We start from the raw sequence: 124,584 nt of genomic DNA, 5'->3' as shown, positions 1-124,584 counted from the left end.
CACACTGTTTTAAACAGGCAGGAGCCCAATAATAGGAATTCGTTTGTGTGGATATCGGTTGATACATGATGCTTAGTAAATGCCTGGTCAGTAGTACCCTTGTTCTGACCTCTAGTTAGAAAAAGTTACTTTCGAACATACCGTCAGATTAAGTCACGTCGTGATTAAGAAGTTTTGAAAGAGCTTTAAGATAACCAGCTTAACAAACACTTCTCTGGAATACAAAACAATTGCTCATCACTAACGCCGTTCGCGTTCCATACACCCGCCACCACAGTCCACCCTCAATCACACCCAAAGCACGTACTGGCGACAACTCCAGACACGCTCTCTCCCATCCCCTCACTTCGCCCATATATTTCACTCAACATTCTTTCCGACTCACTGGGAATACCCACATCCTACCCGCTCTCCTCCTCCCCCCCCCCCCCCCTTGCCCTGGGAGAATGCTCTTCTGGCCTCACAGCCCGGCGACCAGCTACGACTGATCGAGCGGGCCATGCTGGAGGGAGCGGACTGAGGGATCCTCTCCTGGATGAAGAGTCCCTCCTTGGAGTGTATCGCTTTTAAATAAAGTTTTTCCTCCTCCTCCTCTTCCTCCTCCTCTGCGCTGGAATAAGGACAGGATCTCCGAGAATTTTTGTGTGGTGTCTTCAGCTTTGTTCAGGAAAACTTACGTTCTCCATGCCCTTTCGTATACGCGTATATCTTAACGAGCAAAAAATTCCCTTGCCCATGTGTGTTTTCTAGAAGGATAATTTTAGGAGAGAAGTCAATTTCAACTAGTTTTTTTTTTCAGCAATAGGTTCGGGATACAGAAAGGGGGTAAAATCGGGGTTTTACCTGAAAACGAAGGGCTCCATGCACAAATGAAAATAGCGCTCTTTTCGATCGTTTTCCTTCTCGGCATCAAAACGTTGCCTAAAGGTTGCCGTTCAGATGTTTCGTGACCTTTTAAGTTTTCTTTCTCTGTACGGCAGCTAATTCGCGGACAGAATCAGTCTTCAAGATGGATGTAAATATGTGAGAATAATCTGTGAATGAGATTTGCCAACAAAAAATTTGGAGAGGGCACCTAAGCTCCGCCTTAAGGATATGACGTGATAGCGTTAATGGGTTAACGCCCATGAATGCGGAATTGGCCATTCTCTACTTAACATTCATAGATTTCTGGTTTCCTCAATACATTCATGGTGCAGTGGCGCAACGGTTAAGCGATGCGTCACTGCCCTGCGATGGCAGGTGCGGTTACCGGTGGGGACTTGTGCGACCCAGGTCGCACTTCCCGAACAAACTCTCACAAACCAGTCAGTAATTTATCTCACCTGCCACGGAGGGCAGTTTGCTCACAATCCGGCAGGCACGTTGTGATGACGCCACAAGATGACGTGACTTATGTGGTCCACCTAGGAAATGCGTCCTTTACAAGGACGACTGAGGCAGCGTATAAACTTTATGCACTCTAAGATCTCGCAGGCGGCAGGAGGCTCCTTCTACGTGGCAAACATGTACCCCGCAAGCCGCCACATTGTAACGGGGTTCGCAACAAAAGTAAACACTGAATGCTGCTCGAGGCTCAAAATACGCTGCCCAAAGGCATTGTGGGGAGGTGGCAGCGCACCCCGCTTCTCTAATAGGTGCGCCGAAGGACGCTGACAAAAGTTTCTTCCGCAACGCCTGACAACAGGATTGTCTCGCTTATATGGCCGTGACACTGACGCGACCGCCGTGTTGTTGCTCGCCATGGTTGCCTACATAGGCGCGTCACGCGGCTGACGTCACATTAATAGGGCCCATACTTTCAAAATAAACAAACAAAACAGGCTGCTCGCGAAGCCCATTTCATCGCGTAAGTTGTACTGCAGCTCAACTAGCAATAATAAAAAGAACCCTACGACGCTGTTCACGAATTCAGCAGTATGCACAACCAAAATTGTCCCTGAATGTGGCTTCTCAGAACGCATCGCGCTCGATCCAACCTACCAACGCTGCAAATGAAGCGCGTCTGTCATTCTACTGTAGTGCCTAGAAATATACTGTATATTTCTAGGCGCTATAGTTCTACTTAACCAGCCAATAAATCCCGCTGCATTCCGGTGTGCACGGAAGTCAATCATCGCAAATCCACATACTGCGGCCAGCTCACAGCCGCTTGCTGCCACAGCCCACAAGCCCGGGTGAGGCAGAGAACTCTATGTAACACGTGCGCCGCCCAGTGACGTGCGCTGGGCAGTGTCTCGTGTGCGCCCCACAATCCCGCAGGATTGGGATGATGCGCTGGATGCCAGCATTCGTTGCGCGAGAGGGCACGGCACCTGGACAATCGGCAACATGTCTAAGCCTCCGATCCTGCTGTTACAGGTCCTGCCGTGGATTGTTGCCGCAAGCATTTCCACCTGTGGAACGGATGAAACACAATTTTTCTACGCGACCCATCACGACAGCGATATCAGCGATAACCTGTTCAAGGGGCGTCTTCCGTCGATGACAGTGACGTCACCAGTGGCTAGCCTACAAAAGGAACTGCGCGATGCCGGAGCATTCAGAGGGCACGGCACCTGGACAATCGGCAACATATCTAAGCCTCCGATCCTGCTGTTACAGGTCCTGCCGTGGATTGTTGCCGCAAGCATTTCCACCTGTGGAACGGATGAAACACAATTTTTCTACGCGACCCATCACGACAGCGATATCAGCGATAACCTGTTCAAGGGGCGTCTTCCGTCGATGACAGTGACGTCACCAGTGGCTAGCCTACAAAAGGAACTGCGCGATGCCGGAGCATTCAGAGGGCACGGCACCTGGACAATCGGCAACATGTCTAAGCCTCCGATCCTGCTGTTACAGGTCCTGCCGTGGATTGTTGCCGCAAGCATTTCCACCTGTGGAACGGATGAAACACCATTTTTCTACGCGACCCATCACGACAGCGATATCAGCGATAACCTGTTCAAGGGGCGTCTTCCGTCGATGACAGTGACGTCACCAGTGGCTAGCCTACAAAAGGAACTGCGCGATGCCGGAGCATTCAGAGGGCACGGCACCTGGACAATCGGCAACATGTCTAAGCCTCCGATCCTGCTGTTACAGGTCCTGCCGTGGATTGTTGCCGCAAGCATTTCCACCTGTGGAACGGATGAAACACCATTTTTCTACGCGACCCATCACGACAGCGATATCAGCGATAACCTGTTCAAGGGGCGTCTTCCGTCGATGACAGTGACGTCACCAGTGGCTAGCCTACAAAAGGAACTGCGCGATGCCGGAGCATTCAGAGGGCACGGCACCTGGACAATCGGCAACATGTCTAAGCCTCCGATCCTGCTGTTACAGGTCCTGCCGTGGATTGTTGCCGCAAGCATTTCCACCTGTGGAACGGATGAAACACAATTTTTCTACGCGACCCATCACGACAGCGATATCAGCGATAACCTGTTCAAGGGGCGTCTTCCGTCGATGACAGTGACGTCACCAGTGGCTAGCCTACAAAAGGAACTGCGCGATGCCGGAGCATTCAGAGGGCACGGCACCTGGACAATCGGCAACATATCTAAGCCTCCGATCCTGCTGTTACAGGTCCTGCCGTGGATTGTTGCCGCAAGCATTTCCACCTGTGGAACGGATGAAACACCATTTTTCTACGCGACCCATCACGACAGCGATATCAGCGATAACCTGTTCAAGGGGCGTCTTCCGTCGATGACAGTGACGTCACCAGTGGCTAGCCTACAAAAGGAACTGCGCGATGCCGGAGCATTCAGAGGGCACGGCACCTGGACAATCGGCAACATGTCTAAGCCTCCGATCCTGCTGTTACAGGTCCTGCCGTGGATTGTTGCCGCAAGCATTTCCACCTGTGGAACGGATGAAACACAATTTTTCTACGCGACCCATCACGACAGCGATATCAGCGATAACCTGTTCAAGGGGCGTCTTCCGTCGATGACAGTGACGTCACCAGTGGCTAGCCTACAAAAGGAACTGCGCGATGCCGGAGCATTCAGAGGGCACGGCACCTGGACAATCGGCAACATATCTAAGCCTCCGATCCTGCTGTTACAGGTCCTGCCGTGGATTGTTGCCGCAAGCATTTCCACCTGTGGAACGGATGAAACACCATTTTTCTACGCGACCCATCACGACAGCGATATCAGCGATAACCTGTTCAAGGGGCGTCTTCCGTCGATGACAGTGACGTCACCAGTGGCTAGCCTACAAAAGGAACTGCGCGATGCCGGAGCATTCAGAGGGCACGGCACCTGGACAATCGGCAACATATCTAAGCCTCCGATCCTGCTGTTACAGGTCCTGCCGTGGATTGTTGCCGCAAGCATTTCCACCTGTGGAACGGATGAAACACAATTTTTCTACGCGACCCATCACGACAGCGATATCAGCGATAACCTGTTCAAGGGGCGTCTTCCGTCGATGACAGTGACGTCACCAGTGGCTAGCCTACAAAAGGAACTGCGCGATGCCGGAGCATTCAGAGGGCACGGCACCTGGACAACCGGCAACATATCTAAGCCTCCGATCCTGCTGTTACAGGTCCTGCCGTGGATTGTTGCCGCAAGCATTTCCACCTGTGGAACGGATGAAACACCATTTTTCTACGCGACCCATCACGACAGCGATATCAGCGATAACCTGTTCAAGGGGCGTCTTCCGTCGATGACAGTGACGTCACCAGTGGCTAGCCTACAAAAGGAACTGCGCGATGCCGGAGCATTCAGAGGGCACGGCACCTGGACAATCGGCAACATATCTAAGCCTCCGATCCTGCTGTTACAGGTCCTGCCGTGGATTGTTGCCGCAAGCATTTCCACCTGTGGAACGGATGAAACACCATTTTTCTACGCGACCCATCACGACAGCGATATCAGCGATAACCTGTTCAAGGGGCGTCTTCCGTCGATGACAGTGACGTCACCAGTGGCTAGCCTACAAAAGGAACTGCGCGATGCCGGAGCATTCAGAGGGCACGGCACCTGGACAATCGGCAACATATCTAAGCCTCCGATCCTGCTGTTACAGGTCCTGCCGTGGATTGTTGCCGCAAGCATTTCCACCTGTGGAACGGATGAAACACCATTTTTCTACGCGACCCATCACGACAGCGATATCAGCGATAACCTGTTCAAGGGGCGTCTTCCGTCGATGACAGTGACGTCACCAGTGGCTAGCCTACAAAAGGAACTGCGCGATGCCGGAGCATTCAGAGGGCACGGCACCTGGACAATCGGCAACATATCTAAGCCTCCGATCCTGCTGTTACAGGTCCTGCCGTGGATTGTTGCCGCAAGCATTTCCACCTGTGGAACGGATGAAACACCATTTTTCTACGCGACCCATCACGACAGCGATATCAGCGATAACCTGTTCAAGGGGCGTCTTCCGTCGATGACAGTGACGTCACCAGTGGCTAGCCTACAAAAGGAACTGCGCGATGCCGGAGCATTCAGAGGGCACGGCACCTGGACAATCGGCAACATATCTAAGCCTCCGATCCTGCTGTTACAGGTCCTGCCGTGGATTGTTGCCGCAAGCATTTCCACCTGTTGAACGGATGAAACACCATTTTTCTACGCGACCCATCACGACAGCGATATCAGCGATAACCTGTTCAAGGGGCGTCTTCCGTCGATGACAGTGACGTCACCAGTGGCTAGCCTACAAAAGGAACTGCGCGATGCCGGAGCATTCAGAGGGCACGGCACCTGGACAATCGGCAACATATCTAAGCCTCCGATCCTGCTGTTACAGGTCCTGCCGTGGATTGTTGCCGCAAGCATTTCCACCTGTGGAACGGATGAAACACCATTTTTCTACGCGACCCATCACGACAGCGATATCAGCGATAACCTGTTCAAGGGGCGTCTTCCGTCGATGACAGTGACGTCACCAGTGGCTAGCCTACAAAAGGAACTGCGCGACGCCGGAGCATTCAGAGGGCACGGCACCTGGACAATCGGCAACATGTCTAAGCCTCCGATCCTGCTGTTACAGGTTCGTTATTTGACTAATATTGGAACTGTTAGGAGTGACAACCGCTTTCTGTTAGTTCTGCCGTGCCCTGAAAGATTGTTCACTGCTTTGACTGTTTTGAGTGACACTTGGTCTATGTTATTGTCTTTGTTGGTTTCTGGTGATATTGAGGAAAACCCGGGGCCAAAGACTGCTGAAATGTTGCAGTTAATTCTAGAAAACCAGGCCACGTCGGATGCTAAAATAGATAAACTGAGAACAGGAATGACCGAACTTAATGCAAAATGCGATAGGATGACTAGATTTCTTCATATTATCGAAGAAATGAACAAAAGAATGCAAACTTTAGAGACCCTTGTTCGTCAGCAGGCAGATAAGTTGACTGAATACGAGAACAGGAGCAGAAGTAATAATCTTTTGGTTTTTGGTGTCAAAGAAGCAAAAGACGAATCAGATTCCGATCTGAGGGAAGCTGTGGTTCAGAAGATATTTAATGAAAAATTGAGCGTTCAGGCGAAAACTATAGACAGAATTCATCGTATAGGCAAGAAAAAAACTGGTAGCCATAGACCTGTCATTATGCACTTTTTCGACTCTAGAGAAAGAGAGTTGGTATTTAAGAATTGCGGGAAGTTGAAAGGCGGCCCGATAAGTGTAAGCCCAGACTATGCGAAGGAAACAGTAGCAGTACGAAAAAAACTGTGGCAAAGTAGTAAAGCAGAAAGAGATAACGGAACAAAGGTCAAACTGATACATGATAAACTTAAGATTAACAACGCCATTTACGCATGGGATCATGAACGACAAGAGCGTTGTCTGTACCGAACCCACCAAGATTAGATAGGACGACCCAAAGTTAACGATGAGTCTGCTGGTCATAGTTCGCTATCCCCGACCAAATCAACTGCAGATTCTGATGATCATAGCGATTGCTCCCAAATATAGCTCAGAATTATTCTGTTAAACGCCCGCAGTGTAGCAAACAAAACAACTGATTTAGAACATTTGCTAATTTTCGAGAACCCTGACTTATTGTTAATAACCGAGACCTGGTTACATGAGGGAATTAGTAACGATAGCATTTTCCCACCAGGCTACCATGTTTTTAGATGGGATAGAAATTCTAGTGGAGGGGGGTGGCTATTGTTGTGAAAAGCACAGTATCTGCAGTCGCTCTTAACTGCAGCCTTTCTGAAATGGTGTGGTGCAAGGTTTCTTGTGGGAACCTTGTACATTTAGTAGGTGTTATGTACAGGCCGCCTTCTACATCTCCTGAATTTTTGGATGAATTGCTTTTGTTCCTTAACTCTCATGTAAATAAGAACACCAGACTGATAATGGCTGGCGACTTTAATTCGCCACATATTAATTGGGAAACTTTGTCAACAGGTAATGTAGAAATAAGCAGTGCGAATAAAGTAATGGAAATTATGTTTACTCATACCCTTAAGCAAATAGTAAAGGATTTTACAAGGGTTACATCGGGGTCCCAGTCATTGTTGGACTTGGTTTTCTTATCCCCTAAAGTGGCAGACCACACTATATCTGTCAAGCCGGGATTATCTGACCACAACATGATCTGTTTGAATGTGCGGTTGAACACACAAGCTCGCAAAAAATCGCATGTTTTAATACGGGTCAAAGATTACAGCCGGGCAGACGATACGTCTATCTTAGACGTCTTAGAAGAAAACTTGAATCAGTTTGCAACTGCATCACACCATGAAAGTGTCGAGGAATTGTGGCAACGTTTTAAGGGCACACTAAAATATTGCATTGATAGGTTTGTTCCCACTCGCTCAAAGAAATCGAAGCAGATCAATCCTTGGATCACTAGAGAGATCATTCAGTTAAAGCGCAAGGTAAAAAGGCTACGAAAGCAAAAAAATAGAGCGACAGAACTTTCAAACATCAAAAAGAAGCTCAAAACAGTGTTATTAGATTTGAAAAAACCTTACTTCAATACAACACTGACTAATTTTCTCACAAGCTCACCACAAAAGTTCTGGCGATATTTTTCACCGAAAAAGAACGCAATCACACAGGTAATGGATGGGGACGATGAGGTGATTGATAAAAACGATATTGCAAATCTGTTTAATGATTTCTTCCAGTCGGTCTTTAGTAGGGATGACAATGATATTGAGAGTGATCATACAACAATTTACCCGTTGCCATACTCAATGCACGAGATTCGCATCAATAGGGAGGGCATCTGTGAGCAGCTGCTGTCTCTGGACCCGAAGAAATCGAGCGGTCCCGATGAAATACCGACGGAATTCCTTAAACGGTATGCTGAGCGGTTATCATATTATTTGCAAATTTTATTTGAAAAGTCATTGCGGGATCACTCTTTACCTCGTGACTGGCGCAGCGCAATAGTAGTTCCGGTATTTAAAGGCGGTAATCGACTTCTTGTAAAAACCTACAGGCCAGTTTCACTCACTTCCGTATGTTGCAAGGTTTTTGAACACATAATAGCTAAACACATCCTTCATTTTTTGGAAATAAATGACCTATTGTGTTCATTTCAGCATGGTTTTCGGACCGGCCTTTCGACAGTAACGCAGTTAATTGAAACAGTGAACGACTTTTGCAAGGCTATAGATGAACGTCAGCAGGTAGATGTGGTCTGTGTAGACTTCTCGAAGGCTTTCGATAAAGTTCCGCATCATAAGCTTCTTTTTAAACTACGCAGATTAGGAATCGCTGAAAATATAGTACTGTGGATTCAGGCCTATCTAAGTAACCGCTGTCAAGTCGTCAAAATAGAAAGTGCAGTATCGGATAGGCGTGAAGTTCTGTCGGGGGTGGCACAGGGCTCCGTTTTAGGTCCGCTTTTGTTTTTATTGTATATAAATGATATTTCTGCTATCGTCGAATCGCCTGTCAGAATGAAACTTTTTGCCGATGATTGTTTAATATACTCTCCTGTGGTTTCCCCGGCAGATCAGATGAACATAAATAGGTGTCTTCAGTCGTTAAACTCGTGGTGCCTGAAATGGGGTATGGAAATAAACTACCAAAAATCTAATTACATGCAAGTAAGTAACAAGGAAGCAGAATGTTATGATGTTACGATACAATATCGGTGAAAATTCCTTAGATCAAGTAAAGTGTCTCAAGTACTTGGGAGTGACATTAACAAATAATCTTGACTGGCGCACCCATATTGAAAATGTCTATTTAAAAGCCTACCAGAAGGTCTGTTTCGTGAGGAGGAAGTTGCCGAATGCGACTAGAGAAATTAAATTGATTGCGTACAAGACGTTCGTGCGGCCAATCATAGAGTACGCAAGTGCAGTGTGGAGTCCTCATCAAAAGGGTTTAAAATGGCAACTGGAAAGATTGCAAAGGATGTCAGCACGTTTTATATGCTCTAAATAGCGCCGCACTGATTCAGTCACAGCAATGCTAAAAGAGTGTCAGTTAGAATCACTAGAAGTAAGAAGAACAAAGCAGAAATTGAAACTTTTTTCTGATAATGAATGATAGTCAAAGTTAATAAACATCACTATGTTACACCTCCCCTGAAGCGTTGCCCTCGGAAAAATCACAGTAAGGTATTACAACCTATTATTACACGTACTGATGTCTATCGCTACTCCTTTTTTCCCGATGCTGTAGAAATTTGGAATCAACTAATAATAATAATAATAATTGGTTTTGGGGGGAAAGGAAATGGCGCAGTATCTGTCTCATATATCGTTGGACACCTGAACAGCGCTGTAAGGGAAGTGATAAAGGAGGGAGTGAAAGAAGAAAGGAAGAATAGGTGCCGTAGTGGAGGGCTCCGGAATAATTTCGACCACCTGGGCATATTGAACATGCACTGACATCCCACAGCACACGGGCGCCTTAGCGTTTTTCCTCCATAAAAACGCAGCCGCCGCGGTCGGGTTCGAACCCGGGAACTCCGGATCAGTAGTCGAGCGCCCTAACCACTGAGCCACCGCGGCGGGGCAACTACCAAGTGACGTTTTGGACCAAACAGATGTAGAAAAATTTGTGATAGGTGTGAACGCGTTCCTGGAAGATTGCTGTGCAAATCTGTAATTCTGTGCATTTGAGTGTTTCTTTTTTTAGCGAAGAGAATTGCACTTGTGTCTGTATATGTTTCCCTCCCTGTAATGACCCTCATGCAGAGGGTTAACAGTATGAATAAATAAAAATAACTGCGATCTCGAAACTCTAAAATGGCTGTTAATATACATAATGGCCAGGTACGAATATATATTTGATTACTACCAGGCGCCTGACTGTAATAGTCAAAAGTTAACTTCAGATGTAGTTTATCACGTCAGTATAATTCAGCGGTTATCTGACGTCCACCACCGCTAGTGTTACTGCGCATCTAAAACCATATTAATACCTGAAAAAGCCAATTTTTAGAAAACACAGGCGAGCCGCCGCGGTGGCTCAGTGGTTAGGGCACTCGACTACTGATCCGGAGCTCCCGGGTTCGAACCCGACCGCGGCGGCTGCGTTTTTATGGAGGAAAAACGCTAAGGCGCTCGTGTGCTGTGCGATTTCAGGGCACGTTAAAGATCCCCAGGTGGTCGAAATTATTCCGGAGCCCTCCATTACGACACCTCTATCTTCCTTTCTTCTTTCACCCCCTCCTTTACCCTTCCCTTAAGGCGCGGTTCAGGTGTGCAACGATATATGAGACATATACTGTGCCATTTCCTTTCCCCAAAAACCAATTAATATTATTATTATTAGAAAACACGGGCGGGGCTCGCTGAAACAGCCTTTAAGGGAAGAATTTAAGCATGTTTAAAAAATAGGCTATTTGGAGTAAAAATACGGCTTTTGCGGCATAGTATTAACTGTGTTAGCGGACACCGGACAACCGGTGAACTGTCTTAAGTAGTAAGCTGGTTAACTAATTTCTGATAATTAACTCTTTAACTGTAACAGCTAGGAAACTGGTTTAAATTAGAGATTTATAGCCGGTCGTTAGTAATAGCCATATCAGTTTCTAGAATTTCGTAAACGCAATTATTCTGGTCGCTGTGGTGCGACAAAATTTGGTTACATCGTGCCAAAATACATCCGCATTCCAAAAATCATGCAGGCAAAGCAACATTTCCAGTCCACGTAAATAGTCAAGAAAGCCAAATTTTGTCGAGCCACAGCGCCAAGGGTAACTGCGTTTACGAAATTCTAAAAACTCATATGGCTATTACTAACGACTGGCTACAAATCTCCAGTGGAAACTAGTTGCCCAGCTGTGATAGTTAAAGTTAATTATCAAAAATTAATTAGTTATCCAGTTTACTACTTTAGACGATTTACCGGTTTTCTGGTACGTCCGCCAGCATGCTGAAAAAGCCGTATTTTTACTTCAAAAAATCTATTTTTAAGAATTACTCTGAATCTTTCATGGAACTCCTGGTATGCACAGTGGCTTGTTCCTGTATACACTGTGAGACATTACGGTGTTCGATGCAGGCTTCTAGCCATTCATTGATCGCTTCCACATTAGACTTGCATAGCTGGGTAATGAGGAGAGAATTCAGAGAACAGCTCTGGAGCCCAGAAAACTCCCATTAGAGAAGCAAGTTCACGGCGCACATCTTGAAGGTCTGCCCTTCGTGTAAAAGCACCGGCGTTCTTGCGGATAATATATGTGCCATAAAACAAATGAATGCAGCTTCGCTAACGGCTGGTATTGCTGCTCACTCCCGCTGTAATGGAGCTGCAACGGTAAAAGGGTTGAAAATTGGTACGTTAAGTATTACGAAGCACATTGGAAGTACGTTTCGGACCAAATGAAAATGTAGGCGCATTCAGGGGAAATGCTTTTCTGGCCCGAGCCATCGGTTGTGAAACTCTTTCTTTTGGCAGTGTTTATTGCCTGAGGGCATAGAAGGAGATAGTCGTAAGCTGCTCTCTCTTTCGAAGCACATGTACGAATATGCACCGCCGGCGTCAACACAAATTGCGAACAGGAAACTGGAGACGAAACGCAAAAGGAGCCCGTGTAATAATAATAATTGGTTTTTGTGGAAAGGAAATGGCGCAGTATCTGTCTCATATATCGTTGGACACCCGAACCGCGCCGTAAGGGAAGGGATAAAGGAGGGAGTGAAAGAAGAAAGGAAGAAGAGGTGGCGTAGTTGAGGGCTCCGGAATAATTTCGACCTCCTGGGGATCTTTAACGTGCACTGACATCGCACAGCAGACGGACGCCTTTAGCGTTTTGCCTCCACAAAAATGCAGCCGCCGTGGTCGGGTTCGAATTCGGGAACTCGGGATCAGTAGCCGAGCGCCCTAACCACTGTGCCACCGCGGCGGGTAGGAGCCCGTGTGCTGCGCGACGTTTGTGCACGTCAAAGATCCCCAAGTGGTCGAAATTATTCCGGAGACCTCAACTACGGTACCTCTTTCTTCCTTTCTTCAACTCCCTCCTTTATCTCTTCCCTTACGGCGCGGTTCTGTGTCCACCAAGATATGTGAAACAGTTACTGCGTCATTTCCTTTCCTCAAAAAGCAATTTTCATTTTCTGTTTACTTTATAACAACAACACAAAAATATCACCAGCTAAAGAAGACACGCACGTGTACTGACTACGAACACTTCTACGCGGCTGTCTTCGAACCATGTCGTAGTAATGGTTTATTAAAATAATAACAAACAGGAAGGAAAAGATTATTGCAACTTCCAGCATCTGTCTCGCTACAGGAGGCACCTGAGTTGGGGCGGCGGGAATAGAGGGATAGCAGACAGACTGGGGGAATGCAATGAAAAAGGTGGGGGGGACAGCCAGAAAGGATGGGGGGGGGGGGGGGTACTATATGCAAGTGTTCTATTTACGTGCAGGCCGGGCGCGTGGGATAAGAAACGATAATTGGTTGTTGGGAAAAGGAAAAGGCGCATTATCTGTCGAACACCTCGGCTGGCACCTGACTGCTGCTGTTGTGCTGCTGTTGCTGACAGGAAGAAAGGAAAGTGCACGGGCCTGCCTACTGGTTCTAGTCGAGCCACGCTCGCTTGCCGCGTGCTGAAAGTAGAACAAAGATAGAAAGAAAAGGCGCGCGCTAATAAGTTCCGGGCCGATCCCGGTGGCAGTGCAATACCGGGCCGACCCGCGCCAGAGTGCTTCAAGCTAAGCACTGCGCCATTTTTCAAAAATAAGTTTAATATCTTGGGTCCAAGAACCCGCAGCAGATATTAAATGAGGTATCATTCGTTCACAACCACCTTCGTCCCTTTCCTTACGGCGAGATTGAGGTGTCCACCGGGAAGTAAGATAGTTACTGCGCCAAATCCTTTCTTCAAAAACCATTACTTTTTATTTACTACCGGGCCCTTCTTCTCCCTTTCCCCACACCACTTCCTCCTTCGCCCATTCCCCACTGTGCGGTTTATAATTTGAACCGAGTTACTATGCCTTTCCTGCACCAAACTCGGACTACTAAGAACTGTAATATTTGCCCAAGGTATAGGTTTAGAATAATACTGGAGAATCGAAATATTCTTGGTAGCAGACGATGCGAAACAAAACATGCATGATCGTTACATGGTACCGTGCTGTCTGGCCGCGGAACCTGCAAAAAAGCTTTAGTTTGCTTTAATGATTAACACGGGACGCAACCATAGTTGCGCTTTACCGCTGCCTAAATGAGTGAACCAAAGCTCTGCTGACTGCGACTGCACTGGAGTTTTCCGGGTGTACACGTGGAGGAGGAGCGCGCGAGACGCAGAGGGCGTGGCCATCGCTCATCGAGGGGTATAAAAGGGCGTCCAGAACCTGCATCCTTCGGCTTTCTTGTGCGCTCTTCTTCTGCACGTATTACAAACCAGGTCATGGTATGCTTTCAACGCCTTATTTCTGCTTGAAGTCGGTCTAATGTCAGTCGTAATAATAGCGCAATGGAATAAGCTCTGCGCAAAATACTAATGATGGACACGGAGAAGAAGTTGTAATGTATAATATAAAGAAAGGAGTTGTGTGGGCCCATCCCCACAGGAACAACAGATAGAGGGATACTGGATAGGGTACAAGATGTACCAGAAGTGCAGATCTGGGTAAGAGCCCGTTTTAGCACTTGTCATTTTGTGTGGCTAGCATTATGACTCCGAACTGGTCATCGATTTTCGGTGACGAACTGAATTAAATCGCAATAATGAGCATTGAACTCTCAATTTGAGCAATCATTTATTTGAATGTTTTTCCATTAGTTCGCATCAGACGCCTAGTAACTATCAATATCTATCATCAGGGTTGGCTCTGAGCGTTTCAGCGTGTTACAGCATGGCTTCAAACAATGAATGACGCCAAGTATGGTAATAATTACCTTCAAAATGCCAGCGCATTAAAATTCTACTCTCCTCTTCACTGTTATCTCCTCGCTGTCTTACGATGCACTCCAGTTTCTCTACCTCTCTCGCTCCGGGGTACCCGGATCTGAACCCGAACGTGGAGGCAACATTTCGATGGAGGGGAAACTCAAACGGTGCCCGTGAGCTGTGCTATGTCAATACACGTTTAAATGCCACAGGCGTACGGAATTTATCCGGAGCCCACCAATACGGCACCTCGTTCTTCCTTTAACAAAGAAAAAAAAACTTGGCTGTGGTTTAGCTTTTTTAACCCTCGTTGAATTGCGGAAGCTTCGTTTCCTCGGCACGTCGTCTACGCAGCGTCTCATTTCGACGCTCTCGAGAACTCAAAGCGGTCTCTTCCGCAGTTGAAGAGTCACTCCGGGACGTGGCACGACTTCTAGCTGCATCTTATTCGTAACGACGCTTCTCGAGTCGCGCGGCGCGTTCTTCTGGCGTCTCTTAAGCGCGTTGTCTCTTCCTCGCTTCATTCTGTCGTGGTTGCGTCTCTTTTAATCTCTCCATAACGACTACAATACACTGGTGCTGGTGCTGTTGTGGCTGCTAGGAAGAAATGGAAAGTACACGGGCCTGCCTACTGCTCAAGCCGAACCACGCTCGCTGCCGAGTGCTGAAAGCAGGAGATTTAAAGGATAGGAGAGGAAAGATAGAAAAGGCGCGCGCTAATATGGCCCGGGCCGATCCCGGAGGCAGTGCAATACCGGGCCGACCCGTGCCAGAGTGCTTCAAGCACACCGCCATAATCCAAAAATAAGATTAATATCTTGCGTCCTAAGACCCGCAGCAGATATTAAATCAGGTATCAAGTATAAGGTACACAATACGCTGAGGCGAAGCGCATATATATTTATACCCACCGCGAGGCGACACCTCCTCTCCCTCTACCCCAGCGGAGCACATGCGGTGGAGCGAGCGGTGACGGCAGCGGCGGCGGCGGCGGCGGCGGCGTTGCTAGTAACGGCGGCTCAAGGTCGGCCACGGCATACGGCACGACGAGCCGAAATGGCTCGCTGGCTGGCGTAGTAAAGCTTTCGCTTTAATATTAGCCTCGTGCCTCGCAAAATATGCAGGTAGACAAGAAGCCTCTGCGACAGTCACGAAAGAAAAGGAAATCAAAGGCTCATAACTGGCTCCTTGATAATAATAATAATAATAATAATAATAATAATAATAATAATAATAATAATAATAATAATAATAATAATAATATAACTGTTTTTTGGGAAAGGAAATGGCACAGTATCTGTCCATATATTGTTGGACACCTGAACCGCGCCGTAAAGGAAGGGATAAGGGAGGGAGTGAAAGAAGAAAGGAAGAAAGTGGTGCCGTAGTGGAAGGCTCCGGAATAATTTCGACCACCTGGGGATCTTTAACGTGCACTGACATCGCACAGCACACGGGCGCCTTAGCGTTTTTCTTCCATAAAAACGCAGCCGCCGCGCCGCGTAGCTCAAAGCGCGAATGGCTCCTTGGGTCAGTAGACTATCTCAGTCGCGCTTTGAGCGACGCTGCGGCTAAGGATGTGCGCTGCTATGGTTGAAATTGACAACGTTGTCGCAGAATCGCAGCACGGGAGCAATATAATACCCGCCGCAGTTGCTGAGTTGTTAGGGCGCTCGGCTACTGATGTGGAGTTCCCGGGTTCGAACCCGACCGTGGCGGCAGCGTTGCAATGGAAGCGAAACGCAAAGGCGCCCGTGTGCTGTGGGATGTCAGTGAATAATAATAATTGGTTTTGGGGGGAAACGAAATGGCGCAGTATCTGTCTCATATATCGTTGGACACCTGAACCGCGCCGTAAGGGAAGGAATAAAGGAGGGACTGAAAGATGAAAGGAATGGGTGCCGTAGTGGAGGGCTCCGGAATAATTTCGACCACCTGGGGATCTTTAACGTGCACTGACATCGCACAGCACACGGGCGAGTTAGCGTTTTTCCTCCATAAAAACGCAGCCGCCGCTGTCGGGTTCGAACCCGGGAACTCCGGATCAGTAGTCGAGCGCCCTAACCACTGAGCCACCGCGGCGGGGCCGTTTAAGGCAGAATTTTTGAAGTTGAGTTCTCGCACGCACCGCAAGTTGCGTCGTCTCTTAACGCCTCTACACCGCAGAGCACGACACTGCTGACACTGTGTCCAGACGAAATGTAGAGTTCTTGTCCTTAAGTGAGGTTTTCACATCAGGCAAGCATGGGAAACTTGAGTACATAATTGGGCAGGCATTCGTGGGAAAAGATTTTCTTAACACCGCTGAGGCGGCACATGCCCAAGTGAGCTAGTTGTTCTGTGTGGTTCTGTCGCAGTCAGTAATTCTTGTCAGCTCCATGACACACGGAAGCACCAGCATAAGAGGTTGTTGTGAGACGTCGATCTGCAGATTACCAGAACAGTTCGGTGTTCATTAATCCGCGACGCTGCAGCATCACGTGGTACCTGACCCTTGTGGCCGTCAGAGGCTCACGCCCGGTTGTTCCCGATGTGATGTGTTGGTTGCATTAACATACAGACACCGATATGGCTCGGTAGCCAGCGTGGTGGATCACCAGCTCAGGGAAATCAACTGCGCTTCGATAAAAACCAACAACATACTCGAGGCTGAGGAAGCAGCAATTGCACTCGCCATAACCCAGCAGAGTGACGAGCCCCATGCACACATCATTACAGACTCGCAAGAGGCGTGCAGAAGATACAGCAGTGGACGCATATCCACTGCAGCCATTCACATACTCAAGGCGAGGACAATCACTTTTACGAGATGCTTCATCACGTGGACACCAGGCCATGAGGCTGTCAAAGGGGACCAATGTGCGGACGCCAATGCCCGAGCATACGCCAACCGGGAGGCGCGCACCGAAGGGGAACTGGACGCAGTCACTAGACGGTATGGAGCCATCTTAGAACACCAACGAGCCCTCCGGAGGACCTACCCGCCTCCCCACAAAGACCTTAGTAAACAGCAGTCGGTTGCCTGGAGACAACTACAGACTAATACATACCCCAATCTGAGTTTACTCAGCAAAATCTATCCATCCACTTATGAAAACAAATGCCCGCTATGCGGTGAACACGCAACGTTTACCACGTTACATGGGCCTGTCAGAAAATGCAGGCAGCGCCGATAAACAACACACCTACACCGGAGCAGTGGGAGGCTGCGCTGTCCAGCTCGAAGCCTGAAGAGCAGCTCAAGCTGATCGACAGGGCTCGCAAGACTGCAAAGGCCGCTGGGGCCCTGGACTGAGGGCTCCACCTACGCTGCGAGAAATAACCCTTATACAATAAAGTTTTTCATTCATTCATTCATCTAATCAGTGCAACTTCTGCACTAATGCTCCAGCGACGACTGTGCATGAGCCACTCTGCTGGCGAAGCACCTTCATGCGAGCGACGCAGCTATGCGCGAGCTGGCCGCGTTCACCGCCAGCGTGTCTCGTGCGTTACTCGCCGCAGGGGTGCGCACTTCGCACCTTCACGTGCACTCCGAGGCGCGCGCTCTCCGCGACCCCAAGGATCAGTTATCTCACCAATCCTATTCAACGTGGCGATGATCGGGCTAGCAAGGCAACTGGAAAGAATACCGGGAATTCAACACGCGATGTACGCGGACGACATCACGGTATGGGTTACCCAAGGCTCGCTCGGGGAGAAACAGGACAGGCTACAGGAAGCGGCCTCCTGTGTGGAGAACTACACCAGGGAAAGATGTCTCAAATGCTCGACCGAGAAGTCAGAGCTTCTGAGGGTCGGAAGGCACCGCACCAAGGCAGACCTAGAAGTCCATCTAGAGGGGCAGAAAATCCCAGAAAAGGACGTGATAAGGGTGCTGGGTATGTAGCTGCAAAGGAGTGGGAAGTGCAGCCACACCATTAGCCTAATAAGTGAAGCAGCAGAGCAGGTAGGACGAATGATCAGCCGGATCTCACACAGGAGATATGGCATGAAAGAAGAGGACACACTCAGACTCACTGACAGCCTGATAGTCAGCCGTGTCACATACTCCTTGCCCTACCAAGTGACAACGAAGACAGACAGGGAGCAGATAGATGTAATCCTGAGGAAGGCATACAAGATCGCTCTCCATCTACCCAGGAATACATCAAACGAAAAATTGCTCCAACTAGGAATCAGCAACACCTTTTACGAACTGGGAGAAGCCCTGCTTAGAGCGCAATCTATGAGACTCCGAGGCACGCCAACAGGCCGGGCGCTACTGAAAAAGATAAGGGTGGATACACAAGGTCACATGGACAGGTACCAAGAAGTCCCAGACGGAATCAGGGGAATACTTAGGGTAGCCCCCCTGTCTAGGAATATGGATCCGAACCTGCACGAGGGCAGACGGAAAGCGAGAGACGAGTATGTGGAACGGAGACTGGCCCAACTGTGGTGGGTGGTGGTGAAAACATTTATTACGGATGAATAGGAGGTATGTTTGGATCAGCCCGTAAGGGACCGATCCGTACAAGCGCTAGGTGGAGGTCCCTAGTATGGGACCCCAGTGGCGGTTGCCGCCGCCCGGGCGCGCCCGACTAAGGCTTGTTGGGCCTGTAAGTCGTGGCAGCCGAGCAGGGTCGCCTCCCAGTCCTCCCGGGTTGGGTTGGGGATGGGGGGAATAGCGGGGTTGGAAGGGCAGGCCCAAACCATGTGATAGGTGTCAGAGGACACTGCACTACAGTGTGGGCAGCTGCCACTAAAGGAGGGGTCAAAATGTTTTAGCGCTGCCGGGCACAGCAATGTATTGGTGAGAAGGCGGAGAAGGAGCCGCTCATCCGCCTTCTTCAGGCCTTTACATGGACTAGGGTAAAGGCGATGACAATTTTGATAATATGTTGTAATATCTTTGAATGTATAGACCGGATTAAAATCGGGTTCCTGATCGGATGGGGAGGAGAAAACAGCCCGGTGAGAGAGCGCGCGGGCGGCTGCGTCTGCTGCCTCGTTTCCTGCCAACCCCTGATGAGCAGGGGCCCATATGAGGTAACGGTGTGCGGGGTCCGTATCCCGTATGCAATTTTGGTATATTCGATAGGCTAGGAAGGGAGTGCAGCCTTGTTCGACGTTCCGACAGGCCCCTCGCGAGTCGGTGATTATGTATTTTGAATTGGAATGTGAGGCCGCGAGAGCAATCGCGACCTCTTCTGCTTGTGTTACACTGCGGGCTCTGAAAGTTAGGCCGTTAACTGTGTTGCTGTTGTGAACTACCGCGGCCGTGTACCATCCCCCGTGGTGAGGGCCGGAGGCGTCCACGTAGTAGACACCTGTTTTGTTGCCATAATATCGGGCTAGCGCTTCCGCTCGTGCCAGGCGCCGACCATTATGGTCTTCGTGTGACATGTTTGCTGGAAGAGGCCGCACGTGGAGGGCACGTCTCCACAGTTCCGGGATGCGAAACCTGTCTTCCATTGGAGGGGTGTGTTGGATATGGAGTCGAGCAAGAAGGCGGCGACCCGACTCCGTTAGCGACAGGCGCGTGTACTGGTTTGTAAGGTGCGCCTCCCGGAGCTCCCGGAAAGTGTTCACCACCCCAAGAGCCATAAGCCGGCTGTTTGAAGTAGTGATGGGGAGGTCAAGGGCACGTTTAACAATTTTGCGAAGGATGACCTCAAGGGCGTCCTCCTCTTGTTTCCGTAGGTGGAGATAAGGAGTCGAATAGAGAATTCGACTAGTTACGAAGGCGTTTGCCAGCCGCAAGGCATCCTTACTTCGTAACCCTCCGCGTTTGTTGGAAACCCGGCGGACCATGCGGCCCACCTGGTCCCCCACCTTACGGAGTTTGGCCAATGTAGTGTCTGGCCGCCTGTGTTTGTGGATGTAGAATCCGAGTACCCGTATCTCATCACTTTCGCGTATGGGACCGCTCTCAAGAGAGAGAGATATTTTAGTTGTGCACATCTGTGAGGGGCGGAGGTGCACAAATTCCGATTTTTGAGGGGAACATTGAAGACCGCAGCGGCGGGCGTAGCGGTCTACTATCGTCGCCGCTGTTTGCAGGCTGGTTTCAATGTCTCCTGTGCTGCCCTGTGTGGCCCACAGAGTGATGTCATCGGCGTACAGGGCGTGCTGCACGCCGGCGACACCACTCAGCTGGGCCGGCAGGTGCATCATGGCCAGATTAAAGAGCAGCGGGGAAAGTACCGCGCCTTGAGGGGTTCCCCGCGTGCCGAGTAGGTAAGGACCATGGTCTCTATCTTGAATTCGAATGTAGGATTGACGATCCATTAAAAATTGGCTTATGTATTTGAATGTGTTGAGGCCACAGTCGGTGTGACTTAGGTTACTGTGCGATGTCAGCGCACGTTAAAGATCCCCAGGTGGTCGAAATTATTCCGGAGCCCTCCACTACGGCACCTATTTCTTCCTTTCTTCTTTTACTCCCTCCTCTATCCCTTCCGTTACTGCGCGGTTCAGGTGTCCAACGATATATGAGACATATACTGCGTCATTTCCTTTCCCCCAAAAAAACCAATTATTAAACCAAACCAACTGGAAAGCAGAGTCTATACGGATGCGTCACTGTACCTAACCGGGAGGAAACGCACGGCCGCAGCGGTGGTGGTCAATCACAAGGGAGACCTGGTTACATGCGCAGCAGCCGGGGTTGCGGACGCAACAGAGGCTGAGGAGATCGCCATAGACTTGGCGGTAGCTAATTGGTCCAGGGAAAACAAATCCCTAAATATACTTGCTGACTCGAAGGAGGCATGCAGAAACTACATTAGAGGGAGAATAGGTAGCGTGGCCCTAAACATACTCAGAAAGGTAAAATGCTTGGATAGAAAACACATACACAACCTGATATGAATACCCTGGCACGCAGGCATTAAGGGGAATGAGAAGGCGGACGGTCGCGAGTTGAGTTTCCGAGCGGGGCAACCGGACGACTTCTACACCCAGGCCTGCGACGGGGGGTACGCGGAGCACCTGGGCCTATACAGGGGCATGAGATATAGCTACCCACCGCCACACAGGGCGCTAACAAAGAGGCTACTGGGTGGCGCAGACTGCAGACGGGTATTTTTCCAAATTTACACATACTAAACAAGATGTTTCCGACACAATACAGAGCCACATGCCCGTGGTGCGGGGCGGTACCAACGCTGTACCACATCACATGGGAGTGTGAGCGAAACATAAAATTCTACCAACACAAACACACAAGTGCGGAGCAATGGGAGAGCCGGCTCGTCAGCAGCGAGCTCACAGTTGAAAGGACGCTGGTGCAGCACGCTTGTGAGGCAGCGCGGCTCAGCGGAGCCCTGGAATAGGGGCCCGACCTTGCGAGGACAGGACCCGGGACCGCCTGAGACGAGGACGACGCGGGTCCTGCAGCCGCGAATTCCTTAAAAGATCCAATAAAGTTTGCTTACCTTACCTATCGGATATAAATAAAGCACTTGTGATACGAATATCTGAATATCTGATATGGGTCCCATTTGGACCCAAGATATTAAGCTTATTTTTGGAAATGTGGCGGAGCGTTTGAAGCTTGCTTCACCTCCGCCACAAGTTGGCCCGGTATGGCACTGCCACCGGGATCGGCCCGGGACATAATAGCGCGCGTCTTTGCTTTCAATCTTTCCTTCCTATCTTTCAACTCTCCTGCTTTCAGCACGGGGCAGTGATTGTGGCTCAGCTTGAGCCAGTGGGCAGGCCTGTGCACTTTCCTTTTCATTCTTCCTGACAACAACAGCAAGCAAACATGCACGCCTGCCATGCCAACTAGCTGGTCATTCCACTTCGTGGTCCATGCCAGACAGCACGCTGAATACCCTTGTTTTTCTTTTGCCTGCCCCGCACCAAAGCGGGTCTGCTCGAACTTCCAAAGCGAAAACGATCTCGGTTATTGCTTACCATCCGTCGAATGTCATGCGATATCTTCGTTAGCTCCAGCCCTAAATGTGCACGACAGTGAATGAGGCCGAACTGAAGTTAGTATCTGGCCGTAAGTGTCGTGACATCCCAGGTGCCGTGCTCTGCGGTGAAGAGGCGTTAAGAGACAACGCAACTTGCAGCGCGAGAGCTCAACTTCAAAAATTCTTTTCTCGCTTTAAACAAAAATTACGTTGATAAAAATTTCAGAAATGAAAGAAAATAAACTGTTCTGCGTAAGCCGCTATTGTTTCCATTTCTACTTGGACCACCTCAGGGTGAAATTAACGGCTGTTTATATGGCTCAGAACGCACTTTTGTAATTTTAGTATATTTTTTACTCTGATGTACGCTCTTTCATTACCTGTAGCATTTGTTATAGCTGGTATTTCCCAACTTCCGAGAGCAATTGTTGATATTTAAAACAAATAACGACAAAAATTGTACATTTTCATACTTTTTTCGATTTTTTAAAGATATATATGCCGTATAAAGCGGCATGTTCCGAATTATATCGAAAGCCAATATCTGTGCAAATATCAATGAAAAAAATGTAAAGTGTTTTCTAAAAATTTGAATTTTTTATTAATTATGGAGCAGGGCCTGGTTTCTCGCCTTTTATAAATATTCAAGCGTCCCTCACCTCACAAATAAATTTTTTTCGCCAAACATATTTTAAGGCTTTGATTACGTACATTAGGGTAAGTTTCCATTAAATTTTTTAACAAGTTGGAGTTGGTCGAGCGCAACGTCTGGGATTTTTGTCGTGGAATGACCCATAAGCTTAGCTAGCAGAACGATATGCCTTTATCCTGCACCGCCATGTTTGTTGAGGCACGTGAGGGAAAAAATTTCTGGTCTGTTTCAGCGGGAACGAACGCGATAACGCTCAATCGCGTTAAGTCTGTTTCACATGCAAGCGAAAACGCTAGCGAATCCTGCCGTCTTGGGAAGAAAACGTTTTGGGTCGCTGCAGCGGCCCGAACAGCTCGAACGGTGAGGTTCCAAGTCGAAAATATTTCGCTGCGACGCGCCGCTCAACACCTCAATTCGCTCAGGCGGTTGCATGTCAACCAGCAATTAGACTGTACGTGCGTAAATACAGTCTGTTGATGAAAATGTGTCCACTGCATGCTGGGTTATGGAACCGGAAATCATGCCCTTTTCTAGCTGAAAACCATTCAATCCCAGCTGAAGAATGCCATTTTCAGCTCAATTACGGAACTGAAATCGTGTCCAGCTGGAAAATTTCGTTTTCCAGCTAGCTCCAGCAGGAAAATTTCCATGTACAGCTAGAATTGGAAATGGGAGTGCCATTTCCAACCACTCCAGCTAGAAATTCAACTGTAAAATGCCTTTCCTCTGGAAACAGTGCTCAGTTTCATGTGGGCGCAAAGAATACGCGCTCGCGGTAAGTATGTACGAACCTCGCCGCGTCGCGAAGGACGTGTGTAGGTGCGGACATCAAAACGATGCACACTTGTCTATTATAATTGCAATTACGCTTCCCTATCACACATAAAGAAAGTTTATTTGGTTGGTTTTATGGTGCTTAACGTCCCGAAACAACTCAGGCTATGGGACGCCGTAGTGCGCCGGATAATTTCGACCATCTGGGGTTACGTGCACTGATATCGCACAGTACACGGCCGGGTCTCTAGCATTTCGACTCCATCGGAATGCGACCGCCATGGCCAGGACTAAACTCGCGTCTTTCGGGCCAGCAGCCACAATCACCATAAATTTACCACTGAGCCACAGCGGCGGCAGAAACTTTATTTGTCCGTGAGAAAGCGCATTTCTACCAGCCCGCCCACGTGCCACAGTTGCCAGTTTCAATTAGGCAACGCGTGAAATATGTTATTAGAAGGCAATAGTGTGCTACGTTTGCTTGTGTCTGCACCTACACATAACTAGGTGAGAGGTAATATTGAGACCTGTTTACGGAAACGCAAACAGTTCCCAAAGTTCCGACAGGCTGTTCTACTCCCTGTCGAAACAATTAAGAGCGAATATAGCAGTTCTTTGACAATCAGGATGAAGTAAACAGCTTCTACAGAGGAATAAACAGCTTCTGGAGGGAACATTTCTCTCACATTTAGTTCTTTAATCGAAAAACCGCTGCGAATCATGGTTTTCCAATGAAAAATTTCTCACTGGGTTTGGGTGTGGCGACCTCACCTCCTTTTTAGTAGTTATCGCTGAAACTCGCTCCAGATTACGCCAGCACCCTTCCAACTCTTTCTACAGTCGAATAAAACTTGTCTGCAGTGATCGCCACAGAGATCTGCTTTCTGGTAAACAGCGGTCCGCCTTAAAAGCTGTTCTTGTTACCGCAACAAGAAGTTGATCAAGATGAAATGATAAGCTAAGAATTTCGACGCCTCTTGCTTGTTTGATATAGTAGAACTTCAAAAAGCTGATTTTGTTTACCATTGCGATTGGCCAGTGGAGTAATACAGGACGCCGCCCCAGGCGAAAATTTGTTAATGGGGTTCTGCTGGTTTCTAATGGTATCATCTGGTCCGAGAAGGAAGCCTTCTGCAGGGTTTGCCGCTGGTTGTAGTGGTCCCTGTAGGGCACCAACTGGTTTTTTGCTTTGATCTGCTGGTCCCAGAAGGAATACCTTCTGGTTTCGTGCTGGGGTCTACTAGTACTGGTCGCAGAAGAGAGAATTCTGGTTTTGTGCTGTCTACTGGTTTGCGCTGCTGGTTGAAATGGTCCCTGTAAGGAGCCTCTTCTGGTCCCTGCTGGGAGCTTCTGGTTCTGAAGTGGGATCTACTGGCTCCTACAGAGAGAATTTTATGGTTCGACTGACAATTTTTTCTGTTTATGTTGTAATGGTATTCCTCAATTAACAAAATTTTTCGCCTAAATCTCTCCGAGTTTTTCTCCTAAAAATTCCAAAATACTGATATTTAATGAGAAAACTATGTCTATGTACTGTATGTACTAACGCCTGTGGGATGCCCTTTATGAGGAAGTATATAAGCACGAGCTCATAGTAGCAGTTTGCATTAACTTGAGTATGTGTTAAATTCTCATATAAGTTATGTGTATTGCACTGCTTTATTGTTGGGCTTGTAGTTGCAGGCAGTAGTATTGAGAAGGTAATTTTCAGATATATATGATGCAAGAATTGCAAAACTGCAGCATACTTTATAATACTCTTAAATTGGAGAAGCTGCAGAGAAGTATGTGTGCGAGCAATTATTCTTAATTATTATGGTGTGCATGCATATATGTACCAGATGTTCTTGCTTCAAGCTAGTGCTTATACTGCTTATGTTTTTAAATCAATTTTTCGCACTTATTTTAGTGGTAGCATTCTAGGGCTTAATGTGTTCAGAAACATTGTGCTTGATATTTTTTATTTTATTTGCATGTTAAATGTTCGTCATAGTTTTTTTCTTGGTGGCAGTTTGGAAGTACATAGCTTAGTGTTCCGCAAGCACGTTTCTTTGATATGGGATTATAGTGCAGGTGTAATAAATTAAACAATGCGAGTGTATTGTTTAAAAATCCTTGGTAATTATTTCCAGATTCTGAAAAGGAAATCGAAGCTACTCTAGAAAGCGGCCGGCTGAGTGTGCAGAAAAGCTTTGATTCTAGCACCAGCGAGGACGAGCCTCATGATGTACAGTGCTCAGTGTAGTGGTGTGATAATATCACACTCCTTGATAAAACATATCAGATGTGTAGAAAGCGGTTGACTTTGTTTACAGATGGAGAAGGAAAGGAAAAAAAGAGGACAATGCCAAAAAATGACCTTTTTGAAATTATCAAAAAGCAGAAAACAAAAATAAATCAGGCAGCAAGAAGTGAGGAGGCCGAAAAAATGCAAGGAAAACTTGAAAGAGCAGAGAAGGAATTTTTAAAAAAAGAAGGAAATGATAGCAAGCCTGAAAAGAACCATAGAAAAACAAGAAGAAAGAATACTTAAGTTATAAACACTGAATGAAGGCCTTCAAGAAACGATTATAAAGATGAAGGATGTTGAAGGTATGTCACTGATTACTTATATTTGCAGGAGCAAATTTATTGCATCACTTCGAGTGGAAGCACTTCTCAAGCACCCTTCTCAAGTAGGATTGTTGTGTTCAAGAAGGCAGATGCTTCTTTCAGCAAAAAATTTGGCATAGGCAGAGAACCTGCTATAAAAAGACGCAGCCATATCATCTGTGAGATGTTGCATATGAAACCGAAGCTTTACTATTTTTGTTGAAATTATGCATGCGAAATGCAAAGCGATCACAATAAGGTATTAGCGAAGTGAAAGCAGTGTGAGTAAACATGTTGATTTACCTGTCCTGTTCAGGGCAGCAATGCATACTAGTAAAGGTCTCACAGTACAAAGATCTTCGTTGTCACATTTTGCTCATTTTCTAAATTTTTTTCATCCGTTTCTGAGCCAATTTGGCACCTCTTCTGAACAAAGTAACGCCTTTCTTGTTAATTAAAGCAGCATAGACATCTAATTTTGGTGGCATGTTTTCTTATCTACAGTGATGCGGAAGACACTGCTCTGCATCAATCGCGACGTTGTACTCATCTGCAGCCACTAAATAATTTAGAATCGAATTTTTCTGTCGGGCAGTTTTGGTTTCAGTGTCAACAGCTTAACGATGGCTGTGACTCAGTGTGGTTATATGACATGTGATGCATGGAAAAACTGGAATGTAATCACTGCCTTATCATCTTATTTTACTACAGTGCTGAAGCCAGCCTTCCTCAAGAACCGGAATGACAACGAATGCAGAAGCAGCGATTATATTGCAGTTTTTTCATGTCTCACTGGACCTATAACCACACGTACTTTGACGTCACAGTCACCGCTCGGCTGTTGAAACCGAAACAGCATAAGAAAGAAATTCGGTTATAAATTATGTAGCGGTCGTAGGAGAATTCCACATGGTAATTGATCTATAATAATGTCTTATGCATTATTACAAAAAAAAACGCATCCAATAGTTAGGTGTCCATACTCCTTTAATAAGCTGCTGCGTCTGTTGCACATATTTTTCACCTCTCTACAGCTCCTGTCTACCTGAAAGAATTTGTAACATCACCAAGGCCACAGCAGCAGCACTCGGCTGCAAGCACTTCTGGTGCTGTTCTAGCATGCGTAAAGAGCCCTGCTTCCTCGCCGCCGAGTAACTTGGACCACTCAGTTGCCCAGGAAGAAGATCCCTTATCAGATAAGGTATGATGACTTGCATACAAAAGCTAATACTTCACTTGACAGCCAATTATTATTCTTAGCTTCCTGACAAGACATACTGTCTAGATTTACAGTTTGCTGCCATTGTGAACATGCATTTTACATTTTAGCACCATTTTGCAACGTGCAAGAACATTTAAATTGTTCTGCTTTTCTTATTGTGTTTTCTCTTGCACTGCCAATATCATAGCTTGTCACTAAGGGCAAGTAGGTTCCTATATATTTCATTTTACTGGTTCGCTTTGCAGTTTGACATTAAGTTAGGGTAAAAAAAATGGCATTTCTGAGGTTGTGCCTATGTGATGTCCCATTGTTAAGATTAGTAATCTCTGTAATTACTGTTTCATTGTGAATAGAAAAAATTAAGAGGACGCTTAAGCTTAATTCGCATTAAGAGTAGACGTGTTAGCGCCTTCTCCTCATTAAGCTAAGCTTTTAAGTGTTTTGGGGCAATAGGCAACCTGCAATAGCCAGGCGGCGCCGCTGTCGCGCTGCTTTCAGCGCCGCCACCATGTTTTTTTTATTTTTTATACTGGGTAGGGCGGAAGCTCTTCGCGGCGTGCGCGCCCAGTACGAATTTGAAAATGTCTGTTGTCCGTGCGTCAGACAATTAATAAACGGTTGTTTTGTACGTTTCAAACTTGGTGCTACGACTCTCTGATTCTGGCAATATCGTGAAAAGATGATAGACCGCCCTTCGAAAGAAGGATATTCCCTTCTCCAGACAAAGCCTTTAATAAGGAGCAGGAGACCACTTGGAGGCGACTCCAGACGCGATCCTTCATGACGTTGTCAAAATTCTACCCCGGTGAATACGACCCTGCATGTACATTATGTGGTGATTTAGCCACTTATGATCACCTATTGTGGAATTGTAAAGAGGAGCCGCCCCCGAAATCTCTAATACATGTTCCTACTCTCGAGCAGTGGGAGGCCGTGTTGGTCAGCTCAGACTTGGGAGTTCAAACCCGGGTCATTGAATGGGCTACCCAGGTCGCTGTCAGCCGTGGACTGATAGCCACCTAGCACGGATCGTCTGCCTTCTGCCTTTTCTGACGAATTAAATGTTGCGGATTCAAGCCTATGTGTATCGATGTGTATTTTCGGCGACCGGAGCTCGAAAAAGGACGTCGCCTTTACGAGAGCAACCATGTGCACTCAGTGAAGGAAGTGTCAGTCTCAGCAGGGCAAACACATGTACGACGTTCAACTTGAGGTGCGTTAAACGTGGGCTTACTTGCACCCTCATGCATGCTTCCTCCCAGTGAGGTTTCTTTAAGAAACACTTGTTGCTTTTGCTTGGAGCTTAGAGGCTGTGGCACTGGAGAAAAGTTGAAGCGGCGGTTCGTTTGCATAGTTGCAGTGGCGGTTCGCGTGCGATCTGCGAGTTTGAGTCATCATTGCGACTAAACTAGCGATTTTCATTCGCAGCTGGTGCCTGGAGGACGAAAAATTCTGCAAGGGAAGTGCAGCTGCCGCTACGGCATCCTAGGCGATTGTCAGCACTGCGCAGCTGTCGCTTTGTACATAAACCTCCACGAAGACGCCTCTTGTACAAGTGGCCCGCAGGCTTGGGCAAAGCCATCAAAGCCTGCTACTAACGATAAAACGTCGATCGGAGAACTCTTCGGAGGTATGGTATCACTCGGGCGCTGTTTCATCAATATCGCGCTGCGGTTTTTCTATTTCCTCTAGCGCATGTGTAAGCAACCGTTTCGCCGCTTCCTGATCTGGAAATTAGGTTTTTATAAACATAAAGGAACAAAGTTTAGATGCACGGGACCCGCGAATATGTGATTTTTTTCCCGTAGCGTGAAATTGAAAGCACAGTAAACAGTGGTAGATGTACTGAAAGAATTGCCTCTCTCGAGCCCAGACTAAACGTCCAAGCAACGACACACTGAGCCTCTTAATAACTCCCGCGCTATCAAGGTGTTTCCAGCTGAATTCAGGTTGTTTATAATGTTAGGGCAGTTTCGTGCATGACCTTGCTTTTTCTGCAGTACTTTAAGTTTTTGGCTGTTTTTTTTCCTGCCGGTACTGTGGCACAATTGCTAAACTAATTGCCCACTCCAACCTTTCTGTTCACTTCTTGCAAAGTACCTTGACGCGTGGCACTGCATGTAACTGACTCAGTATTGCAAGTGCCCATTTTTAATGCACCACTATTGTTCTTGTTTCTCTATTTCCAGACAAGACTAGCCCCTTTGTTGGAAACAGGCCACCTACAGAGTTCTGTATGCAGAAATGAACCCCACTTCTTTCATTATGAACGGGCGCCAGCGGCTGCACAAGGCCGCCGCTCATGGAGCTACTGGTATTTTTCGCGAACCATTTGGAGCGATTCTACGTCACGGCAACGGTGGCGCGAGAATGGAACGAGCTGTATACATCATCGTATAAAAAATATCAGTGCGGCTAGATGGTTAGTGTTGGCCATATCAAACTCTTCCCCATAAGCTTTTATTAATGTGTTCCATAAACTAGCATCATTATTTGTTGTACACCAGCAGTAAGGTGAGATCGCAGTCCACAAAGGGCAAGGTGCCACTGGGAATCTACAAATTTTTGCTTTTTTTTCCCCATCTTGCTTCTGTGTATGAATGATGCAGTCATCTTTTACTTCTTGGTTTTCTTTGGATTGATCTTGGAAATGGCCTTTGGATAAAGCAGAGCACATGGAAAACCATTGAAGGCCGCACAAAAGATTCGCTTTTCGTTAAAGACCTCCTTGTGGCAGTCTGGGACCCTGCAGTCCTATTGTCCTAGTCTCTTGAAGGTATCAAGCTTATTTGCATTGATTATTTATATACTAGGCAGTTTTGTCATGCATAAATGTTAAATATTGCAATATGTTCCCAGGGAAACATTGCCCCTGTCATCCCGGCTGTCAAAGAAAGGAACCCCTTACTCCATGGAAGGTGGCCATACTAAAAGGTACAGACATCAACACCAACAGCGATTTAACAGATAACAGCAGTCACTAACACTTTGAAGTGGGAACACAGGATTGCAGCATTAAGTTGTTAAACAGGGTGTATATCTTCCTACTACTGTTTGGTCTGGTTTTCACTGAAAAAGGTCTCAGTGCACATTTCCAGTGCAGATTATACCAGTGCTATGCATGCAGAAAGTGTCAAGCAGTGGCGGTTTTAAGTAAGCTTTGCAACGTTCAGTACCGCTCTTCGCTGAGACCAACCACCACAGTGGCTCAGCGGTTTAAGCACTTGGCTGTACTGATCAGCTGTACACACGTGCAGAGGTTCTCAATCTTTTGAATTTGAGGGAACCCTAACAACTTGCGAAAGAATGCTGAGGCACCTCATGCACCTGCAGTCGTTCCTGCCTAACATGGGTGTATAAAAGGGCTTGTGAGTGTACAGATGCTCTAAAAATACTAGGGTTCAATTAATAGTAACTGTCTATACAATAGGCACGTGTAAAACAAAATGCACTACCATTATATGGAAAAAAAAAAGTGTCAGATGACGCACGCATGCATGAATGAAGGTACGAAGGGAACACCAAAAAGCAGTTTGCAAAACTTCTGGGTTCTTTAGAACCCTCTTTGAGAGCATCTGCCGAAGTTTAGTTTCAACTACCTTTCGACATAGGTGAAATGTTATGCTAGGGAGGGGATATCAGTGCATGTGAGAGAACCTCAGGCTGCCCACAATAATCTGGAGCCCCTTATGGTTTTTTTCATAGCCAGTGTGCTGCTGTAGGTCCCGAATAATCTGCTGATATTATTTTAGCGTGTCAGTGTAGTTGGGTTCTCATATTTTCATTCATAGTGACCAGACCTATAGGCATATCTTGTTATGAAATGAAAATATCAAAATACTGATTGCCATTATAAGTTGTTACAAATATTTGTGGATGTTGATGTGTGCATTAAGACTTAAAACCTATTTTCATTGTTTTCGGTTCATAGGTTGCTACAAAGAGCGCCTGCATTCTCAGGGCTTTCCTGAAGCTTATCTCAAAAACGCTATCAAGTCGTTCAACCGCTTCATAAGCGAGAAAATTTCTGATGTTGAGAAGACTGCCGAGCGGTATGTATGACGAGTTTTTGCAGAGTTGCAGTTGTACGCATTTTGCACATACCCTTTGGTATTTTTTTATTGTCTATTCGTTGTTTGTTCTGCAACAGTCGCTACGAATAGCGATTGCCCTTTCTGTGCTAAAACTATTGATGCCTGTGCTAATTGAATCGGTGTGTGCATTGGTGTGAAAGCAGCTCTTTTTATATGGCATCGTCTCATTTCTTTTACAATAAATTTTTTTATAGCATACATACATGCAAGGATGGCACAATATTTGCCGTAGTTTTATATGCCATAAATGATTGAGAATGCTTTGTTAAATCTCAGAGCAAATTTATTAATGGAATATATGTAAAAACTTATACTAGTAAATATTTCTCTTTTTTAGGTCTCAGAATAAGGCCAAGGAGTGAGCTCCAGCATCTTATTCTATTCTTGTCAATAAACTTTATAGCACTGTTGCTCTCTTTGCATTCCTTTAAATAGTGCATATTCACTTCTTCACACCGCTGCACGTTCTTGCAGATTCACACAAGAACCAATTGGAGAACCTGGCTGCATTTTGAATAGGCCATAATGATAGCTCCAATGGGACCTAAATGGTTTCAGAACTGGTCGCAGTAAAACAAACAGACCTGTTGATTTTCGAACACCATTGGAACCAACTGGCATTCCATTCCAATTGGAACCAGTTGGTCTGCTCGCCGATTGGAACCAGTTGATTTTTGGACTCCGTTGAACCAACTGGTTCCAAATGGTTTCTAGTCCAATTGGTTCCAACTGGTTCCAGTTGGTTTATAGTCCAATTGGTTCCAATGGTGCCCAAAAACCAACTGGTTCCGATTGGTATTCCCAATGATTTTTTTTTACTGGGGTGTGTTCTCACTATTGGCAGGTCTGCGTGCATGGCTCTGCAGAGTGACACATTTTAGTGTAGGTTGCTTCTATTTTCCTCAATTTTCGGAGTGTGCTTATTATCATTAAGCAACTCTTCAAAACATTTTGTAACTTGTCAGAAAAATTAGAAATCAAAGGACATATTACACAGATGTTTTATCAAAATAAGTGTTTCTGGTCCCAGTACCTAATGGTCCCAGCAGCTACAGGGAATGGGCCAATAAACCATTTGAACTGGGACCATAAAGGATACCATTTGTAAATTTTCACCTGGGGCAAAAGCCCATTGAACCAACTACTGATTTTTTTTTTATTTTTAAGGGACCATAGCAGGCACTATAGTCGAATACAACTTAAGTCTGCAGTGAAGCTCCGCCCACATTTAGGACCGACGCGCGGAATTCTTCCACGACAAAAAAGTAGTCCATCGTTAAAAACTTCTCTCGTCACCTAAACAAGAAGCTGATCACGAGAAAAAACAAATTCTAGTATCTTGATACCTGGCTCGTTTAATGAAGTCAAAAATTAAACAGCTGATTTCGTTTACTGTTGTGACTGGCTAGCGGAGTAATACAGTACGCCATGGATTGTGGCCCAGTGTTAACTGCTGTTTTTTTTTAAAGTTGTATCCTACTATTAGGGTCCCTAGAAATACCTGCATTTCTAGGGACCATACTACTATAGCAATGACAGCGCAGCAACCTGTACATTTTGTTAGACACAAATTTGGCTTTGAGTTAGCAATGCACACACTCGCCCTCCTTTCCGTCTCAAATTTGTTGACGATGTACACCTAAATTCTAAATATATTAGAATGATATAAGCAATACAAGAGCAAAATATGCGTCTTGAAATGCACTTTCCAGCGCTGATAAAGGAGCGGGAGTGAGGGGACAGACTGAACGCATGCTAGGTACAGTCTTTACCAAAAGTAACCAGGGGATGCGGTTTGCTCCTCAGCCGTGCAGTGGAGTCCTCGAAAGAAGTGAGTAAAGGTTTTCCTTACCTTAGATTTTAAGGGGCACAATAAGTGCTCCACTAATGCGGATAAGAAACAAGCCCACTGCCTGGTTACTGTTGGCTAAGATGCTACATCTCATCGTTCCTGGTTCTTTCGACCACGCCGTAGTGTTCACAGCGAAACGCTGTAAACAGTGAGCCATCACGGCAGGTTGGTTATGTAACATGTTCCTACCCATACACAGCCTCGCGCTGGCGAGGTTTTACGTGGAGCTCAAGTCCAGAACGCTGCGAATGCACAGAGCCCCAAGGAGGGGGGAGGGATTTGAACACAGCCTTGGAGTACATGGCGGTGGTGATGCGATCTATGCCCCAATGAGTACTGGAGTCTGCTACACGTGTTATGTCAGTAGCAATACAAGGAGTACCATGTGGTATTGGCATCACTTCTTCGTCACGAGGCAAAGAAGTGACGGGCCTGAAGCTCGGTGCACTGAGTTCTGGGGCGCACACTTCTTCAGACAAGATCAGGTGAGGAAAAAAATTCTTTATTCTAGATTAACACACATTCAAGTGGCACATAAGAACATGTACACAATAAATTACACCGTTTTGACACTCAAGCCCACCACTGCCAGGCACAGTGGTGCACTTGAAGTAGGAATGAAGAGACAGGATTTCTTAAGCCTTGCACTTTTCCGCCATGCGGGATGATGCATCGGTTCTGAAGACTTGAGAATCACTTGTGCTCGCTGCATATGACTAGGCATGAACAGCATGACAGTACACAACACCTTGTTTGCGGTGCACTTTATAGACAAAGAACATTGAAAACACCTATTTTAAGAACACACACATCTTCCTGGACCGCTCTTGCTGAACATCCCACATCACAATATGGTGAAAGGCTGTTGGCAACTTTCGAGCAGTGTTATTCAAGGCAACATCAAGTAGAGATATGCTTATGGAGTTTCCAGCTTGCTGTAACAGCTGCAACCAAATGACATTACACTTCAAACAAATAAAATTAGAGTTTATTTGTAGTAACCCCACTGCAATTTATTCAGCAAACAAACTATTAACTTTAACTAAAGACTAGGAAAGGGCAGGTCGGAAATAATGGTCCATAGCCCATCTACCTAAATAAGATACTGCTCATACCATATGCAATTACATCACAAGTCACACAATCGCTGATGACTTGCAACCATAGCTGAAATATAAAACTTGATTGAAATAGACACTATAACACAAAGCACATTATGCATATTAGAATGCTGACTCACTTTCTATGCAGTAGTAAAGCACAAAGGTAAATTCTCAGCACACGTTTTTCCATGCAAGCTTGCAGACTTCAAGCCTGGCCAGACCACATAGCAACATGACATCTGTGTTCACACCTGTCACATGTTTGGTGAAGCAAAGACAGCTCGCCATTCTACGTGATCATAACAGCTGTACACTGCAGATTCCTTGCTGAATACCTAAAGAAAAGTTGCTTTGTGGCCACACTGCATGTTGGCATGCAATGTGCCTGCCAAGAACTTTTGCTCAGTGGTACATGCCAAGGACACCGCTGCCCGCATTCCAAAATATGGTGCCACCCTGCACATTCACAACGGTGTTCTGGCTTAATACCGCTGGAGAGAAGACAAGAATGCACATTTATATATGTAAAAGGTAATATATACAAGATACAAGAACTGCTTTCAACCTATGTGCTAGTCGCTTTAGTTCTTTCTACACCAGTAGCTGTTTTCACATGTACAAAGTGTCAGATAAAGAAATGAGTTGTTCCTCCGCAGGCCGACAATGTTTATTCAACTTTCACATCTAAAAATGTGCAGCCTATTATAGCACTACATAAACAGTCCTGTTCTTATATACAAAAGAAAGAATGGCAGCGTCTACCACCCATAGATAACAAGACAACAGCCACTTTTCAGTTGACACATCCAGCAACACAGCAAAAGGAAACATTTATATTACAGAAACTGCCACCAACTACATCTGCTTCAGGGCCTGCAGAACAATGAATTGTTCCCTTTATTTTTGTCTAAAATATCGCACACATTACGCAGCAGGAAAAGGTAACAAATAGGTGAAAACTGGGTTTGCCATGAAGCACCATATAAACAAGGTAGATTACCATGGACAGGTGAACAATGCTCGGTGAATGTCCTTTATAGCCTTTTGTAGCTTTCAAGACCATCAGAAGCAAGAACATTTTTCTCGTTTTTTTTCCAGACATGAGTGTCCACCGTAAAGTGTTCCATCATCCCCAAGAAAAATTAAGAGCTGCTCAGGCAGTGTTTTTAACAAGAACCTTTCCCACATAGGCTTTACTAGAATGCCCAGGTGGGACCAGCAAGACGATGTCAGACACAAAAAGGCAAATCAGTCTGTGGCAGTAACAGTGATGGTCTTCCCCTTGGGGTCGTCGAAGCGATCGTTGGTGCGGATATCATAGATGAAAAACACCCCCACGCCTAATATGACCAAGTAGAGCAGAACCACCAAGAGGCCCATCCAGATCACCGTGGTGAAAAAGCCCGCGCAGTCGTAGCTTTCCGAGAACTGAGTGGTGCTGTTCTGGACAAGCTCGACCTGAAAGAGTGAGAAACGTGATTGCTGCATGAAAATCAGAGCGAAGGTTGACACAATGACACAGAAAAGCTGGTGCATACATAAAGCTGAAAGCAGGTAACTCTCTTTGTAACAAGACTTGCAACGGAAACTGTTTTAGCCATTACTTTTGAAATTTGAAAGTTGGCTGTTATGTTCAAAATATGCCTTAGTTACATAATGAATATTACCAATATGGTATGATTTAGGAGAAAACTATCAAGCAGTAACCAAACACTATATTCTGTAGCACAGGAAGAAATGCCATGTTACAGCTCCATAGCTTGCTCTCGATTTCCAAAAAAAGTCATGGAGTATGGCGCGCTTCGTATGATAGAGGCAGTAGCAAAGGTGAATTGAAAATAGCCATCACTTATGAAAGGGCTAACTTTGTTACCAGTCTGCCGTCACACTATAAGCCATTACACTATAACCTCACACTGAAATAACGGTGCATGATTTCCTCAACACTTTAAGCAGCAAGGTGAGCAAAAACCAAGCCAGTTGAGGGCCAGCTCGCACTGATGACCGCAGGCCACACACGCGGAGTGCTGTTCCAAACCTTCGGCCAAACCGGTCCTACGGTCAGTCGAGTGCTGGATCCCAATGCCGTATTTACTCGCATATTGGTCAATATGTCGTATACTACGAGACCTCCAAACTTACAAAACGGAAAGAGAAAAAAGTGTGAAAGACGAATTGGTCGGCCAACAGATGCTCCATGCTCCCATTAATGTGCAATTAAAGTGACTGGCACAGCACATTATGAACTGTAGTAGCGTTGGTGCCATGAGAAACAGTGCCTGGTAGGTGATGAGTCTCTGCTTTCCCAAGGATTTCATGCACTTTTGGGTGACATCGAGATCGGGTGATGGCTCCATTTGTAATATGGCAGCTGGCTTAACTGTCGAGAATGGCGCATGCAACTGGGAAGCATGACTGGCCACACGGCTGAGCGACTGAGATGAGTTGCGCTTTTTTGTGCGGTTAACGAGTGATGCTGTTATGGGGCTCCACTTTAAGGGGGTACGCAGAAAACAAAATTGGCTAATTTGTCACAACTTTTTATTAGAAACATTTTCGTTTTCGTAACCACTGGGTCGTCAACTGTCAAGCAGCGAAAAATTATTGCGAAATACAGTAGAATCTTGATAAACGGAAGTCGGTTAAACGGAACCAACGCTTAAATGGAACCAACGCCTCGCAGGCTTGAAACCACAACTTGACGTGAACACGCAGCCCCATCGCGGTACGCATCACTGCACCCCCCCCCCCCCCCCCTCCGATTTCCGCCTTTGGACGTTTCCGGTTTTCTCGCACACTGCAACCACATCGCTAGTGTCACTAGGCCTAGTGTGCTTCGCATCGAAGCCGCAGCGAAAGTGCTTTGAACCTAGTCACAGTTTATCAGAAAAGGTCTAACCACCACACAATCTTACATTAAAATAAATGCGCCGTATTTACACGATTTTAAGTCTACCTATTTTTTTAATTTTGAAAATCCAAAGTGGGGTGGTTGACTTACAATCGAAACGAAAACATCACACTATAAGTAAAGGCGAGGCAAACGAGATATCAGGCATGCTACAGCGTGGTTGCATTTTTGCTGCGTGGTTCCACCGCATCGCTCTTGGTGCTAGCCTTGAGCAGCTGCTATATCAACGCGCAAAACTGACATCCCCTCCCCGCACACGCGGGCGGCGGCCGATGGCGGCTATCGATAAGCAGCAAACTGGCACCTCACACGTGGCTGCTGACTGCGGTTGCTGATAAGCGGCGGCGGCCTGATAACTCAATCACGTTCTACGGGAAGCTCAATCGTCCAGCAAGTTTTCTTTTTACTTTCAAATGTGTGCTCGGTGCTCAAGGAGCATTGATAGTTGATGGAAGGGCCACGGTTCTAATCAACACGCCACCCCCACTCAGAACGGCAGCGGTTCCGGGGAGTGTCAGTAGCCGACGGAAAAGCCGGCGCCATTCAGGTGTAGTTTCTCTCTGGCTCTGAGGCATTTGAGTACTGCCGGCGGCATTTCACAAGTTTTTAATGTAGTGCTTCGTCAGTCATCATTTGTACTCCAGGTCCGGCAAGCGACCCTCGTTCACGGCTACAGTCAAGATGGCTGCCATTTTTTACGCTGGAGAAACGAACAGCCGCGTGCCGGGCCACAAGTTCGACGTTTGCAACGGGTGATACAGGTGTGGAAGCTGCAGCGAGGAAAATTTTCAGCAGTTCCTCGTGATGTGGCTGTTTGCGAAGTGCGGATTTCGCTGGATGACGATGTTAGAATGACGTGGTGTAGGACCGCAGCAGCGATCACGACGGCAGCGCTAGTGAGGACGATGGCACAAGTGTGGACGAGTAGTCCAGCAACTACTACATTTTCGTTTTGAAATGTGCCCACGGGCACAGCCGTGCGTGGCAGACGATAGCGGCTGGCGATAAACGGCAGCCGCTGGATAATGCTATTGCATTCAACTATTTAAGGCCAAGCGTAAACAACCTCAGAAGTTTTTTTTATTTTTCGGAAATGCGATTTGAGGGGTCGACTTACCGTGTATATACGGTATATTTGTATGCATGGTATAATGTATGCATGGGTTGCACACGTGGGGCACGGTTCAGGACCATCGGCTAAGGCATCATTACTGTCAGTAGAGTGCGAGATCTTCGGAGGACTTTAACTTTGAATCGTGTGATGTTTGCCAGTAGACTGACCTAGACAACTGTTTTACTCCACTGGTAAATTTGCGCCAGTCGCACGCATGTACTATCGTCCATACTTTTAATGAGTTATGTAGTTGAAGGGTTGGCCGGGGCTGCGCATCATCCTAAAAATTCATGTCCCTGCATGAAAAGGGGCCATGTAAACGGGGCCTCGCTGTAGCCAGAAAAATTTTACGAAAGAATGCTGGATCCGTGTAAGAGCAGCACACCATCAAAACCTCCAAAAAAAATGTGCGGCCATCATACGAGAGTACATGCAGTGTATTCAGAGTTCTGGTTTCAGCATAGATGTAGACTGTCTATGGTCGAGAGTTATGCCTTGTGTTTTACACCCTGTGAATCGATGTGATTCCCTTGTATAATACAGACCCTTTCAATCGTAAATAAAGGAACCAGCCATTTCTGTCCAAAAGAGGAAGGTGGGCAAGAGGTGGAGAGGTGGACAGCAGGTTATACAGGAATGCTGCACAAGTCAAGGCATTCACAAATCTGCTGCACCAAAAACACATTCCCACTCAAAGCAGAGGCCCCCTCTCTTAGTTCTATAGCTAACTATGGCTTAGCATTCCAAGTATTCAAGTATTGGCTCACCTGGAAGCTGTCAAGCTGGAGCTGGAGCTTGGGCAGTTGGCTGGCATTGTACTGTCGGAACTCAGACAGAGAACAGGCAAAGGAGAAACCCCGGGGCCACCAGAGGTCCTTGACCCGCATCTGCAGCCCCTGGTAGTTCTTCAGCGTGGCGTTCATTTCCACGAGGCTAAAGCCACCACGCTGGTCCCACTGGAAAACCATCCTGCGGGGAGGACACCAGAAAGTGGCTTGCCACTTACACCAACTGCTCACTGGCTGAGGGCAGCACTATAACAATAGTCAACCTGTAGTCACCAACAAAGATGTGCAGGTTAGCACAGGAGATAAACTACAATCTCCCCTGAAAAATAACAAAGAGAAGCTTGCAATAGAAAAAAGTTTGAGGCAATAACCACCGGCTGGGGATAGAAAAATAAACTACACCCACCAAAACTACAGCACTGACTCTTGCTGAAATTCTTGTCGAGGGCTAGGCTTGCAGTGCAGCGAGACCAAGACATGAGGGTTAGGCTTGCTACATCTTGTTCAGAATGTCACCAACATTTTACAGCCCACAGTTCATATTGTAACGAAGACAGGACCGGCACAGATCACAGTCTCAGCGAAGTCCAGCGCACAGCAGGGAACTCACAAGATGGCTGTCCGAACCACACACACACTTTGTCTTTGTCCACCGGCACACGCACACTTCGTCTTCATCGTCGGCGCGCTCCCATGAGCACGCGCCATTACCTCCTCCATCAAGGCGGCGGCCCGACGCCGGAAATGAACACGGACAGCAAAGGTAATGTTCGGTATAGACGGCGGACGGCAGAGAATACAGAGAGCTGTTAAGCTGGTAAAGAGGCGGGTTGCAGCCTGTCATGGTAGGGCTTCATGCGCACCACGTGGACAGTCTCGGTCGGATGGCGTCGACGTGGTGAGGAGGTCGTGTCCCGCGGAAAAACTTCGTATGTGACATCACTTATACGACAAACCACCTCGTACGGACCGAAGTAGCGTCGGAGGAGCTTTTCGGAGAGTCCGCGGCGGCGCACAGGTGTCCATACCCATACAGAGTCGCCGGGCTCGTACCGAACGCATCGGTGTCGGAGGTTGTAGCGACCAGCGTCGAGTTGTTGTTGATGTCGAATCCGGCACCTTGCGAGTTGGCGGGCTTCTTCAGCCCGCTGAACGAATGTGTCAACGTCAGCGTAGGGGCCGATGTCTCCGTCGTTGTGAGCAGCAAGTAGCATAGCATCCAGCATGGTAGTGACACACCGTCCGTAGACCAGCTGGAAAGGTGTAAGACGGGTAGTCTCCTGTTCTGCCGTATTGTAGGCGAAGGTTGCATAAGGAAGAACTTCGTCCCACGTACGATGCTCAACGTCGACATACATAGCAAGCATATCTGCAAGCGTCCGGTTGAGGCGTTCAGTCAAGCCGTTTGTTTGGGGATGATAGGCTGTTGTCTTCCGGTGACTGGTGTGGGTGAGTTCGAAGAAAGATTGCATTAATGCCGCCGTAAAGGCGGTTCCACGGTCCGTGATGACGACTGATGGCGCACCGTGACGCAAGACGATTCATGTCAAAAACTGAGCCACTTCTGCAGCACTAGCGTGGGGGAGCGCCTATGTCTCGGCGTACCGCGTTAAGTAGTCCGTCACCACAACAATCCATTTGTTCCCAGAGGAAGACAATGGGAATGGGCCCAGCAAGTCCATGCCCACTTGTTGGAAAGGTGTTGTAGGCGGTGGGATGGGCTGGAGAAGCCCTGCGGGTTTAACTGGTGGTGTCTTTCGTCGCTGGCAGTCACGGCAGGTCCTCACATATTGCTGGACTGATGAGAGCAACTTTGGCCAGTAATACTTCGCACGAATGCGGGCAAACGTCCGCGTAACACCCAAATGGCCAGCCGATGGCTCGTCGTGGCAGGCGTGCAAGATTTCTGGACGGAGTTCGGATGGCAAAACCAGAAGAAAGGTTTCCGTGTTATGGGCGAAGTTCCTCTTGTAAAGGACGCCATCTCGGAGACTGTAGGAACCCAAACCTCGAACGAAAAGCCGCGGAACAGCGACCTCCAGATGCTCGATGAGCGGACACAACTCTGAGTCAGCCCGTTGACGCCGGGCCATATCGGACGACGTGACGAGAGCAAAAAACGGGAAGTCGTCCTCCGTTTCGGCCGGAGCAACGTCGGCAGGTGCACGTGACAAGCAATCGGCGTCATTGTGCTTACGGCCGGACTTGTACACTACCGTGATGTCGTATTCCTGGAGGCGAAGGCTCCATCTCGCAAGCCGTCCCGAAGGGTCTTTGAGATTGGCTAGCCAGCATAACGAATGATGGTCACTGACAGCTCGAAACGGGCGACCATAGAGATATGGTCGGAACTTGCTAATCGCCCACACTACCGCAAGGCATTCCTTCTCCGTGGTAGAGTAGTTTGCCTCTGCTTTCGAGAGGGAGCGGCTGGCGTACGCTATGACTTTCTCGTTGCCATCCTGCCACTGAACGAGAATAGCGCCGAGACCAACATTGCTGGCGTCAGTATGAATTTCAGTGGCAGCTCGTTCAACAAAATGGGCGAGTATTGGGACAGTTTGTAGGCGGCTGCGTAGCTCGTTGAAGGCAGATTCCTGATCATCATGCCACACAAAAGATACATTGTCTCTAGTAAGCATTGTAAGAGGCTCGGCAATTGTGGAAAAGTTTTCAACGAAACGTCTGTAACAGGCACAGAGGCCCAGAAACCTACGAACGGACTTTTTGTCGGTTGGGCGCGGGAACTGTGCCACAGCGGCAGTCTTCTCCGGGTCAGGACGGACTCCGTCAGCGCTTATCACGTGACCAAGAAAACAGCTCTTCGAAACCAAAGTGACACTTTTGTGGCTTTATCGTCAACTGTGCCGAACGGAGCGCCTGTAACACCATTCGCAGCCGGTTGAGGTGTTCCTCGAAGCTAGGAGCAAAAATGACAACATCATCAAGGTACACTAGGCATGTCTGCCATTTCAGCCCAGAAAGAACGGTGTCCATCATGCGCTGGAAGGTTGCTGGCACAGAACAGAGTCCAAAGGGTAGCACTTTGAATTCATAAAGGCCATCAGGTGTCACGAACGCTGTCTTCTCTCTGTCCCTTTCGTCCACTTCGATCTGCCAGTAGCCATTCTTAAGGTCGAGTGAAGAAAAATATTTAGCGTCACGCAGTAGATCCAAGGCGTCGTCGATACGCGGAAGGGGGTAAACGTCACGTTTCGTGACACGATTCAACTTCCGATAATCGACGCAGAATCGCAAGGTGTTATCTTTTTTCTTCACCAATACCACAGGCGAAGCCCAGGGGCTCGTGGACGGCTGGACTGCGTCGTCTGCAAGCATTTCTTGCACTTGGGGTCATATAGCCTCCCGTTCCACCGGCGACACTCTGTACGGGTGTTGGGATATGGGGCTAGTCTCCTCGTTGACGATGATGTGGTGTTTGGCTACCGGGGTGCGCCCTACCTTTGATGTCGTGGCGAAGCACTCTGCGAAATCGTGAAGGAGCTCTAACAAGCGCTGCTTCTGACCCACCGACAAGCCGGGATTAATGTCCACGGTAGACAGAACGGTTGCTGCATCGCGTCCGTCCGGCAACGGTAGCTCCAGAGCACATATTTCTGCGGGCTCAACGAAGTCGGTAACGTATGCGACGGTTGTTCCTTTCGCAATAGGCTGGAACTCTGTTCCGAAGTTGGTGATCAAGAGTGTCGCAGAGCGATCCCGTAAGCGAACAAGCCCTCTTGCAGCGCAGATTCCTTTCTCGAGTAGAAGGCTGACGTTTCTCTCTGCCATAACGTCTCGATCACCGGGCGAGTCACTTTGCACGGGGACCATCATGCTGCCCCGCGGAGGCACCGTCACGTCATCAGCAGCAATACGCAGGGCGGGTATCCTGGAGTCGTCTGGGTCGGCTATTTCAATTGCTTGCGTCGGCGAAAACGTCACGCGCGGCTCCCGACGGTCGGTGTTGACGTAGGTCGCCAGCAACTGGCTACGGAACCGTTCCCAAGAACGAAACGTTCGCGCCGAGTCGTCAAGAGCAAAGTAAACATTGTGCAGCTTCCGCTCCGCATCCCAGCCGTTGTACCTGGCAACGCGCTCGAACTGGTCAAGCCAGTCCTCCGCGTCCTCAAACACTTCGCCATGGAAGGTCGGCGGCGTTCGCGGCTGGAGGACCAGGAAATGAGCAGCTGAGTTCCTGTTGTCAGCCATAGCTGCCGCGTCTACGTTGCTAGCCATAGGTGCCGCGTCAGTCCTGCGCGTCGCAGCTGGAGCCCTGGTCCTAGGGGATAACGGACCGTACTCTGGTGACTGACCTTGGATTCGGCGGCTCGTACTGCGATGAATCGGAGTCAAATCCGTGTTCATAGAGAGCCTTCGGGGCACATAGATGTTGGAAAGTACCCAGCACCTTCACCAAAAATGTAACGAAGACAGGACCGGCACAGATCACAGTCTCAGCGAAGTCCAGCGCACAGCAGGGAACTCACAAGATGGCTGTCCGAAACACACACACACTTCGTCTTTGTCCACCGGCACACGCACACTTCGTCTTCATCGTCGGCGCGCTCCCATGAGCACGCGCCATTATTCACATGCGTTGCAAGGACACGTGATACTGTAGCAAATGGCATCCCCTCCGGGTTTTAGCCAAAGCTTTTTGTCCATTTCGCGCGCTGTCCTGCAGTGCTTCGTCTGAAATGAGCCTTACTGGACGGCTCTTATGTCATTCTGCCAACCTATGGAGCGATGTAAAAGGTCCACACTTTTGCCTAGGGGCCTCTCCAGGCTTTATCGAATAAGTAAAATCCACCAAGCTGTGAAAACACTAACCTCCTGCTCCAGAACACCATTCCTGAGCAGAGTTTTTTTTTCCCCCATTTTTATATTCCAGAAAATAACATAGCCGTTCCAGCGTGTACCAAGAGTGAACCTAAGCAATATAAATCTTTGTGAAGCCTAAAGGAACATATGAGAAAAAAGGAGATCCAAACTCACAGCAGGGTGAAGCCTTTGACAGGTCCAGTGTCTGGGAACTTGAGAGTGATGCTGAAACGAAGCAACCAAGAAGATGCAGTCAGCACACTTTCCACTACAAAGGGTCACTTTTTGCTCTAGGCCATCAGCACTCCACAATAATTTTCCCAAGTACCTATCACTCCAATGCCCAAACTCCAACTGTGCTCAAAGTTTTTAGCACCATGTTGAGAGGGAGGACAGCAGCACTTTTCTTGCTTGCTTACTCACGAGAAACTAACTAGCCTGTGAAAACAGTTTTTAGGCACCTCACTCTGTTGATGCTGGAAAGCTGTAAAAACCAGGAGTAAAATATAAAATTCGCTCTGGTTCAGATGCCTGTCATACATTAAGCCCAAGAGCAGTGATTTAAAATGGAGGCATGCATGGGAAGTGGTGGTGGCCGCAGCCCATTTCCCCTAGAAAAAAACATTGCTTGAGGGTTGTGGTTCTCCAATCAGATACTGAAAATTGTCATCAGAGGCAATTTCTCCAGCAAGCAAAGATGCACACTGCACTCACTTGGCATGCATGTTGTCGGAGCTGCACGTGGGGGTGGGTGCTGGGCTGAGGGTGTCGTTGTAGGTGACCGTTGACCGGGGTGCGGCGTCCTTGGGGTCCTCGGTGAAGGACAGGGTCACCGAGCGGGCATACATGAGCAGACAGCTGCCGCGCACCATGATTACCCCCGATGTCTCGTTGGACGGTGCTGCCGGCGCCGCGCCTTCGGACACGGCCAGCAGGTGTCTCCGGGAGCGTGACAGGTGGGCGGCTTCTACCACAGGCTGCGAGGAGAAAAAAAGATGCCAAGCACAAGAGGGGAGACAATAAGTAACTCTCATTGGGAGCAGAAAATGCCCAGTCAAAGAAGAAACCAGTTTGCGATGAGCACGGAGGAGTGGGCCACTGACAGCACAAAGGAACAGAAATTCATCATTAAGCAACAGAAAGAACTACTGCATACACATACTGGGACAAAGAAAGCGATTTTTTAAATGAAAATTTTTGGGGGGTGAATTCATTACACAGGATAGCGCATTAAAAAAAGATCAACTTTCACAAAAGTAATAATTGCATTTAAATGCATGCATGAATTCACGCATGCATTTCAATGAATCTCCAAACTCACAAGTTGCTAGGAAATAAAGACAAAAATATAAACAGGCTTTTGAGACATCTCGGTGAACACTGTCTCTTCGGCTTCTCGCTGTCAAGGCACACTGCCATTTCTGCTTCAGCATGCAACTGATCAGAAATTTATGGCTCAGTTCTCGGACTAAAAAGTTACTATTTATAGTTCATTAGCACTAGCAATATCCTCACAACTGGGCACTCTGACCACTTATAATTTTTACACTACATATGTTCCAATTCCCTGCGCATAGTGTAAAATGCCTTCTTGTCTGCACATTGTGCTTTTCACTCATCTGCTGCTACCTTTTGCACATAGTTCTTGTGTTTATTCAAACTGCCCTCCGATACCTAACCACTCTCTGATTTCACTAAACTGACTGCGCTGATTTTGGTTTGGTTTAGTTTGCGCAATGAGTTTTAATGTCCCAAATTGACTCCGTCTATATGAGGGATACCGTAGTGGAATTCTCCGGATAATTTCGACCACCTGGGGTTCTTTAATGTGCACCGAGATCACACAGCACATGGGCCTTTAGCATTTTGCCTGCATCGAAATGAGGCCACCGCGGCCAGTATTGAATCCACGTCTTTCGGGACAACGGCCGAGCCCCATAACCACTGAGCCACCGTGGCGATTTGCGCCGATTTTTAAAAAATTTTTATACACAAATGTTTGTATACACTCGAGTCTTTGAGCCTTTGGTGTAACTGTAATACATGCCTGTGCACTATTTTCTTTTCCAGCATTACCACTGCCAAGCCATCAACAGAGGCCAATCATATGCAAAGTTTGGTGGCCACGCGAATGCTGGCATAGCATTAAAAGAGGGAAGGTGAAGTTACGTGTGATTTAAATCCCAAATTGACACATGGGCTATGAGGAACACCGCAGTGGAGGGTTCCCGATTAATTTAGACCATGTGGGGTTCTTCACGTGCACTGACATTGCACAGCCCACAGGAATTCTTGCATTTCCTCTCCATCGAAACGCGGCCACGGCGTCTGGAATTTGATCTCAAGAACTTGGGATCAGCAGACAAATGAATGGCACAGCCACGGAGCCACAGCAGCAGGTACAGGGTATAGCTGCTGGCTGACTTGATGCCTTACTCTGACGAGAACTCTCCCTCGGAACATGAAAGGCCACACTCACTGGTGCCAGATCCCGCCCAGTGTAGAGTCCGAACAGCTTCTTTCCGTCAGAAGAAAGGGCCCGCATGGTGGCCTCCATAATCGTGTCTGCAACATACACAGGGACGAACACACTTCTGGCAAAGATAAAAAAACACCAGCAGCTGAAGAAACCAGCACTCCAATGTAGCCTTACTGCTGTGTGGTCCATCAATGAATACGCAGTATAAGATTACCCTCCATCTCAACTCGTGCTATCAAGATGAATGAAACACAACGTGAACACTGCAAAAGAAAAAGCGAAAGTGGGATGATTTCATCAATGCACGTGAGATGGTGTGATCTGTTCTCACGTCTACGTGATGAGCTAATGTTTTGAGAACTGTGGTGTTGTTACTCAGCTTTCAACATACAAAACATTCCCACTGCTCCACTCCTATTTGCACTGCCCCTCTCTTGCTCACTTATCTGTGAAACAATCAGAAAAAAAAAAAGAATGCAGCAGGCTGTAGAAGCTGAACTGCACTGATGCAGTGCCTCGCGACGACAGCCTGTTTTTCCATGTCTCTAGGCAGTAGTGCTACTAGTTTGGACATGCACACCATGCTAGACCCCACATCTTCCAGCATGCTACCTATGTGAAAAGGAGAGAGAAGCCTCTGAGAAAAAAGAAAAAGAAAATGGAAGCTCCGACCAGACAGGCCCTTTCACTCTTTCCCTAACGAGGGAATGATGGCCACATTATGTGGGTCTTCATTATTTTTTTTTTGGTCCTAGAAAAAACGAGGTTTAATATTTAATGCAATATATTAATACAAAGCCAATTAAACACACATTTTATTATAAGCTTTGTTAATCCATTTCATGTCTTCTAATTATAATATAACTAAATTATATTTGAGCAATCAAGGGTCTAAATAAAATGAAACATTGTATTATACAAAATGCCTGGCTATCCAATAGCAAATACTTCCAAAAAATATCGCAGTTCTAACCCATACAGGTTTCCGGACAGAAAACAATCACTTTAAACCCTATAATGATACCCAAATGATGTGGAAATCCTACAAATGAGACAAATAACATCAGTAACGTCAATACTTTTTTCAAAATGCCACTGAGTTGATTAAAACGCGCCCAAATAAGAAACTAATCGAGGCGCTACAAAAGATGTTTGGTGCTGGTTTCTGAGATCTTATTTGCTCTCTGAATTAAAGCCTTATGATGAGGCTGCATCCTCACAGTCACTGCTACTTACACTGTCGACAAAATATACCATGAACGCACTTAAATCGTGAGATTTGCTGCATTTCATGTCTTCATGCCATGCTGGTGGACGGACCTTTCTCAACTTCTAGCTCCGCTGTTTTCACATGGAGTTTAAAAATCATTGTCATACGAAAAAAAAAGACAGAAAATTAAACTAGTTTTCTAGCTTCAAGGAGGATAATGCACCACATTCAAGAATGGGGTAGAAGCATTTGAAAATTCGCGCTTGCATCCACTGTTAGCGAAATAACGATGCTCAATGGGTGTGGCAGGAAAAAGAGTTAGAGACAAGTGGCCAACTCACCAGCCTGCTGGAGAGCAGAAAACCGGCTTTCGACACCAATGGTGCGAGGCAGGTCTACTAGCAGCACCTGGCTGCCATCGTGCAGCCCGTCGAGAGCCGACTGCACCGCACCGACATCGGGAATGTTGAGACGGGTCACCCGAAGGCCGCCATGCGATGTCAGCGCATCCACTGGGTTTTCGACAGAGGGAAGCACCAACACGTGCTCCTTACCAAAGGCATCCTGCGAAAAGAGAGGCAAATTAAGACATGCCGGATGCCAAGGGCCATGACAAAAAGCACTCATTTCAGGTGTACGCGCGCTTTCATTGGCAAGTGAAAGAACCCGGCATTTGCCAATATATTATCGCATGCTCAGTCACATGTCCCACCAACACAATGTGTCAGGCACGTTCTAATTCATGCACCAGGTCCAAATTTGCAGCCTCAAAATTGGCACCAAGAAGCTCATTTAAGGATATGAAATGGGTTGCGGTTAAATGCACCATTAGAATGTCATCCTTGACAATGAGGCTCACCACAAATCTTTTGCCGTAGTCATTGCAAAAATTGTCTGGGTGGAAAAAAATAAAAGACTAGACAGCTTTTATCAACTTCCATCTATATAACTTCATGATATGGTTAAAAACCATGCCTGCCCACAACCTTTGCTGCACCATGTCTGGTTCTGTTGTCTGTACTAGTCAGTGCGCACTGAAGGTGCTCGCAGAGCAGAAGACTTAAAAGAGTAAACAAGAATGAAGAATGATGAAACAAAGATATACAGCAGCCAATCTTTTTGTCAGTGGATTCTCATTATTATTCTCGTTATTAAAAAACCAGGCCCACCTTATCGAAAACTGACACCATGGCAAAGTGAGGACATGCCTCACCAACTGCAAATGTAACACTGAGCTCCATCACAAAAGCTACACAAATGAGTGCAAAATGTTTGTAGTAGACAATGACATGGCAGGTGGTGCATACTGGAGTGACATTCTGGGACTACCAAAGCCTTAAAATTGTTTCTTCCAGCATTTTTGTGGGTAAGAATTCTAGTAGTACTACTGGTGTACGGTATCTTGCTACCTCCACAAAAACCAAAAGCACTTATTACTGTTTTAAAAGCATGTGTACAAGTAATGAGACTTTACAACATGTTGACAGTACAGCAGTGACCAACAGAAATGCTAACTAGCCCATGTTGGTTTGTTGCACAGCTTGTTTCCACATATCACGTACACACAAGTCAAACTGTCAGTCAGTTCTGTTGGTAGAGTGACTGTTCCACTAAGCATGCTAGCTTGAAAAATATATTCTCGCTTTTAAACAATGATGAACTAGCTTACCTTCAGATACTTGTAGCTTCTGTCATCACTAGAAGCCCTTGACAGATCTTCTGCACTAAGCTGAAAGAAAGATAAAATAAGGGAAATTATAGCGTGTATCAGTCATACCTACTGGTAGTGAGGAAAAAAAAGTGCCTGCCACGCACACTTGGATCGAATGAACTGAGACAAAGGTTTCAAATGTGTGTGATCTTGCAGACAGTTTCCAACTCAACAACACTGTGACCGACACCCATCGTGAACATTTGAGGACATCACATTCAAAACTGCGCCTGTAATGCTGTTAGCACTCAGCAATAGTATGAGCTTTGTGCAACACAGTAAGCCGCCACCAATCCATGCCACACCCAGTCAGGTGTGGGAAAGTAATGAAAGTGCCTGAATGCTACATTCCTCAGTACTCAGTCTCTTAATAATAAAATATAACAATAAAATATACAAGGATTCCCTATAGTACTTTGTGGACTAATCATATACATGAAAAGGAACCAGGAACTGCAGCACAGCTGAAGAACATTTCTTTCATATGCTCAGAGCAGTCATGCTCGCTGCTAAAGAGGTAAGCTGCTCCAAAAAATCAATGTGCCTGTTGTGCAGGTTCATGTCAGTCATGCAGTATATAGGGAAGAATCTTGTATTGGAATATCTTCCAGTTCAAATGAAAACGAAAGTTCTATTTTATTTGCACAAAAATTCTGGTTCACAAAATGAGAACTAAGGAGGAGTTGCAAAAGTGTTTTCAGGATGCTTGACAAAGTACTATTTTCCTAAAAAAAAAAAAACATCCCCTGAAATTTGCTAAAAAAAAAAATTCGATATGAGATACATGAACTAACAGATGCTTGCAAAATAACCACTGCAGATTTAATAAATTGCAGCAAGCACAAACGTAGGCAAAAAAGTGCACATCAGCAAAACTGAACGACAGAACAAAAGATGAGGAAAACAATGTTACAAGAGTGTAAAATAAACACACAAGAAACATGCAATTTAGGGTAACAAAATAAATATATACAGCTCGAATGTGTAAAGCGCACAATGTGCATATACTTTTTGCTATTTGTTCTAGACACTTTCAAACAGCAAGGAAATGAGTAGTAATTAAGAACATGTGGCAAATAAATGTTTGCTATTGGGGGCTACAGTATGAGGCTTTAAAACACGATGCAGCAAACATCTGAAAGTGTGAAGGTGCAGGCATTTCTAAGCACATTTGAAAACTATGTTTACTCTATAGAAAGAATTTTATGCCATATGCAGTCAATTTTATCATAAAAGTTGCTCTGTTCAGAGAATTTTCAACAGCCCATACTGCTCTTAGAAAATGAATATTTTATGCTTTTAAAATTTTGGTGGCCTGTCCCTACACAAGCTGTACCACATGGGAGTAAACAAATGTGCAGCAAAGTTGCACTTAAAATTTTCTCAGTAAGAGCATGTGTGCATTGGTTATTAAACTAGATAATCTTCTAATCAATATATGCATCGAGTGTACTTGTCCATAGCAAATGTTGCTTGAATGCAATACATAAAAATTTTACTAAACGTTCGTGCGACACGCAGGCTTGTTCAAATGTCATCATGAAATGACTGGGAACAGTTCTGATTCTGGCTTTGAAGATTAAGCTTTGCCCTTTAATATTTCGTTAAAAAACTCCAATTCAAAGAAGCCAAGCTGCACACACTGTCTACCAACCCTTCATTCTCTCATGCAATATTTCCAGGCTATTGCCTGAAGACTGCATTAACTTAGATAATATTTGTAGAATGTTTATTAATCGTTTACAAAGACAAAAACGACATCACACTTGACATTAAACTTTGGATACTCCAATAATCTTTCTCATTTGAGATTTTGCATCATTAATTTGTATACTGCAACCTGTTGCTAAACCAGCAGTCAAACAAGGCTAGTGGCATACCTCTCATACAATGAGCATTTTAACTCTGAGGAGAATAGTGAATTTAACCGAATCAAGTGCCTTTTTTAGTCTAGAAGAATTCCCAATGTGACTAATTTGTTAAACATACTCGAGTCTTTGTTATCTCACATAAAATGTGGGAGACGTCTTTTAATGCACGCTGCTTTGCTACACCATTTCAGGCAAGATACTCATGCAAGTAGCAGTCAATAGATAACCTGCATTGATGTCACAGCTGCTGCTATAGTGGCAGATAGAAGCACAGTGAGAACCTGCACATTTCTATAATATGCACATTACCACCTGCTCCTTCCTGCTTGTGCTTCGGATGCTATGCATGGTTCACCATAATGGCGTCCCTGATGTCACATGCAAGCCCGCTACAACATGCCTAACTTTCACAAATAAAGAACAGAAATAAGCTCACGGCTGCTCAAGTAATTATCTCGATGAATAACAGTTACACCAGTTATTTCCATGCCTACTGCAAGGCATCCATCAGTTAGCATTAGGTCGGGTATGCGCTGGCAGCTCAGAAATAACACTAAATAAACTGGCCCTGTTTGAAAGCTGTCAGTTCCACCAACACTAGGGCTGCATGGTATGTTAAATTTTGCTAACTCCTATGCAATACAAGGTGCACTTGCAGTCCAGTGTGCACGCACATGTTAAGTTTGAGAAGATTCTGCATGAGCCAAAGTCTTGAGACTAGGGGCCCAGAGGATTCCCATGCGTGTTTTCTTACTACTTGGGCAGATCAAAATTTATCTGATTTGATATAAACTAAACGGTTCCACTTTTTGTCAATTTGACTGAAGCGAACAGGGCCAGAGAAAACATGCCTCGTCGAAAATCCACAGTCCATAGCACCAGGACTATAAGAGACAACCCACCTTATCTTGAACGAAAGCAACGACCACCGCATTTTCTTGGGCAACCAGCTTGGCCACTGAATTCCCGAAGGTTGACGGCTCAACCTTGTCGAATGAGCTGACCTGAGGGATCTTCTTCAAGCCACTGCAATCGAAAGTTGCACGTTTTCAGCAGTTGCACTCAGGCTAATAACGGAGGAAGTAAGAGGCAGCTAAGGCTGCAAGAGTAAGTACACAAATTTTTGCGAAGCTGCCGCGAACTGTCGCCGACGGCAAAAGCTGTATTGATGCCAACAGTATTACATACGTTCCTAGCTCCCCCAAAAAAGAACTTACACTACAGAACATACCTCCAGCATAGCCCCTCACCGAATAACGAGCTTACTGCACAGGCATTTAAAACCTAGCAAGTAAATGTTGCTAGTTACAGCGGGATACATGTTCTTTCATTTTGGAGCAGTTTTAAAGCAGCGAGCATCTTTTGGAGGCACAAAACGAAGACTTCGTTTTCCGCCTGCAGTGAGCTTTATACTCCTCAAACTGTGCTGCGTGAAGAGAGCTACAAGAGAAACCAACGTTTCGGTACGCTAGCTAGGAAAGGAAGCACAGTGCCCATCGATTCATGTGACTAGCAGATTGCGGCACACCCCCGCCACGGAGCACGATGGATGCTCTACACGGTAGCTGACCAGAAGCGAAACAATACAAGCTTGCCTTTCAGAACCCCAGATGTAAGCTGGAACTTCGACATTCGCAGTAAGCGCAGGCGAATAAATATTAAACGCTGTTAAAACCAAGACCGCAAACTGCCGGCCGAAGCGGACTACCGCCATGATTGCTTGATCATATGACTGCAGAAGCAGCACCGGTGCTCCTGGACGTATCTTACCTCTTGACGTAGTGGCGCTGTGCACAATATATATTCTGCTCCACTGTCGTCATAGGTTTGCGCCATTGCTACAGACGAAGTGAAGAAGACCACATGGTACGAGATTCTGCGGCCGTGCGGAGGGACATGTTGACCATGTGCGCGTAGTCTATTTTGGAGGTGCAAAGACTTCGGGCTGTCTTGTTTTAAAGCCCTTCTTTTAAGGTCCCTTGGACCTGGTGGGCTACCTGCGGCGCTCAGCGTAAACAATGTCTCTGCAGAGGATATGCAGGTTAGGTCAGAGCTTAAAAACGAAGGCACCTGCCCTGTTCATATGTCGGGTAAGTAGCGAATGCCGTGATGGTTTTACACAATTACCTTATCCGCTGGCCCAAGCACGTGAACTAAAATGAAGAAACGAAAAAAATGATAAGAAAAAGGGGGGGGGGGGCGGAGTGGGGAGAGGTTTTAAGACGTGTGAAGACTTTAGTCTTGCGTGCAAAAGGAGTTTCAGTTCGCTGCTTTGTATCGATAAATCACACGAGTCGTTCTCCTTCGAGATTTCAAGTGCAAAACAAAATGCACTCCTTCATAACTGTTGTTTACTTCCGTGTGATGCTGCGTGTTAATGACACGGATACTTGAAACGGAGCACTCTTCTAAGTGCGAGCTACTCAAACATGTTCTCTGGACATCATGCAATGCTCGAATTGGAGACATGATTCCTTGTCCGCGTTTACTTTTTTGAAACTATACCAAATTCAATGTCTTGCGATCATCCCTGTGCAGGATGCAGAAACGCCAACCACTTTTGACAGGTTTTTTCTTGCAGCAAATTTGATGTGTATGTTCGCATGAGGCTGAACTACCGAACCTCGGCTGTGTCTCGAGTGGTTTCGAGCTTGGTTGCTCTTGTCAAGGTTGGCTGATTTTCCTGTTTTCAAAGAAAAGTGAATCTGCTCGACCTTTTTGAGGTTCTAGAAGAATGTCATCATCGTAATCATAAGTTATTCACCCTTAAAAGATTACGATGGTGTTTACATAGGTGGGGACGATCGCTTTACATTTTAAATTCTCAAGTTTTTGTCTCTCTTCTCTCGAAACGAATTTTGTGAAAAACGTTTGTGAAAAACGTTGATAAACAAGTTTATCACCCTAGTTAGTCAAATGTGAGGTGTTCCTTGTACATTGCAGCATTCTGCTCTATGTAGTGACTGAGGCACATGTCTGACTTACCCCAAATGTATGTAGTACCTCAATCATCCTACTGTTCTGTTTAGCTGGTGTTCTGTTTAGCTGGCCTGGCTTCATTGCTGGCTGCATGACAAGGTAATGCTACAGGTCTTTGCCCATATTCCTTCATGACACTGGCCTCGAAACACTTTTAATGCATTAGATAGTTCTTTGAAGGCCTATAATAAGGAAGTTCAAAAACAAAGAGCTAACTTCGTGTTCATGTGTAGAAGTCCTTGTGTAGCTGTGCCTACTTAAGTATTGAATTCATTGCTTGCAGGTTTTTGTTGCTTCATGATCATTTAATTTTCAGCCTTGCACCAATTTTTCTCATTTTTCATTTGCCTCTGCCCAGTTGGACAGTACAAATGTGTCAGCGGAGAAGTTTCTGCCTACACCTCCTGCAGACCACGAGGCCCACAAAGACCGGTGGGCATCAGAGTCCTCCGACAAGTACACCCGGGTGGAAGAGGTTCCAGGGCGATGGCATTATGTCGAGTACTTACTGCCTAAGAAGACTGTGCCTGAACCACCCAAACACGAAGGCCGTGCACCGTCTGGCTGGCAGCCACCAGCCCGTGAGTGCCACTCAGAGAATTCACTTGCCAAGTCTCGTCTTTTTGCAGGACTGCATGCATTGGCATGGTCACATGGAAGGGGAACCTGTTGAGGTGCTAATTCTTGTGAAGTATGGAGTTTACCATGATATAAAATGTCGAAGACGGGATAGCCCCTATTTGTTTTGATTTCTGCACATTTGCAGATGGTCGAAATTTCCGGAGCCTTTCACTATTGCGTCCCTCATAGCCTGAGTGCTTTGGGACGTTAAACCGCCATAAACCATAAACATTTGCAGATAGCTAACACAAAGCATTGATTGTGACCACAGCTTTGAACATTTACTAACTTGATCTGAAAAATTGCGTATGCAACTAACAAACGAGCAGGGCACTTTGTGACATTGACATCAACGGGATGAAATGGCGTCACTTGAATATGCATGCCATGACATATACAAGCTTCTGTGACATATAGCGACGAGTGCCCATTTTGGAAGTTAGTTTGTTTAGGGTGTCTGTATTTAGTCAGCTCGTCTATGGTATATCACAGGTTTGTGAGCTTACTGTGCACTCAGCTGCATTTGCTTCGGTACTCTGTGACATCATAGCGAGCTGGGTCTTTTACGAATGAAACCAAAATGGGGCATTACAACATATGACGTTATCGAGCCATTATGCACCACGCCCTGGAGCACTGGACCTTCTATATTGTGAGTCAATGGCTGCTCATGGAACTGGAAAGTCATGTCACAGATGTTGTACCAATGGCTGCATTGACAAAAAGGAAGGTTAACAAGATGCTGCAGGTAATATAGTCATGAAGTGCTGCACTTGTCACCACAGTTGGGTAGATCTCACCTAGGAGCTACCATCATTTTGTTGCTTTAACTAAGCTGTGGGTGTGGTGGTAAGGCATTGAAAGCAACTTAAAGTAAGCAGTTGTCCCATCGAAACTCCTCCGTCTTGTTATTTTGTTGTGAACACATATAACAAAATTTACTCTCAATTGAATCGTTTCTTTTTCAACAGTCAGAATTTAAATTATATGAGCATATTTAATTAACTTGCCTCATTGTAAAAAAAGCTTGTGGCTGAAAGCATTCTGTGGATTAGTGCCATTCAGTCGCTGTCAGCTGGGTGACAAGCCAAGGGTCTTTCGGGTTCTGAAATTTCATTGAACTCGATGTGTGCTGCTTTGACACAACTATATCTGTGACTGTCCAGAGGCCCAGTAATGTCGCTTCAAACACATGCGATGCCACTGTCGTCACCAATGGCTTTGCGTACATGGTAACAATTAAGGTGCAAGCTTTATCTAGCAACTTGAAAAATTAAATTTATTTTTTAAATTTGCTTTAATTATTCTTCAAGTGAGTGCGGTTCTGAGCAGTCAGTTGTGTGATAATTTAGAGCTACTGGCAACATTGAGCTTCTGCTGGCTGCTGTGCTTTTGTTACAGGCTTTTCGCCTATCTCTTCCAGATCTATTTGCTATAAGCTTAAGTTGCTTTCTGAAGTTCTAACTGAAAACTTTCTGCATGTTCCAATAAACCTTCCCGGTATGACATGGTGTATTCATTTTTCAGCTGAGCCTCCTCCGCTGCCATACTTTGTCCCACGGACACGCAACCACATGCTGCCCGTGTACCTCAGGAAGGAGATCCGTGGGCCCCGTTTCATCACCCAAGTGAAGCACATCGAAGGTGACCTCTGGGTGAGTGAGCCTCTGCCTTTGGACCTGCTGAGGAGGTGCTGTACCTCTCTGAGAGTTTGTGCATAGTTGTGACTGGATAGAAGTGTTGCATTAGGAGTCTGTCCATGCCTTGCCAGAGCATAGTAGAATGTGCAGACACTTTCACTAGCAGTTTGAAAAGAAACACTTGCCTAGCATTATCGACTCTTGATAATGCGAACATGAAGGTAACCTAAAGTTTGTCCGAATTTTGCAGAGTCTGCACTAAGGGGAGCCTTTCTAATAGCTTGATGTCGACAGGAGCTGTGAGTTGGCGTGATTAAAGTGGCAGTTTGGATTATATGAGTTCAAATTAATAAGAATCAATCATATACCTGTATGCCAGCCTTGTTCACTACAAAAGTTAAACACACATCAGAGCCTCGTGGTGCACACTACATAGAGGAGACTAGGTTTGTTTGCTGGAGTGATTTTATTGCATGGCAAAATAAGGACAGAATGCACAGATTGTGCTTGACTGTCTTCAGGCTGCACTCATTGCAGTGGGAACTGTAGCGGCACCCATTAAGGCATAAAGTTCTTGTTAGTGATGAATTCTGCACTACAAAGTTTCTGCTATAAAATGGAGATGTTTTGAAGATAAAATGATCATGGCAGTGGCGAGTGTGGTTGCCACGAGAGCACCACTTTCAGATTCATTCTCACTTTGAACACCCCTGCTTCTGCTGATGAAATAGATGATAGTCTGAGTTTTCTAGTTGTTCCTACATTGCATTTATGCTATGGCACCTCGCCATATGTCCTAGCACGTGAAATCGAAATCTTTTCTTCTTCAATAGCTAATGTCCGTGAGAAACTCTGTTGTGCAGACAAGGTGAGATAGAGTGAAAGCCTGATGCACCATTCATTTTTCTGTTATATTATGATGTGCAGCGGGCATTTTCCAGCTCAGTGAACAAGACCTATACAAATTGCTGTAATGAGGCATGGATGCACGGATGAGATACATGGACTGCAGTTGTTTTCAGCACTTTTGTCTGTCTCATCAGTTTTATGTCTATCCGTTTTTTATTCTGCACTTTGTGGTGGAGTTTTGCTATTCAAACAGTCCCAATTGTTTCCTTTATTTAGAGATTAAAGCTTATTCATTTTCACAGTCCAGCCTGAATATAATGAACCTGAAATGAAGAAATTCATGAGGTAATGCATGTGCTTTATAATTTTCGAATCTCTTCCTTATTGAAGCCACATATTTTTTTTTTTCGCAATTTAACGAAGCACTTTTATACCACACTTTTGATTCAACTTTGTCCTCGCACATTGCATACTTGTACCAGGAGCCTCTTTGGCTAGATGCAAATGTAAACTTTAGCCGAGACAGACCACATTTTATTTTATGCACAAATCGTGGGCTTCGGTTAGCAGAACAGGCGCAGAACATACCACTGTGACATCTCTCGTGTACATATCAAACCCACAGCAGGTGCACTCCACCACCAGCCATTTGTGTAGTGCGGCGAAGCCTGCTGCCTGTCTTCAATGCAGCATTGCTGGGGGTTTGATATATCCATTTTATTTTTTTTTTGCTCAATTACTTTTGCCCGGAAAAGTCCACAATGTTTGTTCGGACTATTTTTTTCTCGATATGTCACCAAGCAGTCACTTTTGAATGGAATCATCATAGCCGGGCTCCCCTTGGCAGGTGCCTGGTGGTTTGCAAGTCCATATCATTCTTCACAGGTTGAGAAATTGTTCGCATCATCCCAAACCATAATTTATTGTATATAACGTTCTGTGGCCAGGAAATATTTAAAATTCGTATCATCGCAAAGTTCTGATCAGCCGTAATCGTATCATGAGATTCTACTGTAGTATTTACAAGGTGACATCCTCCACTAGTGTTCAGGAATCTTAACTTTGTTTGGACTGCTGAAACATAGAAGTCTCGATTTAACGAAATTCGCGATATAACTAATTTTTTGGCTGCAAGTACGACTGTTTGTCAGTATTGTTAGGCTTTCTCAGCTTTGCCATAAGTAAACATTGGAGCTAAGTACTGATGCAATCAAGCCTGCTTACAATGGATGTGAACGTCATGCACGATTTGCCCATTACATCTGGATGTTCGCAGTAAGTGGACTGGTCATAATACAGATGACAGCTGCAAGGCTGACTTTAGTGGTGCACCGTCTGCGTAGTGGCCCTGAGGTGCAATCGGGCTGGTCAGGTTTTGATGCCAATTGCAATGTTTTCTTGCATTGCAATCAATTAGGTGATTGGCATCGCGCTTAGGCCTAGTGAGGACACGCTGCAGTGCACTTTTCATCATAGGTGCATATATCAGCCAGATGCCAAAATTTTGCCCTCAAATATGGTCATTTCTGTGTCCATAGCACTCAGATTTTGTAAGGACGGCGAAATTGCTCAGCGCTAACTGGTGACAACCTTTTGCAGAAGATCACACTGATGCTCCATGTGGCTGCAGCAGCAGCAGCGGCGGCGGTGGCCGGTTTTTGCGCGCTGAAAACGTTCCACACTGTCCAAGTTTTAGTCTCATGTGGAGCAAATTTTTTTTTGGCAAATAAAATGCTGAGGAACTTTGTGAGCTTAGCATGGATGCAGTGGCAGAGAAAAGTCCTTTTTGGGAAACTCTCATGCAACACTGATGTCCTCAAGGCACGACCGCCTGTCTGCTCTTAGCCGGGAGCCATACAAGCATGCAGGCTCAAGCTCTTCCAGCTTGTAGCATTTAATCTGGCTTTGAGGAATTGGCGATCAATGCACATGGCACAGGCAATAACTGACGCAACTGACCAATGCGCTCCAGTGCAGGATGAGATCGTATCTCTTCCCGTAGTTCTGTTCGGGTGAGCAAGATCTCTCTTTTTACGACCCACTGTAAAAAGATTCGCGGGGTCCTGTGTTTGCAGAGTATGATATCTATTGTTGACAATCCATGGGAGTGCCGCTCCTCCTCTTCCACGAGGTCGTTCCTCAAAGTGGTGATGTGAAGCCGAGGTGATGTTGCACATCCACCAGCGGGACTTTTTTTTTTTTTTTTCGTGCAACCTGCGCCCTTTTCATGGTCTGCACGCAAAAAACCAAAAGTACTCTCAGTGTTCATATAGGACCGTGCTAAAGACCGCGCAGCGTGTCCCAACAAGCGAGTTCATGGCGCCCATGTGTTTTCGCTGTAACCAAAGTTTGTAACTTCGGACGCTCATTTGATCTGAGGTTTTGCATCATAACCGTAATGTAAATTATTTTGGCGGTCACATCATCCTTATTTGTACTAAGCGAGAGTTAATAATCATTGTAAGTGGAGCTGTTATAAGTGGGCTCAGCTGTACTTGCTCAGTAATGGAGAAAATATGAAGGGGAATAGTTTCTGTCACATCTGAACTAAAGCAGCAACATACAGGGACACATGGACTGTGCTGCACACACCTTAGCGCATCTGACATCCAAGTTATCAGAGCTCTCTAATAAGGATTCGTCATGTATGCATCCATGCAAGGAAGGCAGCAAGGACGATTTCTCTTGCTGGACTGTTCCATGGCTGCATGGGTTGAGAGTGTCCCAAGATATTTGCCTCATATTTGATGTAATAATGCATTTAGCATCAGTAACTGCTTGGTTCAATAAAAAAGTGCTGGAAAAGCTACTGTCACATGTAGATTCAGCCACACAGACAAAAAAAAAAGACGAATGGCAGCATTATAGTACAGTAGAACCCGACTATAGTAATCTTGGTAGTAGTAAAAACTCTGATATAGTAATGTGAAGCTGTGGTCCAATTTCGCCTTTCATAGGTGACTATTTTTTTTTTTTCGGTTGTAGTAAAGATTTTTTTAGAAGAAACGGCTATAGTAAAGTGCGTCTGGCCTTGGCGATGTGTTTCCCACGAATTGACGACATCGCAGCACGCGCGAAGTCTAGGATCGTGAGGCAAATAGATAACGAATACGATGAAACGACGCTCTTTGAGATTGCTTGACCACCAAGCTCTAGAGTCGCGAGGAGAAGCCAACTTTTTGAACATCTGGATGTCGTAAGGCAAAGCGCGCGGCGCACGTGGAAAAACTAAAGCTGGCTGTATGACCATAGAAAGAAGTCGGTGCGAGTCGCTGAGAAAGAAAAGCCAGTAAAAGTGTATGGAGGAATAGAAAAGGGAAGAAAAGGGTGTGCGTTTGTAGCATGGCAACGCGAAAAATAGGGAAAAAACAGCAAGAAGCAGAGGTGTGGCAGCACTGTGTAGTCGGTTTTGCCACGCTTGGCTGTGTCGCGGGCGTTTCTTAACTACTGACTCTTAAATGGTGCTGAGGCCACTGAAGACGATGCCCTGGTCATGCAAAGCTTTGGTTTTCACATGGAACCAAACTCGCTTTATTTTTGTAGTCACGTTGTGTTCGTGTAAATGCGGCATTTCCACAAGACGTAAACGAAGTCAAAAACCAGATAACATGTGATAACTGAAAATACATAATTATCACATAAAGGGGTGATATGAGCAGGGCGTAAGGTATTTCTGAGTGTTTCTGTTATAAACGAACACTTCGTGCTTAGTAAACAGGCAGATCACCAACAATTGATATAGTAAAGACCTTGATATAGTCAAGATTTTCGCTGGTCCGAGCTACCTTACTGTATAGGGGTTCTACTGAACTTGTCCCATCTTATTCCTTGTTGATGGCAGTGCTGGCCAGTACATTTGGCTGTGCTTGCTTCTTTAATTTTTAAGTTATTCAAGCAATAGCTGACATGAAGTTGCTTCCAGGGTTTTTAATGTAGCCTTTTAGTCATTCTGCATGAAGGTGGTAAGTGTTCTGAACTGTTGCTTTGACTATATTTTTTCCTTAGCTGTTGCCAAGTTGCTGAAGTGTTGGAAGGTTGAAAGTGCTTCTTGGTGGTTGTTTGCATCTGCTCACTTAACTGATTTCAGTGAGCATTGCGGCTATTAATTCAAGTATGCATTCATATTCTGCCTCTGAGCGTTTATGCTGTAAGCATTCCTTTTCATTTGAATGAACAAAATAGATGACTATCTCTCTTTGGAAGCGAACATGCCAGGAGCACATAAGACAAGTTGCTCAGTTTGCCTCAATCAGTAAGTGATTGACGGAACTGGGTCCATGTACCTATTCTTGGTGAATGTTTTTTGAAGCTGTGTATTGCTGAGGGAACGTGCTAAGCGGGTTTTGGTTGGTTCCTTGATGCAGGCATTCCACAATGACCTGAAGGAGTACCTGGAGAGCTTGGCCGGCAAAGAGGTGCTCTCGCAGGTGCATGAACTGGGCTCCTATGTGGGTTACAAGGGTGCCTACGTGGAAGAGGTAAAGGAGTGGCTCTATAGCAAGGGCTTCTAGCGGGTGACTAGACGGACGTTTACCTGTGTAGCGCATACTACCTGCCTGTAGAAAAAGTGTCTGTTAGCGTCTGTTGTCTGGTCCAGAAAGTACAATAAAGTGAAGTATTTCCACTACCGTAGCAGATCATTGTGTGCCATCTCTTCCCAGTCTTATTTGTTCTTGACCTTGCATGTACGTAGTTGTCCGTGTGATGTGCATTTAGTTGATTACAGCAGTGCGTAAGTTAGTGTGGGCTCTCAAAAAAGAGATAAAAATAGTACTACCCAGCAGTACAGCAGTGACACCAAAAATCGCACTCCTAACCGCTAGCTTGCTGTAGGGATTTCTTTTTGTGTTCTGGTTCTTGCCACGTTTGTTGCTGAAGCGGCAGCTTTGTAACACACCTGTTCTTACACAATTCCTAGTTGGTATCAATGGGCATGAACATCGAGATGCGTGTGAGTTGGTGCACCAAGAGGCCATTATCGAAGTGAACAGGCGTGGTATGGAAGTCTGTGCTGTCCAAATCTTAGACTGCATAATCATTATTGTGACCTCCGTGCCAAGGCTTAGATCATCATCGTGTGGTAGTTGTCGGAGAGGTCCCTGAATTCTTTTCAGAATCTCTACACTGCTTCAACCTTTGGGTATCTTTGCATCTTGATAGTCTGTGCTCAAATGTCAGGTGTTCAGCAACAGTTCTTAGATATCACTCGTCGAAGGTTGGTTGGGCTACAGCGGCAGCTTGTGCTAGAAGACGTCTCTTTTCCCAGGGCAAGCATGGAGGATTTAGTTATGATTGGTAGAGTGTATTTCTGGGCATCTTGAAGTCGTGTGTAGCCATACATATGACTGAAATTGCTGCAATTTTCGGCAATCAGTTCAAGTTTAACTCCAAGTTTAACTCTACATGCACCAGTTCATTTATAAATCGCTTTTGAAGGCTGAAATTTCTCGCTGATGAGGGTGAGAGTACTCTTTCACTTGCCTCTGCCCCATTGATACCGAAAAGTGCTGCCAAACGACCTCAGCACTTCATTTTAGTGTTGTTGTAACTGGTATTTTTCACTTTCCTGAAAGTAAAATGCAAAGACGAGGATCAGGTTGTATTATTTAAAGTGGTTGCACTTGGGGCGGTCATTTGCTGGCAATATCATCGTGCAGGCTTGCTCCCATGGCCTGCATGCCATGTATGGATGGCTTTATATCAGTGCAATAGATCCTTGTTGTGTGCAGCAAATCTGTTTTCCTGTATTGTGGGCTCGACAACCATTGTGCGACAGGATTTGCAAACTGAGACGTCAAGGTCTTGCATCATCTGCACAATGAATGTGCTGTCAGATGAGTTATTTGACAATAATTATGTGGACTGGTCAGTGCAAAGTATGGAGTAGGTGACCCTTTACCTGATTAGGCCTTCAAGATTGTCATTCCAGTGCTTATGCACCCGTCTTGGCTATTTAGTCAGTCACAAAGAACTACTTCCACTTCTCATTAGATGTGTCGATGTCCGCCCCTGAGTGGTTCCTCCCACAGAATTGTCACTGTACCCAAACACATCATTCCTTCTAAACTTTTACCCAGTTAGTTTATCCAATTGTAAAACGGTGCTTGCTTTTTCTGGCGTATGGCATCTCGGGCAAATAATAGCTGGAATGCATTGTCCGGCTCATGCACTGTCCTTTGGAGTGGGCAGGAGTTCAGCAAGTGGCGTGCCAGTAAAAAAGATTGCTCGAAAAACGTCAGCGGTCAAGAAATAGAGCATTCCAGCACTAGCTTGCTCGAAGTACTAAGCTTTGATGCCCTGGGATCACGCAGTGTCTTCTGAGCAGTGTTTAGGCATAGAGGCCCAGAACACCTTTGAGGAGGGCCACAGATTTAAGGGAGGATAATGTTTACTTGCACATTGCGCTCTTTAGTCGAACTCTACTTGGCAGTGGCTGTTATTTGCGAATTAAAAAGTGACGAGGTAATTTGTGGCTGTTCTCAGTGAACTTCAGGCACCAGTAAGAATAACTGAGCCAAACCTGCTAGTGCATGTACACAGAGAGAAGTGCAAACTTTGTTCGTCGACAATTGTGCATAATTTGCTGCTTCCACTTGCAACAGAGATGAACTGAATGGAATGTGGTATCGGTTTCGAGATAACATGCTTTGTCCGTGAGCATCTGTTGCAGTTCCCTTCCACTTTTTGTGTAAATATGCGGAAGCTGGTATACAGGCGTGTGCCAAGTGATAGGCGGCCCTTTGATGGTGTCAGCTTCCTCTAGTCATTGCAAGTGAGCTGGAATTGGGAGGTATTTCTCTTTTGCTTGGCATCTGTTTTGTCGACTTTCTGACCCGCTCGCTCGTTTAGTGCAGAGAAGGCTTGCAAAGGCAGTTACTTTGCTCGGTGGTTGTAGTGGGACCTAGCCGAGTAAGTAGGAGTCAGCAAAATGCATACCTCTTCTTTTTTCATTTTTGTTTCATTGTTGGACCTTTTTGTTGAATACTGTTCAACCTTTGTTGGACCTTATGTTTTTGTTGCTATCTTATGCCTTATTTATTTCTTTGTTTCACCTCTGCTTGTTTAATTGTTGGTTCTGGAAACTTGTGGGTAGCTTGTGTTGTTCTGACTGGCTTTTCTGACACCGGCCACTGGTGCTCGTTTGTTCTTTCAGCCCGTTGGTGGCAGCACAAGGGTAGGGTTGAAGGTCGATGAACTAGAGGGCAATGGCAATGGCGATGATGGCCATGAGGAGAGGGAATACCAATGTCCATATAGTATGTATACCAGCAGCCCTTTTTATACCTCCTCTTCTTTCCTCCTGTATCTCTCCATGATCCCCTCTCACGTGCATCCCCTCTCTGTTTTCTCTACGAGTTTTGCATTGTTCTTGGCTCTGAGGTGTGGTGCAATCTGTTCACTGGCTTTCCCGCTGTATATACAAGGCCCTTCGCATTTTGGGTAAACCCAATTTCTTTCTTATTTTCGCAGCCAAAGAAAGTTTGTAAATGTTACATCCGACCTCTACTTCAAAAACCACCTGAAAAAAAAAATGCTTTAAAAAATGTAAATGCCAGTGCAGACACCTGGTGGCACCACTTGGATACTGGTAGATATTTTAATCCTTTGCAGAGCTTTTTCTGAACTCAGAATTACTGTTCTGGTTACATGTCTGGCAACACCTACAAGGCTGTTTCATTCATGCAACCTCAAAATTCCTGGCCCCTCCCCCACCGCCCTTTTTTTTTTCTTTTGCTGGGCATATAGTGCCATCTCCTTGGGAGCCCTTTCTACAGACACTTTTCTGTCTTGCCTGAGTTCATGAACAGTGGAGATTTTTTATGAGTCGGGCAGCTTTGTTCTTTAGAAGACACTGAGAATTTATATTGTTACTATACTCCGTTACACACATAGCAGCCAATGCTGCCGAAGTTAGGATACCTGTTCATGCAGGCTAAGTGTGTGTCCAAAAAGTAGTTAGCCATACAACCAAAGTGAACACAGTCATATTTGATTGCGGCAAATGTTATGTGCTGTGACTGGCACCTTCTGGACTTTTGCCTCTTGCCACATTTTTGTCCTGCGGCTCACCGAGACTTCGTGAATTTAGAATTACATGTGGCAGTATGATACACGGCTGGTAAGACGAATAACTCTTACTTAGTCTGCACTTAAAAAGTAGTTCACACTCAGTGAGAATTATAGCCAGAGGGTCTGAAAACTGAGCACCTCACAACTTCATTCATGATTTTCAATGCTACCACTTCATTTTGTACCGCTTTGTTTTCGTCCCCCCAACACTTACTGAGGTTTCGAGAAGAGCAGATGATACGTGGCTGAGTAATATGGTTTCACGGACGCACTGCTTCTGCAGCCTATGCAGCATTGCCTGCTGTGTATGAAACGGAGTATAGCGGTGGCAGAAGAGAAGTGGTAGCTAAAGTTCGCAGAATATTTACTGACCACAGCTGAAACATTGGTAAACATACATGACCACTAAGAGCGCACCTATTTTAATGGTTATCATCTATGGCATGGCTTTTTTTTTCTAGGATTAGTTTAAAATTTAGTTTATATGTTAGTAGCATGCCCCCCAGAACACAGCTACTGACCTGACATTTTACAGGATTCTTATGTCGGGCCAACAGAGCCGTGCTGAATGTTGTTGTACATTTTAAATGGCAGCTATGGGCCGTGACATTGAGAAATTGTTTTCAAATGCTTGCTGAGGCAGGCAGGCTTAGGTGGACATGGAAGCGCTACAGGTGGTAATGGATGTGATAAACAAGTGTAATGAATGGAACTGTATTTTATGAAAACGTTAACCCAGCAATATTTTTGTGCTGCAACTTATATTTATAGTTTGCACAAATAACAAACAAAAATATATTTCCTGTTCTTGAGTAAAATGACATGTTAGGGTTGATTGGAATAATATAAAAAGTCGTTATTCATGGGATGGCACAAAAACTGAATATGTACCAAGTTTTCAACTAAAAATTTTGTGGCTATTTATTTTTTACTCCCCACTTCCTTTTGAATTTGTAAAATATCTGAAAAAAAAAGGACCCTGCATATGCAACCGCTATTCAAAAGAAGCAGCTTTAAAAAAAGAAAACGCTGATGCTTACAGGCTTACAGACCTTGTAATAAAGTTTCTGCTGTCACTATTTTGCAGTGATCATAAGTTAGTTACTGGACCGCTGAATTGATGCATGTAGGAAGCGTTCATTGGGTTTTCTATTGAATCACAATGAACGAGTTGAAAGAATGAGGGGCTTGAGCGACTTTCTGCATCGACCAACCGTAATTGTATTGGAAAGGTTCGTGTCGTAATCCGTGTTGTGAACGGTGACCTTGCCTGATGAAGTGTTAACTGGAGGGACTGTGCTATGAAATCTCAGGAAGATTAAAATACATTGTTGCCTTATGATATTAGTGCCTCACGTGTTAAGTAATGACCAGAAATGGTGCTATGTCGACACAGACAGAAGCTGCTTTCCTATACATATGATGACAGAAAGATTTGTGAAAAAAAAATCTGTCATAGGAGATGAGCTGAGGACTTATGGCTGTTGCACTCAAGCAAGGTGCATGGTTTTTTCCATCTCATTTTGTTTCATCCTCTTTGAAACCTGATCAGTTCCGCCTGTGAAGGATCAATACAGTGGTTGCATTTCAATGACTAACTAAGGCGGAAAGCAATGGTAGCAGCTTACAAGACCTGCCACTAGCTGCTCTTAGGAGCATAACTGTATATGGGTTATGCTATCTGCATGCAATCTTGGGAGGGTAGTTTCTTCTTTAACACCCCCATGCACTCTTGTTTGTCCTTACTGATCCGTTTACTGTGCTGTGGCAGAGTCAGTAATTTTTCTTGGTTCAGAAGACCAAGTTTATCATTTTTCTGACCTTATCTGTATTCTGGATGTCACACCTAAAACCTCGCTGCACTATTCTTATGTTATAGGACTAGCTTTTGGCAACAATAAAAAGATGATCTGAGACAAGCTGTAATGAGCACTGATTTAGTATTGTCACTACAGCAGTATTGCCGATGACCTTGTAATGAGTGATGAAGCCCTTCCTTTGCAATGCCAGGGCAAGTCATAACTTTGGTGCAACCGTTGCGGAGTCTGTGTTCTAACTGCGATATGTGCCCATGGCTGGAGCAAACTGTAGCAGTCACCATGGGACTCTACAGCTTCCAATCCATACCTCCTGTGTCAGTGGATCTGGTAGTTAAACTTCAATGCTGCAATTTCATACCCACCTAAATTCCCTCATCTGTGGTAAGGCTTGTCTTGCTTGATTGGGGCCTATAGAAACTGACGACCCTCACTTACCTCATGAAATGGTTGCTGAAAACACTTCTTGTTAGGTTGTCAGTGTTCTTTAGTGTGTGCCTTTGGAGTGTGCATCCTTGGAGTGAAACAGGCGACGCTGTGAGGAAGAACCCACACGGGTAAAAAGGTAAGAGGTGGCGTGACTGTTGCCTGCATCAGAAACACTGCCTGGCAACTGTAACAGGGAGAACATTCCCGGGACTGTTTGTATGTGTGCAGCGTTCCTTATGAAGGCTTTGACGGTGTAGAAAAATAGTGACAGTGGAGTGCGTCACTGCGGTGTCTTATCCATTAAAAAATTCAATAACCGGCCTTTCCATTTATTTTATTGTATTGTACATATTTCTACCAGAGTTTTTCTGCTATTATTCAACTGTTCCGACGTGCAATTGCTCTTCAATGTCAAGATCAGAAAATTTTGTTACAGTTCTCTAACTGCACTTGCTTTGTTGGACAGATGCGTAAGCATCTTTACTGGCAGCGTTATAAGCACTTAAATCAATTGTCTAGCTTTTTTCTATTCGTGTAGAGTTTGGAATAATTCAGTGGCAAGCTGGAAGTTTCTTTTCCACGGGTTTTCCAGGAGAAGAGCTACAATTTACGGACGTAATTTCAATTGCAGATGGGTGAATTGACAAAACTTTGTGTGTCATTGCCAGTTGTGCAGGCTCTGTATATACAAAAGCAAGATGATGAGACCAATGGCATATTGAAAATCTTTGTGTTAGTGTATTGTACACATCACAATATACACTAAAATGACAGTGTTCATTTTCTCACCTTACAGAGGCCCTTTTTATGACTTCAGTTTCAAAATTAACAGTTTGAAGTGCTCTCGCTACTTGGGAAGCATGTGTGTTTATATGTACAGGTTGTCCCAGCTAACTTGGACCAAGATTTTGAAAAAGCCTAACCGTTCTTCAGAACAGAAACTGCGTGGATGTTGTTAAGGTTTATCTATAGCACCACTTTTTTTTGCTCGTCCTTCTTGAATAATTAGTCGAGATAAATTAATTAGTTGTTTATATATAGCTTGAAACATTCATGCGTCAATAGGAAATGTGTGCAGCTCCACAAATATCGTCCAACCCAGGCACTTCCAGTGAGATAGATTTAGCGGGCCGTTTTAATTTGGGAAAAACGAAAGCCCGCGGAGTTTAAAAAATGCCATGTTACAGCGCACTCCGTGTGCCCGAATGCACCGCAGTTACAGCGCTCTCATCCGTGCTTTGTAAAGAACATCGCTCACTTCGCGCCTTTCGTGCTGCACACGACAGAGCTTCGCGTTGTGCTTGGTTCCAAGATAAGCGCCAGTGGGTTGGGGCGGCAGTTGAAAGGCATCCGGCTCCCGTTTCTGCGTCGATAATTGTGCTCTCACGCTAGCATAATGCACAGTGCGTTGCCAGCCGATAGATAGAAGTGCTTTCTCGTAAGCGAAATGAAGGCGCGGCGCTGGCAATGTTTTTTTACAAATCATGGATGAGAGCGCTGTAATCACGGAGCATTCGAGCCCACGGAGCGTGCTGTCACGTGGCATTGTTTAAACTCCGCGGGCTTTCGTTTTCCGCGAATAAAAACGGCCACGCTAAGGCTATCTCGTTGGAAGTGCCTGGGTTGGAGAATATTTGTGGAGCTCCACAACTGTCCTATTGATGCCTGAACGTTTCAAGTTATATTTAAACAGTTAATTAATTTAACTTGACTAATTGTTCAAATACGACGAGCTAGAAAATGGTACTGAAACTTTAGATAAACCCTAACAGCATCCATGCGATTTCAGTTCCGAAGAAGGCTTAGGTTTTTTTAATATCTTAGTCCAAGTTAGCTGGGACACCCTGTATACATAATACATATAGCCATGATAGGGCTACTCATTTTCACATATACTCTCCCGCAAAACATCATAGATGCCAGTTGTCCCCCGGTCGTGTAACACCCAGCTATGAGAACTGTGGCGGGAAAAGTGTCTTTCTCATTGCAATAAAAATAAAATCCGCATGGTGCGGTGTTCTCCTGATCCTTAAGGGAAAACAGCGCAAAAGACGGGAACAAGTGAAGAAAACAACAGGACCAGGGCGTGTTGTATTAACATGCGCCTAACTGAGCATGCTAATACATTGGAGACTAATAAACCTACGAATCATAGTTGGTCATGTCAGAGACTGCAAATCTTGCATCCCATCTTTTCATCACTGTGATGTTTTGTACAATCACCCAACGCAGTTAACTAGGGAGAATATGAGATTATAGAGGCGTTCTATGTGAAGAAAAAAACTAGATTGTGCGTTAGCAGCTCGTCGGTTTGCCTGCATGACAGTGAAGTTCGGTTCCTCGATCCCACATAGCTACACGTTTGTTTGCCTTGTTATCTTGCTTGATTGCGCTGTTTATATTCCTGGTTTCCTGTGAATAAACCTTCATTTGTGAGCTAGCGCTGGTCCTGTTGTTTTCTTCACTTGTCCCAGTTTTTTGCGCTATTTTCCCTTAAATATGTATCACCAACGTGCCCGTCTTGCCATTGTGTTCTCTTGATCCCTGGTTTTTGTTTCGCACATCTGAGGTGAGTCATACATCACTGGGAAAACTGGTTTCATGAGGAGGGATTGTGGGTAAGGCGACATAGTGAAACTATAGACTCGCACATTTTGCTGTGAATAAGTTTTATTGATGAGCAGCATGCTGAAGATTTCTTATGTAGCTAGTTTTCAGGAATATGTGACCATACTTAAATTTGCCACCCTAGTAAAAATTATAATAGGAGACTACAGTAAAACCTCGTTGATACGTTCCTGGTTCATACGATTTTCTGGTTCGAACGCTCAAAATCTCGGATAGATCGTTTTTCCTGGTTAATACGTTCCCGGAAAACACGGTTTCCCGGCAACCACGTTTAAAATTTCGACAAATTGTGGTCGTATAATACGTTTTTGAGAAACCGCACATGTGCAAACATACAAGTGGGCCGAACGAGACAGCACGCGAAATGTTTTTTGCGGCAGTCACCTGTCGTGGTGGCTTCTCTGCAGTGCCTCGATGCAACAAGGCGAAGCATCATTATAAAAAATAAAATAAAAAAGGCGCGTTAACATTCGCGATGGCCGTTTTTGCGGGAACGCGATATGAAGAGGAGAGACGCTGAGGTTTCTTCGCGGTGCATAAGGGAAAGGAGGCGAAGCTTCTACGAACTACAGCGGTGCGCTTATGTACGAACGGGCCAGGTTGCTGCGACAGTCAGCCGCCGCGGTGGCTTTCTCACTGTACTCAGTTGCAAAGGGGCGAAGCATCCAAAAAATGAAGAGATTTTTGTTACTTTCGTCACTGCCTTCGACGGACCGGATGCGTTACGAATTTCTTTCCGCGCTAAGGAAAGCGCTAACGCGGACTAAATTCAGTGAGCTCTGTAATAGGATCTGTTCAGCTCTTGTGTTCAGAAATGCCAATCGGCATTTTTATAAAGTGAATTTGTCGATAAATGTCTTTTTACCTCATTCAGCATTTGCATTTCTCAAAATCAGGCGGTTTGGATCACACGTTTTCCCGAATAATACGTTTTCCCCGCAATAAAAAAAAACGTATCAACGAGGTTTTACGTGCTGTAATTGCCTATTTGCTTATCCACAACTAATAGCCAGTTAGGTATATATAAAATAGAAAATCTGATAGGCTGTTCTTGTTTCATGTTGTTTCCTCTTAGGTTGATACAAACTAGTATCAGACTAGTAGGGGACCCATGCAGCAAATACAAGAATTTACGAGAGCAATACCAATTTGTATTTGAATTTTCGCCACAACAGTAGTGCTTCATTTCACAGTCATTCGATTTCATTCGATTATGGCTCATTCACAAGATGTTCAAACAAGAAACGTCGGCAAGGGCGCGCGATCATTTGCTAATATTGTAGTGATTTTATTAAAAATAAAACGAAGCAAAACGATTGGTACCGGCTGTGGCAGTACCTCTGGGGCCTACGGAAACAAAAGCAACAGGGGAGAAGATAGGGAGGCGAAGCACAGGAAAGATAGTGAGAAATGCACAGCTTACGGCCAGGCACACTTGGGAAAAGTCAAAACTCGCGCTTTAGGATATGACGTCAACAAGTAGCCGGCCGGCATTTGTGTCCGCTGCGCAATCCCCTTGAAACCTAAAAGCCTAACGAACCAACCGTAATATTTAGATAGAGAGAGAGAGATTAAGAGACTGGAGCGAATACATGAGCAGCAAGGTATTTGCAACAATTAGTTGCAGTAAAATGTTTTTTTTTTGTCAATATGTAAGTCAAATCCTTAGCCCAGCCAATTTTAGCGCGCCGGATTTCCACCGCGCCTCCTCACCCTACGTCTACCGTCCCGTCCCGTTGTTTTAGCCGCTGTCGTTGCACCAATCTACCTTGGTTGCACAGCACAGCCTGCGCTTCGTTGCGGCTTTTGCTAGGCGAACGTTTGCGGAGATTTGCCGCTTTCGCTGTTCGTGCGGGGATCCTCGCGGAGCAGCGTAGCTGCACATTGTCGCCGTCCTTAGCGAGTGCCTGCGTAGTAACCGTCATTTTCCAGGGCCGGATCGGCGCGTAGCTGCCGCACCTCGGTGAGTCGCACGACGATCGGGCCCGGCGGCCGGTTCACTACCCTTGCGAGCACCGATCGCGAAATCTGCCTTGTCATTTGCGAGCTGAGCGCTGGCCGTGGTATTCAGTCATCTCGTGGCCACGGCCCGTTGCGTAACGGTTGTCGGGGATTGATATTTGTCGATCATTAAGTAACACATGCGCGCAAAAGTGCGAGTTTTCGCTGGCGATCGGTGTGTGCTCATGTTTACTTACAAATCAAACGTCGATTGCGCTTCAAGGTTCCCTCAGTTTCGAGGAAGTCAGAACGACGTCGTACAAGGTTACATATATTTATCTGTGACTAGTCGAGCGGAGAAAACGGAGCCCATCTCGTCTACCAAAAATCTTGATGAATCGAGAAAGGATCTTCTTATCGATGAAATTAAAGCTCACTGCCGGTCATATTTTTTTCTAGGAGAAGGGCTCTCCTTTAATTGTGACTCCCCCCTCAATGTGTTAGCCATTGCTTTGTGTGTCTCTGTAGTGCGCAAATACAATAAAAACAAAATGTTCTCTTTATCCTGTCTCTTATCACAGCTCTATGCAAGCGAGGAATGATGTTTAGAAAAGCTTAGCAGCTGTGAACAGCGGAAGCATCCTTGAAGCACGAGACGGCGCTTGTTGACAATGAACTGCTTTGGAGATAAAAACGTTTGTAACGAATGTGCCGAGTGTGTTATGGAATAGCCTTTCAGGGTTTTTTTCCCATTGGTTTCAAACGTCCTATCTTTAACGAAAACTGAAAGAAGCAAATGGAAATACTCAATTGTTTGGTTGTTTACTCCCAGTTATCATGAAGGAGCTCCACTTGTGATAACAAGATAGGGTAAATGTGCATGCAGCCTTTGATTCTTCAAAACTGAATCCTTGATGAGATCAGTGCAAGTCATCTGCAAGAGACTGTTTTTTGTGTGTGATTGCCAGATTCAACTTTGTCGTTTTGCTTCACGAGTCCTTGCATATTTGCAGCAAGTATTCCCCAAGGCCACCACTCAACACTTCTTTTTTGTTACTGCAGGAGACATGTCAGACGAAGTGTACTCGAATGAGACCCCTTTCCTGAACCTCGACTGCCGTGTCGCATTTGAGGGGCTCAGTGAGAAAGAGAAGAAGTATGCCCACTACCTGTCCCAGGCATCCTGGTTCGGGGGCCTCATCGTGCTATTCCAGGCATGGTTATCCTTTGACCTTAATCGTGTTTCTGTTCAACAAATCGCTTTTAACAGTCTTGGCCATGGGTGCCAGTGTGAATGTCATGTGTTGTGTTGCAGGGGTCGTTAAAGTGATTTAAGCACTAATACTAGCTTAGTTTAACTGCTTTAGTTACCCTTGACCGTCCCCATAGTCTTTGCTCTAGTTACCCTCTGTTGGTTTATGCAGCAGACTTTTCGCACCGCCGCGGTGGCTCAGTGGTCATGGCGCTCGGCTGCTGACCCGAAGGACGCGGGTTCAATCTTAGCCGCGGCTGCTGAATTTCGATGAAGGTTAAATTCTAGAGGCCCATGTACTGTATGATGTCAATGCACGTTAAAGAACCAGCCCTTCACTATGGTGTAGCTTATAGCCTGAGCCACTTTGGGACGTTAAACCCCCATAAACCAAACCTAATTTTTTCTCTCTCCAGCTTGCACTGTGTAGAGTGAAAACACCAATGGCAACAAAGAAAAGGAATGGTGCATGCTGTTCCTGTGTTGCAAACCCTGTGTTGTGTTGTTGGACAAACACTGTTGTTATTGACTCTGCTGGCTGGAGTGTGATGATAGAAAATAATAGCATTGGAAACTCTGAGCATTACTTTAGTAGCGCATCACAGAGGATGATGTTTCTGACTGTATGCCTTAGTGAGGAAAAAATAACTTTATACCGAAATTCACATTTTCTGGGCTTTGCTTCGTGTGTGCAAACATCCAACGATAGGGGCACTGGAATTCGAGTTGGAGCGCTGTCTTGCTTGCTGCGCAACACGAAGTATGTCTTGCTTGGGTGGCTATGTACTTGATGCCATTTTGTAGTTTCTGATGCTCTCTTCCTCATTATTTAGGTTGTGTCTGAGAGGAACAAGACTTGATGAAAGCGGTCAGGCTTGAACTGACCACCTTTTGAGGGAAACTTTTTAAAAATTGCATCAGTTCTTGATAGCAAACATATTTTCTGCTGCTTTTCTGGAGCCTGCACAAACTGTTGTGGAAGTATTGCTAGCTCGTAGGCAAGGGCTGATCGTTCAGTGATGCAAATAAATGATGTCACTTTGAGAAGCGCCTGCTGCTAATTAGTTGTGCCTGTTTTTTGCAGACATCCCGGGAGAGCCCACTTATCTTCCTCCTACTCGAGCGGCTGTTCCGCACCCAGGACTTGGAGTCACTGAAGGCCCTGGCTTTGGAACAGGCTGGCTTTGATGAGGAGGACTTCAAGGTTGGCAAACTTGCCTGCATTTGCAATGTGTACCAAAAGAGAATTAACTCTGTTCCTTGCACAGCTTGGCTTATGCCATCGGGAGAGACAAGTGCTAATTGAGCAAGCAGAAAAAAAAAAAACAAGAACTTGCAGTAAGCTCAATTAAAGACGTGGCATAAAACTGTTGTGAAAGAAGCGACTAAGCAGCGCCACTACATAGCAAAGCAGACTTTGGCTTTCTTTATGTATAACAGAAACTAGTGGCTTACAGTGCAGTAAATAACATGGTCAATTTAAATTAATGACTTATGCTCGGGTTGTTTAAGTAAAAAACCAGAACCCTTAAGTTTCTACAGTAATGAATGAGTGAATGAATTTATTTCAGGAAAGGAGGGCCCGAAGCCTTTGCTTGGGAAAATGGGATAAAGGAATGCGATTGCTGAGGACCTCACCCTCGTGTTTCGTGGGTCATTCCAGGTCTTGCGTAGTCTAGGCTGTGCGGTGGTTCGACTATTTCATTAGTGTCTGGATGAGCCGTGCATTTCTAATTTCTTCTTTCTTTCAGTCTCTGCTAGTCTACACTGCTGCCTTCTACTCCAACATGGGCAACTACAAGGGTTTTGGAGACAACAAGTTCATCCCTGCCGTCGCAAAGGTAGAGTCACTGGCCACAGATGTCATTCCTCTGCTTGTCATGTAGGACTGACAGCTGTCAGAACAAGCTCAGTTCCTCTACTATGAACCACCATACTGCTTTATCTGCATGTTGTAGTTGTCATTACCGTATTCTCTCAAGTCTGTGCCCCCCGCTTCTCAGCCATTGTACTGTGTATTTTTTAAGCAGAATACATTTGTTTTATACATATCCACTTCTTATCTACCCCCTTTTTCTTTTGATGTTTGATGGGCGAGAACAAGCATCTCAACTGCTTACAGAGTGCAGGCCTCTCTGCACTCTACCATTTAATGCTTGCAAATGATGCACACTTTTTGTATTCTTGCGTATTTAGATGCACTCATGGCCATGAAAAAACAGGGCTGTGTTCAGTGTCTGCCAACCGGATCAGAGTTGGACTTGAATTGTTTATTTATTCATTTGAGAATGCTGCATGTCAAAATTTTTGGCCCTTGTAGAAAGGACAATGCAGAGCTTACAAATGCAAAGAGGCACAAAGGAAAGAAGCAGCTGACAAGGTCGCAAGTAATACGCCAAAACACAGAACATCGTATCAATCAAAATTATTCTCTTTGAGGGCATAAACAAAACTAAGTTGGTAAATGATCCTCGGAAGTGAGCTTCAGTTAGAAACGATTTGCGGAAGGAAACGCTGCTTGAATGTCTCGGCACATGACCTTTGAATGTAACAGTTCAAGACCTTCAGCTTGAGTGGATCCCGGATATATTGAACCCGGATATATATCGAATTATTGCCTATATCGAACGGTTGTAAAATCCCCTTGGGAATCCCATGCAAAGGTATTGCAAATTTGTTTGCGTTTATCGAACTTCCGTGCACCCCCCCCCCGCAAGTGCGCTTCTCCCAATATGACCCACCCTGGAAGCGGGCTTCTCCCATCGCTGCGCAGCCCTGCAAATGGGCTTCTCCCGAATCTTCCCGAAATCACATCTTGAGCCCGGCGCTGGTCTTGGACACTTTCGTGCAGAGCTGCACAAGTAAGAGTCACATGATGAGAACTTTGTGGGGTGTGAACGGAAATGGGAACGGCCATAAGGGCATGTAAGTGGAGGGAAGAGGGAAACCGTGCTGGCCGCAGGCCTGCAGGCACCTGATTTCTCCATGCTGGTTGGCTGGCCCCGCTGGCGCAGCCAAAACAAGTGACGTCAGCTAGCTGTCACCACCGTTTAGCCATTTTGGCTGTCATTGCTGTCGGTGCTGCTTGGGCATGTGACTGGTATGGTACGGTGCGGTGGTCATTCTTTTTGCTTTATTTGCGTGTTCGGGAACCGTGAACATGAAAAAAACGCAAGAATTTGGACTTGGCAACAAAGGCGGACATCATTCGACGGGTGGAGGCCGGCGAGAAAAAGTCGTTGGTCGCCGATGCGTTCAGAATTCCTTGCAACACGCTGAGTACAATCCTGAAGAACAAAGCCTGCGTGATACTGAAGGCAGTGTTATCCGTTCACCCTGGGGCGTGTCGTATACGTGCTCCGACCTACGACAAGGTTGAGAAAGCTTTGTGCGCCTGGTTTTTAGAGACACGTGCCAGAAACATCCCTGTCGGCGGCCCGATGCTCATGGAGAAAACGAAATGGTTTGCTGTAGCCTTCGGAGAAAAGAGCTTCACTCGTGGCACTGATTGGCAGCAGCGTTTTAAGACTTGCTACAGACAGCATCGTCGAAAAGACCTTCTCGGGTGAAAGCAGCATTGACACGGAGAAGTGGCTGTCCGAAGAGTGGCCAGAGATTTGCGATAGCTTTTCGCCGTCGCAAATATTCAACGCAGATGAAATAGCTTTGTTTTGGCAAATGCTGCCAAATAAGACTCGGCACCTGAAAGGCAATACATGCCATGGTGGAAAGAACAGCAAAGTGCGTGTCTCGATTTTGCTCGCTGCAAATATGGTTGGGTCATGCAGACTGCGGCCACTGGTTATCGGCAAATGCAGGTCACCATGCTGTTTAAAAAACACAAAAGGCCTCCTGGTTTGATACGCATTTAATAAGAAGGCTTGGATGACACGCGATCTTTTCACAGAGTGGCTCTGAACTTGGGCTGCCGAACAGGAGAAGTCAGGCCGCAAGGTTTGTCTTCTTCTCGACATCTGTTTTGCTCATCATGTCATCTGCCAGTTGAAAGAGATCACTATCAAATTTCTGTCGCCAAACACAATGGCGAAGCTTCAACCTCTCGATCAGGGCATAGTACAATTGTTTAAGGTTGGCTACAGACGGCAACTGGTGCAAAGGCCTGTAATCAACCTTCGGTTGAGAATCGAACTCGAGGTGGACCTCCTCGGAACCATACAGATGCTGGCTGATGCTTGGAATGACGTGAAGCAAAGCACAGTCGTGGACTGCTTCCCCAAAGCAGGGTTGGTGGTGTCTTCAGATGACGGGTGTCTAGACACAGAAGACGACGGCGCTGGATGCCTGGACAGAGAGTTTCATTAGCTCTCAGCGTTCGCAGGTGCCATCCCGAATGGTGTAACAGCTCAAGATTTTGTCAGTGCTGACGACGACGTGCAAGCCGTTGCAGATCTTGCTGATGCTGAGATTGTGGCTGACATCATAGATGCCGAGGAAGTGGACCCGAGCAGTGGCGAAGATTCAGGTGAAGAGACCCAGCCGCCATACACTGCGGCTGAACTTGCATTCGCATTCAATGTCATTCGTCGCTATTGTGGTGCAATGGAAGGCACTGGACTTTCTCATTTGGATACCATCGACAAGCTTGAGAACAGCTTAATGAACTTCATGATGCAGAGGAAAAGGCAAGCTAAGCTCACGAACTTTTCCTTCCGAAATTAAGTGCGGTGGTCGTGGAGCTGTTCTTTTGTTTTTTGTGAACTTTTGAGGAGCAAATTGGTAAGTTCCCACTTGTCACAATTCCGGGGAAATTGTCCAAGGTGCGCGCAGTTTTGAAATAAGCATCTAATAGGCGTATCTTATATTTCGAATTATCGATATATGTATCACTTTTTCGCGATCCCCTTAGAGTGTGATATATCCGGGATCGACTGTATTTGGTAATATTATGCATCAAAAATACAGGGGGCATTTTTCTTTTTATTAGTGCTGTGGGCGACTCTGATCTTTTGTACATTTGTTGCAAATAAACCTGGCCGCTTCCCTTTGTGCCATCTTGAGCTGATAAATGTCTTTTGGTAGAATGAAGAAACGGAAATATGGAGCGTGAAGTAAGTTGTTTGCTAAAATTGAGAAAAGATTTGTGAGGCGTTAGCAATGGCACTTTTTTTTTAGGCAAAGATGGGAACTGGTGTTTCCTCATCAGGGTGGGAAAAATGTAAAGATAATTTACTTTCTTCTTTAATTGGTCCCTTGTTAGTTTCTGCCTTTCTTATATGTTCTGTAGCTGCATTGTCTTGTTGTCTTCTTGAAAATGGCATGTTTAATTTTAAACAGTAAAGTGTCAGCCTGCTTTCATTGCAGCATTGTTTATAAAATGAAATTAGTGAGGCTTGTATTACTTGTTGCACTCAAAGAGTTCGTTACCTCATAGACCCTGCATTCATCGTTGCGGCTGAAACTAGCACAGGCTTGTGAAGGGTGAAGTTCAAGCCTGAATCAGCAGATTCGAGTAATTTAGATTTATAGTGGCACTTTTGCTTAAAACATTTCGCATGCGGAATGCACTGATGCAAGTGAATCAAAGGGAGCCATTTGCGTCACAAAAGATGTACACTGATATCTTCCTTATCAAGATAGTATTCATTAAATAAGTTTCATGTGCAAGTGCGAAGTCATGCACTCCCTTTGCATTTAGTACTCTGGATTTTTTTTTGTGCTGCATTTTTTGCAGCATGCTTTGCACACTGAAATAATCAACTTTCAACATAGTACATGGTAGAGCAAGAGTTGAGACATGATTTCCAATTCATGTAGCCATGAGCCAACTTAGAAAAACTGCACAGCAATATGGAACACGGCAGTGGAGGGCAAGGAACAGGCTCCTCTCATTTTCCTCTCACAATTGAAGCTTAATGGAACACGGCATTATTGTTATCCAGTTTTCTTAGACAAATCTTTACCGTCTTGCCGTACTTACCTAGAGCAGTGAATCACAACTGCAGAGTCGTTTAGTAACACAAGCTCCTCCATCATTTCTTTATAGAATACAAGAATGTGTACCCAGGTGTTTCAACAGCACTTCCTACTACTGCTTAATTACTACTGTGGCGTACATGGTGATTTCTGAAGGGAAAGGAAATTTTAGGATCCTGGAAATGGTTTCACTTTCTGCGAAGGGGTGCACAAATCCTCACTTCAGGATAGCTTGTCCTACTTATATTTGCTGACTCTCAATAGCTAACAGATGTTGCTGTCATGGCATGCAGAAGGTGGTGCATTGTATCTACTGACACCATTTGTCCTCTGCCTGCAGGACAAGTTGGAGAAGCTACTCAGGCTAAGCAAGGCATGGCAGGCGGACCCCGCTGCTCTGGAGCACATCTGGTCCGAGGTGTCCGACCCGCTGTACTCACTCCGAGACAGCGAGAAGCACCTTGGGTTTCCACCCAAGGTGAGGTGCTGGCATGCGGGAGTGTTAACTTCAGCCTGTGGTTGCATTGTTATTTGGCGTCTGCTGGTTTGTCTTTTGCTCCGATTCAGCCTTGTTCAATGATCCTGACATCCCAACAGGTAGTGGTTCATTAATTAAAACTTGCCCTAATTCGTATGCATTGAATGTGTTGAGTGTAGCCTGGTGATTAATATGAGTGGTACACGAGGGCTTTAGACGCCTTCACATCAAATCTTGCTCAAGGGAGCATGCTGCCGGGCGGCTAGTTTGTGGTGCTGTGTAAGGTTTTTAATTGGCATTCAGTAAAAAAGTTGATGGAGCTCCGCAAATACATTTGAGACTTTCAAATACCTTTGGAACGTGAGTGTGTGTACTCACACACACAGCAACAGGATGCCATCATATGGGAAACAAAAATTGACAAGTGAATTGGTGCTTTAACTTAGCGAATTAAACACACAGACCACATGATAGTCATCTTTATATACTTCACAACATACAACTGCACAACATGACAGCTCTGGAGGTAATCTTTGATCTCATTGGCTTCAGTCTTTTGCTGTCTTGGTTTCGGAGTCCAGCTGCGTAATAGCAGATGTGCTCAAAGTTAAAACTGAAAGCCTTTAATAAGAATGCCATTTTTATCGTCATGTATAACCATAAAACAGAAGAGGAGACAAACATGGAACACAAAGGAATGGACAAAGAAGCGCTGACACCGTGGTTATAAACTTGTGTTTGGAGGCAATAGAATGAAGAAAGATGTGTGCCTAGCTCACAGGAAGGCTTTTAATAATTGCTTGTGTCTAGTAAAAAAAATGAAAAAGGAAGGACAGGTCATGTTTATGACAGCATTTTGTTATTATTAACATTATTTCTTGCAGAGTTCAGTTATGCAACGAACAAACTAGCAAAGCATAGCTGGCAAAGGTTAAACTAAGCTAGCGAACTAAGCTTGATGGCCACAGTACCACTGCAATGGCATGTAAATTTTTGAACTCTCAACTGCCTTTTGAAGTGGTCAAGGAGCACTACAAAAACCCATTGCATCCAGATGCCATTTCATTCGAATGTTGTTTGCTAAAATGTGGTGCCAAAAAGTCTGTGCAGCATGGGTACAGTTTTTTTTATGAAACTGCAAATTCACAATGAAGCATTCAGTTTACGTGACATGAGAGCAACTGCAGGATGCGAACAGTAGCGAGATCCTAATTCAGAATTTTTATCCTCGTGGGCTTTTCATTTCTAGGCACGTTTTCTGCGAAACAGTAGTTAGACATATGCGGCTTTGTGTCTAAGCCGTGGCTAACATTTTTTTTCCGTCGCTGCAGGCAACCACCACCTACTTCTCTAAGAACTGCACGGAGAAGGATGCAGAGCTGGTGTCCACCTTCATGAAACAGAAGGTCAGTTCATTGTTCCCTTTTTTTGAACATGAACACATCATAGATAGTGAACAAGGGAGCCGTAGTGCTCCCGAAACAACTTTTTATCTTTTGATTTTGGCCAGTGACCAGCAATCTGCATCACCATGATTCCTGACCAGACTGTATGCCGTCAAACCCTCGACTACATGAACACATCGTGGTCTTTCTGTGTGGAGAGACCAGGGTGGAATGAACACCAATGCTTTCTTTGGAAGCATCTGCTCTATTTGGCGGCAAGGTTCACCGAACTGATGGGCTTCACGCTGGGTTTCCTCATATGCAAAGGCGTTGCAATGCATTGCACAAAGTTTTGTGCTTGGAGAATGTAACCGTAGGTCTCGGCAGAGTTTCTACCTCCTGGGGTGGGCTAGTGGCTTTGGAGCTCCACAACAAAGTTTGGGGGTCTTGTGTTAGATTCCCAGCCACTGTGGTCTCATTCTGATAAAGTGAAGTGCGAAAATGGTAGTGCAGTGTAATTTCAGCGCGTGTTAACAAGAGGTGACCGGAAATTATCTTGTCGGCCTCCATTACAATATCCTTCGCAGCCACTTTCTCGGTTTTGGCATCTACAAATTATTATAAATAGCAGACGTTGTGTTTGCTTTTTGCTATCAAAGGTATACTAATCGTTTTTACTTCTCGCAAAGCAGTGCATGCCTTGGAGTTCACCATCATGCTGAGTGAAAGTTTTGTTGTTTGATCACTGGAGTGTGGCCTTGAAACCTGACAATTTCGCCTTTCTACATGGTGCTCAGCTGCTGACCTGAAAGACACGGGTTGGATTCTGGTCACAGTGGTTGCATACAGATGGAGACGAAATGCTAAAGATCGGTGTACTGTGTGATGTCAGTGCACATTAAAGAAACCCAGGTGGTCATCCCTAATAGCCTGAGTCGCTTTTTAGGCGTTAAATCCCATAAACCGTTCACCTTTTCTCCTGTGCAGTCTGTCTAGCCTGGCCTCATTAATTTGGAGCCCTTGGTTATTCTCTCTCACACAGCAGCCCATCTACTCAAGGTGAAATGTAGCAGCTACTTCATGTGCTACGTTTGTTTATATGTTGATTTCAAGAAAGTAATGAATGTGTTTTGTGTTTCGTGAAGAAATGCCGCTTGTGCTTATTGCAAGAAAAAAAATGTTCCAGTAGCCGACCGATTTTCTGGACTCCAATAATTTGGACTTGCGTGATATCTCACACTTCGCTGAGGAACCGTCGCGCACCTCATAGGAGTGTGTACATTTTCAGGACCTATATTTCGGGACTTTTTGGGGTCTATAAGTGCAATTTTTCGGATTAAACCAGCGCCAACAATACTGTAGAGATAATTTTTCAACCTAAAGTTTGTTATTTCGGCCCTAGTATAGATACGCGGACATTGCTGTAACAACCAACTTGTTCTCTGCTGCCGTGAAAGGCTCCATTTTGAATTTAAACGGAATCGGCGGGCGGCGGCGCTGACACAGTGATCGGACGGACTGGCTTGGATAGGCTTGGCTATTTGTTCTCCAGAGTTGCCATAGGAGATAATGGGATGCTTTTTCGTTCCTGTCGAGATGGCCTACAAAGAGCGTGCGGGTCGCATTGAAAATGGTGTGGTGCAGCAGGACAGCTGCAGCATCCGCCGCAGCTTGGAGGCCACCACCCAAGATGCGGGGGCCAGCAAACGCGGTAGAAAGAGGGTGGGAGGAGGGGACGAGTGTATTAAGAGGGCGCTGTCTTCTTCCCATGGGTTACCTCTCGGTCTTCGCGAGCGTCGTTGCCCCATGCAAACTGACCGTTCTTGCTTCGCGCGGCGGGTGCATTCGTTCACGGCACGACTTGCGGCCGTGTCACACTGTGTATCGTGACATGAGAGGGCATGGAGACGACGAATATATGATTGTGGCTGACATACAGTCTAATATTATCTCTTGTGGTCTGAACATGGGGAGCGGCAATTTTCGCGATTTGAAAGCTGGTCTTTCGAAGTTCACAGATTTCTTGGACAGTTCGATTATTCATACCATTTTCTGGGGTCCCGCTGAGTCTGAAAAATTGGTCGGCGGCTGCATTTAATTTTATCCTTCATGAAGCAAAAAATCGCACTTCATTCATACATTGGCACATATTTGCAGGGCATCGAAGGCTACATCACGAGGCTGTTCCAAGAAGCAGGCAACAGAAGCTGGTGACCAGGACTGCTACGAGATTCGATACGCTTCTGTCCTGTCCTCAGGTAGGCTGATGCAACGGAGAGCGAGTTTTTAAGCCCTTTTCTCTGTTCTTTTGTTATTCACATTTTGTGGACACAAATGAACTGTTTTTTGTTATCATTTTGGTAACCTTTTTGCTGTCACGCTCAACAAAAAAGGGTGTAAAAATGGCCTTTCTAATTGTGGGCGGATGTAGAAGTGAAATGCCTTGCCATAGATTGTTTAACACTGTCGGGTTTTATGTGAAGGAGCTTCTGCTGTATTGGTGCCCCTGGGGCTGCCTTGTTGGAGCTTTTGCTGCTGCATTCCTTTATTAGTTAGCAGCGTAACTTGTAGAGCTCTGAACTTGGATCCAGTGCACCTTCTGTCCTGCCTTCTGTCAAGCACCTAAAACTGTTTTTAGGAGGGGTTTGTGAACAGAAATTGATTTAGAATTCGTATCTGGTCACAACAGGGTGAAATATGTCAGCAATGCTTGGAGTGGGCATCTTTGGCTGGTGATGGGAGGCAGATTATTATTTGCACAATCCATTTCCCCACCTCCTTTCATTAAAAAAAACTAAGGGTCGGTGTGATGGGAACGGTGTGGTGTTCCCATGGAAAATTTTTCGCCCAAAGAGCAAAGACGAAATGGGCAGGTATGTACAGTAGAACCCGCATATGTCGAACTGGCAAAAAAACGCCAATAAGTTTGATGTAATGTGTAATTTAATGTAAAAGTAGCAGTGAATTTAACTACGTACAGACACATTGAGGTGTAAAAAAAAATTATTGCAGTGACAGCCACTTACTGTGCGCAGATTACCGAGCGAAATAGTTGTGAATTTGTATGTTTCTTCATCTTCATTGCCTTGAGAGAACACATATTTCAATATTATCGATAGACTCCAAACAGCTGAGATCGCAGCTGTGTATTGATGCACAATAGCGACAAAACCATGCTTAGCTCACGGAACACGTCAAAGCACATGAGCACAGGTTCTCTTAAGTCCTCGCCACAATTCGCTTTGGTGGCGTCCTGATTATCGGCAACGCGGGCAATGATGTCTTTGTCCGCAAGCTCTCCTGCAGTCTTAACACCGTTGTTCGTGGAGACAAAGGTGCCTTTGGCTGCCCCACCCAAACAGCACCAGGAAATTTAGACAGCGGGTTCCACAAATCATCAAGACCAGCGATGGCTTCGTCTAGCTCACGTGACGAAGAATTTGCTCTGTCTTCTTCAGGAAAAAAGAGACCAGAAGGTCGGAAGCAGTTCTGTATAGCTTTTTTTTTTTTTTTTTGGCATCATTCCACGACCCGCTCGGCTTAAACAGGGCATGTAACAGGTCTATCTTTAGGTCTTTTCCAGTCCTTTTGCTCTGCAGGAGCCATTCAGTCAGACATTTCTTACAACCAACCTTCGCTGCACACATTATCCCTTGTCCAAGGGTTGAAGCAGCAACGTAGCTTTCGGCGGCAGGAAACAAAGTGCAATTTTGCTGAAACTAGCACTGCAGTGGCGGGCACAGCCGTTGTCTGTTAAGGCAGACTTTGCAATCTTGGCCTACCAGGTCGTCATTCCAAACTTCAACCACTTGGTAAAAATATGCAGGTCATCCATGCTCTTTGATTGGACCTTTAGGTCACTGGAACCAACAGCTTATTTTGCAAACACCACAGAGACTTGCTTTTTTTCGTCTGGCCTCTTCTCTGCTTTTGCCCAAACGTCAGCCTTGTTCTTCGAAATGGTGCTCAGTGTGCTTCTCAGAATCTTGCATGCTGCTGCAACTTCAGATTTCTTCTCAGCTCGTTCAACTCGCTTGACAATTCCAGTTTCATGGAAAAAGGGAGGTTCTGCCATTTCGCGGCTTCTGTCGTGCACACACAGACGCAGTGAATACCATGCGAAATTGCTGATGGTAGCATGGTGCACCATATATGCGAACTGCTTGACAACGAATGCACAACTGCACAACACGTAAAAAACGCTTATTCTAGTGGGCTCGGTACGCGCCCACGCCTACATCATGGAAAATCTGCGTCATTGGTCTGCGCATGCTGCATAGCACCAATAGCACCCGCAGGTCCATGCGAGAAAGCTAACCTCCGGAGACGTGGAGAGGGAAAGCAAACTTCCTTAGTTGACTGCAGTTGCTCGAATTTCAACCTATTGGATGTGACGGCTAATCTTTGTATGCTATAGCTGTACATTTTCCTATACATTCAAATTGTAGCTTTACTGCACTCAGAAATTAATTGACATGAAGGATCTAACCGAGTTCAATACAATTGGGTTTGACTGTAGCCAGCCAGCTACTTTTTCTTAACTTTCCCATGGGTAGCAACCACTAGAATACTTTGATTTGACTTCCACATGCCTGGTGTTTGGAATCGTAAGCAATTCAAACTCCAAATACTTAAGTCACTCTAGTCAGGGCTTCCAACCTCGTGTTTCCTTTGTCAGAAATCTTGGGAGGCTGTGATGCCGATATCAGCCTGCCTGCATTTTGTGAGATTCCTTGTATTTTTTGCCCCCCCCCCCCCCCCCCCCCCCCCCCCCCCCCCCCCCTTTTATTTTGCACCAGATCTGTGCTTAGCAGCACATAGGGTGAGCCTTTGTGGTTGCCACCGGTTGCTGTTGAGCCGAGTGCACCCTAGTGTAAAAGATGCTCTTTTGCTCTTTTGTTACTGGAATGGCCAATTTCGTGCCAGAAAATGTTACATGTAGTTCTGATTTGTGGCACATTAGAAAGCGACCGTTAAAAACTTATTGCTGGCTAGGGATAAATAATAGTTGGTATGTCATCCTTGAAGCATTGAGCGCTAAGTGGAAAACAGGCAGACAGAGGAAGCTAAAACATGCACAGGACAAGTGGTAAGGCCTGTGCCTATATTCCGACAGCTGTAGCCATAGCCCTAATTCATTATTGATGTTCAGCGGTACGCTCAACTTGGTGATGTTTGAAGGGAGTGGCAAAGAATTCCTGACAGGGCTTCCCTCACAGTGTTAAAGTTTTTGCGGCTGCTTCCATTGTGCACAGGAGTTTCTCTTTTGAAAGCTCGTTCTTCAGGCAAGAAGCCAACATAATCCTCAGGATGCTGCGTTATTCCATGACAGTTTGCTTAGAAGTCATAATTGCTACAACTGCCGCTGTGATTGAGTGGCTTTAGCGCTCGGCTGGTGATCCCATTGTCATGTGTTTGATCCAAGCTGTGGCAGCCACATTTTGATGGAGGTGAGATACAAAAATGCCCATATGCTGTGCGATGTCAGTGCATGATAAAGAACCCCACATTTTCTGAATTAATCTGGAGCCCTTCACTATGGCATCCTTTGTAGCCCATATATGGCTTTGGGATGTTAAGCACCACATCCATACCATACCAGAGTGCAGCCTTGGTAGCTATCAAGTTAAACTTGTTGCTGCTGGTATTGGTCTTTTGCTCACAGAGGACAAGGAGCGGGCGGAATTCCTAGGCAGCGACGTGCTAGACAAGAGCCGGGTGACCTTCACCCGGGGCGACTACTCCCCCCTGCTCAAGCTCGTCGTGGACAACCTCCGGCTAGCTCAGGTGTGTGGCCCCAGTTAGCTTCCCAACAGCACCTTAGGCCTTGAAGCCGAGTCCTAGATATGAGAGGAAGCCTATGCATCTTGAGTTCTAATTCGAGATAACCTGCAACACGGAAAGTCAAGTAGACCGCCTGCTGGTCTTGTTGCAGGAAAATGCAGCCAACGACAACCAGCGGCAAATGTTGGGCAAGTACATCGATAGCTTCACGGTGGGCAGCCTGGACGCCCACAAGGATGGCTCTCGCTTCTGGATCCGCGACAAGGGCCCCGGTGTCGAGTCGTGAGTGCTTTTGTGTGGATGTCTGTCTGTCTGCCCATTCTTGTGACAGTTTAACCTCGGTTTAACTGCTAAGCTTAATAATACAGAGGAATTGCTTTGTTGTATTGCTTTGTATCGGTGGGTGACCTCAAGTACAGGTATTTTATACAAAGGTGGTTGTACTTGCAATCATCATCATCATCATCATTTATTATACTCTTAAAAGCCCAAAGGGCCTTGCACTGCAGTAGGGGTTTGCTGCGAAGTGATTTCAAAGGAAATTGTAATTTTCTTTAAAAATTTTGAAGCGAATATTTCGAATGCTTGTCTCTCACAAAAAATGTTGGAATGGCACAATAAACACATTCAAAATCATGCATTGTTCTAACACACAAGGCCATTACATGAAAAGAACATAGAATGCAAAGAAGCTTTGTAAAACTCGTCGATGCTGTGTCGGCTATCTACAAAAATTGCTATCTGAAATTGAGGGAGTTTGACTACATGTGGTGCCAATGTATTGTGGGGAGCCGCCTACTACTCTTAATTGCGATCGTCTCATGTTGCAGAGCTGTTGCTTTTCAGCGGTGACACCGTGGTCACTTGATAGACGCACACACCGCATGCCCACTGCCACCCTGTGACGTCAGGCGTCGGAAAGGAGCACCTGTCTTCATGTGTCTCGTACTAGCTTCCCTTCGTGCTTGCATCGTTGTGCTTGATTAGCTAATTTCATGAGAAGGAGAGTGGCTGCGGCAGCTACAGTTGGCTCAGACCTGTCTCATAGAAGCCTCTTCCAATAGAACCTGCCAGACACTTGGCAGGTGCGGATCTGGGCACGTTGCTTGCGCTTGCTCACGTCTGCTTTCACGTGCATGCACACACTGGCTCTAGCATACATGCGCAGTGCGCACAGTGCGCACGTCCAGCAGGTGTCCATGAAATGGGGGCATTGGCTGTGTGCACGCCTCATTGCCATGCTGGAGACGAGCACTGAACCAAAACTGCATAACGCAAGCGTTCCAGAAATGTTGCTCACTTGAGGCAAATACTTTCGAGGTTTTGAATACCAAGCATTTGGATCAAATCTAATAATCAAATACTTTACTCTTCGACCAAGTATTCAAAATACTAGTCAGATATTTACGTGTCCTTACACTGGAGAGTGTATGAGGACACAAGAGACAGGCACAAAGCATCACAGAGAGTGGTTTTAGCGTAAGATGGCCGTAGCTGACACGGGACTGGGTTACAGTTGGCAAACATTTTTTGCACTCTCCAGGGACTGTGAAAACGTCAAAAAAACGGTTAGTTGTGAAATGTTTCCCCATGCTTACGATGTCAAGTAATGTGGATTTACAGTGAATGTTTGCAAGGCCATATCAGCTGCGTTTATTTTTGATTTTGTTTTCCATCCTGCATTGCTTTTTTTGAGTATTTGAGAGAAAACTGCATGTAACATACAGTGCAAACTTTTCTGAATTCCGTGTGTTAGTTAAATTATTGGCATTGCCCTCAGTGCCAGCAGGTATTTAAGAGGAGAGCTTTGCTACGGATTAAAAAAAAAGAACAATAGGTTTTTATGGCATGACGTAAATCATCTTGCTATACTTAACTGAAATAAAAAATAACTTTGGTGTAAAATTAGCTGAAGGTGAGTGCTCTGATTTCATCGTGCTCATCATGTGGACTTGGTTAAGGCAGGGTTGAAAGACATCAATTGCTTGTTAGTGAGCAGCATGGCTCGCTGATGTTTACTTAAGCAGTGTGCATGTGAAGCACTTTAATGTAGTTTTTAAGCATGTGTAAATTTCTTCTTTCTGCTTCTTTTTCTTTGCAGATACATAGGTTTTATAGAGACTTACAGGGATCCAGCTGGCATTCGTGGGGAGTTTGAAGGTACGGTACTGCATTTTAGTATTTCGTTTTGAAGCAAATGTAAATGCTAACGTAAAGCATCTTTCGAATGTGCATGTCCAGAGAGCGATTTCTTGTGTCTGACTCACTGTTGACTTAGCATTGGGGTTGACACTGGAGCCAGCAGTATGGGTGTAGTCTAGTGCTGCGAGCCCTTCCATATGTAAAGTATCAGAGAAGTGAAAACCCCAAAAAGCTGCCAGTACCGGGCATGTGTTTGTAAAAAGTGTAGTGTTTGAACTTCGAAATTAGTGCGCTAATAAAAGCCTGCCCTTTTTCTTCATTGCCACTGTTATCACTTCACCTTGCATTCATTCCTACACGCATCATTTGTGACATTGTCGCATAGGAAGACCCTTAATCCCTGCCATTCACACTGTTGTTTTGATTTGAACATGGTGTGGATTTTTTTACTTTCATCAGAAGCAGAGTACCTCGAAATAAAGAGTGGTTTAAGTTTAGGTGAGACTCTGTTGTGAGAACTTTGCTCAAACGTCGTTCCATACTGCACAAAAGTGCATTTAACAACCGGTATGAACGCTGTGCCCGCACAGGTTTTGTGGCCATGGTGAACCGGCCACAAAGTGAGAAGTTTGGCGCACTGGTGGAACGGGCAGAGGCCCTGCTGCAGCTGCTGCCCTGGCCACGGAGCTTTGAGAAGGACCGCTTCCTGCGACCTGACTTCACTTCGCTTGACGTGCTGGCCTTTGCTGGAAGTGGCATCCCTGCAGGCATCAACATTCCCAACTGTGAGTAGCCTTTCCAACCTGTTGCTCGTCGAAATAGCACATGCCTTGATGCAAACGGAGGGACCCGCCATGGTGGCTCAGTGGCTTTGGCTGCTGATCCCAAGGTCGCGGGATCGAATCCTGGCCGCGGTGGCTGCATTTCGATGAAGGCAAAGTGCAAAAATACTCCTATGCATTGTCGGTGCTTGTTAAAGAACTCCACATGGCCAAAATAATCAGAAGCCCTCGCTACAGCATTCCTCATAGCCTGTGTGCCGCTTTGAGACGCTAAACCTTGCATACCACACCATACCACTCCGTGATACAAATGGTGATGTGAATGCCCCTTTACAGCAAAAGGGAATCTTGCTGCTGCTTTCAAGAACCAACTGCCTGCCTTTGCCTACTGTTGCACTTGGCAACATGAAGAAAGACATAGAAAAAAGCATTGCAAAAAACGTGGGACAGCAGAAAAAAAAAAAATTATACTTAATTGCTGCAAGTATTCTTGTTGAAATCTGACAGCATAAGTGAGCAGCTTGTGGGGCTGTCTGTCCGGAAGGGCTGTTTGGAAATGCCGGAAACAACTCTTACTGTGTGGCAGCATTCTGTCATTAAGAATGTGGCACAGCATGTTCTTAACAGTGCACTGTGATATGTCGCTGTTGGGTTGTCTCCTGTGTCCTCTTGTTCCTTTTGGGCTGCCTCTAGTCAACAGCTCCTAAATAAGCCCTACTATTCTCATTGCATGGTGAGTGTAGCCTGTTCCAGTTTGCTGCGCATGTGACATTTCGAGTGACCTTGGGGTATGCGCTCTGCAGATGACGGCATCCGACAGGACGAAGGCTTCAAGAATGTCTCGCTTGGCAATGTCATCAACGCAGATGACAAATCATCAAAGGCCAACTTCATGACTGCGGAAGACAATGTAAGCTCTACTTGGCGTGTTTCTTCTAAATGGGGGGTTAGGTACGTGTGCCGTAATTCAACACTGCAGCAGGATTCACAGCTTTGTTATTTGTGCTAAAGGCATGGCAGATTTTTTTTTTTTACATTCTGCACAAGCCGTGTTTGAACAGTCTCACAGAAAGAGTACATCTGAAGTGAAGCTACAAAGCCTGGGTTGTTTGTCACCTTGTCTTGTCGCGACGTTGTTGGTTCAGTTGGTCAGCCAGTTTCCCTCAAAACTACAGTTAGCTACTTGTTGTCCTATTGCAGTTGTCCCCTGTTAGTGTAATATGGTTTAGAACAGCATTCCTGAGTTGAGTTTGCAACTCTGTCACTGGGATGAGCTGTGGTAAAAGACGTTACGTGCCACATGAGGGATCCTTTGCCCTCATCAGTATGGCCAAAGTCCCTTATTTTTCATGTCTTGAGGTCTGGTTGCTCTAATAAAACAAAGTATTCAAAGGGGGAGAGGTTAAAGGTGCAGTTTTTTTTTTACCTGACAAGTGCGTATTCGGAGCTTACCGTGCTGTCTGCTGTGGTCCGATTTCCTTTTTATGCGTATGTTTGGTTGTTTCCTGCTGTGAACGTGGGCCTACTGACATAAGCACAACGGTGTTAACGTCCTGTTAACGTCCTGTTGACAGACTTCCAGAGCTTGCTTTCAAATAACAAGCAGAAACAGGAGACACACGACAGACTCTAAACTTAACAGATGTTTTCTTAAACAGGCTTAATTTATGTGCACATGAAAACACTTTTTGATGCAGAGGGATCAGGCACAAGGAAAAAGAAAATTTGTTTTGAAAACAGCTCACCAAATGTTTCACTCTTACACAGCCACTTTTTTTGCTCTGGTGCTGCAGTCATAAGTTGCTATGCACTACATGGTAGTCAATTAAAAAAATTAAAGCAAATAAAGATGTTTCATATGCCAAAGCTTAGTGGGTGGCTGGTGGACTGACCATGGTAGAGGGCTTGGGAATACGGTAGACCCACGATAATTCAATCCCTGATAATTTGTACTTTCATTTAATTCAAACAAATTTGGAAAGTTAGGTTGGCTGGCTATATTTTCAATGTATTTTAAAGTGACTTAATTCGTACCATGACTTCTCTAATATTCGGTTAATTCAAATTTATTTTATCTTCCTCCAACGCTCCCCGCGTGCGTAAGGGCAGCAGTCGATGTCCAGTATGTCAGGTTTGTGGCGCCACATGAGCTAAAAATGCGGCCCCTCCTACCAATCAACTCAGACGCGATCTGGATGGCAGCCATGTCGATCGGAGTTGCCCTGTCGCCACATGTAGTTTCGTTTTGATCGCGGCTATCAGCTGCGCTTTAACAAGCCAAGCCCAATTCTCGGAATCTCAGTGCACTAGCATTTTTGCATCTAGCCTCAATTGAAATGCTGGCACCACAGCCAGATTTGAAACTACAACCTCGTGCTTGGAAGCAGAATGCCACACCCTCTGAGCAGGAGAAGTGCATCCTAAGAAAAGTGTTTACGAAATCAAATCTAATGAAGTGCAAAGTATTGGGTGGATTCCAGCGTTTGCCATGTGTTGTCCTTGTTTTCTTCACACTCTGTTTTGCATTTTTTTGATGTGACGTCATGTCTGATTGGTCTCGGCATTGAACAGTGCCATCTCATGCTTCTGTCTTGGGGCACGACCATTGCAGGAGATGTTCAACAAGTTGAAGAACGCTAGCTTTGAGGTTCAGGTGGGGCTGCACGAACTGCTGGGCCATGGCAGTGGCAAGCTGCTCATGCAGAACAAGGACGGCAGCTTCAATTTCGACCAGGAGAAAGTGCGGCTGCCCCACGTTGGACCAGGACCGGACCCTGAGGCTAAGGCAGGCTCTCTTTTGTTCTTCAGTTCATCAAACAGACCAAAAAAACTCACCAACGGTTACCGCACCCATGTAATGCGACATTCTGAGGCAGTTGTTTGCGCTACTGAATGTGTAGTCTGCCAGCCCACAGTGTGGGCTGGCAGCCTGAAACCCTGTGGGTTTTAGATTTGACTCTGTTAGCCTTGAACTGTTCGGTTAGTTTTTGAGCATGATATGGATTTTTCCAGGAATGCGAAGGTTCTGGATGTGAGTGTAAAGTTTACTTTCATTTCATTACGATTTCCTTGTGAAAGCATTTTTGAGTACCGCTTTGAAGCATCCAGTGCCTGAAAGTGTAAACTTCATGCTGCTGCATAACCTGCATTCCTTGCTGCGAGTTCAATCAGGGTTCGCCCTACCTGGAAAAGCTTCGAGTTGGAAGAACTTTTTATTTTATTTTTATGTGAAGAGTCGAAAGGCAGCTGTTCTTAAAATCAAAATCGTCTTCTCGTTCATCTGAACAACCAAATGAATAGCATGAAGGGATTGCATCCACAATCTTGCACCTGTGCTTAGGCTTTTGTTTACTGTATAGGAGGCTACATGCAGATTTAAAAATACATTTCTGTGACTATAAAACAGGCGGCAACTGCGCAAAGGGGCACTTGTCTCTCTAGCATGAAAATTGTTTATTTACTGAATGACGTAGTAGAGCCTGACACAAAGGAGCTTCGTCCTGTGCAGTCTCTGAGTCTTTTCTAGGAAATTCTGGCTGGTTGCCCAAAATATGCAGCGTAGGCGCAAGGAGTGAAGGCTCTGCCACAGGTGGCCTGGAGCCATTTGTATGAAATACCATGCTGTTACCATCCTGTAGCTAGAGAGACCATTGCCTCTGTGCACTTGTTGCAGATTTTGCAACGCAAATTTTTAGAGTATTTAGTAGGATTTTGTTAACATGTGTGGAGGTGTTTATAAGGCGGGCTGTTGTGGCATTTGGTTTTCTGTGGATGCCACTGGTAGATGCCCCACGGGAGTTTATTTCTTGACACCAGATGCAGCTGGTGTGTGTGTGTGTGTATGTGTATGCGTCTTGATTAGTGCCTTCCTCTTGCATTACAATTTGTGATCTTGTGCTTCACTAATGGAGCATTCCACTCTCCTTCATGTTCCCATTCTGTGGCTCCAATATATCATCACAGTCTCGTGCTAGACTGGAGTTGTAGTACTGCAATTAAACCTCGATTTAAAGAAGTCCGTCAAATCAGCAGTTTATTTCGTAATATTGAAATTTCGCAACATTGAAATTCGCCTCCTAGCAATTTAAGAATCCATCAAAAACGTGCTGCGGATAACTCACAGGAAAAGCCTTTATTTGCGATTAAAATGCTTCTTCTGCCCTTTCTTCGCCAGCAGCAACGGCGTTATGCGCGTCTTATGCCGTGAGCCGCTCCAGCGCGTCCATCGCGCCGACCACCTTGTGAGTGCCCCAAGCACACCGCGTGTACGACATCGCTTTCCGCCATTGTCACCGCTGCGACCTCGTGGCCGTCGACAGCAGCCTCGGGACGGGCCATGCCGTTGGCTCCCTCCCTCGCATTTCCCTTCCTCTTCTGTCTTTCTTCATGTCGGCGTGAACGAGGAGAGTGCCCTCCAATCACCAACCAATGAAATGAAATCAGGCCAACCCTGCTCCTCGTTTTCTGCCATAAGCGCGAGTGTGTGTCTCTTTGCACATAGGCGCATCATCTGAGCTAGAAGCGAGGTTGTCAGGTGTGAAGCGCGCGATGGGCTTCACAGCTGACGGGTGTGCCAACGGCACTGACCTTCTGGTCCTTTTACCAAGCTTTGGGCATTCATAAATGTGTTAAATGCGGCGTGCTGACTTCGAGCACAAGCATCGCGTCACACTCGGCGCCGATTTGCCGATTTTGGACGAGATAGAGAGAGCTGCGGGCTGGCCTGGCAGGCTGCCAAGGCTGCGCAGACGCTCATTCCAGCCTCGCCCTACTGACCCAGATGGCGTGGCTGGCAGTGTGCTCACCACTATGATCTTCATCGTGTTTAGGTTTGCCATGCATTCTGTATATGAGAGCAGCACAGCGCCCATATTATGGATGTGCTCCAATACGTGCTTCAGCACGCGCTACGCTCAACCACTCGTGCCCGCGATAAATTTTTCCGCAGGTTTGTTTCCAACCAGCAGTGAAATTTCGTTGCATTGAAAGTGCACCAAAATCTACTTTGTTATATTGAGGCTAAAAATACATGGTGTTGTATGGACGTGAAAGCTGGAATACTTCGTTATATTGAGGATTTCGTTATATTGAAGTTCGTTACATCAAAGTTTAACTGCCCTTGTTTTTCCACAGAAGGCTGACATATTGAGGTTAGAGGCCTTTTTTGTCACTGGCTTGAATTTCTGCTTGTACTTTTGTGTGACTTGCCAGGTGACCAGCTGGTACAAGGACGGCGAGACATACGACTCCGTCTTTGGGTCCATGGGCTCGTCCTACGAGGAGTGCCGAGCAGAGTGCGTTGGCCTCTACCTCTGCACCATTGAGGACGTGCTGAGGTGAGGAGGAGCCATGCATGTGTTTTTCTGCTTGCAAATTTGCTTTTGGTGATTTCTGTAGTGAGGTGCTTGTGGTAAACTGCTTGTAGAATATGGAGAAGACTGCTGTAGACATGTGTTGATCTACAGCTGTACCTCGTACCTGTGTGTCCAGCTGTACCTGTATGTAGGCTGCGCTCTTTTGCTGCTGAATGTGGGTTGATGATTGTGATATTGGGCCATGGGGTGTGCATTTCAGTAGAGGCAACATGTAGAAACATGAATGCTGGAGTTTTTGTTCTGCATTAATTAGCCACTACTGTGTGGTCAGAATTAGTTTAACGCTTTGCATTGTTGCATCATCATGGCCCAGAGTAGGCCTCAATGCCTCCCCATGATGGCATATCAGTTAGATAACGAATATTTCATCGCTAGGTGAGACAGGAGGGTGGGGAATATTGTTTCAACAAAATGGTCATCACAAGACAAAGCTTAGGATTGCAGTTAAGCGTGCTGCACAGATTGAAAATGACCTGACATTTTAGTTTAAATGCAGGAACCTAAGCCTGCTACTTTGCGAATATTACCTTGGATGCATACTGCGTAAGGGAGTTAAGACACCTGCAACATCAAAACTTGCTACTTTGAAAATATTAGTTTGGATGCATGCTGCGTAAAGGATTTAAGACACCTGCAACATCAAAACCTGCTACTTTGAGAATATTACTTTGGATGCGTACTGCGTGAAAGAGTTAAGGCACCTGTAGCATCCAAATTCTGTTGCAGAATGATAAAAATGTTTATCTTGAGCTAGAATGTACTTCATTTTCATCTAACTCTGCTTTATGCTTGCAGTTTTGTCTGGGCTAAGTGAGGCATGTGCAGTGTCGCCACATATGCAAACTTCTGCACACCGCAATGGTGGCCAAGTGATACAATGGGTACCCGTGATACAATGGGTACAAGCTTTCTCCTGGTCTGGTGCTCGGCTTATTAAGGGTGAAATGCTTGGGAAATGGGCATAACGGCAAGGCCTAGTGGTCTGGGCGTTCGCTTCAGCTGCGGGAGGTGGTTGGTTCGAAACCCACCGCCGGACACCCACCGGTAAAAATGGGTACAAGCCGCCCCCGGCCCGGCGCCCGGCTTCTTCAGGAGTGTGTGCTTGGAGGAGGCTTCACAAACCCCGCTGCGCCCTTTCGGGGGCGAACCCATTTTCGAATGCTCTTCCTGCAAAGGTGGTTCGTGTTTCACTCCCAAGTGAAGAGTTCGACTCAAAGCTCGTACGCTCTAACCAGCGTCAAGTTCAACACTGCTGTAAGTGATCCTTCATCAGAAGCGAAAACTTCAGAGTATCACTGTGGTCTTGGGCAAGTCCGGTTTTTCCGGCTGTTCGACTTTGTGAGAAAAAAAAAAAGGCATAACGGCAAATGCCAGTCCTGTGGCTGAGAGGAAGCCGATGCCCAAAAGTACACAAAAAAATAAACTAACAACCAAGAGCCCAATAGTTGTAACAGTTGTGCACACAGCATCTCTATAATATGGTTTGTTTTTAACCACACAGGTCTGCGTTTATGTTCTTAAACTTATCTTTCAGAGATACTATGTGCCGTCTGGTGCACATATTTTCTGCTGTTATTGGCAACAGTGGGTGCTGCTCTACTGTTTCATGCTGGTTTGGAGATAATGCGTCATTGCTGGCATAGTAATGAAAAGCTGCATTTGGACTTTGCACTGGGTTGTGCAAACGTGTGTGTGCATGCAGGAGTCGCACATCTTTCTTGCACATTAATAATGAAAGATCAAGCAAAAAGGACAAAGTTTTGACATGTGTTTTTGTCGTGCTGCTTAGTAGTTTGTCCATGCAAACTGTTTCCTGCTGAAGCTAATGGTGCCATGTTCACTTACCCCTGTCTGCTTTTTGTTTTCTTCTCTTCTGTTTGTGCAGGCTGTTTGGCTTTGAAGGTGAAGCAGGCCAGGATGTGGCGTACGTCAACTGGCTCACCATGGTTGTGAAGGGTGTCGAAGGCCTGCAGACCTACAACCCGCACACCAAGGCCTGGCTACAGGTACGGGAATGGCTGTCAGCTTCCATGCTGTGACACCTCTTCTTGATCATAACATTCTGGGCTCTGCCTCCTTCTTGCCTCTGCATTAATTTGCAAATAAGCCGAATGTGCTGTTATCAGTACAGACAAGCCCACTTCTAATGAACCTGGCCAGGCTGTGTCAATATGTTTGTTATAACTCTCATGTGGAAATGACAGTGCATCACATAAGAAGTGTTGGTTGCGACTCGTAGCTCAGAGCACCCTGATTACGATAAAATCATCTTGCGGGGTTTGCGCATGCAGATCAGAAAAGGTATTGTATGCATGGCCTCCTTTACTGCCTTCTTGGCTGCTATCTTTAGGAGCAAGTCAACAGCTCTCGCTCCTTCTATAGAGACTGCGATCGGTGCCATTCTCTCCAACCTGGACGCACCATGTCATGGCATGTGCAGTTCATTGCAGCGTGGCTGCACGAGCATGAATCACACCTTCAGGACTATAAAATTAAAATTTGGTCAAGTGTGGTAAAATAGTAGGTTGATTTGTACTGAGTTCAGCATGTACAAAAGGGGAGCAGGCCACTGCGGTGGCTCCAATGGTTATTATGCTCGGCTGCTGACCCGAAAGGCGAGAGTTCAATCCTGGCCACGGTGGTCGAATTTTTATGGAGGTGAAATTCTAGAGGTCAGTGTACTGTGCGATGTCAGTGCACGTTAAAGAACCCCCAGCTGGTCGAAATTTCTGAAGCCCTTCACTATGACGTCCCTCATAGCCTGAGTCGTTTTGGGATGTTAAAGCCTTATAAACCAAACCAAACAAAAGGGGAGTAAAGCTATCATTGATAGGTCATGAATTCTAGGCATTGTTGCTTTTTTGCAGCTTTTCCTGTTCTCATGTATCTTTGTCCAGTTCAGGGTTCTCAGTCTTCTTGGTCCTGGGGAAACCGCAATGACTTCCATCCCTTCCTGCATGTCATGCATGCAAAAAATTGAGCAGATGCACAGCCCCACGAAGGATGTCTCAATTCAATAAATATTAGCTGTGTAGTGAAACAGCATGTGATGTGTTCATTTATATGCTTGGGAAACACAAAAAGGACAGCAAAAATTGAAGGGCTTCACATACCCACTTTGAGAACACCTGGTCCATTTGTTCATGCTATGATGTTCCACTACTCAGTGCATATGATATCTGTGTGTTGAGAGGTGACAACACACTCCCAGTTGGTTAAGAATTCGGCTTCCTCCACCTTTTCTTACAGGCTCATTCGCGAGCCCGATATGTGATTATGCGTGTGCTTCTGGACGCTGGTGACCTGGTTGAGATCCGTGAGACTACGGGTGAGGACGGCAAGCCTGACCTTCTGATCACAGTGGACCGAACGAAGATCGCCTCCTTCGGTCGCCCGGCCATCGAGCAGTTCCTCCTCAAGCTGCAGGTGAGAATGTGCTTTAGCTTTTTCAAGACCTAGTATAGTGCTGATGCATTGATTGAGGCAATATCTGCATCAAGGACCTTCTCCTTAGTTTGTGGCACCCATTGAAGGTGCAGTATGTTGTAGTATTTACACGATCGTAAGTCGACCTATTTTTCAAAATTTGAAAATCGAAGTTGGTGGTCGACTTAAAATCGAAACCAAAGCATCGCGCCAAAATAAAGGCGAAACAAACAAGATATCAGGCATGCTACGTGGTTGCATTTTTGCTGTGTGGCTCTGTCGCATCGCTCTGGTGCTGGCCTTGAGCAGCTGCTATGTCAACGCACAGAACTGGCATCCTCACACCGCGCGCGGTGGCCGATGGTGGCTGTCGATAAGCAGCAAACCAGCACCGGTCCACTCCCCACACGTGGCCGCAGATTACGGTTGCCGATAAGCAGCGGCGGCCCAATAATGCATTCGCATTCTAATCTTAATAGGCGTGGTCCAAGCTTTTTTTTGTTTACTTTCTACCGCGCACTCTCCGCTCAAGGGAGCGTCGATATTTGATGGAAGGGCCGCTGTTCCAATAGTGGTGGCACCCCCACTTGGAACTGCAGTGGCGACGGGGAGTGTCGGTAGGCAACAGAAGAGCCGACGCTTTCATGCGTTGTTTCTCTTTGGCTCTGACGCATTTGACTACTGTTGGCCACGTTTCACTAGTTTTTAATGTAGTGCGTCATTTATCGTTTATGCTCCGGGTCCGGTAAGCGACCAGCGTTCGTTCGTGGTTACATTCAAGATGGCTGTCATTCTTTACGCTGAGGAAACGAACAATTGCACGCCAGGCCGCAAGTTCGACATTTGCAACGGGGGTACAGGTGTGGCAGCTGCAGCGAGGCAAAATTTTCATCTGTTTCCCGCGATGTCATGATGTGGCTGTTTGCGAAGGGCGGGATTTCACTGCACGACGATGTCAGAACGACGAGCTGTGGGACCGCAGCAGCGTTCACGACGGCAGCGCTAGTGAGGGTAATGGTGCAAGTGTGGCCGAGTAGAGTGACTAGTTCATTTTCGTTTTGTAATGTGCCCACTTGTGCACCCGCGCTCAGGAGCCGATAGCGGCTGGCGATAAGTGGAGGCCGCAGGATAGTGCTATTGTGTTCTTTTATTAAAGGCCAAGCGTAAACTACCTCCCAGTTTTTTTTTTTTTTTTTTCTGAAATGTGATATGGGGGGTCAACTTACATTTGAGTCAACTTACAATCATGTAAATACGGTAGCTGAAAACTTCCAAGCGAACTGACAGGGCTTCAAGGCTTGAGATTGTTATCCGAGTTGGTCTGGGAAGAGAGCAAGAAGGTTTGGAGATGTCAAGAACTGCAATGAATTGAAGCACAGATTGTTTTGACAGTTTCTGCCATATTTGTACAATGACATGGGCGCTTCCCACATGGTCAGTGCTGTACATGTACGGCAGGCGGGCACTTATGGTGAGGTGGCCCCATCTCTTGTGACCTACAAAAAATCATTTTGTTTGGGCTTCTGTGTTGTGGATAAAAAAATCTGCGCGGTTTACGACAAGATGCTCGCCTAGTTTCTGTTTCTCTGCGCGCCATCTACTCTTGTGTATGCTCATGATAGCTGATTTCTATTTAGACCGGCTCTTCGCTTAGCTTATTGTCGGCACTCATTTGTGCTGTTGCTCTTTGCTTTAATTGCTCGCTTTACTTTGAGCTGTTGTCGTTTTGATATTGCCGCACACACCGTCTGCTCTTTTGGTGACGGAAGCAATTGCTTCTTGGTCAAGGCACCGTATTTGCTCTGTTCTAATGCGCCCTCAATTGTAGCGTGCACCTGTTTTTCACTGTCACGGTTTTACATGAAGAAATGAATGTTCTCACTTGGGACCAGCAACCTTTATTGCAATCCATCAAAACTGTAACAAAGGGGTTCTGCTGTGCATATGCACAATATTTATCTCCTCATCTGTATTTTTGTTGCCCAGTTTCTTCAAGGGTGTATGCGAGTCTATAGATCGCAAAACAAATTGCGAAAAAGTCAATTTTTGGTAAAAGTTTTTCGTACTAAATATACTTTGAGCTAAATCTCCACAAGATATCTACACTTAAAACTACCCCTGAGTATTAAAAAAAATTACTACTTTGAGGGTTTTGCAGCTGAAAAACGACGCGCGAGCTTCAAAATTATGTTTTGCTTCATGCAATCGCAATTCCGAAGCTTCTCTTTGGACATCACCATTTTGCTACTGTATGAAAGCTCTTTTCGCGTCCTTTTGTTTGACACCTCTCAAAATGGCATTATATCAGAGCAGCCAAAGCTGCAGGTGTTTTCCCCCGACTCTATTTCCTGCAGTTCAACAAGTACACAAAAGACTTCAAGCCTCTTTATCTCTGTTCGTGATTTTTACAAATACTGCCTCTGCCTTACATTATTTTTTGTCTAGTTGTCAACGCGGCACGCGCGAGGCCGGTATTTGGAGGTAAATGCATACCAAAGACAATAAAATGGCACATCTCTTAGATAGCTTCACCCCCAAGCTCTAAAGCGGAGAGAAGAAGCCAACTTATTAAAGCCCTTGGGGGCATGAGGCAAAGCATGCTGCGCGCACGGAAACAGAAATAAAGTAAAGCAGGCTATGAACGCTTAAAGAAGGAGGCACGGGTCGCTGAAAAAGGAAAGGCAGTTGCAGTGAAGGGAAGAAAACGGCGAGCATTCGCAGTACGGCAGCGCGAAGCACAGGGAAGCGACGGCAAGAAACGAACGCATGGTGGCACTGTGTGAGCAGTACTGCCGCGCCTCGACCGTGTCGCGCGTTTGACTGTTGCCTCTTAAACGACTCTGAGGCTGTGGAAAATGTTCACGCTAAGTTTTGTTTTCACGTGAAATCAAACTCTCGTAATATTCGTAGCCGCACTGTATTTGTGCAAACGCAGTATTTTCTCAAGACGTAAACAAAATCTAAAATGAGATAACATGAAATGTGATAAGTCAAAATAAATAATTATCACATAAAGGGACAATAAGAACAGGATGGAAGGTATTTGTGACTGTTTCTGTCATGAACCGACACTGCATTTAGTAACCATTGAATTACCAGAGACCATCCTCAGAGCCATGCCATCACCAACAACTGATATAGTAAAGACCCTTATATAGTAAAGATTTCTGCTGGTGCGGAGTCACTTTGCTGTAGAGGGCTTCTACTGTATTGGATTGAATTATAGGAAGATGGTCACTAACACGGCTCAGCTTGATGTTTAATATGGTTACATGTTATTTAAACAACCACATGCTAATGCACGTTTTCCTCAGATATTCATACGGGTAGTAGAAAGCCTTAATTGCTCATGTGTGCATGCGCCACTTGCAGCTGTTCAAGTCGACAGCGAACCTGCGAGCAGCCACCGAGATGTACGACAAGTACTCAGAGGTGAGCGACTCTGGCCCCTACCCGTTCCTGAAGTACTGGGACATCGTCATGGCTCGCAAGAAGCCCCGCCGCATCTTCGTCCAGAGCAACACCGTCCTTAATGGTGGGTTTCATTCACCCCGCCACCATGAAGAGAGTTGAAGTGCATTTATTACGAGAAGATAGCCAATATGGTCATTAAGGGTAACACACTGGATTTCAAGGGAAGACACGTGTAGCAAGGGGCGGCAGAAAGTAACGTGCATGGAGATTAAGAAATTTGTGTGGATAAGCTGGCCGCGGCCGCCACAGGACAGGGTTAATTGGAAGGATATGGGAGAAGCCTTTACTCTGCAATGGGTGTAGCCATGCTGATGATGATGATGAAACATTTTCAAATAATTTTTTTTCACTACGTGCAGAGCATGGAATGCCACTGCTTTGATTACGTGAGCTCACGCAGTGGTTTGTCAAACACTATCAGGGAATGAATGCTGATAAAGCAAAATGTTTGCTTAGACATTCCTAGTTTATTTCTCTTTCAGCGAACAATTTTCAGTCTTGTACTTCACTTGTTGGAAGCCTTTGCAGAGCAAAAATAAAGGTGAAAATTTATTTTATGATGTCTGATGCTCAGTTACCCATCTGGTTACTAGTTTCGCACCTTAAAAAGTGTCTACAGAGTATTATTATTGGTTGATTTTACTTAAAATAGCTACTGAAGTCAACAGTCACATCCAGCTATGATGATACCTAGCATGTTTATTTGCACAACTAGATTACATGATATATATAACTCATTCGGAAAAGTTTCTTGTTTTTGCCACCATATTTTGCGCATACATTCGTGTTTGAACCTTGAATTCACTTGTCGCACTTGATTGTTTGGCAGTTGCATTTTTTAGCTGATATTGGATGAAAGTGGGCACTAGCTGTGAAACTGTGAAAAGCAACAGTTAGCTCAAAGAGAAAACATACCCTATAAACGCGTGTAAGGGCCACACTTTTTTTAATAAATTTGAGGGCCAATTTTCAGAGGGCTGCCCAAAAAATTTTTTTTTTAAAGTAAAAACACACCATTCAAGGAATGAGCGGCATTTATTCTACGTTCAGTTGTCACTCGCGGATTCTTCCTACTCCGACCTGGTGCTGTGCTTTGGTGCACGCTCATTTCACAAGAAGTTGCGCAGCATGTTTGATGTCAACGCATAGCTGTTGTTCCGCACTTCCATCACATAGCAGAGCAGCTCTTCTTCCAGTTCGGGAAACTTGCACGACTTGCTTCTGAAAGCGTGCTTTTTGCAGCTTGTGTTTCTCAATGGACCCTTTTGGGTGCACCATCGTCGGGCGCACTTTTTGGCCATGTGAAATTTCCTGCCCACTGCACGCTTGCCTTGTTGGAGAGCAAACTCACAGCTGTGTAGCTATTAAGGGGGGTAGCGGGCATCAGATCGCGATTTTCGCGAAAAAAATCGATTTTTGAAAAGTACGCTTTTCAGAATCTACAGCATCATTTCTATCTTGTACTGAAATATTTCACCAAAAAACAAACTCTAAGCACTAAAAATAAATATATTTGTCGGTGCTGGCGTCCACGCACCCGCCCGAAATCGCGAAAAAGTCTCGAAGTTCAAGGCGTGACTGCTCGGATTTCCCGCCACTGAGCGCCGCCATTTTGGTATCGTTGGAAAGCCCGACTCTTCGGCTCTTTTTCCCAGCCCTTCCCTTCCTCCCCTGCCACAGCAAGCGCACAAAAAAAGAAAAACCGGAGGGTGGCAGCACGGAGCAGCCAATGACTGCCGCGCCCCGATTGGCTCTGCGCCGCGGCGCGTTGTTAGGTGCCTCCTCATTGGCCGACGCCGCGGCATAATGGTGGCTGAGGCAAGGAGCGTCTGCTGGGAAGCCTTTCTGGCCTTTCCTTTTCTTGTGTTTCGAGGAGTTCGACCACGTGCAATGGATCCGCGCACGTTCGAAAAGAAGTACCGGACGAAGCATGCCTACGGGAAGAGGAAACGCAAGCCCGTCACAGCAAGGAAGAAGCGGCTATTGTCAGCAGGTGGTTCGGCCGAGCCGAGCTCCGTTCAGAATCGGCGGAGTACGCGCCCAACGTGCTGTGCGATCTCTCGCCCAACGTGCTGTGCGATCTCTCGCCCAACGTGCTGTGCGATCTCTCACCCAACGTGCTGCGGGATCTTGCGCCGAGTCGAGCACCAGCCAGTGATAGTGAGACGAACCATGATCTTTTGCCGTCGAAGCACGGGCGCAGTGTTACTGCACCGGTGACGATCGACATGCCAGTGAGTCTCGCCGTAGGCGAGCGTCCCACCATACGCGAGTGTCCCGTCGCAAGTTCGTCCAGCACAGATAACGGAGTGGGCTTGCAGCGGTCATCGCCGCCCGACTGCAGAGCATCGGAGACGCGCTTCCGCGGTGAATCGTTCAACGCCGAGATGTCTCCGCAGCCAACAACCGCCAGTGAAGGCACTCCCATGCCATCGACGAGTTCCGGCGCTTCGACGGTGCTGCAACGCGGGCGCACGCTCGATGCCGCGGATGCGCCGGCGGCCGTCCTTGCCGCTCATCGCAGTGTTGACTGTTCGCCCAGTGAACATCGCACTATTCAAGCTCACCTAAAAACACGATTTGTGTCCGCGGAAAGTGCAGAACTGCAAGCGTCGAGAGTTCGCGAATCGCTTCGCGCGGTTTCAGCAACGGAGCGCAAGTTCGGGCTGACTGGCTCACAGGAAAATGCCATTCCCGCACCTCCAGAAGAGGAGTTTATGCTTGTTCAAGTTGCTGCTTTGAACTCGCTGATTGGTTCCACGCTTTGCCCAACTTGTCAGCAGCCCGGCCTAGCAGTGCACCGCGAGACTGAACTGGGGCAAGCTGTGAAGATGGTACTTTCATGCATTTCCTGTGGTAGCCTACAGTCCGAGTGGTCCTCACAAAGGAAGAGCGGCTCTAGAGCTTTTGAGGTCAACATCAGAGCTATGCAAGCAATAAAAAGCATTGGGAAAGGACCAACTGCTCTTAATGACTTCTGGGCCACCATGAATGTCTCACATCGTGGGTTACACCACATATGATGAGCACCTCAAAAAAATTTTCAAGCCTGCCGCAGCGGCAGCTGCACACAACATCTTCACAGATGCTGTAGAGGCAGTGAAAAAGGTGTACACTGAAATGGGGACATTTTCAAAGAACATCACAGTAGTTTATGATGGCACATGGTTGACACGCGGTCACAGCTCCCATACTGGCGTAGGCTGTATAATTGAATTCCATACAGGACTTGTGTTGGACTGCGTAGTTCTGTCCAACTTCTGCCTTGGGTGCAGCCGACAGCCAGCAGAAAGTAACCCCCATTATGCTGAATGGAAGCAGCAACACCAGTGCCAGAAAAACACTGATGTGAATTCTGGAAGAATGGAGGTTGAGGCTGCACTACAACTCTTCAGGCGCTCCTTGAGCAAAAATGATTTACGCTACACAAGCATAGTTTGTGATGGGGACAGCCGCATGTTTCGCACTCTATGTGATGAAGTTTATGGTTTTGTGCAGCTGTCTTAAGAAGGCTGCATAAATCACGTGAAAAAACGAATGGGGGCTGCACTTCGCTCTTTGGTAGCCAAGGCAAAGAAAGGAGAGCCACTTGGTGGAAAGGGGGGCCTGACACAGCAGCTCATCAAAAAACTGACGAACTACTGTGGCCTTGCTCTGCGGAACCATTCAGAAGTCGAGGAAATGCAAAGGGCAGTAATGGCAACATACTACCACATCACATCAACAGATGGTGAGCCCCATCATGAGCTGTGTCCCCTGGCCCCCTTAGCTGGTGCAACCACCGATCAGCTGAGGCAGAAGGGCAGCCAGCACCAGCTCACAAGTACAAGCTTTCAGCTAAAGTTGCTGAAGCACTTCTGCCTGTGTACCAGCGCCTCTCAGGCCCTCAGTTGCTGGCCCGGTGCAAAGGAGGCAAAACTCAAAACGCGGCTGAGAGTCTCCATTCAGTGATATGGTCATTAATATCAAAAGACCAGCATGCCTCACTGTTTGCCGTGGAAACAGCAGTGCACGAGGCAATTTCAAGGTACAACTCGGGCAGTCTGAAAGCTTATTCAGACCTGTGCACAACGTTGGGCCTGCGCCCTGGTGCCCTCTCTCTTCAGCGGGCTGTCGAGAAAGATTCCCAGCGAATGAAGAAAGCACACAAAGTCCATCTCCTGAAAGGACAGAGGGCTAAGAAGTCACCTGCTGCCAAGGACACCAAATTTTACAACGCAGGAGCATTCTAGACAGTGTGTGCCAGTATGGAACTTTGAGGCTTGTTTTCTCAAAAGTTTGTTTTGGGCTTATCACCTCGCTCGTGGAAAGCATAGCACGGCAATGGGAGCTCGGATTTTAATCCTGTTTGTTTTGTTGCAATTGCTGAAGTGTGCCTTATGTCAAGACAGTCTCAGATTTACCATTTAGGCTCACCATTTCTTATTACACAATAATTGTACATGATACATTCTAAATATAAAGGGAAGGTGCATACTGTGTCGTTTAGAAGAAGAGCAGAGAAATTTAAAAAGAAATTAAAAGAATCTTGACTTAGACTATACTTCTTAGTAACTATTAAAAACATTTACAGACCCATAACCCATTTTGCTATCACGCTAGGCTTTCCACGAGCAAGCAACATGTGAGCAATATATAAATAATGATAAAATCAAAACTACTGAAGATATTATTGTGAAACTTTGTAGCTGTCTGTTTGATGCTATTTCAAACCTGTCTGCCAAATTTCATCACTCTAAGTTAAAAAATAAAAAAGTTTGTTCCGATCCCCTCATCCCCCCTTAAAGTGCTTGCCCATAGTGATAAAATTGCAACGCTCGGCGGAAGCACACGAAAGCCACTACTACGGTGAACTAAAGTGCTACCACAAATCCCGTGCCTTTGACAGCCACAAAAAGCTGGAGCTGGTGGTACTGATGCTGGTATGGATGGCGGGAGCTCGTGGTGGAGGAAAAAGTTGACGATGATGATGATGAGCCGTAGCCTCAAGTGCCATCCGTAGGCGGCACCTGGAAGCTCTTGTGTACTGTGTGGCCTCCGTGATTAAGCGCACTGTTGCTCGCAGCCGAAGATGATTGCGGAGGTCATGGCGCGTTCATTTCGAAAGCTCTTCCTATGTAGGTCATGGAAAGTTCGGGTGCAGTCCTTACAGAGATCTTTTTTTTTCAATATTTCCTTCTGGAAAAAGTGTGGCCTGTACACGAATGTGGCCATTACATGCGTTTATACGGTATTTTGCAAGTAAAGAACTATTTTGTAAGCAAAGCTGTTCTGAATAGTGGAAAGGCATAGCGATTGTCTCAGAGTGGGCATCTCAACAGTGCTCTAAAGGGAGGGATATAGTAGTAGAGGAGCACGAAATCATACGATGAAAAGAAGGGCCAGTGGTCATACACATTGCTGTGTGACCTGGTTCACTTTTTCTATCACTGTCATTTTATCATAAGAAGCTAAAGATCACCCTGAAGGGTAGCAGTAATAGCAAGGAGTGCTGAATTTTTGTAATTTAACTCTGAAATTCAGATGGTTTGTCGGAACTGTACTGCTCACTAGTTGCTCAGAACCACTTTCTCTCTGCACTTCCTCCAGGTGACAAGGTGGAGCTGCGAGAATACGAGGCGTCTCCTGAGGGCCACCTCCAATCGTGGTTGGGCCGTTTCGATGCTGCCACAGCCAAACAACTTGACCGGATCATGCTCGAACTGTGGAAGAAGGACAAGGACCACTTTTGAAGGGTGGCCGGCTGCCAAGGGAAACTGCCATTTCTGTTCCAACATGGTATCCTCAAGAAACATAGGATGAGGCATACAGCTTCCATGCGTCAGACAATTAATAAACGGTTGTTTTGTACGTTTCAAACTTGGTGCTACGACTCTCTGATTCTGGTATGCAAAATTGTCTGACCGAAGGGGTACAGGCGGGCAGGCGGCAATGGAAGGAGTTGCTCAGAAGCCCACTTAGAATTGAGAATTTCAACCCTGTATACAAAGAGTAGAATGGGCACAAGAAAGAACTGAAAATAAAGTTGCCCAGCAACCCTGTATACAGTTAAAACCTCTTTATGGCGAAGTTGAAGTGACCTCTTGGTCTCTGTCTCTTTGTTATAGCAGCTACTCTGTTGCAGCCATAGTCAATCTTGGCTGCAACTGTAGGACGTCTGCAGGCTTCCTATCGCCGTGTAGACTGAGAGCAACATAGCGTTCAGTATGTGAAGGAACCTACTGCGCACGCACCAAACGCACCCTACACTGTCTAATATAGGTATACCAACCGAATATGTCAGCCTTGCCACAGCACTTCCATTTTTTCCATGGGCCACATTGGATTCAGCGCATACAAAGCGGCTCTTGGAGGAATAATGTTTTAGACGACTGGGAGGGACCTGTTAAGAATATTACGACCCGTTTTTCAAGACGGTGATGTGTGTGCGGGCTGCAATGAATTGAGGCACGCGTGGCGATTTTGGCGCAAGCACACGTTTTGGTTGGTTTCCCTGCATGACGTGCAAGTACTCTGGCTACAATGCTTCACCGCATGACAAAAGGGAAGGATAGCTTCGCCAAGACGAATGCTAACGCAAAACCATTTAAAAAGGGCTTTCAGTGCTTCAAAGACCAGGGATATCAACAGGATCGTGACAACATGCTCGGAGCTGCGTGGACATCATTATTTGACGTATCTTCGCGCCGGACACGACTGCTTTGACAATGGCTGCCCCCTGGTGACCGGAAATTCTCTTGCGCTTTTTTTTTGGTCAGTGTCGCTAAAATTGGCCTCGTGAAGCTACCGGAGCGTTGATATCTTCCAGCACATCAGACACACTGCCAAGCAGTCAAACCATGCTACAACACAGCTAAAACAGGTGTTGAGAAATGGCGCTTGATTCGGACCATGTGCAGTGGGGAGGTTGGAGAATGACCTCTGTGACCGAGACACAGCATAGTGCTGCAGACCACGTACCAGAGTTCTGGCAAGCTGTCGTGAGAAACAGAAACTCGCCATGCAGGCACTGCCAGAGGTGGGAGAACTTTTCCGCTCGCTTTGGGCAATGTTCGACAGAATGGTGTGCATGTTAATTGTAGCTTGTGCGTCGAATGTTTGGAAATTTTGAGCTCCAATACATATCAATGTACTAATCGTGTGAGGTTCGCTTGAGTTTCATATTTTATCCCTTTGTAGGGAAGTTTTACTTTGTACAAATGAGACAGTGAATAGCTGCACTTTTATGGCAACTTCCAAGGAGAGCAGTCATTCCTTTGTTGTACCGATTATTTCATTATAATCCGTTTTGTTATAGTGAATTTAGACCTAATATGAATTGAACGTTCGATTGTTGATTGAGGGATTTCTCCCCAGTGCTATTGTTCTTGGTACGTGTTACAGGTTAGATCTAATGCCTCCTTATTCTTCTATATGTATATACAGCCAAATCTCGCTACATCAAAACGGTTTATAACAGAAAAATGGATATAACTATTCCCATTTGGAGTTTCAATAGAAGATTTTATATTTGATATCTCGTTTCTACGAAAATTTTTTTCCCTCAAAGGGACCTAACAGATGTCAAATTACCTTTCAGTACCCTTTTGGTGGGGGAGACACTGTTGCGACTCGGCATTAAATTCTGCCGCCGGAAAAAAATCCGCCGAATCTCGTCAGCCAATAGGAAGGCGAGTACCCGCGGCGACAAACATGGCGGCGCCCTTCGATGCAGGACGCCTCGCTTCGGACTGAATTCGTCGCTGTTACTGCTTTTTTAGCGCGTTTATTGGTCATAAAAGAGCTAGCGCTCTTTCGATTTGTCTTATCTCGCCCATAAGAAAACGTTTGAGCGATAAATTTGCTTTAATTTTTATTTTGGGTGACGATTTTTCGCCTTTTAGGCTTAAGAAGGGCGTCGGTTTGCTGACAACAATGGTTCCTCTCCTAACCACCAGATGGCGCCACTAGGCGTTTAAAATGTGAGAATGTTATAAATGGCGGGCCGTGCCGCGGTGGCTCAGTGGTTAGGGCGCTCGACTACTGATCCGGAGTTCCCGGGTTCGAACCCGACCGCGGCGGCTGCGTTTTTATGGTGGAAAAACGCTAAGGCGCCCGTGTGCTGTGCGATGTCAGTGCAAGTTAAAGATCCCCAGGTGGTCGAAATTATTCCGGAGCCCTCCACTACGGCACCTCTCTCTTCCTTTCTTCTTTCACTCCCTCCTTTACCCTTTCCTTACGGCGCGGTTCAGGTGTCCAACGATATATGAGACAGATACTGCGCCATTTCCTTTCCCCCAAAAAACCAATTATTATTATTATAAATGGCGTAACATCCGACAGAATAGCTGCATTTAGCGTACGCAAGCGTGCATACGGTTTTGGTATGTAGACAGCATCGATTAACCTCTTGCCACATCTGTGTACGCCGTGAGCAGACGACACATAGACGATGAGCGGCGACGCGGTGACCGGGAAGTGTGAACGAGACAGCAATTCGGCGGCCGCTGATTCCGCTCCCTCTCACCGCCGAATCAAGCTATCGCCCGCATGCATGGAGCGTTTCTTCAGACGATTCGTGTGTTGAGGCGCGACAAAATGTGGACACCGGCGCGCCCATCTGCACTGAAAGTCGAGTACGCGCGAGGACCCCTGAACGATTTCGCACAGCGCAGTCCACAGTCGCCGCTGCGCCTCGACATCGTAGTTCCCCCGAACCTCCTTGCTGCGCACGGGCCGCTGCGCCTCGACATTGGAGTTTCCCCGAAATTCATTGCTGCGCCTCGACATGGGAGTTCCCCGAAATTAATTTCTGCGACCAGGCCGCTGCGCCTCGACATCGTAGTTCCCCCGAACCTTGCTGCGCATGGGCCATTGCGTCTCGACATCAGTTCCCCCGAACCTCTTTGCTGCGCTCAGGCCGCTGCGCCTCGACATCTGAGTTTCCCCGAAATTCATTTCACCGCTCAGGCCGCTGCGCCCGACATCGTTGTTCCCCCGAACCTCCTTGCTGCGCACTTAGGAGAGCAGAAAGTTGGGCTAGTTGGTTGATGTGCATACTGAAGAAGTTGGCGCGGAACAACGAGGATAAGCGAGACAAACAAGGACGAGCGCTACTCGCAACCCGGCAGATGTCAAGAAGTCGACAACCCCAGCATTGCTCCAACGGTTTTCTTTTTCTTTCTTCTTCTCATGGGTCCTTGCCACCACGGCGACGCATTCCTTGGAACATCTTGCCTGAACTTCACTGCGCGATAGCCGCGAAATTGTCCTGGCAACTGCTATCTTTTCAACAGGTTTTAGCACCAAAGGCAAGCCGAACTTCGGACTAAGCTTGAGGACTTCCAGGTGCTGTGCAGGAACTTCAGCGTTTCCCAGTGTCACAACGTCCTGAATCGGTCTTCGAGTCTTTTGTGTCTTGGCAATGCTGGGAGAACACAATTCCAAAGCAGCTCAGTCAGGTACGACGAAGTGGCACACCAGTGACGAAATGTCGAGTCATTTGTCGTTCTGCCACTGACGATTCGCAACTGGTCCTTAAAAAATCTAGCTTGCTTGCACCACTCCGACCTCAACATTCGGCACAGTCGTTTTCGGTGTCTCGCCGAGGGTTCCAAGAACCCTGTGAGAGCAAACACATCCGTAGGGCACAGACCATAACGAAGATGCCAGGAAAAGACCCTCGCCTTGCACGCGTACACAGAAACGGCGGCAACAATCACTGCAGGGTCATTGAAGTTAGATAAGTTACAGAAAAAAGAGCCTGATGTACTAGAAATAACACTTAGGAGAGCTGAAAGTTGGGCTAGTTGGTTGATATGCATACTGAAGAAGTTGGCGCGGAACAACGAGGACAAGCGAGACAAACAAAGACGAGCGCTACTCGCAACCAGGCAGATGTCAAGTGGTCGACTACTACAGCAGTGCTCCAGCGGTTTTCTTTTTCTTTCTTCTTCTCATTTTAGCCTTTGTTGTTAAAACCTGTTGGAAAGATAGCAGTTGCCCGGACAATTTCGCGGCTATCGCGCAGTGAAGATCAGGCATGATGTTCCGAGGAATGCGTCGACGTGGTGGCAAGGACCCATGAGAAGATGAAAGAAAAAGAATACCGTTGGAGCACTGCTGGGGTTATCGACTTCTTGACATCTGCCGGGTGGCGAGTAGCGCTCGTCCTTGTTGGTCTCGCTTATCCTCGTTGTTCCGCGCCAACTTCTTCAGTATGCATATCAACCAACTAGCCCAACTTTCAGCTCTCCTAAGTGTTATTTCTAGTACATCAGGCTCTTTTTTCTGTGACTTATTTAACTTCAATGACCCTGCAGGGATTGCTGCAGCCGTTTCTGTGTGCGCGTGCAAGGCGAGGGTCTTTTCCTGGCATCTTCGTTATGGTCTGTGCCCTACGGATGTGTTTGTGCTCACAGGGTTCTTGGAACCTTCGGCGGGACACCGAAAACGGCTGTGCCGAATGTTGAGGTCGGAGTGGTGCAGGCAAGCTAGATTTTTGAAGGACCAGCTGCGTATCGTCAGTGGCAGAACGACAAATGACTCGACATTTCGTCACTGGTGTGCCACTTCGTCGTACCTGACTGAGCTGCTTTGGAATTGTGTTCTCCCAACATTGCCAAGACCACAAAAGACTCGAAGACCGATTCAGGACGTTGTGACACTGGGAAACGCTGAAGTTCCTGCACAGCACCTGGAAGTCCTCAAGCTTGGTCCGAAGTTCGGCTTGCCTTTGGTGCTAAAACCTGTTGAAAAGATAGCAGTTGCCCGGACAATTTCGCGGCTATCGCGCAGTGAAGTTCAGGCAAGATGTTCCGAGGGATGCGTCGCCGTGGTGGCAAGGACCCATGAGAAGAAGAAAGAAAAAGAAAACCGTTGGAGCACTGCTGGGGTTGTCGACTTCTTGACGTCTGCCGGGTTGCGAGTAGCGCTCGTCTTTGTTTGTCTCGCTTGTCCTCGTTGTTCCGCGCCAACTCCTTCAGTTTCCTGCGCACGGGCCGCTGTGCCTCGACATCGGAGTTTCCTCGAAATTTATTGCTGCGCTCTGGCCACTGCGCATCGACATCGTAGTTTCCCCGCACCTTGCTGCTCACGGGCCGCTGCGCCTCGACATCGGAGTTCCCCCGAACCTCCTTGCTGCGCTCACGCCGCTCCGCCGTGACATGGTAGTTCCCCCGAACCTTGCTGCGCATGGGTCGCGGCGCCGCGACATTGGGAGTTCCCCCATATCTCCTTGCTGCGCACGGGCCGCTGCACCTCGACATCGGAGTTCCCCCGAACGTCCTTGCGGCGCTCACGCCGCTGCGCCGCGACATGGTAGTTCCCCCGAACCTTGCTGCGCATGGGTCGCGGCGCCGCGACATCGGAGTTCCCCCATATCTCCTTGCTGCGCACGGGCCGCTGCACCTCGACATCGGAGTTCCCCCGAACGTCCTTGCGGCGCTCACGCCGCTGCGCCGCGACATGGTAGTTCCCCCGAACCTTGCTGCGCATGGGTCGCGGCGCCTCGACATCGGAGTTCCCCCATATTCATTGCTGCGCACGGGCCGCTGCATCACGACATCGGAGTTCCCCCGAATCTCCTTGCTGCGATTCGACATCGGAGCTCCCCCAAACCTCCTTGCTGCGCCTCGACATCGGAGTTCCCCCGAACCTCCTTGCTGCGCCCCGACATCGGAGCTCCCCCAAACCTCTGCTGCAGACGGGCCGCTGCGCCTCGACATTCGAGTTCTCTCGAACATCCTTGCTGCGCTCAGGCCACTCCGCCTCGACATCGTAGCTTCCTTGAACCTTGCTGCGCACAAATCGCTGCGCCTCGGCATCGGAGTTCCCCGAACCTCCTTGGTGCGCACGGGCCGCTGTGCCTAGACATCGGAGTTCCCCCGAACCTCCTTGCTCCGCACGGGCCGAGGCGCCTCGACATCGGAGTTCGTCAAACCTCCTTGCTGCGCACGGGCCGCTGTGCCTCGACATCGTAGCTCGCCTAAACCTCCTTGCTGCGCACGGGGCGCTGCGCCTCGACATCGGAGTCCCCCGACTCTCCTTGCTGCGCCTCGACATCGGAGTTTCCCCCGAACCTCCCTGCTGTGCATGGGATCGGAGTTCTCCCGAACCTCCTTGCTGCGCCTCGAAGTCGGAGCTCCCCTGAAACTCTTTGCTGTGCACGGGGCGCTGCGCCTCGACATTGGAGTTCACTCTAACCTGTTTGCTGCGCACAGGCCGCTGAGCCTCGACATCGTAGTTCTCTCGAACCTTGCTGCGCACGGGTCGCTGCGCCTCGGCATCGGAGTTGCCCCGAACCTCCTGGCGGCGCGCGGCCGCTGCGCCTCGACATCGTAGCTCCCCCGAACCTTGCTGCGCACGGGCCGCAGCGCCTCAACATCGGATTTGCCCCGAACTTTGCTGCGCACGGGTCGCTGTGCCTCGGCATCGGAGTTCCCCCGAACCTCCTTGCTGCGCACGGGCCGCTGTTCCTCGACATCGGAGTTCCCCCGAACCTCCTTGCTGCGCACGGGCCGCTGCACCTCGACATCGGAGTTCCCCCGAATCTCCTTGCTGCGCCTCGACGTTGGAGTTACCCCGAATCTCTTTGCTGCGCCTCGGCATCGGAGTTCCGCCGAACCTCCTTGCTGCGCTCGGGCCGCTGCACCTCGACATCGGAGTTCCCCGGAATCTCCTTGCTGCGCCTCGACGTTGGAGTTACCCCGAATCTCCTTGCTGCGCCTCGACATCGGAGTTTCCCCCGAACCTCCCTGCCGTGCATGGGATCGGAGTTCCCCCGAACCTCCTTGCTGCGCCTCGAAGTCGGAGCTGCCCTGAAACTCTTTGCTGTGCACGGGCAGCTGCGCCTCGACATTGGAGTTCTCTCGAACCTGTTTGCTGCGCACAGGCCGCTGAGCCTCGACATCGTAGTTCTCTCGAACCTTGCTGCGCACGGGTCGCTGCGCCTCGGCATCGGAGTTGCCCCGAACCTCCTTGCTGCGCACGGGCCGCTGCACCTCGACATCGGAGTTCCCCCGAATCTCCTTGCTGCGCCTCGGCATCGGAGTTCCCCCGAACCTCCTTGCTGCGCACGGGCCGCTGCACCTTGACATCGGAGTTCCCCCGAATCTCCTTGCTGCGCCTCGACGTTGGAGTTACCCCGAATCTCCTTGCGGCGCCTCGGCATCGGAGTTCCCACGAACCTCCTTGCTGCGCACGGGCCGCTGCACCTCGACATCGGAGTTCCCCCGAATCTCCTTGCTGCGCCTCGGCATCGGAGTTCCCCCGAACCTCCTTGCTGCGCACGGGCCGCTGCACCTCGACATCGGAGTTCCCCCGAATCTCCTTGCTGCGCCTCGACGTTGGAGTTACCCCGAATCTCCTTGCTGCGCCTCTGCATCGGAGTTCCCACGAACCTCCTTGCTGCGCACGGGCCGCTGCACCTCGACATCGGAGTTCCCCCGAACCTCCTTGCTGCGCACGGGCCGCTGCACCTCGACATCGGAGTTCCCCCGAATCTCCTTGCTGCGCCTCGGCATCGGAGTTCCCCCGAACCTCCTTGCTGCGCACGGGCCGCTGCACCTCGACATCGGAGTTCCCCCGAATCTCCTTGCTGCGCCTCGACGTTGGAGTTACCCCGAATCTCCTTGCTGCGCCTCTGCATCGGAGTTCCCACGAACCTCCTTGCTGCGCACGGGCCGCTGCACCTCGACATCGGAGTTCCCCCGAACCTCCTTGCTGCGCACGGGCCGCCGCACCTCGACATCGGAGTTCCCCCGAATCTCCTTGCTGCGCCTCGACGTTGGAGTTACCCCGAATTTCCTTGCTGCGCCTCGACTTTGGAGTTCCTCCTAATCTCCTTGCTGCGCGCCTCGACATCGGAGTTCAACCCAATCAAAAGCGAAATCCAACAGATTGATGCGATTATACGGAAAGCATACAAAACAGCACTCCATCTACCGCAATGCATATCCACAGAGAAGCTTTTAGCACTAGGACTTCATAACAACTTTGAAGAACTGAGAGAGGCACAACACGTCGCCCAGTTGCAGAGACTACAGCAGACTCCGTCTGGCAGGGAGCTTCTGCAGAAGTTGGGATGCAACGAACAAATACAAGACATCCAGCGAACCGCGACTATCCCGGACGCCATACGAGGCACAATTAGAGTGACCCCCATCCCCAAGAACATGGACCCCAACCTACACGAAGAACGCAGAAAGGCGAGAGCCGAGTACATCCAAAAATCAATAGCCCGCCAGACAACAACGGTGTATGTGGACGCAGCCACATACGCCAGAAGGACGGGACAAAACAACCCCAACGCGGCAGCGGCTGTGAGAAACTCGGACATGCGGGAAATCATCAGCGCGTCGCTACGGGACTGCACGGTAGTCGAGGCTGAAGAAGTGGCCGTCACTCTAGCGGCAGCGGAGGGCTACCGGACTAAGCGATCCTTAACAATACTAACCGACTCTCAAACGGCATGCCGAAACTTTATCTTAGGCAGAATAGGTCACAAAGCGCTCCGCATATTCCGCTCTGGGGACCGACCGAAACAAAGCACAGAAGAAGAACCAATAAAACATACGATGGTATGGACGCCGGGACACGCGGGAGTGGAAAGCAACCAAGCGGTCGACAGGGTAGCTCGAGGGTACACTTTCTACCGAGCTCCCTCCACAAGCGATCTCGAGGAAGCCGAACCTGTCCCTAGAGATTACTCGGCAATCTTAAACCACTACAAGGGGTGCAGGAAACGGTACCCCCACCACATAAATCTCTCTCCAGGGAAGACGCCGTCGCCTGGAGGCTGCTACAGACGGGCTCATACCCGAATCTAAATACACTCAACAAAATACAACCCACACAATACACAGACAAATGCCAATGGTGCCATGAAACACCCACGCTCTATCACATAACGTGGGCCTGCCAGAAAATAGAGGTGGCACCAAAAATACCAAACCCGAGTGCGGAGCAATGGGAAGGAATGCTCTCCAGCGACCGTCAGGACGTCCAACTTGGGCTAATCCGGCAAGCACAGCTGGCAGCGGCATCCAGCGGAGCCCTGGACTAGGGGCAGACGACCATTGCTAAGAAGACGGACGACACACCTGACTCTGCCAAATTGCTCACCTACTTTCTAGAGCTCAATAAACGTTTTCCTTCCTTCCTTCCTTCCTTCCTTCCTTCCTTCCTTCCTTCCTTCCTTCCTTCCTTCCTTCCTTCCTTCCTTCCTTCCCCCCCCCGAACCTCCTTGCGGCGCACGGGCTGCTGCGCCTCGACATCGGAGTCCCCCCGAACCTCCTTGCTGCACCTCGACATCGGAGCTCTCCCGAACCCAGTGTTTCCGAGTCGTGGGAAATTTCTCATATCGTGGGAAAATCAAGCCACTGAGGGAAGAAGGGAATTTTGTTTAATAACCCAATGAAAACGTGGGAAATTTTGGTTTCGCTAAAGACCAGTGTTCTAAATGTGGTTTCTCGGGAAAATGTGCAGAGATGAAGGGAAAATGCTGTTATCATAGCGGCCTGACTAGTGTCGTGAGAAGAAATTTGCCTTGATGTTTCCCTTTTATTTGCTGCCTAGCCTTAGATACAGAGGCCTGGCCCATTCAGGTTCATTCAGGCTTCGAGTGCTGCGTCCTTGGATTTCTTCTAGCTGTAGTGGCAGTGACCCTTCCATTAATTGATTCCAGCCACTCCCAGCCCTTTAGTCACACAATCCCTTGTGTACGCAAGCTGTTGTAAAGGAATTCCCGAAAATTTCTACAGTCTATACAGGAGAGGCTAGAAAGGAAATGGAAGTAGCCAAGCCGGTCCCCGTCCCAACGCAAGAACTAATAAAAACGAAGTGGTGATTGGCGATGATGTGATCAACAACAATCCAGCCCTGATGTTCATTATTAATTGGCTTTGTATCTATTTTATTTCACTCATTCTTATATTTATTACCTTGGCTGTATTCACTCTTAAATTACTATATTTTGAAAAATACATATATTTGTGGGAAAAATTGGGAAATCTTTAGCCGACAACTGGGAAAAACCAACTGGCCAATGCGGCAACACTGCCCGAACTTCCTTGCTGAGCACGGGCCGCTGCGAGAGTGCTGTGCTCGTCGGGTGCCCTGGGCTGTTTCGTCCCCGTTTGCGCGATGTGGTCGCGTGGTGCGACCGTTTGCTAGCGCACTTAGTGAGCTTGACTATGCCGGCTTCCCGCTGGTTTGACAGGGCCAAAATGAGTGACAACGGTGGAAAACGATAGTGCAAGGCGATTCCAGTTGATCAAAAGGCCAAGTAATCATTCTCCACCACAATTCATTTTTTTGGTGCGGCGAAGTGGGGCTGTTGTGACCAGCATAATGTGTGTTATGCGGAGAAGCTACTCTTTATAAGGCGCATCTGCCTCAGTGTTTCATATGCATACATATGAAAAATTGCACTCAGAATCACTTAAGGAATTGCATCACATCACTTTCAAGGCGTTTCACCTAATGGTTTCATCAGAAAAAGTGTACCCTGCTGTACCAATGATTTCGTGAGAAGACCAAACGTATTAGAGAACTTGCACTAGAATTAAAAATTGCTTCAGTATGTATGAGGTAGTTCACTGACTGAAAAGACTCAAAAGGCACAAATTTTCCTTTTCCCGCCAAGATGGTTCTAGTCGAACTGTGCGCCCGTGCTTGTAAAAGCATACAGCACCAGGAGGCCTAATAACGAAAGATGAAAACATGTTGCATAGCTTGTTTGATAGTTCGGTAGTTTTCAACGCTCAAAAATATGGTACGCAGGTGTACCACTTTTAGTTCACTAGCATTTGAAGTGGGACGCATGTGTCCACCTGGTTAAAATGGGTACTCGCGACAGGATTGCCACCGCGCACTGCACCTTTCACCGTAGCTCGGATCGGCTTCAGTGCCACTAAAACCGGGATAAATGTTTGGAGTAGCTTTTCAGAGTGTTAGCTCTTACTCATCATGTTTCGAGATTTCGTGGGGTCTGCTACCGCGCTGAGATCACAGCACCATCTGTGTCAGCAACTAGAAAACAGTGCATCTCTCATTGAGACTTGTAGCGCCATCTACAAAATAATTGTAGAAACAACCACCTGCCGCATGCTAATGATGACGTCACGGTCCAATATGGTAGGTAGAGGTGGAGCTGGGAGTATGACGTCAGGGGAAGAAATTGCGGAAAACGGAGAGGTAAGATGTCACGTTACAGGACCACCATATTTTACTTATTAGTTCCGCTATATATACTCCAACAACAAGGGGCACCCATCCAGGCACAGTTGTGTACCGAATTTGGTAGGCAAATCAAACCCTATGGGTATAGAAGGAAAACCACAATTAATTAATGGGTAAACATTGTATGCACGGAATTACTAATTGAAGCGTTACCATATCGCACCGCAAGCCGCATTCTAGGTCCGCCTTTACCCCCAAAGCGAAGCAAATTCCGTTTGGGACTTATCTTGAGATAGTGTAACTCGATAACGTGTACACGTGCATCATTATTTTGTCTGACAGATGGCTCTAGGCGTCGATCACTCCACTAGGTAATAATAATTAATAATAATAATTGCTTTTTGGGAAAAGGAAATGGCGCAGTATCTGTCTCATATATCGTTGGACACCTGAACCGCACCGTAAGGGAAGGGGTAAAGGAGGGAGTGAAAGAAGAAAGGAAGAGAGAGGTGCTGTAGTGGAGGTGGTCGAAATTATTCCCTGGGGATCTTTAACGTGCACTGACATCGCACAACACACGGGCGCCTTACCATTTTTCCTCCATAAAAACGCAGCCGCCGCGGTCGGGTTCGAACCCGGGAACTCCGGATCAGTAGTCGAGATCCACTAGGTGGAAAAATTCCTTTTCCGAACCGCTCCGGGTTTTCTTCACTGGCTCCGCTGGATGCGGGACGATTTTCGTTTTACGCATGGCCCATAAAGCTAACGCTCGTTACTTCAACGTCTTCCAGACGGTGGCGACCTTCTTTTTTCCTGTCCTCTACAACATTACTCCTCCAAGTATAGTCTTCCAGACGCTGAAGTCGTAGTGTACCGTTGTACTAACGCTTGTGCGCGCGCTGACGGGGCTGATCTATATTTGCTTGATGAAACCATAATCGGCCGCATCGGAGAAGCTCGCTGCGCGTGTGCAAGTGCTTTGTTCTAGGCATAATGTCGACAGGAAAAAAAGACGTCGGAATTTTTTGTCCCCGTGTTATAGGCACTCTCGATACGGGCCTCGGTAAAAGTAGGCGCTGGGCAGCAACTCCATCACCAGCACCCGCTTTGGATGGATCACCTGTTTTGGGATCACAAGTATGCAGGGACGGCGTCGAGATATTCGGGATGGGGTGACACGAATGTGAGGGGGCGGACAGTCAAAGTTTAGGCAGGCATGACAGCACTGTGGCCTTTTTCCTTACAAGGATCATCATCATCAGACTGACCTTCGCATACTCCTTTACTAGCGAGGGCGCCTAATATATGGGCTGCATTATCGGTGATTCGTCGTCTGGCTCTGACGGAAGCGCTGGCGAATTTTCTGACGTGGTGGCCGAGCAGCCGCCCCACGCTCCCATGGCGCCGTCACTCCAGTTTGGCCACAACGACGCCACCACTCATAGGCGGCTGACTAAACGCCAGTTATTTAGTCCTCGATTTGCACGCTGGGGTAAGAGCGTTGTTGCGCGGCAGTTGCACCCAAACTCACCTACGGTTATAATGAAACAGTGAATATAACGAAGAAATAGCGAGGCCCTTCCACTTCATTATAAGGAGGCTCAATTGTATGTGACAAACTCCCCTTGTCCTTACCCTCGCTTTTCTGGAGGCTAGTTCTGGATGTCAGTTTAGTTACCACGCTTCTACAGTTTAGTAACATCGCAGAGTTAATTTTTGCTACTTTAGAAAAAGAAGCCTCGATTTCCAATGCACGGGCTTCTTAATTTGATACAATGCAAGCATAGAAAACGTATTTAACACACGGCTACTCCAGTCCTAATATACGTATCCTTAAAAAAAAATCGGCTAAGCAGGTTTGGTCGCTACGGTATCTCTACAACGATGCTGGGTTTCGCACCACATTGATTAAGAACAAGTTCAGTGGAATTCACGCATGCTTTCCGCGGCGGCAGCACGGGATTGTGCCTCCGCAAGTGCAACGCTCTAAAGCCAGATGCTGCGCTCACACACTGCAGACGGTCGATGCTGTTCGCGGTGCGCGACTTTTGTTTTTAACCCGACAGCGTTTCGACTACTGATCCGGAGTTCCCGGGTTCGAACCCGACCGCGGCGGCTGCGTTTTTATGGAGGAAAAACGCTAAGGCACCCGTGTGCTGTGCGATGTCAGTGCACGTTAAAGATCCCCAGGTGGTCGAAATTATTCCGGAGCCCTCCACTACGGCACCTCTTCTTCCTTTCTTCTTTCACTCCCTCCTTTATCCCTTCCCTTACGGCGCGGTTCAGGTGTCCAACGATATATGAGACAGATACTGCGCCATTTTCTTTCCCCCAAAACCAATTATTATTATTAACCCGACAGCGTTAAAGGCTCCGTTACGCAGAAAATCCGGCGTCGGCGTCGATAGCGAAAAAATCGCGGGCATGGCTCTGGCAGGTGGTCTACAGGAAATGTTTGGCCATAAATCTATAGATTGTCTATAGACTAGTCTATAGGATTTGCAGCACCGAGACTTCTGAGCCTACTCTAACTTAACAGTTTGCCGAATTTTGATTTTAAGTACAAAACAACTAGTGCCGTAGTTCCTTGCGTTGCAGAGCTTTAGAGGATGGCTTTTCTTGGTGTCAGAAAAAGCATCCTGATGTCCATGGCTTTGAACCCTCGATTAGCACTAAATACGAGACTGTGCTAGTTAAAAACAAACAGTAGATTTTACTCAATTAATACCAATATTTTATGATCACTTTTACAGTAAGTGACCTCCGCCGTGACTGACAGTTTGTTACTGAAAACATTTTCCCGTTTCGAAAACCCTAGTTCGCAGATTTTTTAACTGTTTGCTGATACACCCAGTATGCAGTATGCAGTAAAACACTTGATAGAAAAAGAAATAAAGTAAAAAATGCAGGAAGAAATCAGCTTGGGCATGTCAGTATTACAGCGAGCCGATCAAAAACATTTTAGAGTGCTGACGAAATGTTACCCGCCGCGGTGGCTCAATGGTTAGGGCGCTCGGCTACACTGATCCGAAATACCCGGTTTCGCACCTGACCGCGGCGGCAGCGTTTCGCCTCCATCGAAACTCAAAGGCGCCCGTGTGCTGTGCGATGTCAGTACACGTTAAATATACCCAGTTTGTCGAAATTATTCAGGAGACCTCCACTACGGCACCTCTTCATTTATTCTTTCACTCCCTCTATCCCTTCTCTTACGGCGCGGTTCGGGTGTCCACCGATATATGAGACAGATACTGCGCCATCTCCTTTTCCCAAAGACCAATTTTCAATTTGCTGATGAAATGCGGCTGCGTTTTTATGGAGGAAAAACGCTAAGACGCCCGTGTGCTGTGCAATGTCAGTGCACGTTAAAGATCCCCAGGTGGTCAAAATTATTCCGGAGCCCTCCACTACGACACCTCTTCTTCCTTTCTACTTTCACTCCCTCCTTTATCCCTTTCCCGTACGGCGCGGTTCAGGTGTCCAACGATATATGAGACAGGTACTGCGCTATTTCCTTTCCCCGAAAACCAATTATTATTATGACGAAATGAGCCGAAATTGGTGGTAGTTTAGCACTGCTAAGCACAAAACATTGTGCGAAGGCACGATTTTTTTCATGTGGACGCCCCCACCACGTACATGAAAGCGCGATTAAAGTGTCCACTGACCCAGAGAGACACTTATGCGCTTTTCCTTTCCTCAAAATCAACGGAGCCTAAACCTTGCACTGGGTTTGAGAGAAAAAGAAATGCACATGAATGCCTCAGTTTATAGGTGGGCGACACCGCCTACCTCTCAACAGCGCGATTGAGGGCTAGTGACCCAGTGGCCCAGTTACGCTGCTACTCAGAGGCTTGACACAGACGGACACCGCTGAAACCTGCAGACCATAAGCGTATGCACCTTTAGTATGCGAAACGCAATCATTTTTCGGGATGTTACGCCATTTGTCACGTTCGTATTTTTAATTCGGCGTATGCAAACGGACCCGCCGCGGTGGCTCAGTGGTTAGGGCGCTCGACTACTGATCCGGAGTTCCCGGGTTCGAACCCGACCGCGGCGGCTGCGTTTTTATGGAGGAAAAACGGCAAGGCGCCCGTGTGCTGTGCGATGTCAGTGCACGTTAAAGATCCCCAGGTGGTCGAAATTATTCCGGAGCCCTCCACTACGGCACCTCTCTCTTCCTTTCTTCTTTCACTCCCTCCTTTATCCCTTCCCTTACGGCGCGGTTCAGGTGTCCAACGATAAATGAGACAGATACTGCGCCATTTCCTTCCCCCCCCAAAAAACCAATTATAATTATATATGCAAACGGAGACACACCAAGTTCAGACCAGTGGCTCCATCTGGTTGTTGGAACGGGAACCATTTTTGTCAACAAACCGACGCTCCTTTTAAAGCTAGAAGCGGCAGAATGGTCACTCTAACTAAAAGATAAAGCGAATTCATCCCTCATATCTTTTGTTACGAGCAAGATGAGACGAAGTGGAAGCCCAGTAGCCCATTTACGGCTAGTGAATGTACTGAATTCTCCAGTAACAGCGACAAATTCGGTTCGAGGCGAGGGGTCTTGCTCCGAAGGGGGCCGCCATTTCGGAAATAATAATAATTGGTTTTGGGGGAAAGGAAATGGCGCAGTATCTGTCTCATATATCGTTGGACACCTGAACCGCGCCGTAAGGGAAGGGATAAAGGAGGGAGTGAAAGAATAAAGGAAGAAGAGGTGCCGTAGTGGAGAGCTCCGGAATAATTTCGGCCACCTGGGGATCTTTAACGTGCAATGACATCGCACAGCACACGGGCGCCTTAGCGTTTTTCCTCCATAAAAACGCAGCCGCCGCGGTTGGGTTCGAACCCGGGAACTCCGGATCAGTAGTTGAGCGCCCTAACCACTGAGCCACCGCGGCCATTTCGGAAACGATGTTAGAACGTGCGTAAGTGTGACTCAAGATAAAGTCGGGAAATTGCGTACGTTACGTGATTGTATGTTAAAGCCCAGTATGAAATAACGTTTCGCGCACCCTCACTTT

At 46.7% G+C, this 124,584-nt stretch overlaps 2 protein-coding genes, 1 long non-coding RNA gene and 2 pseudogenes across 3 annotated transcripts; 4 read left to right on the top strand and 1 right to left on the bottom strand.

Moving 5' to 3' along the window:
• Positions 1-21,706: 21,706 nt before the first annotated feature.
• LOC144099652 (U2 spliceosomal RNA) lies at positions 21,707-21,887 on the top strand (annotated as a pseudogene).
• Positions 21,888-28,864: 6,977 nt separating this feature from the next.
• On the top strand, positions 28,865-30,835 carry LOC144097226 (uncharacterized). The gene is made up of 3 exons (XR_013306958.1): positions 28,865-29,061; positions 29,621-30,207; positions 30,291-30,835. It is a non-coding gene; the product is annotated as an uncharacterized LOC144097226 (long non-coding RNA).
• Positions 30,836-33,863: 3,028 nt separating this feature from the next.
• On the bottom strand, positions 33,864-53,137 carry LOC144099316 (V-type proton ATPase subunit S1-like). Its single transcript, XM_077632531.1, has 9 exons — positions 52,984-53,137; positions 52,291-52,414; positions 49,476-49,535; positions 48,148-48,370; positions 46,597-46,682; positions 44,832-45,094; positions 44,292-44,342; positions 39,273-39,474; positions 33,864-35,938 (listed from the first exon to the last, which is right to left on the bottom strand). The coding sequence occupies exons 1-9, from the start codon at positions 53,100-53,102 to the stop codon at positions 35,729-35,731; spliced, it is 1,338 nt and encodes a 445-aa protein (XP_077488657.1). The 5' UTR covers positions 53,103-53,137; the 3' UTR covers positions 33,864-35,728.
• Positions 53,138-53,248: 111 nt separating this feature from the next.
• Positions 53,249-108,253, top strand: LOC144099315 (dipeptidyl peptidase 3-like). Its single transcript, XM_077632530.1, is given in 23 exon segments — positions 53,249-53,478; positions 54,726-54,948; positions 56,516-56,643; positions 61,842-61,955; positions 64,631-64,733; positions 73,425-73,576; positions 74,699-74,818; positions 75,366-75,455; positions 79,889-80,026; positions 81,358-81,432; positions 83,569-83,598; positions 83,600-83,669; positions 87,077-87,198; positions 87,347-87,477; positions 89,297-89,355; positions 89,928-90,122; positions 90,923-91,029; positions 92,731-92,904; positions 95,331-95,455; positions 97,380-97,500; positions 98,744-98,920; positions 102,293-102,455; positions 107,984-108,253. Coding segments are annotated over 23 exon segments (2,832 nt in total). The 5' UTR covers positions 53,249-53,406; the 3' UTR covers positions 108,127-108,253.
• On the top strand, positions 104,285-106,760 carry LOC144096817 (uncharacterized; annotated as a pseudogene).
• Positions 108,254-124,584: the final 16,331 nt, after the last annotated feature.

The sequence above is a fragment of the Amblyomma americanum genome, chromosome 7 (genome assembly GCF_052857255.1).
Source record: "Amblyomma americanum isolate KBUSLIRL-KWMA chromosome 7, ASM5285725v1, whole genome shotgun sequence".
NCBI classification, from domain to species: Eukaryota; Metazoa; Arthropoda; class Arachnida; order Ixodida; family Ixodidae; genus Amblyomma; species Amblyomma americanum.
The sequence above is the reverse complement of the archived record's forward strand: the minus strand, read 5'-3'. Positions and strand labels throughout refer to the sequence as shown.

Coding starts and splice junctions, on each gene's coding strand:
- LOC144099316 (XM_077632531.1), bottom strand. CDS start 53,102: ATGGCGGTAGTCCGCTTCGGCCGGCAGTTTGCGGTCTTGGTTTTAACA. Junction 46,683..48,147: donor TTCTGCTCTCCAGCAGGCTG/GTGAGTTGGCCA, acceptor TGTATGTTGCAG/ACACGATTATGGAGGCCACC. Junction 39,475..44,291: donor GTCAAAGGCTTCACCCTGCT/GTGAGTTTGGAT, acceptor TCCTCCCCGCAG/GATGGTTTTCCAGTGGGACC.